Here is a 144,179-nt window from a genome sequence, read left to right as displayed (position 1 = left end):
GATTGCTGTAGCTGATGTGTCCTGACTGGTCCCAGCTGAAAGTTCTTGAGACCAGGAATCCAAGTAGGCACACTCTGTACAATTCTGAAGATAAAAGTTTAGAATCGAGATATCTTTTTGTTTTATTCTCCTGAATAAATTTTTCAGGCGTTCGACCTCTATCAAATCTGATCAGTATGACTCTGTGAGGTTTCCAGAGCCTAATCACACCTTTTAAAAACACAAAGAAAAAATCTTTCTCGCATAATACTGTGTTCCTTAGTCTGAAACCAGAAAACCTTGAATCTTTTCCTCTTTCCCAGAGTAATAATATAACCTTAAAACTCAGAATCACACCCATCACAATATCCACTTGTTCCTGGAGCAAATCAACCATTTGAAACAGCAGCAAAATTCCCGTTTTCAACTGACTATTAATATTACCCTGAACATCTAAAGCTTCTGCAACACCTGCGGATAGATTACTTACAGCTGCGGATAAATTACTTACAGCTGCCCCAGTCCACAAACATTTCTGCCTCTATACCAAGACTTTCGTCTTCACAAAGTTTTCGACCTCTATACCAAGGCTTTCATCTTCAGAAACCTTTCGGCCTCTATACCAAGGCTTTCATCTTCTTTATTTTCTTTTTTCTTTTTTTTTTTTTTCCAGAGAAACGTATCATCTCTTATCCGGGAATTTACCAATGTTGCCATCCTGAAACTGAAGAGTTCTGAATCCACAAGAATGTCCGCAGGTGTCCGCATGGGCCACCAGTTGCCACGGCCACATCAGACCGCAAGGAATACGCAACACAGTCGGATTCTCACAACAGCCTTTATTGCAGGACCACCTCTTTGGTGATATGGGGACCTCGAGCAGCAAGAGTGCTGGCTTTATAAACACAACAGGCTGTGGCTATGCAAATTGTCCTTCAGAGATTGGTGGAGCACCAATCACCCCACTATCACCCTTGCTACTTGTCCTTCAGGGATTGGCGGAGCATGAATCCCTCATTAGCTTATTACCATCCCGTCGAACTGACAACAGGTGCAAAACCTGTGTAAGCGCAGTACTGTTATTAGCCACAGGGGGGCGCCAGATCACCTCATTATTCTACAGCCACCCTGGCAAGGGGAAAAGCCTGCGCATGTGCGTTAAGTCATTTACTACAAGGCAGGACTGGATGTCATTGCCATCTTTGTTTTTCGCGCTGCTCCCTACTCTGTTGAATTTTGTCAAATGCTTTCTCAGCATCTAATGAAAAGACCATGTGTCCTTATCTTTGAGTTTGTTTACACGTTGGATAACATTGATGTTTTTTTGTATATTAAAACATCCCTGCATCCCTGATCATGATGGATGATTGTTTATTAGATTCGGTTTGCAAGAATTTTATTGAGTATTTTTGAGTCAATATTCATAAAGGAAATTGGTCTGAAGTTCTCTTTCTTTGTTGGGTCTTTGTGAAGTGTAGGTAAAAGAGTAATTTGGCTTCATAGAAGCAATTTGGTAGTACTCCGTTTCAGCTAGTTTTGTGTACTAGTTTGCACAGTACTTGCATGAAGTCTTCTATGAAGGTTTAATAAAATTCTGCCCTGAACACATGCGGAACAGGGTTTTGTTTGGGAGACCTTTAATAACTGCTTCTATTTCTTTAGGATTTATGGAGTGTTGAGATAGTTTATTTGACCCCGATTTAACGTGGCTACCTGGTATCTGTCTAGAAAATTGTCCATTTCCTCCATATTTTCCAGTTTTCTTGTATATAGACTTTTATATTGGAATCTCCTGATTTTTGGAATTTCTTCAGATTCTGTTGTTATGTATCCCTTTTCATTCCTGATTTTCTTAATTTGGATACTGTCTCTGTGAGCTCTGGTTAGTCTGCTAAGGGTTTATATATCTTGTTGTTTTTCTCAAAGAAACAGCTTCTGTTGTTGTTGATTCTTTGTAAACTCCTTTTTGTTTCTACTTGGTTCATTTCAGCTCTGAGTTTGATTATTTCCTACCTTCTACACCTCTTGGGTTCACTTATTTCTTTTTCTTCTAGAGATTTTACGTGTGCTGTCACGCTGCTGATATATGCTCTCTCCTGTTTCTTCTCCCAAGCATTCAGACCTATAAGTTATTCTCTTAGTACTGCTTTCATTGTGTCACATATGTTTGGGAATGTTGTACCTTCATTTTCATTAAGTTCTAAGGTGTCTTTAATTTGTTTCTTTATTTCTTCCTTGACCAAGTTGTCATAAAGTAGAGCATTGTTCAACTTCCATGTATACGTGAGCTTTCTGTCATTATTATTAGTATTGAAGACCAGTCTTTGTGTGTGGTGGTCTGATATAATGCATGGGATTATATCTATCTTCCTGCATATGTTGAGGCCTGTTTAGTGACTGATTGTATGGTTAATTTTGGAGAAGGTTCCAGGAGGTTCTGAAAATAATGTATATCATTTTATTTTTAGGATGGAATGTTCTATAAATATCTGTTAAATAAATCTGGTTCATAAATTCATTTAGTTTCTCTACATCTCTTTCAAATACCTATTTCCATGATCTCTCCAGTGATGAGGGTGGGGTGTTGAAATCTCCTACTATTATGTATCATGTGAAGTGCAATGTATGCTTTGTAATTTAGTAAGGTTTCTTTTATGAATGCAGGTGCCCTTTCATTTGGAGTATAGATATATATGATTGAGAGTTCATCTTGGTGGATTTTTCCTTTGATGACTATGAAGTCATCATCCTTCTTATCCTCCTTAGAAAGCCATGTCCATCCTTACCTTTTTAAAGACTTTTGTTTGAAGTTCAATTTTATTTGACATTATAATCCAACTTCAGCTTGCTTCTTCAGGCAATTTTCTTGGAAATTTGTTTTCCAGCCATGTACTCTTAGGTAGTATTCGTCTTTGTCTCTGAGGTGTGTTTACTGCCTACAGCAAAATGCTCGATACTCTTTATGTATCCCTTCTGTGAGTCGGTGACTTTTCATTGGGGAATTCAGTTCATTGATGTTGAGAGTTATTTATTTTTCTAGTTAGAGGTAGAATTATGTTTGATTACATCTTTTCATTTCATTGCAAGGAAAATATATTCTTGTTTTCGGTATGATGTATTTTCTCTCCTTGTGTTGGTGTTTTCCATTTATTATCTTTTGTAGGCCTGGATTTGCTGAAAGTGATTTCATAAATTTGGTTTTTTCATGGAATATCTTGGTTTCTTTGTCTCTATTACTTGAAAGTTTTACTGGAAGTAACCAGGTCTGGGAATTGTGCTCTCTTAGGGTCTATTTGACATCTGTCCAGGGTATTCTCAGTTTCATAGTCTCTGGTGAGAAGTCTGGTGTAATTCTTATAGATCTGAATACATATATATATATATATATATATATATATATATATATATATATATATATCACTAGGACTTTTTCCCTTACTGCTTTTTATATTCTTTCTTTGTCTTGCACATTTGGTGTTTTGACTATTATGTGATGGGGGGAATTTCTCTTCTGCTCCAATCTATTTGGAGTTCTGTGGGCTTCTTGTTTGTTCATGGGCATCAATTTTTTAGGATAGGGAAGTTTTCTTTTTTAATGTTGTTGAAGATATTTACTGGCCCTTTAAGTTGGGAGTCATCTCTTCTTCTATACCTATTAGCCTCAGGTTTGAACTTTTCATTTTGTCCTGGATTTCCTGTATGTTTTGGGCCAGGAACTTTTTGTTTTCCATTATCTTCATCAGTTGTGTCGATGATTTCTATGGAATCTCCTGTCCCTGAGATTCTCTCTTCTATCTCTTGCCTTCTGTTGGTGATTCTTGTATCTACAGCTCCTTGTCTCTTCCTTGGTTTTTCTCTCTCCTTCTTTGTCAACTTTTTGCTTTCTTTATTATTTCTATTTCTATTTTCAAGTCGTCTAATTGTTTGGTCATGTTTCCTGTAATTCTTTCATGGATGTTTGTGTTTCCTCTCGAAGGGCTTCTACTTGTTCACTTGTGTTTTCCTGCATTTTTCTAAGGGAATTCTTTAGGTTTCTCTCAAAGTCCTCCATCATTATCAATGACTGTGATTTTAAATCTAAATCTTGCTTTTCTGGTGTGTTTAAATATCCAGTATTTTCTTTGGTGGGAAAACTGGGCTCTGCTGATGCCACGTAGTATTGGTTTTTGTTTCTTAGGTTTCTATGCTTGACCCTCTTCATTGGGTTGTCTCTGGTATTTGCTTGTCATGCTGCTTCTGAGAGTGACTTGACCCTGCTGTAGTCCTCTGTGTCAGCACTGTTGTAGAACTTTTTTCCTGTTTTCTTTTAGACTTTCCTGTGAACAGGTGTTCTGTTCTCATGGGTGTAGGCACTCCTGGAGACATTCGTCCAGCTCTAGCTGCAGGCAGGAATCAAATGATCATGACCCTGGTTGTTTCTGTATGACCTTGCCCTCCATGGCCAAAGTTGGACTGTGGGAAACACTCTTGGGACTGTACTGTGGGAAGGTGGGTATTCTCCTCTGACTTTTCAGGAAATCCACACTCTTGAGGGTCCAACTCTCACCCCTATGGGATTTGGATACAGGGAACTGTTTTGCCATTCAGTGCAGTCCTCGGTACAGACCAGAACCGTGGGTACAGGTAGCTGACTGTTCCTATATCCCAGTGTCCAGAAGCACTGTTCAATTTCTCCTTGCATCAGGGATGTGGGCTGGGGTGGGCCGATGTGTGAACCTGTCCTGCAGCCTCAAGATTTCCTGCGAATAATTTTTATTGCACAAATTTAAATGTAAATATAACATTCTGGTTCTTGAGGTGATTTTCTGGATATTTAACTGGCAGAGGAAAGTCCTTACTCTCTAGCTAGAGAGCTACCTATACAAATACAGAAACTACTTATGAAAAGGAAGTTTCAGTTCTCTGCACCCAAATCCTGTGGGAGGGAGAGCTAAACCTACAGAGAGGCAGACACGCCTGGGAAACCAGAAGAGACTGCACTCTGCGCACATCCAGATGCCAGAGGAAAACACCAAACGCCATCTGTAACCCTGGTGCACGGAGGCTCCCAGAAAGAGCGGCGCAGATCTTCTCGGTTGCTGCCGCCGCAGAGAGGACTTAGGCAGTACCCCACGAGCACACTTGAGCCTCGGAACCTCATGTAGGACCAACTTTTCCCCTGCAAGTCACCTGCTGGTGAACTCAAGACACAGGCCCACAGGAACAGCTGAAGACGTGTAGAGAGGAAAAACTACACGCCCGAAAGCAGAACACTCTGTCCCCATAACTAGCTGAAAGGAAACAGGAAAACAGGTCTACAGCACTCCTGATGCACAGGCTTATAGGACAGTCTAGCCACTGTCAGAAATAGCAGAACAAAGTAACACTAGAGATAATCTGATGGCGAGAGGCAAGCGCAGGAACCCAAGCAACAGAAACCAAGACTACATGGCATCATCGGAGCCCAATTCTCCCACCAAACTAAAAATGGAATATCCAAACACACCAGAAAAGCAAGAACTAGTTTCAAAATCATATTTGATAATGATGCTGGAGGACTTCAAGAAAGACGTGAAGAACTCCCTTAGAGAGCAAGTAGAAGCCTACAGAGAGGAATCACAAAAATGTCTGAAAGAATTCCAGGAAAACATAAATAAACAAGTAGAAACCCTTAGAGAGGAGACACAAAAATCCCTGAAAGAATTCCAGGAAAACACAATCAAACAGTTGAAGGAATTACAAATGGAAATAGAAGAAATCAAGAAAGAACACATAGAAACAACCCTGGATATAGAAAAACAAAAGAGGAGACAAGCAGCTGTAGATACAAGCTTCACCAACAGAATACAAGAGATGGAAGAGAGAATCTCAGGAGCAGAAGATTCCCTAGAAATCATTGACTCAACTGTCAAAGTTAATGTAAAGCAGAAAAAGCTACTGGTCCAAAACATACAGGAAATCCAGGACTCAATGAGAAGATCAAACCTAAGGATAATAGGTATAGAAGAGAGTGAAGACTCACAGCTCAAAGGACCAGTTAATATCTTTAACAAAATCATAGAAGAAAACTTCCCTAACTTAAAAAAGATATACCCAAAGGCATACAAGAAGCCTAAGGACTCCAAATAGATTGGACCAGAAAAGAAACACCTCCCGTCACATAATAATCAAAACACCAAACACACAAAATAAAGAAAGAATATTAAAAGCAGTAAGGGAAAAAGGTCAAGTAACATATAAAGGCAGACCTATCCGAATCACACCAGACTTTTCGCCAGAAAATATGAAAGCCAGAAGATCCTGGACAGATGTCATACAGACCATAAGAGAACACAAGTGCCAGCCCAGGTTACTGTATCCTGCAAAACTCTCAATTAACATAGATGGAGAAACCAAGATATTCCATGACAAAACCAAATTTACACAATATCTTTCTACATATCCAGCACTAAAAAGGATAATAAAGGGAAAAGCCCAACATAAGGAGGCAAGCTGTACACTAGAAGAAGCAAGAAACTAATCGTCTTGGCAACAAAACAAAGAGAAGAAAAGCACAAAAACATAACCTCACATCCAAATATGAATATAAGAGGAAGCAATAATCACTATTCCTTAATATCTTTCAACATCAATGGCCTCAACTCCCCAATAAAAAGACATTGATTAACAAACTGGATATGCAGCTAGGACCCTGCATTCTGCTGCCTACAGGAAACACACCTCAGAGACAAAGACAGACACTACCGCAGAGTGAAAGGCTGGAAAACAACTTTCCAAGCAAATGGTCAGAAGAAGCCATTCTAATATAAAATAAAATCAATTTTCAATAAAAAGTCATCAAAAAAGATAAGGAAGGACACTTCATATTCATCAAAGGAAAAATCCAACAGATGAACTCTCAATCCTAAATATCTATGCCCCAAATACAAGGGCACCTACATACGTAAAAGAAACCTTACTAAAGCTCAAAACACACATTGCACCTCACACAGTAATAGTGGGAGATTTCAACACCCCATTCTCATCAATGGACAGATTTTGGAAACAGAAATTAAACAGAGATGTAGACAGACTAAGAGAAGTCATGAGCCTAATGGACTTAACGGATATTTATAGAACATTCTATTCTAAAGCAAAAGGATATACCTTCTTCTCAGCTCCTCATTGTACTTTCTCCAAAATTGACCATATAGTTGGTCAAAAAACGGGCCTCACCTGGACAGAAAGATAGAAATAATCCCATGCGTGCTATCAGACCACCACAGCCTAAAACTGGTCTTCAATAACAATAAGGGAAGAATGCCCACGTATACGTGGAAATTGAACAATGCTCTACTCAATGATAACGTAGCCAAGGAAGAAATATAGAAAGAAATTAAAAACTTTTTGGAATTTAATGAAAATGAAGGTACAACATACCCAAACTTTTGGGACACAATGAAAGCTATGCTAAGCGGAAAACTCATAGCGCTGTGAGCCTGCAGAAAGAAACAAGAAAGAGCATATGTCAGCAGCTTGACAGCACACCTAAAAGCTCTATAGCAAAAAGAAGCAAATACACCCAGGAGGAGTAGAAGGCAGGAAATAATCAAACTCACAGCTGAAATCAACCAAGTAGAAAAAAAAAAGACCATAGAAAGAATCAACAGAACCAAAAGGTGGTTCTTTGAGAAAATCAACAAGATAGATAAACCCTTAGCCAGACTAACGAGAGGACCCATAGAGTGTGTCCAAATTAACACATTTAGAAATAAAAAGGGAGACATACCTACAGATTCAGAGAAAAATTAAAAAAATATCATCATATCTTACTATAAAAGCCTATATTCAACAAAACTAGAAAATCTACAAGAAATGGACAATTTCCTAGACAAATACCAGGTACCGAAGTTAAATCAGGAACAGATAAACCAGTTAAACAACCCCATAACTCCTAAGGAAATAGAAGCAGACATTAAAGGTCTCCCAACCAAAAAGTGTCCAGGTCCAGACGATTTTAGTGCAGAATTCTATCAAACCTTCATAGAAGACCTCATACCAATATTATCCAAACTAATCCACAAAATTGAAACAGATGGATCACTCCCGAATTCCTTCTATGAAGCCACAATTACTCTTATACCGAAACCACTCAAAGACCCAACAAAGAAAGAGAACTTCAGACCAATTTCCCTTATGAATATCGATGCTAAAATACTCAATAAAATTCTGGCAAACCGAATCCAAGAGCACATCAAAACAATCATCCACCATGATCAAGTAGGCTTCATCCCAGGCATGCAGGGATGGTTTAATATACAGATAACCATCAACGTGATCCATTATATAAACAAATTGAAAGAACAAAACCACATGATCATTTCATTAGATGCTGAGAAAGCATTTGACAAAATTCAACACCACTTCATGATAAAAGTACTGGAAAGAATAGGAATTCAAGGCCCATACCTAAACATAGTAAAAGCCATAAACAGCCAACCAGTTGCTAATGTTAAACTAAATGGAGAGAAACTTGAAGCAATCCCACTAAAATCAGGGACTAGACAAGGCTGCCCCCTCTCTCCCTACTTATTCAATATATTTCTTGAAGTTCTAGCCAGAGCAATCAGACAACAAAAGGAGGTCAACGGGATACAGATCAGAAAAGAAGAGGTCAAAATATCACTATTTGCAGATGATATGATAGTTTATTTAAGTGATCCCAATAGTTCCACCAGAGAACTACTAAAGCTGATAAACAACTTCAGCAAATTGGCTGGGTATAAAATTAACTCAAATAAATAAGTAGCCTTCCTCTACACAAAAGAGAAACAGGCCGAGAAAGAAATTAGGGAAACGACACCCTTCATAATAGACCCAAATAATATAAAGTACCTCGGTGTGACTTTAACCAAGCAAGTAAAAGATCTGTACAATAAGAACTTCAAGACACTGAAGAAAGAAATTGAAGAAGACCTCAGAAGATGGAAAGATCTTCAATGCTCATGGATTGGCAGGATTAATATAGTAAAAATGGCCATTTTGCCAAAAGCGATCTACAGATTCAATGCAATCCCGATCAAAATACCAATCCAATTCCTCAAAGAGTTAGACAGAACAATTTGCAAATTCATCTGGAATAACAAAAAACACAGCATAGCTAAAACTATCCTCAACAATAAAAGGACTTCAGGGGGAATCACTATCCCTGAAGTCAAGCAGTATTACAGAGCAATAGTGATTAAAAACTGCATGGTATTGGTAGAGAGACAGAAAGATAGACCAATGGAATAGAATTGAAGACCCAGAAATAAACCCACAAACCTATGGTCACTTGATTTTTTACAAAGGAGCAAAAACCATCCAATGGAAAAAAGATCGCATTTTCAGCAAATGGTGCTGGTTCAACTGGAGGTCAACATGTAGAAGTATGCAGATTGATCCATGTTTATCACCCTGTAGAAAGCTTAAGTCCAAGTGGATCAACGACCTCCACATCAAACCTGATACGCTCAAACTAATAGAAGAAAAACTAGGGAAGCATCTGGAACACATGGGCACCGGAAAAAATTTCCTGAACAAAAAACCAATGGCTTATGCTCTAAGATCAAGAATGGACAAATGGGATCTCATAAAACGGCAAAGCTTCTGTAAGGCAAAGGACACTGTGGTTAGGACAAATCGGCAACCAACAGATTGGGAAAAGATCTTTACCAATCCTACAACAGATAGAGGCCTTATATCCAAAATATACAAAGAACTCAAGAAGTTAGACCACAGGGAGACAAATAACCCTATTAAAAAATGGGGTCAGAGCTAAACAAAGAATTCACAGCTGAGGAATGCCGAATGGCTGAGAAACACCTAAAGAAATGTTCAACATCTTTAGTCATAAGGAAAATGCAAATCAAAACAACCCTGAGATTTCACCTCACACCAGTGAGAATAGCTAAGATCAAAAACTCAGGTGACAGCAGATGCTGGCGAGGATGCGGAGAAAGAGGAACACTCCTCCATTGTTGGTGGGATTGCAGACTGGTACAACCATTCTGGAAATCAGTCTGGAGGTTCCTCAGAAAATTGGACATTGAACTGCCTGAGGATCCAGCTATACCTCTCTTGGGCATATACCCAAAAGATGCCTCAACATATAAAAGAGACACGTGCTCCACTATGTTCATCGCAGCCTTATTTATAATAGCCAGAAAATGGAAAGAACCCAGATGCCCTTCAACAGAGGAATGGATACAGAAAATGTGGTACATCTACACAATGGAATATTACTCAGCTATCAAAAACAACGAGTTTATGAAATTCGTAGGCAAATGGTTGGAACTGGAAAATATCATCCTGAGTGAGCTAACCCAATCACAGAAAGACATACATGGTATGCACTCATTGATAAGTGGCTATTAGCCCAAATGCTTGAATTACCCTAGATCCCTAGAACAAATGAAACTCAAGACGGATGATCAAAATGTGAATGCTTCACTCCTTCTTTAAATGAGGAAAAAGAATACCCCTGGCAGGGAAGGGAGAGGCAAAGATAAAAACAGAGACTGAAGGAACTCCCATTCAGAGCCTGCCCCACATGTGTCCCATACATATACAGACACCCAATTAGACAAGATGGATGAAGCAAAGAAGTGCAGACTGACAGGAGCCGGATGTAGATCGCTCCTGAGAGACACAGCCAGAATACAAAAAATACAGGTGAATGCCTGCAGCAAACCACTGAACTGAGAATAGGACCCCCGTTGAAGGAATCAGAGAAAGAACTGGAAGAGCTTGAAGGGGCTCGAGACCCCATATGTACAACAATGCCAAGCAACCAGAGCTTCCAGGGACTAAGCCACTACCTAAAGATTATACATGCACTGACCCTGGACTCTGACCTCTTAGGAAGCAATGAATATCCTAGTAAGAGCACCAGTGGAAGGGGAAGCCCTGGGTCCTGCTAAGACTGAACCCCCTGTGAACTAGACTGTTTGGGGGAGTGTGGCAATGGGGGGAGGGTTGGTAGGGGAACACCCATAAGGAAGGGGAGGGGGGAGGGGGATGTTTGCCCGGAAACCAAAGAATTATTATTAAGTATTAAATAAATAAAAATAATTGAAAAAAATTCGTCACAATGTATACCGACCTTTCCATGCTGCTATGCAAATGGAATATTTTGATAATGTGACAGGTTTATAACTATTTCATCTTAGCTTCTCAGTAGTCTGTACTTTATGCCTCTGAACAATAAATATGTTGCCCTATTATACACACAGAAAAAAAGAAAAGGAAGTTTCTTTAAAAATATTTCAAATTATAAAAGTATTCATTTTCTGTGTTAGCTGTGGGAAGGTTGTTTATTTGTTTTTGTTAATTTGTTTGTTTTAATTGAAAATTGAGACATATTTACAATACATCAAAATATGTGTGAAATCCATCACAATAGAATCCTCTGCATTCCAGTAATTTTTCTACAAGAGCAAAGTCCACTGAGAGGTCAACTATGTACAACAAACCTACTGCTTAATAATTGTCAGAGCTTTAAGTCTGTCTCATGTTCTCTACACTTAGATTTTTATAACTTTTGCATGAATGGGTGCAGATCTAATGTAATAGATCTAATAAGCTAGTATACGTGATTATGTCTCCTGCCCCCATGAGAAGGTACGTATTGTTTTGCTCTTTTGTTGTTGATGTTTGGGGAGCTATCTTTTTCATTATCCCCAATAGAAAATTAATCTAGTGATGAATTATTGAATAGAAACGAAAATTATGTATGATGATAAGAAGTTCCCCAAAACAGAGTGTACACAAAGTTAAATCTGAAATGTGTGTTGGTAGACATGCACACATGCTCTTGACTCATGTAGCTGACAAGCATTCAACTCCAGATCAACTTAAGTGATTTGGGAAATTAACTTATTTCACATAGAAGCAATCCAATGGGGAATATATTTTTTCTTAGTCGCTTCTTTAAGTGATCTAATGGTGAAATGGGATGTAAACAAATACTGTTACCCTGCATTTTTGTTTATACTAACATTTTAATTCATGTTCAATCTCCATGTGCTCTTTCTCTATTTTGTTTCTCTGTGTCTGTGTTTTGCATTAATATATAGGCACACATGTGTATGTGGCATACATGTGAGTGCATGTGCGTGTGTATGTGTGTGTGTGTGTATGTGTGTGTGTGTGTCTTATATGGTATTTGTAAACATAGGTAACATGTGTATATATAATTTGGATATACTGAAACTCACGTTTGATTTGTGGATCAACCATGTGACTGATCTACTCACAAATCTCTGAAATCCCATTATATCAAGTGAATAGAGAGAGAAGCTAAGAGGCAGGTGGTATCTCCTATTCTACCCTTGTAAGGAGAAAGTATTTTTTGGCAAGAAAAGCCAAACTTCAGCAAAGACATTCACACCCCAAAAAAACAGGTAAGGTTATGTCATTTGAAGAGAAAAGATATCAACTGGGAGAAAAATGAGTTTGACACATCTTCAATGCTTGAGAGACATGAGATTGAACTTCAGAAGATATAATGGGATGGGACCGACAGAATCTCTAAGGAGCCAAAATAAGATAAACACTGGAAATTCTCATTACATGAGAGCTCACGGATTGGTAAGTATGGTAAAAATAATGATAAGAACTTTGCAGACCATATTCAATATCCATATAAGGCTACAATTTGAACAAGGTGAAATGTAGTCACCACGACAGTGCTAACAACTACTTTATCAGTTACAGTGTGAAATACAGAGTTTAACTGTAGACAGAAGAGAAGGATGTTATCTGAAACAGACAAGGCTGTGCTGGAACTGAACAGTTTTCCATGTAAGTAACCAAGCAAGAATACAGCAGCTGCCTGATGCAAAAGTGAGCAAAGAGGAATGAACTGCATAGATACTATGTGTACAGAAATACAGGCAATTTGGTAGAATTTTAAGATGTTGAGATGAAAGAATAGGAAGAAATTTCTATCAAGCAAGGCACCATGTCTTGCTCTTACAATACCCACATTTAAGAGACCGATGGAGAGGAACTAGGAATTTCAGGTTAGCCTGGAATACATATCAAGACACCACCTCTTTTTTCTCTTTTTTTAAATATAAATCAATAGTCTGATTGATAGAATATCATGAACAATATTAAGAAAACAGTAATTTAAAGCCTACACAATCATACTCTCTCTAAGAAAACATGTTCTATAAAGAGACTGGAGGGGTTGGGGATTTAGCTCAGTGGTAGAGCGCTTGCCTAGGAAGCACAAGGCCCTGGGTTCGGTCCCCAGCTCCAAAAAAAAAGAACCAAAAAAAAAAGAGACTGGAACTATTAAGTTACAGATAACAGCTGCCATATTGAACGATGCATCATGAAGAATTATGGTGTTGTTTGGTTGATCCTTCTTCTCTTTCATGGCTCATTTTACACTTCTTAAGATTTGTTTCTGTCCACATCATTATTGTGCAGACATCTAGATGTTCACTGCCTTTAAATTTATGTATGTAAACCAGTAACTATTTATTTATCCAATGATTATTTGATTTTAATTCATCTTCAAAAATGATGAGTCTTGAGGAAATGATAACTTTATTGTGTTGGTTTGAATATTCATAATGGCAAACAGAGAAAAATCTGGGCCCAACACACACACACACACACAAACACACACACACACACAAACACACACACACACACAGGGTGGTTGGAGAGACTATACCTGTGGCATCAGGAAAGCATAGAGATGAGTGGGTGGATCAGTTTTTCTGTATAACATTGATAACTAGTTAATGATAAGAATGTGTAAAAATCGAGATACACTCAAGGTTTTCTTTTCCTTCGTTTGAATGATTGCTTATACAGCCTGTGAAACTGAACTTAAACCGAAGGTAAATCTTCCGCCTGAGCATCATTAGTCCAGGACTACATGTTTCCAAATTCTTTTGTAAATATTTGGACACTTGGCTCAATGCTTAGCACACTTTGAAAAATTCCCTGGTGTTAAGAGAGAAAGTATAAGATATGAAATTATGTGAGAAAAAAATCTTTTCTAAGCTTTGATTTTTGTAACTGCAGACTGACTTTGACTCTGAAGTAACTGGGGCTTTAAAATACTAAAAAATTGATATCTCTCATCTACAATAATCCTAAAAATTGCTTACTGTTCTGTGTTTCTGGAGATGAGTGTCAATTATGTCAATTGCTCTTTGTGGCAGGAGAAGGGCTTGACTGTCAAATGCTTTGCAAATGCCAAGTTCTCTGAGGTCCCTGGAGAATGCTTCCTTCTGTTCACCCACATTCTTCTCTCATTGCCTTAGCTATCTTCACCAGTCCATCTCTACACACCCCCATGTACTTCTTTCTGGTGAACTTATGTATCCTGGAAATTGGTTACATGGGCTTTGTCACACCTAAGGTGTGGAGAGCCTTGTACTTACGACTCTCTCAGGAGGGATGTACCACACGGATGTTTTTCTTCACACTTTTTGGTATAACTGAGTGATGCATATTGGCACCCATGCCTTTGCCCAGCGTATGGCCCAGCTTCACTATGCAACCCAAATGAGTCGCGGTCTGTGTGTCCATTTGGCAATTATTTCATGGAGAATGGGATGCCCTGTAGGTTTGGGACAAAACTACTTGAGGCCCAAATCTAATCACCCATCAGGAGTTGATAATCTCTTGGTCTATACAGCAGTGACATTCATGCTGAACACCATCATCTAAAGCCTAAATAAACAAGAAGTCAAGGCTGCATTGAGAAAAACTCTGGGTCTGAAGAAAGTTGTGATAACAAATAGGTAATTGAGGATCACAAAGTGCTTTTTCAAAAAGGTGCATAGTCTGTGAAAGAAAGAAAACAAAACCACTGTGCTCTTTCTGGCTGTCTTGAAACAAACTTTTAGAAACATAACTTTGTTTTAGAGTGTTCTCTACATTCACCACCATTCTTAATTGCAAACAGTGGTAAAGTACGATTACTATTAAATAAGTTTAGTAGATTAGTCCAGTACTTAAATATTTTGATCTGGGCAGAGTTTAAACCACATGCTAATGTCTCAGGGTCCTTGAAAGTTCTCTGTATCCTTTCTTAGCTATTTGGAGATCTTCCAAGAAATACTTCGAAGTGATCTCAGCTCATTTTGCTACAATTCCATATTCCTCAGTACATGTAAATTCATTTCACTGGACTGGAACTCGTAAGTAGTTCTCAGGGGAGTGAATTGTTAGACTCTGCTTTGTGTACCATTTGGTCAGTCCACATGTCAGATTTGGACACCCAGCACCTATGATTTTGGAACAGGAGTAATCATTCTTCCCTTTTATGATTTCTAACAGGGTGTTGGAAAAGAATTTCAGCCACGTGATTCTCAAAATCAACATCATAGTTTCAGATAAACACAAACACACACACACACACACACACACACAAAAACATCTGCATGCATGCACACATTATAAAGGAAAATAAGTGAGTTTACAAGTGACAGAAGACTAATATAAAAGGTCAGCTAGTGTTAGAAAATTAGATACTGGTTGTTATTCCCCAATAAAATAAAATTAGAATCTTGGGTCTTTATGTGTATAATGAAAGAAAAATAGAATTCCATTTTGGTGTGCAGACAATATGGAAGATTTTAAAATATAAATTACAGTGATACTAAAACTAGAGTATTGTTTGAGTCATGAGTCACCCAAACATTAAGACATTGATTATATTTTCCTCAGAAGTCTTGTTTTGAGTCTACTTAGAGGTAGGAAGGACCATTAAGGCCAAAGTTTTGGAAAAAAAATGACCGAGAAACTGAAAACAAAGCCTAAAATTTTGAAGAGACACACAGTCTTTTCATAGTATTTAAGTAATTCTTCTAAAACTTCTATTACTTTAAAAGGAAATCCAATAGAAAAATACATTAAAATATTTTTTAACTATCAAAGGAAAATAATTTAAAATAATTTCATTGCTCCCTAATGGGGCGATATTAAGATGCCAGGTGTCCACCTAGTGCTGAACTGAGACAAAAAAAGCAGGAAACAATTTTTGGTATCTGCATCAAGTACATACAATCTCAACCTAAAAAAGAAAAAAAACGCTAGGCAAATCCAAAATCAGAGACATTCTACCAAAGTAATTATTTCTCTTCAAAGGTCTGGTCATAGAAGATAAAAATAGTAATGAATTATCACAGAATAGAATAACGTACAGTATGTAATAATTGAATGTCAATGGATTTCTGGATTGGATATGGGCATAGAATATAGAAAGTGTACAGTAGTACAAACATTGCTTTTATGATTTGGTCAACCTACTGTGGTACTTGTAATATGTTTTTTTTCAATTATCTAATTTTTGAGAATTAGTTATTAGATGGATTATGTAATATAAAATTCAGGAGTGGGGTACGATACAAAAGAGTATTGTTTCCTATCAATTAAATCTGATATTTTTCTGTATATTTTGACTTCTGCTTATTTTTTGTATTTATTCATTTTATTAATTTCTTTATGTCTCAAATGCTGCCCTCCTTCCTATTTTCCCCCTCAGAGTCCCTTACCTCAACCCCCATCCCTTTCACATTTCTTCTTTTAAAAAGACAAAACAACAGTAACTAAGGCATGTTTACTCCCTGAATAGCCATTCATTTGAACATGTATTAGAAAGTCTACAACATTGATAGTGCAGATATCAGAAATAGTTCCTAAAATGATCTTCAAAAATTATATATTCTCCAGTTATCAGCTATCAGCTATCAGGTATCAGCTTGACAAAACTGGAAGAAATCCAGAACATGAATATCCTTGTTCATATATACATAGAGAAAAATGATCAGACAACAAGAAAAACAGATAGCAGCATTCCTGGATTCAACAGAAGAGGACCTCAGTTCCTGTAATAAATTCTGCATGAGTTTAGAGACTCTATGAGCTAATACTTGAAAATAAACACCTACGATATCCAACAAAAACTAACCACAAACTGCAACCTTTATAAAAGTTAAACAAATATGTGGAAAGTATAATTTTTCAGCTATGTATGAGTATACTAAGGTATATTATATGTATATTAATAAAATTTAAATTTTATTACTGCAAATTTTTATTACAATTTTTTAAATAAATAGATTTAAAGTGACTCAGGTGATTGCTAACTTTTTCTGGCTTTGAATATTATGGATCAATACAATTTTTATTTGACTGTGATTATCACTTTGAATATTCACGTAAATCAAATGATTTCAACAAGGAACAGCTTAGTACTTTTTGTTGTACTTATGTAAGTGTATTACCTGCTTGTCTACATGTGAGACATATGCATGCCTTCTGTCCAGGAGGTTGAAGAGCATGTGAGATTCCGTGATGCTGAAATTACAGCCACCTGTAAGCTGTAACATGGGAGCTGGGGATTGGCCCTGGGTCCTCTGCAAGTACAGATAGTGCTATTAATAACCGAATCATTTCTTCATATTCAGCAAACGCCATTTTTTTGTAAATATAGTGCCTAAGCTGCCTGTCTTCTGCATAGACCACTGTTGTCTCAAATGTGATAATTTAATATTAAATTCACAGAATTGCTTCTTACCTTCATATATATATATATATATATATATATATATATATATATATATATATTCTCACACAGACAACACATTCACACACACACACACACAACTGCATCCTTCCTTCAAGTAGACCTAGTTATTTATATAGTTATTTGTTTATTTATGCACTTTACATACTGCACTCTGGCCCCCTCTAGTTCACACTTCTCACAATCTATCTCCCAGCCCTTTCTCCTCTAAGGAGTTTCAGACCCCACAGGGTTATTCTTTCATGATGCATGTCCAGTCTCTGTGATGCTAGTCACATCCTCTGCCACTGAGTCCAGACACATCAGTCTAGATGGATAGGGGTGGGGAGGTTGAGGTCATATACAGAAAGAGGCCTAGACCTGGGGTAAGAATGTTGCCCATGAATCAATGGGTTTTTCCTTACTTGAGACTCACAGCCTCAGTGATATCCACCTGAAGAGCCCTCCTCCTGTAGCCAGAGAGCAACCAAAATTGAGTGATAGAGACACTAACTTTTGACCCAAAATGTATTCTGACCACAGGAAATGCAGGGTCCGTGCATAGAGCAGAGAGTGAGGAATGGTCATCCAATGGTTAGTACAGATTGAGAAGTCCCCCATGGATCAGCACCGATCCTTGACACTATTAATGATACTCTGCTATGCTTGCAGACAGGAGTCTAGTCTCAGAGACTCCACAAATCTGCTCACTCAGTCAGATGCAAAAACCCATTAGTCAAACCACAGTTGGAGCTTGGGGATTCTGATGGAAGAATAGAATGAAAAGGATTATGGCCTCTAAGGACATAGGCACTCCACAGTCTTTGTCTTCATGCGGATACCTAACAACTAGAATTGGAATTTCCCAAAACATATTGTCTGTTGATGGGATATCTGTTTCTTTAAAATTCATTTATTTACTTACTCACTTTACATCCAAAAATCGGTGCTCCGTCTTCATGGGATGGCAACACTCATTTTCGATGGCACCTGTAAAAAGACAAAGCTACACATTTGCTACCTATGTCCTGGGGGCTCAGGTTCTGTCCACTTTCACTCTCTGATTGGTAGTTCAATCTTTGGCAGATCACAAGAATCACTGTGAGTTGACTCTATTGTTCTTCCTATGGAGTCCCTCATATCATCTGGGCCTCAATTCTTCACCTGTTTTTCTTTGTTTTTTTTTTAAGATTTCCCAAGCTCCAGCTAGTGTTTGGTCATGAATCTTTACACTTGTTTCTCTCAGCTGTTGGGTGGAGTCACTCAAAGGACAGTTATGCTAGGAATCTGTCTACAATCACGATAGAGTATCTTTAATAGTGTCAGGGATCGGTGCTTGACCACGAGGTAGTTCTCAATCTATGCTAACCATTGGTTGGACGTTCCTTCCATGTCTGTTGTATCTATATTTGTCTCAGAAGATCTTGTAGGCTGTGTTCATTTTGGTTTGAACGTTTTGTGGGTGTGTTTTCTTCCGTGTCACATCATTGGGAGTCATGCCTGGCTACAGAAATGGCAAATTAAGGTTCTGTATCTCTATTGCTAGAGTCACCCCAATAGACACCCTGGGGATTCGCCTTTTACCATTCTCTGGCAATTTCTAGAGATGTGCACCCCACACTTGTGATTTCCATTCCCTTTTCCCTGCAATCACTATACCTAATTCTTCCAAACTCACTATACTTAATTCCTCCAACATACTCCCTTCTCTACCTCCCCTTCTATTCAGTTTCCTCCCTCCCTCCATCTGCCTCAATATCTATTCTGCTGAATGCATTTTAAAGTCAATATTTAGGAAAAAACACTAAGCAAGTATAGGAAGTATTCCATAAGTACTTGTGGTGGAAGTTTAGGCAAGACATGAACATATTTAATTTTATAGAGGCCAAAATTACAACATATATTGTTAGAAGAGACACTGTCTACATTATATTCAACATGAAGGAAAACCATTTATATATTCTTTTAAGTTATACAAGAGAATCTATTAAAAGTGTTACACACATCACACAACTTTATTACTTTGAAAACTCTCTTTATTGCAAATATTTACACAATGAAAAGTACAAAGGTTTAAACTCATGTGAGTGTACTTTGTTGTAAAGTTAAAGTTTATATATACGGGTTGATGACAACAGCCATCTCAGATTCACAGGGGATAAATATATCAGGGAGTTCTCTATTACCTTACCTGTCTTCTTTCCTTTATTCCTGATGAAGACTCAACTCATCGGCAGCCCCTGCTGTGAGAGATAGATCATAAAATGCCTAACGGTCTACAACCCAGAGTACATCGATAGAAAAGATAAAAGACAACATCTCCAAATAGTATATGCAATCGAAACTTTCTTGTAGTTTTAAAAAAAAAATTCAAAGAACAAACCACATCCGAGGTTATAACCACATATTGGAAACGGTAGCTGTAGGAAGCATTCAGGGGATTTTAAACATCTGCACCTAAGATCGAAACTGCCTCCGTCAACATGAAGGTTTATTCCTTTGGCAAGAAAGTCAGTCTTTCTCTTGACAGTCGTGCAGTCTGTCCTTCACTAGAGTGACGGCCATGCTATATGAATGTGTACAGATAAACACATACCGGTTTTCACATCTTCAAATAATTTCAAGAAGAACCTTAAAGAGAATATATAATGTTCCAGAGAAAAAAATACAGGAATTTAAATTAGCCAGCATTAATATGTTGTTAAAATTTTCTGCCTACAATATTTTAATAATTTTGACTCTTCCTGCTATAAATGAAAAGATGGTTATGTAATGTCTACCAACCCCCAAAACCTGTAATATTGTGAAAACTGTCTTATTTCTCCATAACTTGGGTCTTTGGTCACCAACCTTCTCATTGCCTATCTAAATTCTGTTCCTCAAATAGATCAGAAGACTATGTGAGGGTGTCACTCTCATGTAGAAGACCAAGGAACTTTCTGTACTTGCATGTATTTGCTCTTGGGAACATGTAAATGAAACTTTCAGTTTCAAGAACTAAAACATGGCCGTCGAATGGGACACACATGGAAAATAATCTTCCTGCCATCAGTGAACATTAGCACACTGGTAACAGCACAGACAATAAAATAATGTAATAATCCTGGAATAGTAATAATAATAATAATAATAATAATAATAATAATAATAATAATATAATGATGATTATTTTAATAATAATAATAATAATAATAATAATAATAATAATAATAATAATAGAATAATCCCCTCAAGGGATCACAGACTAAGTAAAGTAAATATTGAGACATGTTTTTCAAGGGTTATTTTACCCATGAAAGCTATTTTCACTAGGACAGACTCCTCATACATGAAAATCACTCAACCTTTCATGACTTCACAGAGAGATTTGAGAACCAGGGTGGTCTTTTCTTAGGACAGGAGAAAGATTTGCCAACTTTCCAAAAAGAAAAGCAAACCAGACAGTCTGTGTGAGGATGGTTAGCTTGTGCATGACTAACACACACACACACACATACACACACACACACACACACATAAACACACATATCCACACACACACAGACACACACACATACACACAGACACACCAAGAGAGACACAGACAGACAAACAGACAGATACACACACACAGATACACACACATACACACACATAAACACACATACACACACATACACACAGAGAGACATACACACATACAAACACTCACACGCATAAAAATACACACAGAGAGACACAACACAGGAACACACATACACACACATAAACACACATACACACACATACACAGAGATAGACACACACAGATGCAAACACACACAAACACTCACACACATAAAAATACACACACAGACACACAGACAGACATATAGATACACAGACAGACACACAGATACACAGACACACACACAGACAAATAGACACACACACAGACACACACACACACACACACACACACACACACACACAGACATCTCTGATGTATGCTTCTTAGAGTGTCCAGGTGCAAAAGGATGAAGTGGCCTCTGGAACTAGTCGGTCAACAGAATCTTGGTCTGCCTGCAAGTGAGTTGGGGGTTGCTCCAAGGTATTCAGTGTCACAACTCTGTTAGAAGGTATTCAGGGACGCGCTGTGTGCATATATTTTACTCAGGTTGAACAAGGGCTACACAAACCTTGAAGAGCGGGAAGGGGTTTTCGGGTGGATTTACATCGATGGAGGCTTAAGGTACCAGAAGGGCTCATTTGCTTGAGCTTTTATAATCTTTTTATAATCTCTGTCCCAGCATCGGTCTGTTATTCAGGGATCTCCATTTGACCTCCTCAGAAACCGACTCCACTGAATGTGCCCCATCCCAAAACCTGAGGTTCCACTTGCTTGATTTCAAAAGATTGAAGGTTCGGACTCTGCGTTCTCTATCAGATTAAATACTCGGGAGGTTGTTCTCTAGACGCCATGAACTAACAAGTGCATCCATTGAGTTTCTGCATTAACCTATATGTCCCCCAGTTCTGGCCGGTTCTCTCTGCACAGCGCTATCCCTCCTTCTTCCCCACCAACCTTCAGCTCCTGTCTCAGTCGTCCGCACTTCAATCACAGAATCTGTTACAGTTTTCCTTTCAGAGAGGTTGATGCTTTCCCTCTCACCGGCCTTCTCCTTTCCTTTGTCCTCTCTCCATTTGTGGATTGTAGATAGAATATGATTTGCCTCACACCTGATACCATCCATAGGTAAACACGCGCCATGTTTGTGTCTCTAGGTCTCAGCTCGCTCTCGGGCTGTTTTTTTTTTTTTTTTCTAGTTTCAACTATTTTCCATGAAGCTTCATGATAGCATGACCCCATCCCCATGAGGATATGCCCCACTCCCATGATGTCATGCCCCACCTACACGATGTCATGAGCCAAACCCATGATGTCACGCCACCATCCCCGTGATGTCATGCCTGTGCCCCTTGCAAGAATGGTTGTATATATTCACCAGGTAACATTCTGAATGCTGCACTGTCACCACACTCCTCCAGGCTCCCACCATTTACAGTCCCTCTTTCTATCCTCTCCCCATCTTCTCTGAGCGAGTGGAGTGCCCTAATGGGTGCACCCTCTCCCCTGGCACATCAAGTCTTTGCAGGGTTAGATTCATCATCTCCCACCAGGTCCTGAAAACGAAGCTCGAGTAGGAGAACAGGATCCAAAGACAGGCGACGGGTTTAGTGAACCCTCGTGAAGACCACTGTGCTCCTCTGCCTCTTTCAGTCCTTTCCTCAGCTCTTTGGTTAGACTCTCTGAGCTCTATCCGATCTTTGGCCGTGCACCTCTGCTTCTGTGTCAGTCGGCTGCTCGGTGGAGCCTTGAAGAGAACAATAATGCTATCCTCCCGTCTGCAAACATGTCAGTGTTTGAGGTTTGCCCATAGGATAAGTCTCACATCCGGCTACTTATCCTTTGTCCATTCCCTCATTTCTCTTCCATCTCTGTACCTGTGTCTTTTATAGAGAGGGCAATTTCTGTGTTAAAATTTTGGGGGTGGCTTTGTGTCCTTATCCTTCCACTTTTGGTCCTCTGTGGCTATGGAAAGTGACCATTTCAGTATTTGTATCCCCACTGCTCCGAGTCTCAACTAAAGTCACCCTCATACACAATAGGGTAGCCTCACCAATCCCAGATTGCAGGCAAATCTTAGAGATAGCACCCACCCTGGACAGTCACTGATTTCTCTTTATTCTCTTGGCCCTCTGTCCCTCTTGCTCGTCTCTCTCAAGAAATGATTCTCAAACCCCATTTCCCGTCCCATCCCCTCAGCCACCCATTCCTTTCCTTCCATCTGCCTCCTCTCATTATTTTATTCCTCCTTCTGAGTGAAATTCAATAATTTTTCTTGGGTCTTTCTTCTTGTTTAGCCTCTTTGGTTCCTTAGATCTTAGTGTTTGAATTCTGTACTTTATGGCTAATACCCTCTTTTAAGTGAGTATGTACATGTTATTTTGGGACTCAGTTACCTCATTCAGAACAATACTTTCTCATTCCATCTACTCCACTGCATCTTCACAATGTCCTTATTTTTCATAACTGTGTAGTATTCCATAGTGTAAATGAACCACATTTTCTCTAGCCATTCTTTGGTTGAGGGGCTTCTGGGTTATTTCTATTTTCTGCTCATTATGAAGAAAGCAGTTAGAACATTATGGAGCACATGTCCTTGCGGTATGGCAGAGGTTTTTTCAGATATAAGGCCAGGAGTAGTATAGGTGAGTCTTTAGGAAGAATATTCCCCATTTTCTCAGAATACACTGGATAGATATGCAAAGTCATTATTCGAATTTGATCTTCCCCCAGCAAATGTTATTTGTATCCTGATATTTATCTGCCTCCTCAAAGGAGGTTGCCCCTGACTAGTCCTCTTTCATGGATTAAGGAGATCGCATATGAACCTTCTGTCCCTTTTAACTGTTCTTTAAATGTTAAAGCCTATGACAGTGTGCCAGAGGGGAAAGTTGATACTGGAGTACTGAGGGTGTGGTTAGGTAGAGAGTCAGAAGAGGGTAAGAGAGGTATAGTTTATTACTATATAATAATTTAATATACTAACATAATATATTAGTATCAATTATATTTTATTATTATATAAATATATAATAATATAATGTATTTATAAAATATGACTATATTATTTATTTTAATAATAATATTCTTTAATATGTTAATATAGTATATTATTAATTATATTATTATAATGATTGTACATATCACTTTAATATATTAATTTATTATAATAATATTTTATATATGTGTATATATATATTTATATACAATATAAATATATATGTGTTTATATATATACTGCATGGTATGCAACATCCACAAAGTTAACTCCAGGTGGAGCTCGCACGTTAATGTGAAATGCTGAGGGCAGAATATTTTTTCTTCAGTTCAGTTTGCTTATATAGTGGATCACTTTGATGGGTTTTCATAGACTGATCCACTCCTGCAGCCTAGGAGGTAGCCTACATGATGGCACTGAATGGCGGTTTTGATATGCCCTTGGATTTTATTTTCGAGCATTTTACCTAGTATTTTTTCCACCAATGTTGGTAAGGGAAATTCTTCTGAAATTCTTTCTTTGTTGTGTCGTTTGTGATTTATGTGTCAGGGCGACACTGGTGTCATGGAATCATTTTGGCGTTTTCCTCCTGTTTCTGTTTTTTTGGTGTAGGTTGAGAATTCTTTGAAGACCTGGTAGGAGTCTGCACTCAAACAATCTGGCCCTTGGGCTCTTTCAGTAGGGAAACTTATTACTGTTTGTGTCTCATTAGGTGTTGTAGAGCTATTTACAGAGTTTATCTTACCTAAATTTACCTGTGGTCAGTGCAATCAGTCTACACAATCATCCACTTTAAAGTGAGAACTAATGATTATGTGACTTTCATCATTGTACATTGATACGGCTCCCTGTTCATTTCTGAATTTGTTATTTGGATGCTCTCTCCTCCTATTACATTATCTGTCTGAGGATTTGTCTGTCAGATTGATGTTCCCAAGGAACCAGCTCTTGTTTTTTTGTTTTTTTGTTTTTTTTGTTTTTTTTTTTTTGTTTTTTTGATCTTTGTATTCTCTTTGTTTCTGATGGATCACCCTGAGTCTGATCATTTCTTGCTGACTCCTCCTTTAATATGTATTTGCTTCTTTTTATTTTAGAGATCTAGTGTGTGCTGGGAAGTTGCTAGTGTGGGGTCTCTCCGGGTTCTTTATAAAAGTACCCTGTGCTGCATATGCAGGTAAGTTTGGAGAAGTTGTGCCTTCATTTTCATTAAATTCTAGGATCACTTTTTGTTTTTCATCTCTTCCGTGAACTGGTGGATCTTAAGTTGCCAGCTATTGAATTTCAATGAGTTTCTACACTTTTTCTTATTGTTGAAGTCCAGTTTTAATCCATGGTGATCTGAGAAGATCCAATGGTTAGTGCAGTATTTCTGTATCCATTGTGGCTTCTTTAGAGTGGGAGAACATGTTCATTTTAGGATAAGGTTCCATGAGGTACTGAAAAGAGAGTGTGTACTTTTGTGTTTGTGTGAACTATTCTGTAGATATCAGTGAGGTCAATTTTATTGAACCCCGTGTTTGTTAAATCATTTATTTATTTATTTTTTTAATTTCTGTCTCAATGGCCTGCCTTTGGTGAGATGGGACATTGATGTCACCCACTATTAATGTGTGAGGTTCGATGTGATATTTACGCTTTAGCAATATTTCTCTCACCAATATTTCTGCTTTTTGTCTTTGGCCTATAGACATCCAGAATTGAGATGTCATTTTGGTGGATTTTTCCTCTGATGCATATGAAGTATCCTTCCCCGTCTCTTTTGATTACTTTTGGTAGAAAGTCTGATTTGCTGGATGTTAGAATGGCTACACCATCTTGTTTCTTGTGTCCATTAGGTTGGAAATCTTTTCCAACCCCTTGGTCTGAGGTTGTGTCTATCTTGGTTGCTGGATTGTGTTTCTTGAGTGCAACAGAAGGATAGATCCTGATTTTAAATCCATTGTGTTAGCCTGTGTCCTTTTACTGTTGAGTAGAGGACATTAATGCTTAAAGGTATTAATGAGATGTTGCGGGAGCAGGGTTTTTTTTTTTTTTTTTTTTTTTTTTTGCTTGCATGTTTTTTTGGTTTTTGTGTTTTCGATTAGGATGTTTGAGTATGTATGTGAGTATTACATCTGTTCAGTAGGGTGCATGATTTTTTTTTGTTTGTATTTTTTTTGTGTTTTTGGGGAGCTATTGGAGTATGCATGTGAATGTGAGATCCTTTCTGTAGGTTATGCTGTGTAATTATTAATTTCTAGGGGGAGGCAGAGATGTTTCAATTTCTGAAAATCCATCAATATAATTCACTATATAATGAAACTGAAAGAGAAAAATCACATGATAATCTCATTAGATATTTAAAAAGCTTGCAAATATATTCCAACCCACCTTCATGTTAAAAGGGTGAGAGCAATCAGGGATACGAGTCCTATGCAGAAACATAATAGAGGCAATGGACAGCAGGCCGGTACCCAGCATCAACCTAAATGGAAAGAAATGTAAAGCAATTCCATTAAAGTCAAGGACAATGTAAGGCTGCACACTCTCCCTAATTAGTATAGTATTTGAAATTATATCTAGGGTAAAAGCATAGTTCAAAATTGGTTCTGAAATGGAGTATTGCCAAGGCCTGTGAAGGAGGAATGGCACAGAGCTTTAGAAATCCTGGGGTATGGCCCACTCTTCAGCACAGTCTCGTTGGACCTTGGTGAGTCATGAACCCCACGAGGATTTCAGGCAGAGTGGTGCTCAGTTTTTGCACTCATCCTCTCTTAATCTAAGAATTGCATGAAAATCCTCATGGAGCTTTCTACCACTCAGAGGGCAGTGCCATTGGCATTTGCAATAAGAGTGATACAGGTCTTTTAGCAATTGCCTCTGGGGTAGATCATTGCTTCTATCATTGCCCGAGGAAATGTAGAATGATTAGCGAGGACCACAACCCATTAAAAGCTTTTGGAAAAATAAAATTGTTTGTGAAGCTGGCTAAGATCTTTTCCCTACTGACTCTGATATAAAAAACAATGTATGGGACAATTTGTAGTTCGGAAAGGCTGGGATCTTTTAAGGTCAGGGATCAAGAACTATGGCGGCACAGGCTAATGGTGTGACTGTCACAAATGCTGGACTGTTGATGACTGCTTTCTGAACCAGTTTTACTCTCAGCTTCCTGATAGGATTTAATAAGGTTTGCCAATCACAGATGTGCATTCTGATCATTTAAAGCAGATATAACATTTTTATACAGATGTTTAGATTTCTGTTTCTAAAAGATTCTTACAAGTATCCTTTTAAGGATAAATAATACAATACTTTACCATTTCTCTGTGAATTCAAATTGCTTACTTATGAAGTTACGTTGACCTTGGGAGCAATTTGTTTTCTTTAGGTGTACTATATAATGTTTGTTCTAATACAGTACTGGGTATCACTTTTTTCATCACTAAGCAAGAGAAGAAAACTAGAATATGATCACATTTGTAATACAATATTCAATAAATTAAAGGTCTATAGGGAAAATACTGCCCGTTGCGAAACAGAGAAAACCTAGAAAATTGAACTGTATGTCACAGGAATAATCCTGGGAGTATAAATATTATCTAGAAGAATCACCTCCACTCCATCTTCCTAAATCTTTTCTACCCGTGACATGCCCCTGACTAACTTTCACCATTCAGAGCATGTAACCACTAATGAAGAAAAGAGAAGTATCTAACTTTATAGAGAGATGGAGTACGTAAATGTTTCCACTGTGACACAAGAGACTCTCCTGGAAAAGGCACTCTTGAAACTGGTCAATGTAAGGAAAGCTGTTCAGCATGTAGGCCATGGGCGTTCTAAGAGACATTATCATTAGGCCCTCTCTGAAAAATCTCTTGTAACCTAGAGAGCCCTAGCTACTTTTGTGAGGTCACAAGTGTTGTCCTGATAGCATCTGCCTCTCAGATATTTCTTCAGTACCCCTAGAGCTTACTAATTGGCCTTTAATTCAGAATAAACAGACATTTTTGAAGGGAGAACAAAGAGGATGAAGAAATCAGAGATGTTCAAAGAAAGCTTCCCTTCTGTTTTGGTATCAAAAAGGAAGAATTACCTGGTCCATTTGAGAGCTCAGTGAGTCCGGGGTAGGTGTTTAGTGGGTTCCCTGAAGAGACAGCCTTCATCTCAGCTTTCCACATATGGGAATGAGGACATGGGAGCCTCTCAAAATCATCTGGACTTACCTGTTCTTATGGTTCCTGGAAGTCAGAAAGTTTATATCATTCATTTCTTTATTCCAAAAGCCAAGGGATGGAAAGGGCACAGTTGTTTTCCTGAGAGTGCATGGCCTTTATTCTTTTTGACAAGAAGAAAAGGGACTTAAAGAACACGGGAAGGACAAGTTTTATAACCCTATCTCTGTGTAAACTCCTCCATGCTTTAGATTCCTATAGTGCAGTTTGTGCCTGACCCTGATATCTGGGATAGAGAAGAGCTTCTATTTTAAACATCATCATCTCAGTCCTTCAACTATTATTTCTATGACTGTCATTACCTGATAGTGACTCATTAGATTTCTGAGTCAATAGCTGTAACTAGCTGGTAGTTTTCTTTTCTTTTATTTCTTATATCTTTTATTTTTTACAAATTTTATTTCTTTTTTTAAAATGTATATTTATATATTTATATTTAAAATACTGTTTCCTTTTAGAATTTCCTCCCGTACGATCCCTAACAGGTCCCTCTCCACTTCTTCTATAAACCATCCCATTACTGTCCCTTCACATTCCCTTTAAATGCAAGTCAAACCAAGGGAGGACCAAGGGCTTAACCTTCCTTTGGTGCCCAACAAGGCCATCCTCTACTACAAATGCAGTTGGAGCCTTAGGTCTTTCCATTTTCCACCTTTGAATATTGGTCTCGTACCAGAAAGATCTGGTTCATTGGCATTTTTGTTCTTAAGGGTTGAAAGCCTTTTCAGCTCTTATTATCCTTTTTCAGAATCTACCAACTGGAACTCCATTTCCAGTTTACTGGTTTGCCATTGACATTCACATTTGTATTTGACATGCTCTAGCTTTGTATCTCAGGAAATATCTATATCTGTTTCCTGGCAGAATGCATTTCTTAGCTTCATCAATGTTATCCAGTTTTGGTGGTTGAATATATATATATATATATATATATATATATATATATATATATATATATATATATATATATATATATACTTTAGGTGCTTCCTACACCTATTAGGTTAGGTGGAATGATTACATGGATTCTGCACAACTAGGTCAAGAATGTAGAGTTTGCAAATGAGTATATCAAAGAGACTCCCTCCTGTACTTATGAAGGTATTGAGTTGAGGTTTCACTGTTCCTCAAGTCTTTCTTCCCCCTGCCCATGCTCCTGTTTCTTATATATGACATTAAGGAAGAATCATGGCAACACATCTAAAACCTTCAAGTCTGGCCATGGGAACACAGGAAGTAGATAGTGTAGTACAGATATCAAATGTGAATAGAGAAAAGAATTGTATACTCCATGTGGTCCTTTGCTTTATTGATGATGGTAATTTTTGAATACCATAAGGATTTGGGAATTTATAATTGAAGTAGGTACACCATATTTACACTGTTATTCTCAGTCTATAGATGGGCCCACTTTGTTTCCAAAATCATAGCAGAGAATGGAATTTGAAAACAGAATTTTTGAGTACATATTCAGGAATATTTATAATGTCCCCTATGAAGGAATGTACAATAGGAAAGTGAAATACAATATTCATTCAACGAAAGGTGTGTAGGTAAAGTACTGGCCTTTATAAAATTAAGAAAACCTAGAAAATTGAACTGTATGTCACAGGAATTGACCTGGGAATAAAAATATTATCCAGAAGAATCTCCTCCACTCCAAGTTCCTAAATAATTTCTATCCATGCCATGCCCCTGACTCATTTTCTCCATTCAGAAGTCACTAGCTTTAGAGAGATGGAGAACGAAAGTTTCCACTGTGTCACAGGAGACATACCTAAATTGGCACCCTCAAAACTGGTTAATGTAAGGAAAGCTGTTTAGAGTCAGGCCATGGCAGTTCTCAGTGACAATATCATTAGGCTCTCCCTGAAAAATCTCTTGTATCCTTGAGAGCACTAGCTTCTTCTGTGATGTAATAAATGTTGTCCTGACTGCAAATGCCTCTCAGATATTACTTCAGTACCTATAGGTTTTACTAATTGGCCTCAAATTCAGGGGAAACAGTCATTAGGGAGGGAGAACAAAGACGATGAAGAAATCAAAGATGGGGAGAACGAAGCTGGTCTTCTGTCTTGGTATAAAAGAAGGAAGAAATACATCATCCCTGAGAAATCTCACTGAAGCCTTGGTAGGAGTGGAATATGTAAGTTGAAGAGATAGAATTGATCTGATCCTTCCACACATGGGATCAGGAGCTGGGAGCCTCTCAGAAGAATCTGGACTTCCCTGCTTCTAATGGTTCCTGGAAGTCAGAGAGTTTATATCATTAATTTCTTTCTCCCAAAAGCCAGGTGTTTGGAAGGACACTGTTCTTTTCCTTAGAGCTCATGGATTTTTGTTCTTATTGCCCAGAAGAAAATGGTCCTAAGGAAGAAGTGAAAAATAAGTATACTTTCCTCAGCTCAGAGTAAACTCCTCAATTATTTGGATACTTATAGAGCAGTAAGTGTCTGATACTGGTATTTGGGAGAGAGAAGTGCTCCAAATTTGATCTTCATCATCTCAATCTTTCCACTAGTATTATTCTGACTATAAATCCCTGACAGGAACCCTTTGGATTACTGACTCAATAGGTCTGATTAGCTGCTAATTATCTTTTGTTTTTTTTTTCCTTTTTTTTTTTAGCAAATTTTATACCTTTTTTTTTTTGGTTCTTTTTTTCGGAGCTGGGGACCGAACCCAGGGCCATGCGCTTCCTAGGTAAGCGCTCTACCACTGATCTAAATCCCCAGCCCCGTATATACCTTTTTTAATTGGATATTTCTATATTTACATTTCAAATGTTATTTCCTTTCCCAGTTTCCTGTCCTTAATATTCCTAGCTGGTCCCCTTATCCTTATCTATAACCTTTACTGTGCTTTGACATTCCCTTTAACTAGGGAGAACCAAGGGCTTCTCCTTCCATTGATGATCAACATCGCCATACTATGCCACATATGCAGTTGGAGCCACAGGTCTGTACATAAACAGTCATGGAATATTGGTTTAATACCAGAAAGCCCTGGTTAATTGAACTTGTTGTTCTTATGGTGGTTGAAAGCCCATTCAGCTCTTGTAATCCTTTCTCAACATCTACAAACAAGGGGTCTGTATTCAGTTCTCTGGTTTGCCACTAGCAATCACTTCTGTATTTGACATGCTCTAGCTGTGTCTCTCATGAAAGATCTAAAACCATTTATTGGCAGAATGCAATTTTATCTTCATCAATCTTATCAAGTTTTTGTGCCTGATATATATATATATATATATATATATATATATATATATATATATATATATATGTATGTATATGTATATATATACACACACATATATATATACATACATACATATATATATGAATACATATATACATATATATATAAGTGAATACATACACACACATATATACATATATATACATATATATACATATATATATATACATTTATATACATACATATATATATATATATATATATATATATATATATATATATATATACAATTTTGGTGGATCCTACAACTAGGAATTTTGGTTTAATATTTGGATGGATTCTGCATAACAAGGTGAAGACTATAGGATCCACAAGTGACAATTGCAAATAGACTCCCTCCTGTTTTTTATAACCTATTGAATTTGAGGTTTCATTGGACCACAAGCCATTCCTATCACTGCCCATCACTCAGAAACTGATGTGTGGCCTGAAGAAAGAATCATGGTAAAACATCCAAAACCCTCAAGCCTATCCCTGGGAACACAAGAAGGTAGATATTAGAGGACTGATATCTAATAGAACTTCAGAACCACATTCTATACTCCATGTTGTCCTTTGCTTTACTGATGTCTTGTAATTAATGGATAAAATATGGATTTGGGAGTTGATCATTAGAAGTAGGTACACAATATTTCCACTCTTATATTCACTCTATAGCTGAGCCACGTTTGATACCAAATTCATTGGAAAAAATGGAATTTGAAAAATGAAATTTTGAGTACACATGCAGGAACATATATAATGTCCCCTGTAAATGAATTTACAATCAGAAAATATAAAACAATATTCACTCAATTAAAGTTCTGTAGGGAAAATACTGGCACCAGCAAAACAGGGAAAACCTAGGGAATTGAACTTTATGTCACAGGATTTGACCGGAGAATAAAATTAATCTCCAGAAGAATATCTTTCCTTCTGTGTTCCTAGATCTTTTCTACCCATGACAAGCCCCTGACTAACTTTCTTCATTCAGAGCATGTAATCACTAATAAAGCAGAGAGAAGGCTCTAGCTGTACAGAGATGTAGCATGTAAATGTTTCTACTGTGTCACAGGAGACACTACTGGAAAGTGCACAACCAAATCTGGTCAATGCAAGGAAGCTCTTGAGCAGGTAGGCTATGGCAGTTCCATCATCATTAGGCCCTCCTTGAAAATTCAATTGTGTCCTGGAGAGCCGTAGCTTCTTATGTGATATCACAAGTTTTGTTTTGACAGCAACTACCTCCTTCCATATGTCTATGGTTTAGTAATTGGCATCTAATTCAGAGTACAGAGCGATTTGGGAGAGAGAACAAATAGGAAGAAGAGATCAGAGATGGGGATGAGGAAGCTGGCCTCTTGTCTTGGTATAAAAGTAAAGAAGAAATAAGTGGTTTTTGGAAAACACCCTGAGCAGATGGCTTTAGTTCTTTTGTTCTTCTATGGGTTAACCGAGCTCTTGGAGAAGTTGGTGAACATCCTAAAGACCTTTTGGCAGATGGTAAAGTTTCTAGACACCCCTTTTTGTATTTCAATGATCCTAGGGATTGTATGACTAAAGGTAATTGTTTTCTAGGACGAGTGCTAGAGCAAGATAGATTTTTAGGTGCTTTAAAAGACATGGAATTTTTCTGATATACTTGGACTAATGGCACAAGGTCTAAATGATTTTTTTTTCGATGTGGACTTTCCCTCAGACCTTTGGTAATATAAAAAAAAAGTTTTATATGTTTGAAGTCTAATTTGCACAATGACAAACCACTTTGAGCATGGAGAACACTTTCTGGAGCCCTAGAGAGGGGTGAAGAAATTCTCTTAAACCCTAGGGTAGACGGTGAACATGCCTTTTTTGTAGAAGGAGGAGTTACTTGAGCATCTTGGGACAATATGGAATATCCAGCAAGTCCTTTCAAGGAATGGCATCTTTGCAAACTTCCTTCATATTTTTTGGAAATTCCATGGCCCTTTGGACAGATGGAGAAGGTTAGGACTCACCTGAGGAGAAGATGTAGCTTTTGCTGTCTCTTTGGCTGCAGAAGATGGCACAAGATCCCTTTTGGCAGAAGGGGGATGTTTGAAACTATCTTCATTAGAGGAAATTTCTCAAGACTACATCAGAAGGATCAAATCTTAACCTTTTTTTTTATAGAAACTGGATGCCTGTGGTCCTCTTTGGTAGAGGGAGAATGTCGCCTCTTTATCCCCAGAGTGAACATGTTAAATAAATCTACTTAGGTATATGGGGATAGTTCTAAAACATGCTGTTCAGATGCAGTAGATCCTAAGACATCCTTCGCAGATGAGGAAGGTCTTAATGTACCGTGTATACGTGTAGAATCCTTACTGTGATATCAGAATGGAGGGTATGTATTAGAGCTACCTCTGAAAATGTGACCTCTCCCTGAGCATCATAGACATATTCTAGATATTGTTTTGTAACTGTGGAAGTTCCAAGAGAATTTTTCTTCTGCTGGAGAAGTGGAAACCGACTTTCCTATAGAAGTGTCAGGTTCCCTAGCCTGCTTGAGAGGCAAAACAGGCTCTAAAGCCCCTTCAGAAGATGAGGTAAAATCCAGAGCTTTTGAGGTATTTGGCAGATGTTCTGGGTCTGCTTGTGGGTATAAAGAAGGAATGGCAATCTTTTCTGAATATTTGGAAGAGTGTGTAGCATCTTCTGTAGTTGGGGAAGATGGCTGATTTTGAGGAGATAAGGAAGTTCCTATAGCCTACTGTGGAATTTGTGGAGGTCGTATTCATTCTTTTACACTAATGGAATACAAGGAATCCCTTTCCTCAGTTGTTGAGGATGCTACAGACTCTGGTGTTCGCATTTCATGGTTCACATATGGTTGGGTCCATAACCTTCTCTACAGATGGAATCTGTCCTAGAATATCTTTTGTATATGTGTCACATCCACAAGACATTTCTAAAGATGTGGCTATGGGTAGACCTCCTTTTGTAGAAGTTTCTTGTCCCACAGTCTCTTTTTGAGATAGAGTAATACTCAGAGAATACTGCTCAGTTTTGGGAAGTTCTAGCATCTCTGATGTATATGTGGAAAATTTTGGAGCCTCTGCTTTCAGTACAGAACGACTTAGAGTCCCCTGAGGAGGTAGGGGATATTTTATCTTCTCTGCACATTGTATAAATATGGAGTCTGCATGGCTCATTGACAGTGTGTTTTGATAAACTTGGCTTTTGTGGGCCTAATGGGATGTCAGGAGGGTCCCTTCAGTGGTAGAGGATATTTGAATAATTCTCTATTATATAGGGACATTTGAAGTACTGGGGGATATGGTGAGGCTGCTAGAACATATTTTTTATGTGCAGAAGGCACAGGAGTTCCATCGGTGGATTCAGAAATTTCTACCACATCTTGCGTGGGTGTGGAACTCTCAAGAGCCCCTTCTGAAACTGTCAATGGTCCTTGATCTAATGGTGTACATGCAGAAAATTTTGTCTCTTCTTGGGCTGGTATGTGTGTTATGAGGTTCACTTGGGTATTTGTAACTGTATTTTGTACGCCTTGGATCATAAGTGATGATTTAAGCGCATTTTTAATAGTTGAGGACTTTGAATGTCCTCTTGGCTTAACAGGGTAGTTCTGCAATCCGCTTTGTCAGCAGAATCAGGTTTCGAACTCATTTTACCCGAAGCAGATTTCATAAGCACGTTGGTGGAGATAGGGCACATCTTTGACTGTTTTTGTGAATGGACAGAGCTCTCTGCCCTGCTTTGGCAGCTGGCAAAGGTATTAAAGTCTCTTCTGGAGAAGGGGCAGGACTTATTCCACTTGTGGAATATGAGAAATCAATGAGATTACCTTTAAGAGAAGAAGATTTCCAGCCCCCCTTTTTTTTTCTGATTGGGCCTGTTGTACCTCCCCTTAACCAGAGGCGTCTTCTCCAACAAAATTTGGAGGAGAACTGGAAAGACTGAGGACCTGTAAGATAGGGAGTGAACATTTGAAATCCTTTGGAAAGTCTGTGGGACAAGAGCTGAACACCCAGAAGAGTGTGCAATACTGAGACCTCAGCGAGGAGACCCTGCTACTTCTTCCCACATGTGCTCAGATCCCTAGCCCAAGAGGAAACTGCATAGTGCCACTGGACACATGAATATAGGAGCAGTCAATCTGCAGGAGCCCTGCAGTCCAAACTGCAGCTGAATCTGAACTTGTCCAAACAGTATTCTACACCCAAATGTCATGAGTGGTGGGGAAGTATTACACTGTCAGAGGGGCAGAAACCCATGAGAACTCTGCTCAAATTCCTGACTCAAGAAAAAAACACCTAGCTCCATCTGGGCCTCCTGTGCATAGGAACCTAGGAGCAGTAGGGTCAAGACACTTCTGGTTGCAGCCCTTATGGAAAGCTGAAAGTCAGCCCAACAAGTGAGTTCAGGCCTAAGAGAAGAGGTGATTCCAACTTTTCTGCTTGAAGTGAGCTCACTGGTTGACTCAGGACATGCAAAGGCAGAACTCCTCTGGGATCAGGCATTTCCAGTTTCTAGCTGGCTCCTGAACCTTGCTGATTCCAGCACAAAGCTCCCTTCTCCTAGAAACTGTGGGAGAGAGAGCTGATCACCCAGGAGTGTGGGCAATACTGAGCATACAATGCACACAGACTACCACTTCTGCCCACAATTGCCCACATCTCTGGCCCAAGACAAAATTGCATAGTGACTCTGGAATAGAGGAGAAGTAAATCTACTGGAGCACCATGTTCCAGACTGTGCCTGGATCGGAACTGATCTTGTCAAACAGCTCCCTGTACCCAAATCATGATGGTGGGGTAACTAGAGCCTCAGAGAAGCAGACACTCCTGGGAAATCAGAGGAGACTACTCTCTGCCCAGATTCCTGACTCAAAAGGAAAACACCTTGTACCATCTGTGCCCCCTCCCCCCACAGAGGGACCTAGGAGAAGTATGGGAAGTTCCTTCTGGTTCCCGCCCACAGGGACAGCTGAAAGTAAGTGGACAGGAGCAACTACGTGCCTGAGAGCAGAATACTCTGTTCCCTTAACTGGGTAAAAGAAAACAGGAAAACAGGTCTACAGCAGCCATGACACACGAGCCTACAGGACGGTCAAGCCACTGTCAGAAAGAGCAAGACAAGCTAATTCCAGAGACCACCTGATGGCCACAAGAAAGCACAGGAACACAAACAACAGAAACCAAGACTACTTGGGCTCAACAGAACCCAATTCTCCCATCAAAACAAACACTGGATATCTAAACACACCAGAAAAGGAAGATCTAAATTTAATTTCACATTTATCATGACGATGGAGGATGTTAAGAATAATAACTCCCTTAAGAAAATGCAGGACAATAGAAAAAACTGAAGTAAACAAATATAATGCAAGAAAGAGGGAACACAAAACTACCTTAAAGAACTACTTGAAAAACAGCATAACAGGAGAAGGAAATAAACAAAACCACCGAGGAGTTAAAAATGGAAATAGAAACAATAAAGTAAGCACAAGGAAGATAACCCTGGAAATGAAAAACCTAGGACAGAGACAAGGAGTCATAGAAGTGAGAATCACCAACAGGATAAAAGACATAGAAGACATAATCTAAGGAGCAGAAGAATCACACAACTGTCAAACATAATGTAAAACAGAAAAGACCTAGCTCAAAACATAAAGGATATCCAGGACACAATGAGAAGATCAAACCTAGTCTTAACAGGTATAGAAGAAAGTGAAGACTGTCAACATCAAGGGACAGTAATATCTTCAACAAAATTATAGAGTAAAACTTCCCTAATCTAAAGAAAGAGATGCCCATAAACATACACAAAGCCTACAGAACTCCAAATAGATTGGACCAGAAAAGGATATCCTCCCATCACATAATAGTCAAAACACCAAATGCACAAAACAAATAAAAATGTTAAAAACTGTAAGGAAAAAGGTCAAGTAATATATAAAGACAAAGCTATCATAATTAAATCAGAATTCTTTCCAGATACTATGAAAGTCAGAAGATCATAGACAGATGTCAAACAGACACTAAGAGAATAAAAACACCATCCCAGGGTACTGTATCCATCAAAACTCTCAATTAACAAAGACGGAGAATCCAAGATATCCCATGACAAAACGAAATTTACACAATACCTTTCTGCATATCTAGTCTTACAAAGGACACTAACTGGCAAGACCGAACACAAGGATTCAAGTAAAACCATAGATAAAGCAAGAAATTAATCTTTTCACAACAACACATAGAGAAGAGAAGCACACAAACATAAACTAATCTCCAATTATGAAAATAACAGTATGTGACCATCACTATTCCTTAATATCTCCAACATCAATAGACTCATTCCTCACTAAAAATACACAGATTGACACACAATATGTAATGAGGACCCAGCATTTTGCACTACAGGAAACACACTTCAGAGACAAAGACAGACACTACCTCAGAGTAAAAGGCTGGAAAACAATTTTCCAAGCAAATGGTCTGAAGAATATATAAAATCGACTTTCAACCAAAAGTCATCAAAAAGCATAAGGAAGGACACTTCATATTCGTCAAGGGAAAAATCCACCAAGATGAACTCAAAATCATAAATGTCTATGCTCCAATTACAAGGGCTCCTACATACACATAAGAAACCTTACTAAAGATCAAAGCACATATTGCACCGCAAAAAAATAATAGTATAAGATTACAACACCCCATTCTCATCACTGGACAGATCACAGAATCAGAAATTAAACAGAGATATAGACAGACTAGCAGAAGGTATAAACCAAATGGACTTAACAGATATTTACAGAACATTCTATCCTAAAACAGAAAGATAAACCTTCTTCTCACAGCCTCCTGGCACTTTCTCCAACATTAATCATATAATCAGTCAAAAAGCAGGCCTCAAAGCATACAGAAAGATAGAAATAATCCAATGCATCCTATCAGACCACCATGGGCTAAGGCTGTTCTTCAATAAAAATTAGGAAAGAACGCCCACATATACATGGAAGTTGAACAATTTTTTTACTCAATGATAACTTGGTCAAGGAAGAAATAAAGGAAGAAATAAAAGACTTCTTAGAATTCACTGAAAATGAAGGTACAACACACCCAAACTCTTGGAACACAATGAAAGCTGTGCTAAGAGGAAAACTCATAGCTCTGAGTGCCTGCAGAAAGAAACAGGAGAGAGCATACATCAGCAGCTTGACAGCACACCTAAAAGCTCTAGAACAAAAAGAAGCAAATACATGCAGGAGTAGTAGAAGGCAGAAAATAATCAAATTCAGGGCTGTAATCAACCAAGTAGAAAAAAAGGGACCATACAAAGAATCAACAGAACCAATACCTGATTCTCTGAAAAAATCAACAGGATATATTAACCCAAAGCTAGACTAAGCAGAGGATACAGAGAGTGTGTCCAAATTAACAAAATCAAATATTAAAAAGGGAGACAGAACAGCAGAATCAGAGGAAATTAAAAAAAATTGCTGTACTACAAAAGCCTAGGTTCAAAAAACTTGAAAATCTGGAAAAAAAAGACAATTTTCCAGACAAATACAAGATACCAAACCTAAATCAGGAACAGATAAACCATTTAAACAACCCATAACTCCCAAAGGAATACAAGCAATCATCAAAACTCTCCCACCCAAAAAGAGTCCAGGATTAGATGGGTTTAGTGCAGAAATCCATCCAAAATTCATTGAAAAATTCATAACTATACTGTCCAAACTATTCCATAAAATTGAAACAGATGGAGTACTACCAAATTGCTTTCATGAAGTCACAATTACTCTTATAACTAAAACAAAGAAAGACTCAACAAAGAAAGATAACTCAGACCAATTTCTCTTATCAATATTAACACAAAAATACTCAATGAAATTATTGCAAACCTATTCATACAACACTTTAAACAATCATCTACTATGTTTAAGTAGGATTCATCCCAGGCTTGCAGGGATACTTTAATATACAGAAAACAAACACCATAATTCACTATATAAACTCCAAGATAAAAACCACATGATCCTTTCATTAGATGCTGAGAAAGATTTTGACAAAATTCAACATCACTTCATGAAAAAAGTCCTGGAAAGCACAGGAATTTAAGGCCCACACCTAAACATATACAGCAAATCCGTAACTAACATTAAACTAAGTGGAGAGAAACTTAAAGCAATCACACTGAAATCAGGGACTGAACAAGGGTGCCCACTCTCTCACAACTTATTCAATATAGTTCTAGACATCTTAGTCAGAGCAAGCAGACACTGAAGGAGGTCAAAGGGATATAGATTGGAAAAGAAGAAGTTAAAATAGCACTGTTTGTAGTTGATATGATTGTATACTTAGTGACCTCAAACATTCCACAAGAGAATTACTAAGCCTGATAAACATTTCAGCAAAGTGGCTGAGTATAAAAATAACTCTGCACAAAGCTAAACAAGCAGAGAAAGAAAGTAGGGATATGACACCGTTCACAATAGCCCCAAATAATATAAAATGTCTTGGGGTGACATTATCCAAGTAAGTAAAAAATATGAGCATATGAGCAGAACCTCAAGTCTCTGAAGAAAGTGAAGGAGATTTCAGAAGATGGAAAGATCTCCCATGTTCATGGACTGGCAGGATTAATACAGTAAAAATGGCCATTATATTAAACGCAACCTACATATTCATTCCAATCCCCATCAAAATTCCAATCCAATTCGTCAAAGATTTAGACAGAACATTCATTAATTCATCTGTAATAAAAAAAACACAGAATAGCTAAAACTGTCCTCAACAATAAAAGGACTTCCATGGGAATCACTATCCCTAAACTCAAGCAGTATTACAGGGCAACAGTGATAAAAAAAAAAAAAAAAAAAAAAAAAAAACTGTATGGCGTTGTGACAGAGGCAGGCAAATAAACCAGTCGAATAGAATTGAAGACCCAGAAATGAACCCCTACAACCATGGTCACTTAATTTTTGAGAAAGAAGTCAAAACCATCCAATGGAAAAAAAGACAGCATTTTCAGCATGTGGTGCTGGTTCAACTGTGGGTCAGTATGTAAAAGATTGCAGATCAATCCATTCTTACTGCCCTGTAGAAAGCATAAGTACAACTGGATCAAGGACCTCCACTTCAAACCAGATACACTCCAACAAATAGAAGACAAAGTGTGGAAACATGTCAAACACATGCTCACTGGAGAAAATTTTCTGAACAAAACACCAAAGGCTCATGTTCTAAGATGAAGAATCAACAAATGTGATCTTAAAAAAACTGAAAAACTTCTGTAAGGTACAGGACACTGTTGTTAGGATAAAATGGAAACCAATAGATTGGAAAAAGATCTTTACCAATCCTACAACTGATAGACAGCTTATATCCAAAATATACAAAGAACACATGAAGTGAGACTACAGGGAGACAAATAACCATTTGAAAAATGGGGTTCAAAGCAAAACAGAGAATTCACAGCTGAAGAATATCAATGGGCAGAGAAATACCTAAAGAAATATTCAACAACTATAGTATAAGGGAAATGCAAATCAAAACAACCCTGATATTCCACCTCACACCAGTGAGAATGTCTAAGATCAAAAACTCAGGTGAGAGCAAATGCTGGAGAGGATGTGGAGAAAGAGGAACACTCCTCCATTGTTGGTGGGATTGCAGACTGATATAACCATTCTGGAAATCAGTGTAGAGGTTCCTCAGAAAATTGGACATTGAGTTATCTGAAGACACAGCTACACCTATCTTGCGCATATACCCAAAAGATGCCCCAATATATAACAAAGACATGAGCACCACTATGTTCATAGTAGCCTTATTTATAATAGCCAGAAGCTGAAAGAACCCAGATGATCTTCCACAGAGGAATGAATACAGGAAATATGGCACATCTAACCAATGGAGTGTCATTAAGAGATACATTGAAATGCTAGCACTCTATACAACAGGGTTTTAGAGTCCCTTAGTGAGAGAATGGTCTTTTACAGCAAGGTCTTCATTATCAGACTTTGATTTAACCCATCTACCAATGAAGTGAAATTATCCCAGACATAAAATAGTGCCTCTCCAGAAACAGCTTTTATCCACAAATACGCATCTACTTCTATTTCATAATTGTCATGTTTATATGGGTTTAGGATACAAAATGTTCTGATTTATTAATGATATTTAAGTATTATTTGGGGTAATTTTGAAATTTTCAAAGGAACAAACCTATTTTATGATTGTATTCCATACTACTTGTAATTTGATCTTGAAGAATTTCATGAAAACTGAAGTATCGAAAATGTATATCTTCCCATTGAAAATTTGTAACATCAATCATGTGAAACTCCCGCTGAACCTCAGTGTATTGATTTCTCTGAAAGCATTTATAGACTCTCCTACTGCATTATTGCAACTCTACAGAAGCTTCACTCCCATAGTGGCAGTTCCAGATCAGATGTAAACAAACAATTTTCTTTGCCTTGGAAAAGATTTAAAATATTTTCATTAACTTTTTATATGAAACTAGTAAGGATTTTGAGAAAAGGGGGCAGACAGGCCCCAGAAAGTATGTTTTTAAAATTCTTTTCTTAAAATTAGACTTTTTCATGCAATATATTTGAATTATGATTACTCTACCCTCTATTCCCCCCTTCTATTCCTCTCCTATCATCTGTATCTACATCCTTCTGACTCTCAAAACAAACCATCATCTAAGGGATAAAAATAAAATGAAAGTTAATGAATTGGAGTAGAACAAAACAAGCATATAGAAAAGAGCCAAAACAAGGGTCAAGAATCAGATACAGACACGGAGACCCAGACTTCCATTCACACACTCTGGAATTCCATGGAAACATAAAACCAGGAAAAATATATACACAAAACATACAGAGCAAAAATTAATAGATAAATAAACATAAAACAAAATGAAAAAGACATTCTGAAGAAAAAGTCCTGACCCATTATGAGACAAGGATCCTCCAAAGATGATGTTCAGTTCCCTTAGTGCTTTATACGCAGTCTACCCTTAAAATTAGTTTGTGTACCCAGTGATATTCCCTTGGAGAAAACTAAGTTTTCATTTTCACATGATTATCCAATGGAGATAACTTCCAAATTAGAGATAAGGTCATATGCAGGCCTTGGGTTCTTTCAAGGGCTTATTAATAGGTAAGGAGATCTGTGAGGTGCTGTCCACTGAGCATGATACAATTGTGGCCCTCCAGAACTCAAAATACTTACATCTATCTGAACAGACCCTATATAATATTGACACTGCCTATTCAAAAGAACTAAGTGAAGTGCTGGAGAAGAGAGAATGATGTAGCCATGGGTGTCTTACTTCATGAAAGAAGATTTTAAGAGACTAAAATTTACTATGAGTTGGTGTCTCAAAGTAACACCAGAAATTACACTGTTAACGTCTCACTAACACAACTGCCTAAACAACAGCTGAGGAAGAGAGGGAATGGGGAAGAATGGAAGTTTAGTTCTCTTTCTGTTTAAATTCCTTCTTCTTCTTCTTCTTCTTCTTCTTCTTCTTCTTCTTCTTCTTCTTCTTCTTCTTCTCCTCCTTCTTCTTCATCTTCGTCTCCTTTTCCTCCGTCTCCTCCTCCTTGTCTTCCTCCTGTTCCTCCTTCTTCTTCTTCCTCTTCTGCTTCTTCCTGCTCTTCTTCCTCCTCCTCAATCTCTTCTTCTTCCTGTTCTCCTTCCTCCTCCTATTCTCCTTCTCCTCCTCATCCTCCTCCTCCTCCTCCTCCTCCTCCTCCTCCTTCTTCTTCTTCTTCTTCTTCTCCTTCTTCTCCTCCTCCTCCTCCTCCTCCTTCTTCTTCTTCTTGTTCTTGTTCTTGTTCTTGTTCTTGTTCTTCTTCTTGTTCTTCTTCTTCTTCTTCTTCTTCTTCTTCTTCTTCTTCTTCTTCTTCTTCTTCTTCTTCTTCTTCTTCTTCTTTTTCTTCTTCTTCTTCTTCTTCTTCTTCTTCTTTTTCTTCTTCTTCTTCTTCTCCTTCTCCTCTCCCTCTGGTTTGATGTGTAGGTCCTTGATTCACTTTGACTAAGGCTTCGTACATGGTCATAAAAATGAGATAATTTGCATTCTTCTTCATGCTGATTTCCAGTTGAACCAGAATTATTTTTGGAAAATGCTATGTTTCTGCCTTTGAATGGTTTTTATCTACTTTTCCAAATATAAAATGATAGGTGTGTGGGTTCATTTCTGTGTCTTCACTTCTATTCCACTGGTCTATCCATCTGTGTCTTTACCAATACCATGCAGTATTTATCACTATTGCTCTGTAATACTGCTTGAGTTCAAGGGTGATGATTCCCCCAGAAGTTCTTTTCTTGTGGAGGATAGTTTAAGCTCTTCTAGTTTTTTCTTATTCTAAATAAATTTGGAAATTTCTCTTTTTATCTCTATTAAAGAAGTGAGTAGGAATTTTGATGGAGATTGCATTGAATGTGTAAAATTAAATTGATTGGCAAAATGGTCATCTTTACTATATTAATCCTGTCTATCCATGAGCATGTAAGCTCTTTCTATCTTCTGAGATAGTATTCAATTTCTTTCTTCAAATACTTGATCTTTTGTCATACAGATCATTCACTTGCTTGAATAAACTTAAACCAAGATATTTTATATTATTTGGGACTATTGTGAAGTGTGTGATTTCAATATTTTCTTTCTCAGCCTGTTTATCCATTGAGGAGAGGAAGGCTACTGGTATGTTTGAGTTAATTTTATACCCTGACACTTTGATGAAGTTATTTATCAGGTTAAGAAGTTCTCTGGTGGTACTTTTGGGTCACTTAAGTATATAATATCATATCATCTGCAAATGGTGATATTTTGATACCTTCCCTTCCAATTTGTGTCAGTTTGACCCACTTGTGGTCTGGTTTCTCTGACTATAACATGGAGTCCTGTTTTGAATGAGTAGGGAGAGAGTGGGCAGCCTTGTCTAGTCCCTGATTTTAGTGGGATTGCTTCAAGTTTCTTTCCATTTAGTTTGATGTTAGCTACAGGTTTCCTGTATATTTCTTACACTATATTTTGATATGAGCCTTCAGTTCGTGATTTTGCCAGGACTTTTATTCACATGGGTTGTTGAATTTTGTCAAATGCTTTCTCACCATCTAATGAAATGACCTTGCGCTCCTTATCTTTGAGTTTGTTTACATGATGGATTACATTTATGAATTTTCCTATATTAAACCATCCTTCCATCCCTTGGTTCAAGTCTACTTGATCATGATGGATGATTTTTTTGATGTGTTGTAATATTCGGATTGCAAGAATTTTATTGAGAATTTTTTCATCAATATCCCTAAGGGAAATTGGTCTGAAGTCCTCTTTCTGTGCTGAGTCTTTGTGTGGGCTAGGTATAAGAGTAATTGTGGATTCATATAAGGAATGTGGTTGTGCTCCATCTGTTTCAATTTTGTGGAAGAGTTTGGACAGTATTAGTATGAGGTTATCTTCCATTCTCATTTCCCTGCTTTCCCTATACCTAATTCCTGCAAAGGCCACTCCCTTCCCAACCTCCCCTCTCATTCAGTTTCCTCTCTCCCGCCATTCTCCTCAATATCAATTCTGCTAACTGCATTTTAAAGTCAATATTTAGGAAAAAACACTGAGAAAGTATAGGAAGTATCCCATAAGCAATTGTGGTTGACGTTTTGTCAAGATATGAACATATTTAATTTAATAGTTGTCAAAATTACTACATATACTGTTAGAAGAGACACTGTCTTCATTACCTTCAACATGAAGGAAAACCATTTATATATTCTTTTAAGTTATACAAGGGCATCTGTTAAATGAGTAACACACATCACACAACTTTATTACTTTGAAAGCTCTCTTTATTGCATATATTTACACAATGAAAAGTACAAAGGCTTAAACTCATGTGAGTGTACTTTGTTTCAAATTAAAGTTTAGATATACAGGTTGATGACAACAGCCATCTCAGACTCAGAGGGGTTAAATACATAAGGGCATCATCTATTACCTTACCTTTCTTCTTTCCTTTATTCCTGATTAAGACTCATCTCATTTGCAGCCCCTGCTGTGAGAGATGGATCAGAAAATGCCTGAGAGTCCACAAACCAGAATCCATCTATAGGAAAGAAAAAAGACTACATCTACAAATAGTACACGCACTCAAAACTTGTTTGTAGATCTTAACACTTGAAATAAAATGCAAAAAGAAACCCATTTTCTAGGATATTACAATATACAGGAAATGGTACCTGTAGGAAGCATTCTCAGGGGATTTTAAACTTCTGCACCTAAGAATGAAACTGCCTCCATGAAGGTGAAGATTTTTTTCTTTGGCAAGAAAGTCAGTCTGTCTCTTGACAGTTGTGCAGTCTGTTCATCACTAGAGCAACGGTGATGCTTTATGAATGTGAATAGATAAACACATACCAGTTTTCACTTCTTCAAATAATTTCAAGAAGAACCTGAAAGAGAATATATAATGTTCCACAGATGAAATATGGGAATTTAAATTAGCCAGCATAAATATGCTGTTAAAATTTCTGCCTTTATTAATGTTGACTATTTCTGCTATGAATAATAAGATGGTTATGTAATGTCTACCAATCCCCAAAGCCTGAAACATTGTGGAAAACTGTCTTATTTCTCCCCAACTTGGTTTTTGATCACCCTATTTTCATTGCCCATCTAAATTCTCTGTTTCTCATGTAGATCTGAGGACTATGTGAGGATGTCACTCTCATGTAGAAGACCAAGGAACTTTCTGTACTTGCATGTATTTACTCATGGGAGCTTGCAAATAAATCTTTCAGTTTCAAGAACAAAATCGTGGCTGTCCAAGACCCACATGAAACAATATCTTTCTTTCTGCCATCAATGAACTTTAGCACACTGGTAACAACACAGATAACAATATAATGGAATAGTCCTGTAATAATAATAATAGTGATGATGATGATGATAATGATGATGATGATGATGATGATGATGATGATGATGGAAAAATCCCCTCGAGGGATCACGTTATAAGGAAAATAAATGTTGAGATGTGTTTTTTTAAGTGATATTGTATCCAGGAAAGCAATTTTCAATAGGACAGACTCCTCTCACATGAAAATCACTCAAACTGTCATGGCTTCACAGAGAGAGTTGAGAACCAGAGTGGTCTTTTAGGACAAGAGAAAGATTCGCCAACATTCTATAAAGAAAAGCAATCCAGATATTCTGTGTGAGGATGGTTAGCTTATGCATGGCTAACACACACAACATATACACAAACACACAAACACACACACCGACACATATGTATGTACACACACACAGATACACAGAGACACACAGAAAGAGACATAGACAGTTAGACAAACAGACATTCACACAGAGAGACTGACAGTAACAGACAAACACACAGACACACATACACTGACACAAACACACTGACACACACACATATACAGAAGCACAGACACAGAGACGATAACCAATATACAGATACACACACAGACACAGACAGACACACACACACACACACAAACACACTTATGTACACACACACACACACACACACACACACACACACACTCATCTCTTGTCTCCTACCTAGAGTGTCCAGGTGCATAAAACGTGTGAAAGGATGAAGTGGACCCAGGAAACAGTTAGTCAGCAGAATATTGGTCTCCGTGCAAGTGAATTTTGGTGTCTTCCAAGGATTTCAGTGTCACAGCTCTGTTAGAAGGTATTCAGGGACACGCTATGGTTGTGTGCATATAATTACTCAGGGTCAAAAGGGCTAAACGAACCTTGGAGAGCAGGAAGGGGTTTTTGTGTGCACTTACATCAGTTGCAGGCTTAAGGTACCAGGAAGTCCTCTATTGCTATATCTTTATAATCTCTGACCCAGCATCGGTCTGTTGATCAGTGATCTCCATTTTACCTACTCAGAAATCGACTCCACTGAATGTGCCCCATACCCAACCCTGAGGTCCTACTTGCTCGATTTCAAAGGATTGCAGGTTCATGTTCTGCATTCTCTGTCAGAATAAATCCTCAGGAACGTGGTCCTCTAGACATCATGAATTAACCAGTGCTTCCATCGAGTTTCTGCATTAACCCTTATGTCCTCTATTTCTGGCCGGTTCTCTCTACACCCCGCTATCCCTCCATCTTCCCCTCTGAACTTCTGCTCCTGTCCTCAGTCGCACTCACTCACTCACAGAACCTGTTCCAGTTTTTCCTTTCAGATAGGTCGATGCTTTTCTTCTCAAGGTGCCTTCTCCTTTCCTTTGTCCTCTCTGCATTTGTGGATTGTAGATGGAATATGATTTATCTCACAGCCGATACCATGCATAGGTAAACGCCTGCCATGTTTTTGTCTCTAGGTCTCATTTCCCTCTTGGGCTGATTTTTTTTTCTAGTTTCATCTATTTTCTCTTTGGCTTCAGGATATCATGCCTCGACCACTATGATGTCATTCCCCCACCCCTATGATGTCATGCCCCACCCCCATGATGTCATGCCTTGGCCCCTTGTTAGAATGGTTGTATATATTCACCAGGTAACATTCTGAATTCTGCCCTGTCACCAGACTCCTCCAGGCACCCACCATTTACAGTTCTTCCTCCTATCCTCTCCCCTTCTACTCTTATTGAGTAGAGGACCCCTCTGGGTACACCCCGTCCCCTGGCACATAAAGTCTCTGCAGGACTAGACTCATCGTCTCCCAGTAGGTCCTGAAAACGCAGCCCGGGTAGGAGAACAGGATCCACAGACAGGCGACGGGTTTACTGAACTCATGTGAGAACCATTGTGCTCCTCTACCTCTCTCAGTCCTTCCCTCAGCTCTTTAGTGAGACTCACTGAGCACTGTCTGATATCAAGCCCTGTGCCTGTGCATCTGTATCAGTCGGCTGCTCGTTGGAGCCTTGCAGAGGACAATAATGTTACACTGCCGTCTGCAAACATAAGAAAGGACCATTAATAATGTCAGTGTTTGCCGTCTGCCCATAGGATAAGTCTCACATCTGGCCACTTTTCCTTTGGCCATTTCCTCATTTCCTCTTCCATCTCTCTCCGTGTGTCTCTTATAGAGGGGGCAATTTCTGGGTCAAAATTTTGGGGATGTGTTTGGTTCCTTATCCTTCCACCTTGGGTCCTCTGTGGCTACAGAAATTGACCATTTCGGTGTCCATATCCCCACTGTTACGAGTCTCAGCTAAAGTCACCCTCATGGACGCCAGGGTATCCTCACCCATCCCAGATTGCTGGCAAATCATAGAGATAGTACCAACCCTGGACAGTCACTGATTTCAGTTTATTCTCTTGGCGCTCTGTCCCTCTTGCTCGTCTCTCCCAAGAAATGATTCTCAAACCCTATTTACCTTCCCATCCCCTCAGTCACCCAATCCTTTCCTTCCAACTGCCTCTTCTCATTACTTTGTTCCTCCTTCTGAGTAAAATTCAAACATTTTTCTTGGCCCTTTCTTATTGTTTATCCTCTTTGGTTCCATAGAACTTAGTGTGTGAATTCTGTACTTAATGGCTAATACCCTCTTTTAAGTGAATATATACATGTTATTTTGGGTCTCAATTACTTCATTCAGGACAATACTTTCTCACTCCATCTTCTTGACCGCAGCTTCTCAATGTCCTTATTTTTCTTTCTTTTTTTTTCTTTTTTTCAGAGCTGGGGTCCTTATTTTTCATATGTGTATAGTATTTCATAGTGTAAATGAACTAAATTATCTGTAGCCACTGTTTGGATGAGGGGCATCTGGCTTATTTCTATTTTCTGTTCATTATGAAGAAATCCACAAGGAACATGATGGAGCACATGTACTCTCTGCATGGCAGAGGCCTTTTCAGATATAAGACCAGGTGTAGTATAGCTGGGTCTTTAGGAAGAATATTCCCCATTTTCTCACAATCCACTGGACAGATATTGATAGCATTATACAGATTTGCTCTTCCCAAGCAAATGCAATTTGTATCCTGATATTTATTTGCTTCCTCAAAGGAGGTCTCCCCCCACCAACTAGCCCTCTATCATGGACACTGGTGATCACATATGAAACTTCTTCCCATTTTAACCGGTCAGTAAATGCTAGAGCCTATTACTGATAGCCGGAGGGGAAAGTTGGTACCGGAGGTATGACAGTGGGGTTAGGTAGAGAGGCAGAAGAGGGTAAGAGGGGAAGGGAGAAGACTGAAGAAAAAGAGGAGGAAGTAATGATGGAAACAATCCATGTGGCCTGAAGAATGCACATGTAGCAGGGGTTTTATGGTTGGAGTATAAGTTATGATAACATTAGATCTACCCAATACACGTTTATAGATTATAATTATAATAACCAAATTGTGTGTTTTCTTTATGGGTCATTGGGTTTGGAAATTCCAACAAGCTTTCCTCAACAGTATTTCTGAATCAAATTTTCTGTTAATAGAGATCACCCCTTGTAGGGGCTCTAACCATTGCTCCATAGTCCAGTAGATACAGCTGTTTCTTCCTCAGTCATGTCTCTTGTATTTTCTGTGGATATCTGTTTCTTCAGTGATCCATGCCCAGTGTTCCTTTTTCTCAAGGTTTTCAATGATCTCACCCAGAGGAGTTTCAGGTTTCTCAACTTGTTCCACTTAGTTAACCGCAGCTTCACAATGTCCTTATTGCTCATACCTGCATATTATTCCACTTTAAAAATTTTCTGATAACAGTGAACCGTCCTGAGTAGGCTAAAATTTCCCAAGAAAACATTAAACATTCAGTCTCTAAATCTAGATCTCCTCATCCCATTATGCTTGCTTTGCCTGAATGGCCATGGCATGAGCAGTTTTTTCTTAGGGACATCAAAGCCATTTCCTTCTCCAGTAATGGCTGCCATCCCTCTGTCACAGGTTTTTACCCTGGTTATTTTTGGTGATTGATGTGATTTAGAAATTGTAACACCATCTGCATGGTAGAAAGACAGAGATGTTTCAGGTTGACCCTGCTTCCACAGCCAATGATGTCACATGTGCACAATGAGCAACCATGTGACACCCAAACAGCAAGATGATGTCATCTTTGACTCCACATGTGACTGCAAGATTGCCTCTTCTCCTGCATGCACCTTGGCAACCATGTCATCCTGACTGCAAGATAGGAACTTTGAATCTACACCCAAAATTAAGATGGCCTCTTTAACTCTCTTAATCCTACCCGTCTGTGAGCATGGGAGGTCTTTCTGTCTTCTGCTACCTTCCTTAGTGTCTCTTTTCAGAGACTTGGAGTTCACACCAGATATGCTTCTGATGTGCTAGGTAAGAGTTAATTATATATCCATTGTGATTGGCATGTCTTCCATAATTTCTTCTCAGCCTCTCTGTCATTTGCATGGCATATTATTTTCATTTAATTTTTCATCCATCCACTTGGCTGAAGGTGTTTTTCATATGTAGGTCATTTCTGGTAAAACTTTTGGATCACATATGTTCACTATTATATGATGTGTGAATGGCGATACACTGAGTTCTCCTTTTGCGATATCATCCCCTTGACCTCCTTTGGTTGTCTTATTGCTCTAGCTGGGAATTTAAGGACTTTACTGAAAGGATGCTGCGAGATGTGCACTCTGTTCTCATTCTCCAATTTAGTAGAATTGCCTTTTGCTTCCCTACCCCTTATTTAGATATTAACTGTTGGCTTGCTATATTGCATTTTATGTAATATTTTTTGTATTTATTTTAGTATTTTATTACATTAGGTATGTGCCTGACATCCCTGGTCTCCCTGAGACCTTAAGTATGGAACGACGATGGATTTTGTCAAAAGCATTTTCAGCATTTAAGAGATAGTCTTGCATTTTTTCCTTCTTTCTTTAATTCTGCTCCTTCACACCATTGAGTAATAGTGAATATTAATAATATTAATAAATCATATTAAATATGTTAATAATTAATATATTATTTTTGATATATTAATGTAATATATCCGTTACATTATTATATCAATATATTAATTTAATATAGTAACATAATATATTAATATTAATTATATTTACCTTATTCATATAATAATTTAATGTATAAATACATGTTAATATTAATATAGTATATTAATATTAGTTATATATTATGATGTTAGGATATAACAATTTAATATGTTACTTTATTAAAATATATATGTATTTTATTAAAAAATATATATATTATGATATGCAACTACCAAAAAGTTAAATCCAAGGGGAGCTCCCACATTAATTTGAAGTGCAGAGGGCACAATTTTTTTTTCAGTTAAGTTTGTTAATATGGTGGATCACTTTAATGGGTTTTCATAGATTGATCCACTCCTGCATCCTCAGGAGAAAGCTTACATGATTGCACTGAATGGCAGTTTGAAATGCTTTTCATTTTGTTTTTGAGCATTTTACCTAGTATTTTTTCCACCATTGTCTGTAAAGAAAATTCGTCTGAAATTCTTTCTTTGTTGAATCATTTTGTGATTTCGGTGTCAGGGCGACAGTGGTGTCGTGGAATCTGTTTGGTGATTTTCCTTCTGTTTCTGTGTTTTGGAGTAGGTTGAGAATTCTTTGAAAATCTGGTAGAAGTCTGCGCTCAATGAAACTGGCCCTGAGAATTTTTCAGTGGTTAAACTTTCAATTACTGTTTGTGTCTTTTTAGGGGTTGTACAGCTATTTACATAGTTTATCTTAGCTTAGTTTACCTGTGGTCAGTGTTATTCATCTACACAAACATCCATTTAATTCACAGATTCTAATTTTGTAGAAAGCAGGTTTTTGAAGTGAGACCTAAGGATTCTGTGACTTTCATCTTTGTCTATCAATGTGTCTCCCTGTTCATTTCTGATTTTGTTATTTGGATGCTGTCTTACCTCGTATTACATTATCTATTTAAGGGTTTGTCTGTCTGGTTGATTTTCCCAAGGAACTAGCTCTTGTTTTTGTTAATATTTGTATTCTTTTTGTTTCTGGTGGATCACTCTCACCCTGAGTCTGATCATTTCTATCTGTCTCCTCCTTTAATATGTGTTTGCTTCTTTTTATTCTAGAGATTTCATGTGTGCTGGGAAACTGCTAGTATGGGGTCTCTCCAATTTCTTTATAAAATTGCTCTGTGCTGCATGTGCACTTTCCTCTTAGCACTGCTTTCCTTATGTACCTTAAGTTTGGAGACGATATGCCATCATTATCATTGAATTCTAGGAACCTTTTTTTTTTTTCAAGTCTTCTCTGAACTTGTGGTTCTTCAGTTGCAAGCTATTGAATATCCATGAGTTTATAGACTTTTTGTTATTGTTGAAGTCCAGTTTAAATCCATGGTGATCTGAGAAGATCCAATGGTTAGCACAGTCTTTCTGTGTCTGTTGTGACTTGTTTATTGAGGGTGAAAATGATCAGTTCAGGATAAGGTTCCATGAGGTACAGAAAAGAAAGTGTGTACTTTTGTGTTCATGTGAAATATTCTGTAGATATGAGTGAGGTCAGATTAATTGAAACCCCTGGCAGTTATATATTCTATTTTTATTGTTTTATTTTTAGTTTCTGTCTCAATGACCTGCCCTTGGTGAGATGGGACATTGATGCGCCCCACTATTAATGTGTGAGGTTCGATGTGATATTTGAGCTTCAGCAATATTTCTCTCACCAATGTTGCTACTTTTGTCTTTGGGATATAGACATCCAGAATTGAGATGCCATTTTGGTGGGTTTTTCCTCTAATAAATATGAAGTGTCCTTCCCCTTCTCTTTTGATTACTTTTGTTTGGAAGTCTGATTGCTGGATGTTAGAATGGCTACACCATCTTGTTTCTTGTTTTATTTCTTGGAAAACATGTCCCAACACCTTAGTCTAAGGTTATGTCTATCTCAATTGCTGGAGTGTGCTTCTTGAATGCAACAGAATGACAGATCCTGTTTTTACATCCATTATTTTAACCTCTGTCCTTTTGTTGTTGAATAGAGGCCACTAATGCTTAACGGTATTAATGACCAGTGATATTAACTTCATGCTATTTTGATGTTGTGGGTGCAGGGTTTTCTTGCTTGCATGTATTTTGTTTTTTTTTTGGGGGGGTGGGATGTTTGAGTGTGTATGTTAGTATAAAATCTGTTCTGTAGGGTGAATGATTTTTTTTTGTTTGCATGTTGTTTTTGTTTTTTTCGGGGGGGGGGTTGTTAGAGTATGCAGGCGAGTACTTCCGTAGGTTATGCTGGGTAATTTTTAATTTCTAGTCGGAGGTTGGGATGGTTCAAATTCTGAAAATCCATCAGTATAATCCAGTATAAGTGAAACTGAAGGAAAAAAATTACATGATAATCTCATTAGATGCAGAAAAAGCAATTCCAGCCCTGCTTCATGATAAAAGAGTGTGAGTGATAAGGGAGACAAGTCCTATGGAGAAACATAGTAAAAGCAAGGGAGAGGAAACCTGTAATGACCATCAAGCTAAATATAAAGAAACTTAAAACAATTCATTAAAGTGAAGGACAAGGTAAGGCTGCCCACTCTCCCTATTCAGTATAGTATTTGAAATTCTATCCAGGGTAAAAGCATGGTTCAAATTTGGTTCTGACATGGAGTATTGCCAAGTGCTGTGAAGGAGGAATGGCACAACATTTTAAAAATCCTGGGGTATGGCCCACTGTTTAGAACAGCCTCATTGCTCTTTGGTGAGTCATAGCCCCAAGGACCAACTGTACTGAGAACTTCATGCAGCATTTCGCTCGGTTGTTCCCCTCATATCTCTCTAATTCTAAGAAGTACATAAAAATCCTCCTGGAGCTTACCACCACTCAGGGAGCAACATCATTGGCATTTGCAATAATATTGGTCGAGGTCTTTTAGGAATTTCCTCTGTGGAAGACCAGTGCTTCCACCATCACCAAAGGAAATGTAGAATAATTAGTGACGACCAGCACCCTTAAAAAGCATTTGGAAAAATAAAATTGTTTGTTAAGCTGGCTAACATGTTTTAACTACTGCCTCTGATGTAAAAAAAAAATAGGTAACAATTTGAAGTTCGAAAAGACAGGGACTTTTTAAGGCCAGGGATCAAGAACAATGGTGGCACAGGCTAATGGTGTGACTGTAACACATGCTGGACTGTTGAGGACTGATTTCTGTCCCAGTTGTACCCTCAGCTCCCTGATAGGATTTAATAAGGATTGACAATCACAGGTGTGCATTCTGATCATTTAAAGTAGATATGACATTTTTATACACATATTTAGATTTGTGCTTTTTAAAAGATTCTTATTAGAGTACTTTTAAAGATAAATGATACAATATCAACCATTTCTCTGTAAATTCAAAATTCTGCCTACAGTGAATGGAAACCGAATGAGAAAATTACTTTGCTTACTCTTTGTTACTCTATAACAAATTGCTTACTTATGAGCCTTGTTGGCCTTGGGAGTAATTTGTTTATTTTACGTGTACTATGTAATATTTCTTCTCATACACTATCACTCTTTTCAGCATCAAGCATGAGAAGAAACTAGATTATCACATTTGCAGTTTTACTTGGCTTGAAAGATTTCACTAGGATATCAAAGTTATTTGCTGTGGTTTGCCCTGAAGTTATCTGTATTTTGATGCTAATTCCACTGCCCCAAGGACAGCTGCCTACTCATGTATTCAGAACTCAGGTGACTTCACCAAAACCACCTCCCCATTGAATTTGTAAAGTACAGGTGTGGGGCAGGTACATGATAGAAGGAGGCTTTGGGAGTAATTTGTTTTCTTTACTTGTACTATGTAAAGAACTTTTCTTTACCATGTAAAGAAGGAGGTCATTGGAGGAGAAGGAAGAATGGGTGATAGAGATGTTTGAAGAAAGAGGAGGAGACTGGAGGAAAAAGGGGAGATAGGAAGAGGAGAGGGTGAGAAGTCATGGCAGGTGAGGTTACGATTATGGTCTGTGTATTTACAGGTTAATATTAATGTTCCTAAGGGATGGATGGTAAAGGGCTTTGTATATTTAAGTGCGCAATTATATCTTAGCAATTGGGTCAAAATTTTTGTGATGTGTGTTTTCTATGTGAGGGATTGAGTATAGGAAAGTGTGTGGCGGCAAGGGACACTGGGCTGACAGGGAGTAGGGATGTGTTTTCACCAAGATATCTACCTATTATATTAGGACACTACGGTGCTAGTGATAGCATGGTAAAAGACAAGTTTTCTTTTTTTTTTTACAACAACAGATGGCAAAACAAGGTGATGGGCAAGAATCCACTAGTAATCAAAAAGTTGAGAGAACCTTTTTATTTTCTAAGTAAGAGGACACCTGTGCCATATTAATTCTTGATAACTTAAGAGCAGAATATAAAACAAAAATGGGGAAGCAGCAAGGGCTGACAGGCTGTTGGTCCCCTGCTGTGTGATAAGTAATGGCAGTTCAGAGAGTTAAAAGATTAAAGCTGCTTTTTAATGAGAGTTGTTTAGTAAGTCTTTCAGGATACACATTTTCTTTTTAACATAGGCTCCACAGGGGAATTTTGTGTGGAAATCCTAGTTACACAAGACACTTCTTCTATTAAGGTATTTTTAACAAGTGATTAAGTTTTATTTAAGAAAGAAGAGAGTAGAGAGATTACCTGAATCAGGTGGGGATTTTCATCTACTGCTCAGAACTTAGGGAAAAATTAGGCACTACCAAGTAGAGAGTTTTGATGAAATGTCTGTAACAACAGGGAAAGTGAATGCAGACATATATTGTAGAAGTTATTAACGATAAAGAAAAATTTGTGGCTTCAGGTAGAGAGCTTAACAGACTGAGATATTTTGGGCAAAAGTCCTGGTTTGAAGTTTTCTTATTGATATTAGAATTGATAGAAGGTATTTGATTAGTTTTATGAATTATCCCACTATATGGCTCGTTGATGACGCCTAGCGATGATTTGTGGTTACTTTTGATATTTACGACAATAGCAAGTTCAAATTCTCTTAACATGGGCTCCATGGGAACTTTGGGTTTATTTCCTGATATCACCAAGTACTGAGTTATATCAGGCTCATTTTATACATAAATTCCTTTTTTAAAAATTGTTTAATCTTCAGGATGGGTGTGACTTTGAGTTTTATGCTTATATTATTACTCTGGGAGAGAGTGCAAGATACAAGCTTCTCTGGTTTCAGATTAAGAAACAGAGTATTTTGGAAGAAAGATTTTGTCCTTGTGTTTTTAAAAATTGTGATTAGGATTCTGGAAACCTCACAGAGTCATACTGATCAGGTTTGATATCAGTAGACGGCTATCAAATATATGTTCGGGAGAATCAAACAAAAGATATATCGATTCTTAACCTTTTTCCTGAGAGTTGTATTTTGTAGAGTGTACCTACTTGGAATCCTGGTTTCAGTGAATTTCAGCTGGGTCCAGTCAGGACATATCGGCTATCGCATTTGTTTCATTTTTCCTACCCCCTACACCTAAGGATATCTCAACGCCCATGTACAACTTGAAGAAGTTATGGTGGATCCGTTGTCTCAATTACCTGGAATTTGTGGGGTGGGGCTGGAAGTGGTTATTTTAAAGATGTTTTTATAAAGAATTGAAAATTGGTTGAAATTTAGCAGGGAGGAATAAGCAAGATTTAGTTACAGTCATAATCGTATTTGGTAACTAAGCTTAATCTTATCTTTGTTTGGGTATAGAAATAATTTGAAAAAATTTTAAAATTACAAGAGCCAGTTCTATTATTTTTGTCATTACACACTTCTGAGTTGATTAAACCTGTGAGTTAAGATTGAAATATTAAAGTCATGCATCTGACTTTGTAAGAGTACTATCAAGAAAAAATTAAGATATAAAGACAAAAGTCCAGATTGTCTTAGATAGATAGATGCTTTTCAAAAATGTAAGAAATCCACAAAATTTGAGATTTAAAGTTATTACTTATCTTTTGTTGAGTCATATCTTCTCCTAACTGTTCCCCTTTGGCAAATTTAATGAAGAATTTGAACATCTCTAACTCCAAATGAGGCAATACTTTGTGGCTAGGCAGTCACTGGAAAAAAATGCCTGTTTCATATGCAGATTAATACTATCCAGAAAAGGACAAATTATGCAGAGGATTTGAGGGATAAACCCTGCCAATACAGGGTAATCAGCCCTTCCAAGTCCGCCTTTCAATAGGCTGTCAGTTGATCTTGTGTCAGAAGGCTGAAGACTTAAGCTCACATGTTGCTAACAGGGGATTGTGCTATTGGAGATTTGTCTCTACAACCTCTCAGTTCTAGAAGCCCTCTAAGACATCCTATGTGTATAGATATTTGGTCACTCTCAGATTTCTGACGGGGTAGGAGACTGATTATAGCCTCATTGCTTATCAGGCTGTATAACTCTGAATATACATATTTTACTGGATAGTTATCAGATAGTATACAAGCTAGCCAAGACATAATATAGATTTTAAGCCTTTCTGAAGCTGGAATGAAGAACTAAATGCTCTTTCTAACTGATATAGTGACAGACTGGGTGTTGAGTATATCAAATGCTTTATAAATTGTAGAATAGTAATAATCTTACTCAATTGATATATATAAATGAAAAGTCTGTTTAACTGGACAAAAAGGGGGAAACGTTGTTTACACTAAACTTATCTGTATTTTGATGCTAATCCACTGCTCCAAGGACAGCTGCCTTGTCCTGTACTCAGAACTCAGGTGAATTCTACAGAACAGATTTCACATTAAATTTGTGAAGTACAGGTGAGGGGCAGGTACAGGATAGAAGCAGGCCTATCATTGGAAGAGAAGGAAGTATGTGCAGGAATGAAGTTTGAAGGAAGTAGAAGAGACTAGAGGAAAAAGGAGAGACAGGAAGAGGAGAGGGTGAGAAGCCATGGCAGGTGAATTTAAGATACTGCTCTGTGTATTTACTGGTTGTTATTATTGTCCCTAAGGTATGGATCGTACCAGGCTTTGTATGCTTATGTGGGCTACTATATCTTATCAATTGGGTCAAAGATTATTGTGTTGTGTGTTCTTTCATGTGAGGTTTTGAGTGTAAAAACATGTGTGGCAAGAAGAGACACTGGGCAGCTGAGAAGTGGTGATGTATTCAACCAAGATATCTTGCAGAGACTTGGGAAACTACAGTGCCAGAGATAGCGGGATATAAGACAACTTTTTTATTTTTATATTTTTGCAACAACACATTCACTTCTGTATTTGACATGCTCTTTTTGTGTCACTTAGGGAAGATCTATATCTGGTTCCTGACAGAATGTGCTTCTTAGGTTCATCAATCTTATCTAGTTATCTAGTTTTGGTGGCTGATATATATATATATATATATATATATATATATATATATATATATATATATATATATATATATGTGTGTGTGTGTGTGTGTGTGTGTGTGTGTGTGTGTGTGTGTGTGTGTGTGTGTGTGTATGTGGTTCCTACAACTATGAGATTACATGCAATTTTAACATGGATTCTGAGCAGGTATGTCAAGAAGGTAGAATCCACAAACGGCAATGCCAAATAGACTCGCTCCTATTCTTATGACCCTAATGAAGTTGAGGTTTCATTGGACCTCTAGTTCTTCCCTCCCTGCCAATCCTCCTGTATCTTATCTTTGGAGTGAAGAAAGAATCATTTTAAAACATCCAAAACCCTGAAATCTCACCCTTGGAACACGACAAGGTTGATATTACAGAGATCATATCTAATGGGACTACATAGTCCACGCTGTCCTTTGATTTACTCAGGCAGTTATTTCTTTGCATAAAATAAAAATTTGGGAGTTTATCATTTTAAGTAGGTACACAATATTTACACTGTTAAATTCACTTCATAGCTTAGCCACGTTTGTTGCCAAAATCATTGCCAAAAAACTGGAATTTGAAAACAGAATACTTGAGTACACATTCAGGAATATCTATAAAGACCCCTTTCAAGGAATGAACAATTAGAAAATGAAATATAATATTCACTCAATTAAACATCTGTAAAGAAAAAATGGCCTGTGGGAAACAGGGAAAAAATAGGAAATTGATCTGTTTGTCACAGGAATGGAACTGGGAATAGAATTATTATCCAAAAGAATCTCCTACATCCCATGTTCCTAGATCTTTTCTACTCAATACAAGCCCCTAACTGAGTTTCTCCATGTAGAGCCTGTAACCACTGATGAAGCAAAGAGAAGTTTCCAGCTGTAGAGAGATGTAGTACATAAATGTTACCAATGTGTCACAGTAGACATTCCTGGAAAAGGCAAACTCGAATCTGGTCAATGTAAGGAAAGCTATTTAGGAGGTAGGCCATGGCAGTTCTCACTGACATCATCATTTGACCCTCCCTGAAAAATTTCTTGTACCCTGGAGAGCCCTAGGTTTTGTGATGTCACAAAAAACTGCATCACATATATTCCTGCAGTACCTCTAGGGATTACTAAGTGGCCTCTATTTCAGTGCAAACAGCCATTTGGGAAAGAGAACAAAGAGGATGTATATAACAAAAATGAGTAGAAGAAAGTTGGCTTTCTGTTTTAGTTTGAAAAAAATGAGAAAAAAAATATGTGGTACATGGGAAAGTGCAGTGAGTGCCGTGTAGGGTTTGTGAGGGTTCACTGAACACATGAGCCTTCCACATATGGGATTCAGGAAATGGGAGCCTCTTAGTAGCAACTGGATTTCCTTTCTTGTTATGGTTCCTGAAAGTCAGAGTTTTTTTTTTATCATTAATTTCATTATTCCAAAAGTCAGGTGTTGGGATGGGTACAGCTTTTTTTTTTTTTTTTTTCTTTTTTTTTTCTTTTTTTGAGAGCACATGGCTTCTATTTTTTCTTCCAGAAGAAAAAAGTCCTAAGGAGGAAGGGAAAGACAAGTATTGTATCCTCAGCTCAGAGTAAACTCCTTCGTGTATATGATTTCTACACTGTAGTTTGTGTCTGACACTGATATCTGGGAGGGAGAAATGCTTCTAGTTCAGACTTAATCATATCAGTCATTCCACTAGTGTTATGCTGACTACCATTCCCTAACAGTGTCCCTCGTAGATTTCTGAATCAATATGTCTGATTACCTTGCAGTTTTATTTACTTTTATCTCTTTCATAATTTTTTTAATTTAAGCTAATTTTAATATTTTTTGGATATTTCTATATCTACATTTAAATGTTATTTCCTTTCCCAGTTTCCTCTCCATAAGAGACATAAATGTTTCCATTCCTTGACATTTAAACCACCCTTACCGTCCCTTGACATTTCCTTGAACTGGGAGTCAAACCTAGGGAGGACCAAGGTCCTCTCCTTCCTTTGGTGTCCACCAATGCCATCCTCTGCTACATATGCAGTTGGAGCAATAGGTCTGTCCATGTACAGTCTTTGATTATCTGTATAGTACCAGAAAGTTCTTGTTCATTGTTCTGATGGGGTTGATAGCCTCTTCAGCTCTTGTAATCCTTTCTGAAAATTTATCAACAAGAGGTCCGTTTATAATTCTCTGATTTGCCACTAGCATTCACTTCGGTAACTGACATGCTCTAGTTGTGTCTCTCAGGGAAGATCTATAACCTGTTACTGGCAGCATGCACTTCTTAGCTTTATTAATCTGAATTGTATCTAGTTTTGGTGTCTGATCTATTTATCTATCCATCCATCTATCTATCATCTATCTATCTATCTATCTATCTATTTACGCATATATTTATCTATCTATCTCTGCCTCTGTCTCTAGCTCTATCTCCTCTCTATCTCTATATATCTATATCTATTTATCTATATCTATTTTTATATATATGTACATATATTTGATGGCTTATACATCTATGAAGTTAGTTGAAATTTTAACATGGATTCTGAGGTCCTAGGTCAAGAATGGAGAATCCACAAATGCCAATACCAAATATACTCCCTCCTGTTCTTATGCGCCTATCGATGTTGAGCTTTTACTGGGCCTCAAGCCATTCCTCTCCCTTCCCATCATCCTGTATCTTTTGTATGGCCTGAAAAAAGAATCATGGTAAAATATCCAAAAGCCTGAAGTCTCACCCTTGGAACACAGGAAGGTAGATATTCCAGAAATGATACCTAATGGGAATACAGAACCGCATGCTATAGTCCATGCTGTCCTTTGATTTACTGATGTCAGGTAATTTTTGCATAAAATAAAAATTTGGGAGTTTATCACTTGAAGTAGGAACACCATATTTACACTATTACATTCACTCTTTAATTGGCCAGATTTGTTGCGAAAATCATTGCAAAAAACTAGAATTGCAAAACAGAATTTTTGAGTACATATTCAGGAATATCTATAATGTGCCCTATCAAGGAATGAACAATTAGAAAATGAAATACAAAATCCACTCAATTAAATATCTGTAGGGAAACAATGGCCTTTGGGAAACAGATAGAACTTAGGAAATTGAACTGTTTGTCACAGGAATGGAACTGGGAATAAAATTATAATCCAGAAGATTGTCCTACATCCCATGTTCCTAGATCTTTTCTACACATGCGAAACCTGTAATAACTTTCTCCATTCAGAGCATGTAACCACTAATAAAGCAAAGAGAACTGTCTAGCTTTAGAGTGATGTTCTACATAAATGTTTCCACTGTGTCAAAGGAGACACACCTGGAAAGGTCACCTTAGAATCTGGTCAATATAAAGAAAGCTCTTTAGCAGGTAGGCCATGGCAGTTCTCAGTGACATCATCATTAGGCTGGCCCTGAAAAATCTCTTGTATACTGGAGATCCCTAGCTTCTCCTGTGATGTCACAGTGTTTTCTAGACTGCAACTGCCTCTCAGACATTCATTCAGTACCTCTAGGATTTATTAATTGGCCTTTATTTCAGTGTAAACAGCTATTTGTGAGGAAGATCAAAGAAGATGTAGATATCAGAGATGGGGAGAAGGAAGTTGGCCTAGGAAGTTTTAGTTTAAAAAACGAAGAAATATGTGGTACATGGGAAAGCACAAGGAGTGCTGTGTAGGGGTTGTGAGGGTTCACTGAACACATAGCCTTGATCTGAGCCTTCCCCATATGGGATTCAGGAGGTGGGAGCCTCTCGGTAGCATCTGGATTTCATTGCTTGTTATGGTTCCTGGAAGTCAGAAGTTGTTTATCATTAATTTCTTTATTCCAAAAGTCAGGTATTCGGAAGTTTACAGTTGTTTTTCTGAGAGCTAATGGCTTTCATTCTTTTTCCCCAGGAAAAATAGTCCTGAGGAAGGAGGGACAACAAGTATTGTATCGTAATGTCATCTAAAGGTAAACTCCTCCTTGATTTGGATTCCTATAGTGCACTTTGTTTCTGACACAGATATCTGGGACAGAGATGTGCATCTAGTTCAGACATCATAATCTCAGTCTTTCCACTAGTATTTCTCTGATTACCATTCCCTGACAGTTACCCTTTAGATTTCTGTGTCAATATGTGTGATTCATTGACAGTTTTCTTTTCTTTTAACTCTATCATTTCTTTAGGAATTTTTATTGCGTTTCTAATTGGATACTTCTATATTTACATTTCAAATGTAATTTCCTTTCTCAGTTTCCTGTCCATAAGAGCCCTAACCTGTCCCCCTCCCCTTTTTCAATAACCCCCCTTACTGCCTCTTGACAGTCCATTGAACTGGGAATCAAATCTAGGGAGGACCAAGGGCCTCTTTTTTCATTGGTGTCACGAAGGCCATCTTCTGCTACATTTGCAGTTGGAGACATTGGTCTGCCCATGAGCAGTGTTTGAATATTGATTTAGTACTAGAAAGGTTTCGTGTATTGGCATTGTCCTTGTGGGGATTAAAGCCCCATTCAGATCTTGTAATCCTTTCTCAACATTTACCAACAAGAAGTCCATTTTCAGTTCATGGGTTTGCCACTATCATTTACCTCTGTATTTCACATACTCTAGCACTGTCTCTCAGGAAATGTCTATATCTGATTCCTGGCCGATTGCACTTCTTATGTTCATCAATTTTATATCATTTTGGTGCCAGATGTGTGTGTATATATATATATATATATATATATATATATATATATATATATATATATATATATATATACTTTTGGTGGCTCCTACAGCTAGGTGGTTCGGTGGAATATTAACATAGAATCTGCCAAACTAGGTCAAGAATGTAGAATTCAGAAATGACAATGTCAAATAGACTCCCTCCTGTATTATGAACATATTGAGTTTGAGGTTTGACTGATAAACATGTCATTCTTCTCCTTGCCTATCCTCCGGTATCTAAGGTTTCTACTTAAGGACGAATAATGATAAAACATCCAAAACCCTTAAGTCTGGCCATTGGAACACAGGAAGATAGGTAGTGCAGAATTGATATCAAATGGCACTAGAGAACCGAATTCTGTAGTCCATGTTACCCTTTGCTTTTCTGATGCCTGGTAATTTTTACAAAAAAGAAGCTTTTAGGAGTTTATTAATTGAAGTGAGTACACAGTACTCACACTGTTATGCTCACTCTATAGCTGGGCACACTTTGTTGTCAAAATCACTTTGTTGCAGATAATGGAATAGGAAAAAAGAATTTTTCAGTACACATTCAGGAATATTTATGAAGTCCCCTGTCAAGGAAAGTACAATAAGAAAGTTATATACAATATTCATTTAATTAAAGTCTGTAGGGAAAATACTGGCCTTTGTGATACCTAGATAACCAAGAAAATTGAACTCTATATCTCAGGAATGAACCTGAGAATAAAAATATTATCTAGAAGAATCTTCTACACTAGATGTTCCAAAATCTTTTCTACCCATGCCAAGCCACTGACTACCTTTCTCCATCCCAAGTTTGTAACTGCTAATAAAGCAAAGAGAAGTCTCTAGCTTTAGAGAGATGGAGTACATAAAGGTTTCTACTGTGTCACATGAGACATACGTGGAATGGGCACCCTTGAATCTGGTCAATGTAAGGAATGATGTTTAACAGGTAAGCCATGGCACATCACAATGACATAATCAGTAGGCCCTCCCTGAAACATCTATTGAAACCTGGAGAGGACTAGCTTCTTCTGTGATGTCACAAGTGTTGTCGTGACTGCAACTCCCTTCAGATATCCCTTCAGTACCTCTAGTGTTTACTAATTTAACTCTAATCGAGAGTAAACAGTCATTGTGGAGTGAGAAGGAAGAGGATGATGAGATCAGAGATGGGAAGAAGGAAGGTGTCTTCTGTCTTGTTATAAAAAAAGGATGAAATACATGGTACTTCGGAAAGCTCAGTGAGTCCTTGTAGGAGTTGAGTAGGATCACTGAAGAGATAGACTTGTTCTGAGCCTTCTGCATATGGGAATCTAGAGCTGCGAGCCTCTCAGAAACATCTGGACTTCGCAGTTCTTATGGCTCCTGGAAGTCAGAGTTTTTATATCATTCATTTCTTTATTCCAAATGCCAAGAATTTTGAAGGTAACAGATGTTTTACTGAGAGCTCATTGCATTTATTCTTTTTGTCAATTATAAAAAGGTCCTAAGTAAGAAATAAAAGGCAAGTATTGTGTCCTCTGCTCAGAGTAAACTTCTCCATGCTTTGGATACCAATAGTGCAGTTTCTCTCTTACACTAATATCTTGGAGAGAGAAGTGCTTCTAGTTGAGACTTCATGATCTCAGACTTTCCACTAGTATTTCCACTGACTAACACTTTAGATTTCTGAGTCAATTGGTGAGATATACTTGCCGGATTCCTTTCTTTCATTTCTTCCATTTTTTCTTTATTTTTTTTAGAAAAACTCTCAAAACTCTTCCTGGCTGACAATGTAGATTAGACGCATCAGATGAAATGAATTGAAAAACTCTCCTGGGAATGAAAGTGGTAAGGAAATCACATTGATGTATCCTAAATACAGTGCTAAGAGCAATATTCAGACTAGTCTGTGGAGATGCTGCTGTCATCAGAGACCACAGACAATTAGTGGAGAATGATTCAGCATTAAACTGGGAATGGAAGATGATGGTTGATATTGTTCTAGTAGATCTCACTACATTAAAAAGTGTTTCTTCCAGATAACTGAATGATTATTGTAAAGCAAATCCCGGAATGAACTTATGAGACCCACCATCAGCCTGTCAAATAATGTGCGAAAGAAGAAATCTGTGTCTCTCCAGGGACAAATTGTTGCTTTCAAACCAACAGTAATGTGTCCATTCTATGAATGATACATTGATATATACACATTATAGAAGGATGGATACAGAGTTTCTTCAGGTCCATGAATGAGGTATTCAGCAGTTGACCTGGAGTAGCAATGAGGGTAATTTTTGCCAACTCTTCAGACTTGAGCTCCTTCACTAGGATCCCCATGATTGAAGAAAAGAACAAACTTCAGACAATTTGTCTCAGATTTTTATGTAGTTAAGATTTCCTGGTCTTGGTCCTAGGAAGGAAGGATATCTTGCTTTCCAATTCTTGTTTATCCTATAATCCTCTCTGCTGCATTCATGCAAATAGATTACTGTGCATTTCTTTAATAGGTTACAATTGCTATTTTAATTATGTTGCCAAGAACTATAGAAAAAAAGAAGGACTGTATCAAAGCATCATATGAAAATCCGACTAAGGTAATGTGGCCATTGGAAATTTGTAACTGACCTGAAACTCTTACTAGAGACAAAATGCCATAAAAGGTCTTCTCTAGATATCTGGTGTAGTAGTTGGTGTTCCCCAACAGACAGTAAAGGATGAATCTCTCTGTACAGAGAAATCGGACTAGTCACAATGATCACAGACTATGGAACACATAATTTAACAATGACTGACTATTTTTAAAGTCCTAGAATCCATTAGTTTATTAGTCCAAAAGGCAAGATGTCTTATCTGGTCATTGACATATGGATAAATATTCAGTATGCAGGTTCTAATGTCTATGAGGATTTGGTATCACTGTGAGTGCAAAAATGAAAAAGTAAAGGCTTCTTTCTTCCATGTTTTCTACGGGAATTCAAATAGAATGCATGGTTTAGAATACATTGGGTTTGCCATTCTCAAACAGACCGATATCTTCAACTGAACATTCTTTTCTTGGAAGCTGCACCCTGTCAGCATGGCTCACGTGTATGTGAACTGCAAGATCTAGTCTGGGAAGGCGGTCCTGTTCATCGATCCAACCTGCCCCTAATACTGAAATACCCAAGACTTCCTCAATCAACTCCTTTGCAAACATGGTCTTCTGGGATTTGAAGACATTACATCTACTAACAACACCAATTCAATTCAAGATTACTTTCAACAGCTCCCTGGAGTGAGAATTGTTCCTTGGGTCCTTATATGTAGAGAAAGACTGCATAGGCAGACACAGTGATCTAATCTACCTGCAACAGAATGAAGAGATGATGTGGCTGAAGCAGATTGGAGCTCTGCATTTATTAAAGGGATGGCAGTAAAAGCCCATGCTGACAGCAGACATTCAGACATGCTGAAGCCATGCTGAGACTTGATGTTTGTCACAGATGATGTCAGTATTTTCTTATGACTGGGATTTTCAACAAATTGGCTTTCATTCTATTCCTCATTCCAAAAAATCTGTTGCTGTAGGCCTCAAACCATGGGGTAGGGAAACTTAAGAGACAACAGAGGTTTGATAATCCAGTCTTCATTCACTGACTTGTCTCTACCTCTAAGTCCATGTTTCACAATCCAGTGTATTTAAATCTCCAGGGAATCAGTTACTGTTTCTCTACCATGCTGGTCTGCTGAAGTCATTTTACAGAAGTCCACTTCCAAGTAATTATTAAAGCAATGAATATTTTGAAGTTGTTTATGATCTACTCACAGGCTTTTTACGCCCCAAGCATGTACCATCCCACTTCTGCATTTGCAGCTCTCAGCCAGTGTTCTCGACCTATCCATCCAGCAACCCTTAGATTCCACACTTTGTATGAGGATAATATTTGAAAAAACAGAAGAATAGCTGTAGCATAGTTGTTCTTCACTGTAGCCATATTAACACAGACGGCAGAGCATATGATGCATTCATCTCTGTTTGTAGTGTTTAATTCCCCGTAAAGTCCCAAACAATTGAGAGTTGATTCTGTCAGAGTACCAGCAAAGTCAAAAAGGAAATGCAAAATTTCAGAATTCTCCTTCCAAAGATGTTTTGAAAGAAGTTGTTTGCAAAACACTGTCTTAATAAATTTATTCCATTCTCACTTTGATATTTTGCTTTGATGTCTTTAAGTGATGTTTAATTATCACTGAAATGCAGGTCCCCTCTATAGTCTCCAGTATTAAGAATTCATTCCTCAAAAGGATGTATCTGCAGATGCCTGAAAAAATAATAGAAAGAATATTTCTTGATAAAGATCTAGGTTAATGTTGAAACATCCTACCACAAAGATACATATATGAAGTTCATTTGACATTGACCTTATGTTATGCAGAAATTCTTCACATATTCCCTCTATCGTTGGGGTTTAATTAATCTCCAATGAATAGTTGACAATGAAGAGTAGCCTTTAGAATCATTTTACCCTTTTCAGTAATAGTTTTAAGCAAATGGAACACTAAAAGATCACAAAGAAGAAATGGTTATAATCAAAAGATACATGTGGGACAGTCTAACTCTCATGGTCAAGATGACTTTGCACATGCTCCTTATGGTCATGGATTGCTCTCATAATACTCTGCAGAAGGTTGTTCCTACTGCCTCACTTTAAGGTCCAGGAATTCCAAGCTACCAGAGCTGTTCAAGTTCCCTTACAATGCACTTGAAAGCCACATATGCTTAGGAACTTTTGATGTGCTTTAGCTCTATTGTCAGGTTTTTTTAAGCCTCTACCAAATAGCAAGCTGTCCTTTTTCCCCCTTCTCAACACCTCTAAATCTGCCCTAACTCAATTTGTCAATTGACATTAGTCATAGCTCAGCACCCCAAATATGCACTCATCTTACTGTGTTTCTAACATCCTGCCTGCTACACCAATGGCCACTCCATACTAGATCTCACATGACTGGTAACTCTTGCTCAATCCCTAAATCCTTTCTCCATCCTTGTGTCTACTAGCCTGTTGGTAGAAATCCACACAACTGATTGGCCAAGAGCATCTTTATTGAACTATACAGAATCAATTTGGGAACAGGACCTTCAGTGTTCGCAGGATGATTCCCGATCTAAGAATCAAAACGATAGCAAACAAGACTCAATCCATGTCTCTGGTTTTGGGACGGAGATAGAGCACTTAGATTCAGAGTTGAAATTTAAATAATTATACTATATATGTAGTATTAATTATGACAGGATAAAAGGATCCAAAAAGTGGAAATGGGCAACATTAAAGGCAAGAGAAAAATCCCTAGTACAGCAAACAATGTGGACCTGTTAGAAAGACTGGTCTCTTTCCAGCCATCTGAATTTGTACTTGAAATTCTTCTAACCACTCTTGATCTCTGCATGTAGAAAAGAACAAAAAGAAAAAGAAAACAAAATAAAACAAAAAATCATTAAAATGAAACCAAAAGCAAAAGAAATAGCTAATCAACCCAATCCTAAAAGAAGAGGACCGAGTGAAGATTGCTTGAGGTCCTCATTTTTAACTACAACTACAAGTCACCAATAGCTTTCAATGCAAAAGTTTGTCATTATTTTATTTGAAACTTCTCTGTGGGTCAAAGAAACAAGGTTTATAAGCTGCAACAACAGGAAAGAGAAAAAAATCATACTGTAGAGCTCAACACTGATATTACTATGGTGACTGTGGGCAATGCAGAGAATATTGGTGTTTGACAATGGGTCTTGTGGTTTTCTATATGCTGGCAATATCTATGACTCTGAAATGAATTAGAGTCATCACCAAATCATCACTAAATGAACTGCTCCTTTCTTTGGAGCACAAGATCTGGCAAACTGTTGACTGACTATGATTTTTAACTTGGATCTAGCCTCTGTGGTAAAGCTAAGGCTTCTGATGGAAAATCCTCCACCAAAATACTGGACTATCATTTGTGCTGCCAGCCAAAAACCAAGTCCTGGCTCTACCCTGCAATCCAGAAGAGGTTTCAAAGTGTCAAACATAACAATATTTTAATTGTGGCTTTGTCTTTTTTTCACTTTTTATTTTAAATAAAGTGTGATTTCTGGCATAATTCCTTCTAAGTTCTTCCTCACATAGAACTTCACTTTTGACCTCAAATTCCATTCATGAAGGGGTACTCTTATCTTTCGTTGGCTAAGTTTTCTATTTTGCTTTTATGGCTTGCTGTGATTGCTTATTGTGACTGTCTAAATGATGCATTATTGAGCAACTGACTCCATAAGAATGGCTTGCGGGCATCAGTATTTTGCATTTTCTTGATGGTTAGTTTATGTAAGGTGACTTAGCCCACTGTGGATGGTAACAGCACTAGTAAGCTGAGGAGGTTACAGAGAAAAGGTAGCTGAGCAGATTAGTAAGCAGAGTTCCTCTTTATTTTCATGCTGCTGCCTTGTGTTCTTTTCTTGGATTCCATTGATTATGAACTGGAACTTGTAAGGTGAATTAAACCTTCAATTTCCCACACTGGCATTTTTATGTTTACTATAACATAGTCGTACTAACTGGAACATTTGGCATTTTCTTGAGATCTGATCCGATAGTCCATCCTCCTGCTGGCATGTAACCTACCCTTTTAAATTAATAAATAAATCCAAGTCACTCCAAACTTTTGACATATTCACTCTGCCAACAAAATCACACTGTGTATGTAACTTACTTTTAATCTCATATTTTTCCTCCCACATTTTTTCTCTTTAAAATTATCTCCCTAAACATGTTAGCACTTTGTCGTTTTAAGTTATCTTATGTCCCATAGAAATAGTATAGTCAAATTTTTGATTTTCATAAAAGTGGGTGATTTGTTGTAGTAAAATATTCTAATCAATATTTATTGCATTAACTTTATTAATGAATCAAAAATTGACATTATTATACTATCTAGTTATCCTTAAAACTATAAAAGATTTGGTTCATTCAAGGCTTTAAGGTCCTTCAGAACATCAGCTAGAACGTTCTTATGTATAATCTGGATGTATCATGGTTACTTCATATGTCTTCTAACTCACAGTGTTCTTTCTAACAATGCGAATTCAGGGTATTTGATATATATTTTAAGAGTGTTTAAGTGGAATATTTCCCTGATGACTCGCCCATAGTTTGAAATTGGAAAACAAAAAGATAACGTGTTTTGAGTGTTCACTTTGAATTCTACTATTTCATGAATGCATTTTCAGCTTTAAGAAACTTAATCTTTTAAAGAAAAATTGTCTCTATTCAGGATCACGTCTAGCTAATTCATAGTGGTCTTTGCATTTTAAATACTTTCATCCACAATATTTTGTTTTATATTTTCAGAGTATTGTGAGGGGAATTTCACCCATATTTCCTCACAGTATAGTTTGGATTGGCATAAAGGAGGCTAAGGAATGTTGTGTGTTCGTATGATATTCTGCTTTTATGACCGTATTTTTCAGTCTTAAGAGACTGACACATTTTTAGAGTTTTTAAAATGGTATCATGACATCTGCAAATGAGAACATTTTCATTTCTTCATTTTTCATTTGTACTCCCTGGATCTTCTTCGGTTGTCATATTGCTCTAGCTAAAATTACACATACTGTAATACATAGTTGTGAAACCAGTGTATATTCTTGTCTTCTTCCTGCTTGTAGTGGAACTGTTTGAATTTTTCTCTCTTTAGCACGATGCTTGTGCTGGGCTTCTTGTACCTTGACTTTATTATGTTGAACTATATCCTCCATATCTACAGCTTCCCCAGGACGAATCAAACTTTTATGTTGGGATTTGAAGAAAGCTTATCTGGTAGAAGATTATTTTTAATGTTGACTTGAATCTGTTCACAAGTATTTTATTGAGAATATGTGTGTATATGTGTAAATTAGTGTGTAATCTCTCTCTTCCTCTCTTTGTGTCAGTCGTTTGTAACTCTTTCTCCACCTCTCATTACCTTCCCTTTTGCCTCATTGTCCCCATGTCTCATTCTCTCTCTCCTTATTTTGTCTGTCATTGTTAGATAATACCAGATTCAAAATACAATTTTAATGTATTCAATCCTTTTGTCTACTTTATTGAATAGTCTTAGACACTTTAAATGCTATTTAAATGTATATTCATTTCTTTTCAACTGAATACATGTGGTCCTATGATATTTCAGGTGGGAGAAATTAAAAACCTGATTCTTTGTAATTGTTTAGTATAGAGCTTTTTAAATTATGCAAAATGAGCTGATTTAATATTGGTATATAAATACATCTAGTATTTACTGTCACTTCCAATCCCGACCAGCAGGAAAGGAGAGACACCACACATTCTTCTCAAAGCAGTTTTTTCAGGAACCCTTTTGTCTGCAAGCAGGAACAATGCCTCCATCCAGCCCCCGAGCCCACTCCCTTATATCCTCCCTCAACCACCTCAACCGTCCAGTCTGCGTGACCTCCATTCCTAGGTCCACGTCACATGGCCTGATATATCGTCATGGTGCGCCTGCGCAGCTCTCACGATGGGGAATGGCTTAATTTCAGGTGCTATTAATGAGACGCGGCAGCAGTCCCGGGCTCCATTTTGGGATTGCCGCTATACCCGCTCCCCACAGTAAATCCGAATGCTTTAAAAAAATTCTAGATTTTGGACTGTAAATATAAATAATCTGTGTTTTCTCCATGTTTCCGATTTTCTCTTTCATTTTATTAATTCAAACCTTTCATTACCTAACATGGCCAGAGGTTATGACTATCCTGTTAATACTTTCCAAGAGTGACCCCTTCCTTTCATTCATTATATTGTCTACATTTGTCTACATTTTATTGATTTCAGCCATGATGAGTTGGATATACATGCTATACCCCTTTCCCAAGGCTAAAAAGCCATCCTGAAACAAGATGCAAAGAGACTATAGGTCCCCAAAATTGTGGATGGGATCAGACATAAAGCGTCTTCTTGATACAAGAGGTGCTGCCCTCATGTCACATAGCAGCTGTGGTTTCCTGCAAAGCTTCAAGCCAGTCAACAGTCAAGAATGCAGTGAAAAGGCCTAAAAACTGCTGTACATAACTGACATACTATGGACAGTAAGTATCTTCAGTTGGAGGGATGAAAAATTATTTGTAAGGGTTTATAATAGAGTTATTAAACAGTACTTTAATGTAGAAGATATACAAATTTAGGATTCAAAGAAATAGAGTGAGTGGGTAAAATAAATGGAAAGATTATCATCAAAATTCATTGGCGGAAATTCTCAAAGAATAAAATATATGAACTCTATTCCTCAATGTTATGTACATAGAAAATATTTTATTATATAGGGATACTTCATGAAGCGACCTTATGATTTCGCTTGGTTAAAACAGATCTGCCAATTCTGTGAGTTGAATATGTACATTATATAATTTGATCTTAATAAGTTTAAAGTGGCTATTTTCAAAAATAGTAAGCATTATTTCCATGTACATGTTCAAAAACAGGCTTCTATAAATAATAATAATAGAAAAAACTAAAACACTATATATCAAGAAAACATAATTAAATTTGGCTACATGTCTAAGCAAAATATTCAAAAGTGAAGAAACTCAAGTGACTAAGAATCGAAAGTGAAATATTTATCATCCTTATACAATACAGAAATGCAAATCAAAATTATTCTGAGATTTTTTTCCTCCCTTTCAGAAATTTTAGTTTTATAACACATGAGTCAACTTATGTTTGCTGTGTTATGGGGAGAGGGGAACATTGATATTCTTCTGGTGGGAATGCAAACTTCAACAGCAACTTTGGAAATCAGTATGATGTTTCTTCAGGAACATGGAAATGTATGCACCTAAAGATATAACGCGAGGAAAATATATCCAAATGTTGATTCATGCTAGTATAGAGACTCTTGAATATTTAGAAATATTTACGTTGTTTTTTAACAAATGAATGCATAAAGAAAATGTGGTGCTTTTACAGATTGGAAAAGGAAAGCATGTAATTTTCAGGATAATGAATGGATCATGTGAAAGTCATCATAGATGAGATAATCTGGACCTAAGAGAAAAATGGGATACATTTTCACTTTAATCTGAATATTAATTCTCCACACTGTATCAGTTTGATTAGTTTAGTGTAAAAGTCAAGGGATGTGGTCCAGACTATCCTCACTTTGTGATGTACAAATGTACTTATGGATTGCAGAGGAACACTGTCAGGAACAGGAATGTCAAATGTGAAGAGAGTGGGAAGAGTATGACAATGGATGGAATGTAGAGATGTACAGTTAAATTGGGAGACGTTTGAGGCATTGAATGAAAACCATATGCAACAGAAAAAAAAACCTATTTTTTTATTTAATTATGTTTTTTGTCAAACTAAAGATTTAAAGCTATAAGGACAGAAGATAAAACATTGATTGGGTGTTTCTATGTGAAATTTCAATAATAAGAAACTCACAGTACTTATGGATTTCAACTTTCAATAAAGCTATAGTACAGATAGTGAAATATACAGTCCTTAAGGAGACAGATGGGAATATCTCTGCTGTTAAAAAAATATTAATTATATACATTATATATGTAAAATAATCTATTTATTTGCTTACATTTCAAATGTCATTTCCCAAACTGGTCTTTCTTTCTTGAATCCCCTAAGCTATTCTGTTCCTCATTTTTCTAATATGGTGCTCCCCATCTACATGCGCACTTCCGCTTTAGTCCTCTAACATCCCCCTTCTCTGGGATATGAAGTCTCCACAGGACCAATTGCCTCCCTTCACACATATGGCAGATGAGGCAGTTGTCTTCACCATGTACTCTGCTATTTGTGTAGCAGAAGTCTTCGACTGGGCAAAGCATACTCTGGGATGTGGAAAATTTCCTGAGGGTCTGAAGGTTATATTTAGTTGATACTGTTATTCTTCAAATTGGGTTGCAATCCCATCCAGATACTTAAGGCATTCCCCTAACTCTTCTTTTGTGGCTGTCAGGTGCTGTCAAATGCTTAGGTGTTTCTGCATCTGTCACAGTCAGGTGATGGCAGAGCCCCTCAGAGGGCAAACATATTAGGGTCTTATCTGTAAGCACATTTGAAATCAGGAATATGGCCAGGATTTAGAGTCTGTGGAAGAAATGTTTCTTATGGTGGTGTGTCTCTGAAGGGCCTTTCCTTCAGTTTTTGCTCTGTTTTTGTATTTGTCTTTTTTTAGACCTTGGATGTATATAGGATAAAGATTTTGAATTGTGTGGGCAGCACCATTCCTTCACTGGTGGGCATGTCTAGCTACAGGAGGCAGTCTCTAATGGTTCTATCTCTTTGCTGCTTGGTATTTCAACTACCATCATCCCATTAGGTTTATCAGAACCTCTTGCATCCCTGGCACCTGGGACTTTCCTGGGGAAACCCAAGTTCACCACCAACCACTGATGTTTGTTGTCATTTATTACACTTTTCCTCTGGAATTCTCTCCTGTCTCTTTTCATTGTTGCAACTCCCCCCACTTTGTCCATCATTCTCTACCTCTAAATAAGTCCCTCCGTCCCTCTGCCTTTCATGATTATTTTGTTCTCCATTCTAAGTTGTTTGCAAGGATTCGCAATCTGGCCTCGTAACATGTTACCTTTCATGGGATAAATGCTCTCAATAATGGGAGTTCTGAGCTTTAAGGCTAACATCCATTTGTCACTAAGTTCATCCCATGTTATGTCCTTTTTGATCTCTGTTACTTCACTAATTTCCAGCACCATCCCTTTGCCTACAAAGTTCTTGGTGTCCTCATTTTTAATACCTTAGTAGTGTTCCTTTGTTTAAATATAGCACACTTTCTCTATTTATTCCTCAGTGGAGTTGAGGTAAATCACGCTTGCGCCCAGCATTCGACTATTGTAAGTAAGGCTTTTGTGAACCTGTTCAACCTCATGTCCTTTTTGTATGTGGATCAAGGTTGAGTATATGTGTTGAAGTGAGTGGTAAAGCTGGGTCTTCAGGTAAAGCTATTTGCAATTTTCTCTGAACGTCCATATTGATATCCAAAGTGGCTCTACAGGTACTAATAACACCAGCAGTGAGGGAGTGTTCCATTTGTCTACATCCTAGCTTACTCTGCTACTGCATCAGTTTTTTATCTTAGTCATTGAGATTGGTGTAATGTAGAATCTCTGGTTCATTTTGATTTGCCTTTTTCAGATAAGTATGGATGTTGAACATTTCTTGATGTTTTTCTCAGCTATTGAGGTACCTCAGTTGAGAATTCTTGGTTTAGCACTCTAACCAATTTTAAAAGTTTGGATATTTATTTGTCTGGGACATTAAGTAAGGGGATATCAATGTGGAGGGGACAATCACTATAAAAGGTGAGGGGTAGAGGTTAGCGGAGATGGACAGGAAAGTAGACAATATCATCTGTGATTTTAATCAGTGTAAATATGCATGTATGTATGTATGTATGTATGAATGTATGTATGTATGTATCTATCTATCTATCTATCACTCTGATCTATCACATATTGCAGTACTTTGATATATTTTCTCCCTCACATAGGTCTAGTATTATCCTCTAATTATATCACATGCTGGAAAAGCTAATTAGTTATGTTTCATGCTAAAACGTATACAGTCACATAACTAAAGTAAATATTTGTGTTTTTATAAAATAGTTGAGAAATTTGATAGCATAAAAATTAATTATCTTTATTGAATCTGTTTTCTGAACTGAAATTTAACCTGAATCAAAATTTATAAAGCAGCTTTTAAAATTCTTGAGTACTAATGTATACATCAGAATTGTTTCATAAAATTAGAAAATAGAGTGCATTTGTATGTTACATATATACACGTACAGACACATATATATATATGTACACACATATATAAACATTTATATATATACATATACACACACACACATATATACATGTGGCCACATACACATATATACAAATATATACATATATACATATACAAATATAAATATATGTACAAGATATAAACATATGTCCTTATGTACTCATACACATATAGACATACACATACATACATACATACATACATGCATACATACATACATACATGTTTTTAAAAAGCAAAATCCTTGCTTTAAAAGAATTTCCCTAGGCATGATGTATATGGTTTAGCCAAATAAGAGAAAAATGAAGTTTTGCTAAATGGCTCTGTCTTAGTACTCATTTCTACTTGTTTAACATGATGATGGTTCTACCAATCCGACTTCTATGTACTTGGGGATTGAAATGATGTCCTTTACTTCTCTAACTCACTCATACACTTTCTCCAAAAATAAGTGATTCCTTATCCCTACAACTAGATGCCATGTGCCTTTAGCCAAACATAATAGGAATAATAAAATAGGTGCTTCACATCTTGCAAACATTAGTTTATAAACTTGCATGAAATCATAGTTTTGATAATTATCATTTTGATCAAAGGCACCATCAGGCTTACACATTCAAAAACACCTTGTTTTCACCTTTTTTTAAACTAACTTTATTTTATTACATACAAGAGTAAGAATAAGTAACTGCTATTGAGGTGGTTTTAAGAGTTTGCAGTACCATTAAAGCTCACAGGTTTTTAAACTTCTTATTTTGGAAACATGGTCAAAGCATCTCCTCTGATCACATATTGGATTACCCATTTCACCATTAGCGGCAATAGCTATAAAGGATTGGAATAGTCTCTATCCCTCTGAGGAGAAAATGATGTACAGGATTACTCAGCAACAGTAATATATTTGTAGCAGCAAACGTTTCAAACACCTTATATATTTCCAAGGGAAATCTGGCAATACAGACTATGACAAACAAATAAAGCAGCAGGAACAATGTTTTTGCATCTTGAGTCTCTGTTGATCTTCAATTCCCTGAGAGAACCACAACATAGAATGTCTCTCTGTCCAGGTTACTGACAGAAGCCTGGCTGTTATACTAGATTGTGCCACTGCTGCTGTTTCCTGTTTGTTATGACAAGTCTACAGACCAGAACTACTAGTGTATTCATGAAATGTTTGCTAATGGAACAAGCTGCCTATTCCAACTTGAGAACTGAAATTCTGGTTTCCAGAGAACACAGATGGGAGTTGCTCCAATGAACCTTTCTAAAGAGGGACACCACCCCCACTCCACAATGCCCCCATCCTTTCTTTTACCGCTGGTGCCTGGAGGGCTACAGGGAGGTTAAAGATTTTAAGAGTCATCAACAAATAGTGATATTTGGAAAAAAAATAAAGTTTTAGTTTGTAGAGTTATCAGCTTTAGGCTATCCTTGGGGTGTAATATCACTCAGGCATTTGACATATGCTGCATGGAAGGAGCCTGAGGATGCCAAGTTAATAGCAAAAAAGACAGGTATTTTCTGGTCCTGCATATATCAGTGTATATAAAGTATTTATCAACAGTGGTAAGAAGCAGGAGATTTGGGGTCTGGGAGGAGAGAGAAGGAAAATGGTTACTATGTGTAAAATGCATGGCATCTCAGCTCCATAAATTCAAAAAGATCTGGGTCAGAGAGGGTGTGACAGGCACACACCAGAGATGCTGAGTACTGTACAAAAATGATAGAGTGCTAAGTTTTGTGCTCTATATATATTGATACAAAACCAAACCAAAGAAAACAAAAAACAAATAAAGAACCATGCGTGTGTGTAAAGATCTGCTGGAAGAAATTTGTCTGAGGCTCTCAATAGTCAACACTAAATAAATAATCTCAAATAAATGATGACCCACTCACTCATGGAGATGGCCACCAAGTAATACTGGCAATAGTATTTTGAAACAGCATTGAACCCCACGGCAAGTGTTCATTACACAACATTTGGAAAATATTTGCATGCTTTTTTTTAGTGGGAACCAAGCTCTGGTTACATGTGTTCATGCATTTGAACATTCAGCTTACTGAGGTCCAGGATCACTGACCATTGTTTTCCCTACTGCAAGGACAGCACTGACAGCAGTGAATCATAATAAGCTTTTGTCCAGTGAATGAAGAAGGAAGTGAGGGATTAAATACCAATCAAAGAGTACACATGGAGGTATCCATGGCTTCAGCCTCATATATAGAAGAGCATGGCATTTTCTGGAATGTATAGGATGAAAGGACTTGGTCCTATGAAGTCTGGTTTCTCTAGTGTAGGGAATGCCAGAGTGTTGAGGTGTGAGTGGGCAGGCAGTAATCGTAGAAAACTCACAGAAACATGGAAAGGGTCGATGGGAGAGAGGGGAAACAGGAAAGGGTATAACATTTGAAATGTAAATACAGACAATATCCAATAAGAAAAGAAGGAAATGAGTGAAAAGGAGCAGGAGGCTTACCTCAAAGAAATGAGAGAGCTTCTAGATGCTGGTTTAACTTAAAAGATTCAAGAATCTTTGTTATATATGAAAGGCAAGGGTCAGCAGACTGTAGTATTTCATGTTTTTAAAGAAATGCAATTGAAATAATAGTTCCATTTTCTTATATGGACACACAGAATCATTGGAAAGAAAAATAGACAGCTGTTTTTATTAGATTTATTGGTTGAAGAATCATTGGCATATTTTTCAACATAGCTTGATATACTCTCAAAAAGGTTTTTATGGGATAAGACAGCAATAGAGAGTATTGGGTCAGTGTTGGGATACAGGTATCTTCCATGTATTTTCAGACACATACAAACATCCTTTTAAACTGTGAAAATATAAAGTTATTAATTGATTGAATGCAATACTATGAATATAATTCTTTATATGAAGCAGTACTATCTGTGTGTATGACTTTCACACTTAGTATAAAATTAGGAAATGAATTCATTTAAAAATTGTTAAAAGTGCTGTGGTATAGTGGAGGGATGGAATCCAGGCTCTCCACTCTCTAATCGTAAAGCAAACAAGAATGTAAAGAGACAAGTGCCTCTAAGAAAAGACTCACTATAAAACTTAAAATAACCTTATACATTCAAAAGAATAATATAAATATTTTAGATATTCTAATAGGATATAAGGATTATCATTTTAGAACGGGTTCATATTTCCATACAATATATTTTACTTAAAATTTAAAGCTCATACGTGTGCAGTTTTGTTGGTCGGTACTGTTTTCCAGACAGCATGCATTGATCTTCTTCATTATTTACCCCTTTAATTCTAATTGACTGTTTTTTATTGCAACCTTCTTAGTTGCCAACATTTTTGTCTGTTCTGTGATAACGACAACCATTTTTGTGCGGCTGAATCTGTCAAACATGTAGAGCCAGAATAAATCTAATGTATCATGGTGAATGGAATTGCAAAAATAGCTAAAATTTACAGGATATATTTTGATATTAAGTACAGGCATAAAGGAAACTCTGTAGTACATTTATTTTTCCTAATTTGTTTCTAAATATTTTGAGATAAAAATGTAAAAGCATGTTATTTGAGAAATGAGAATACCCTATTGCTAAAGTGACAGAAAATATAAGATACTTATTTTGAATTGCAATGGAATGCAAAATCAAATATAACAAGAATGATTTGATGGGATGGCTATTGTGTATGCAAAATTTCTATGTCACAGAATTATATCCTTACATTATTACTCCTTGGTACATTAATAAGCAAAATGACCAAACTACAGTTTATTTCTTATAGGACAGTTAAAAAAATAAAACAAAACTGTCCTTTTAAGTTCTGTTAAAACTAATTTTGCATTTAATAAATACATCCTTCAGTAAGAGTAGAATGACTCATAGCGCTAAGTGCCTGCAGAACGAAAGAGGAAAGAGCATATGTCACCTGCTTGACAACACACCTAAAACTCTAGAACAAAAAGAACCAAATACAACCAGGAGGAGTAGAAGGCAGGAAATAATAAAAGTCAGAGCTGAAATCAACAGAATAGAAACAAAAAGGACCATAGAAAGTATCAAAAGAACCAAAAGTTGATTCTTTGAGAAAATCAATAACATAGATAAACCCTTAGCCAGACGAATGAGAGGACACAGAGTGTGTATCCAAATTAACAAAATCAGAAATGAAAAGGGAGACATAACTACAGATACAGAGGAAATTCAAAAAATCATAAGATCTTTCTATAAAAGTCTATATTCAACAAAACTTGAAAATCTGCAGGAAATGGACAATTTACTAGACAGATATCAGGTAACGAAGGTAGATCAGGAACAGATAAACTAGTTAAACAACTCCATAACTCCTAAGGATATAGAAGCAGTCATTAAACGTCTTCCAACCAAAAAGATTCCAGGTCCAGACAGGTTTAGTGCAGAATTCTATCAAACCTTCATAGAAGACCTCATACCAATATTATCCAAACTATTCCACAAAATTGAAAAAGATGGAGCACTACCGAATTTCTTCTATGAAGGCACAATTACTCTTATACCTAAACCACACAAGGACCCAACAAAGAAAGAGAACTTCAGACCAAATTCCCTTATGAATATCGACGCAAAAATACTCAATAAAATTCTGGCAAACCGAATCCAAGAGCACATAAAAACAATCATCCACCATGATCAAGTAGGTTTCATCCCAGGCATGCAGGGATGGTTTAATATACGGAAAACCATCGACGTGACCATTATATAAAGAAACTGAAAGAACAAAACCACATGATCATTTCATTAGGTGCTGAGAACGCATTTGACACAATTCAACACCCCTTCATGATAAAAGTCCTGGAAAGTATAGGAATTCAAGGCCCATACCTAAACATGGTAAAAGTCATATACAGCAAACCAGTTGCTAAAATTAAACTAAATGGAGAGAAACTTGAAGCAATCCCACTAAAATCAGGGACTAGACAAGACTGCCCACTCTCTCCCTACTTATTCAATATAGTTCTCGAAGTTCTAGCCAGAGCAATCAGACAACAAAAGGAGGTCAAGGGGATACAGTTTGGAAAAAAGAAGTCAAAATATAACTATTTGCAGAAGATATGATAGTATATTTAAGTGATCCCAAAATTTCACCAGAGAACTACTAAAGCTGATAGACAACTTCAGCAAAGTGGCTGGGTATGAAATTTACTCAAATAAATCAGTAGCCTTCCTCTACACAAAAGAGAAAAAAGCTGAGAAAGAAATTAGGGAAACGACACCCTTCATAATAGACCCAAATAATATAAGGTACCTCGGTGTGACTTTAACCAAGCAAGTAAAAGATTTGTACAATAAGAACTTCAAGACTCTGAAGAAAGAAATTGAAGAAGACCTCAGAAGATGGAAAGATCTTCCATGCTCATGGATTGGCAGGATTAATATAGTAAAAATGGCCATTCTACCAAAAGTAATCTACAGATTCAATGCAATCCCCATCAAAATTCCAATCCAATTCTTCAAAGAGTTAGACAGAACAATTTGCAAATTCATCTGGAATAACAAAAAACCCAGGATAGCTAAAACTATTCTCAACAATAAAAGACTTCAGGGGGAATCACGATCCCTGAACTCAAGCAGTATTACAGAGCAATAGTGATAAAAACTGCATGGTATTGGTACAGAGACAGAAAAATAGACCAATGGAACAGAATTGATGACCCAGAAATGAACCTACACACCTCTGGGCACTTGATTTTTGAAAAAGGAGACAAAACCATCAAATGCAAAAAAGATAGCATTTTCAGCAAATGGTGCTGGTTCACCTGGAGGTCAACATGTAGAAGAATGCATATCTATCCATGTTTATCACCCTGTACAAAGCATAAGTCCAAGTGGATCCAGGACCTCCACTTCAAACCAGATACACTCAAACTAAAAGAAAAAAATAGGGAAGCATCTGGAACGCATGGGCACTGGAAAAAAATTCCTGAACAAAACACCAGTGGCTTATGCTCTAAGATCAAGAATCGACAAATGGGATCTCATAAAACTGCAAAGCTTCTCTAAGGGAAAGGACACTGTGGTTATGACAAAATGGCAACCAACTTATTGGGAAAAGATCTTTACCATTCCTACAACAGAAAGAGGTCTTATATCCAAAATATACAAAGAACTCAAGAAGTTAGACTTCAGGGAGACAAATAACCCTATTAAAAAATGGGTTCAGAGCTAAACAAAGAATTCACAGCTGAGGAATGCCGAATGGGTGAGAAACACCTAAAGAAATGTTCAACATCTTAAGTCATAAGGGAAATGCAAATCAAAACAACCCTGATATTTCACCTCATACCAGTGAGAAAGGCTAAGATCAAAAACACAGGTGACAGCAGATGCTGGCAAGGATGCGGAGAAAGAGGAAAACTTTTTCATTGTTGGTGGGATTGCAGACTGGTACAACCATTCTGAAAATCCGTCTGGGGGTTCCTCAGGAAATTGGACTGCCTGAGGATCCACCTATACCTCTCTTGGGCATATGCCTAAAAGATGCCCCAACATATAAAAAAGACCCGTGCTCCACTATGTTCATCACAGCCTTATTTATAATAGCCAGAAGCTGGAAAGAACCCTGATACCCTTCAACAGAGGAAAGGATACAGAAAATATGGTACATCTACACAATGGTATATTACTCAGCTATCAAAAACAATTTCTTTATGAAATTCGAATCAAATGGTTGGAATTAGAAAATATCATCCTGAGTGAGGTAACCTAATCACAAAAAAACACACATGGTATGCACTCATTGAAAAGTGGCTATTAGCCCAAATACTTGAATTACCCTAGATGCCTAGACAAATGAAACAGAAGACGGATGATCAAAATGTGAATGCTTCACTTCTTCTTTAAAAGTGGAACAAGAATACACTTTTCAGGGAATAGAGAGGCAAAGATTAAAACAGAGACAGAAGGAACACCCATTCAGAGCCTGCCCCACATGTGGCCCATACATATTCAGCCATCCAATTAGACAAGATGGATGAAGCAAAGAAGTGCAGGCTGACAGGAGCCGGATGTAGATCTCTCCTGAGAGATACAGCCAGAATACATCAAATACAGATGTGAATGCCAGCAGCAAATCACTGAACTGAGAATAGGACCCCCGTTGAAGGAATCAGAGAAAGAACTGGAAGAGCTTGAAGGGGCTCGAGACCCCATATGTACAACAATGCCAAGCAACCAGAGCTTCCAGGGACTAATCCACTACCTAAAGACCCTGGACTCTGACCTCATAGGTAAAAATGAATATCCTAGTAAGAGCACCAGTAGAAGGGGAAGCCCCGGGTCCTGCTCAGACTAAACCCCCAGTGAACATGATTGTTGGTGGGAGGGCAGCAATGGGGGGAGGATTGGGACCGAAACACCCTTATTTAGGGGAGGGGGGAGAGGGATAAAAAATGAGAGAAAAAAAAAAGTAGAATGACTTTTTCCTAAAGTACTTATGTTAATTTGTGATATTCAAAAATGAATTTTGCTTTCTCTTTCCAAATGCCAATACCAATGTACAAAATCCATAGGTAGTGAGAAAGATAATTGTTGCGGTTCTTCAATAATCGTTTCCTTTGGTTTTTGGAATTTTAACCATGTGTTTCAAAATTAATCTAAGTATTGTCATTTCGATCAGTAGATGTAGAAGAAACAATGATATAAACCACATCTGCAAGCTATAGAAACTTTTCCAAGCAATTCCAATTGACACTCTTACACAAATACTTTTTATAATTAATGTAGTAAACAAAATACTCCTATACAAATAGTAATATCTTTGGAGTTAAGTTCACATTAAATTCAAACTTTCTCTCTAGATATAGAGTCTTATTAATTAATCTATTATTACTTTGGAAGGAATAAAAGAGAATATGGATATATAGATATGAATTTCATTTCTTCCATGAATGTTTAAACAAGATTCTTCCCTTTTAATATTCCCAGTCTCTTGATTTGTTTCCGGATATCACAGATCCCATAAGGGTTGGATTAAAAAGTGTTCACTATGTCATGATAATAAATTTAGTCTTAGAAATTCCCTATTTGTTGCTACTTATGAATAAGGAATTTTGAATCAGATCAAGCAACTTGAGTCCACAGAGATGTTTTCCTTCTCTAATTATCATTTGCACACATTTGTTCATAATACCATGTCATAGCCAGAGTTTCTATTACTGTTGTGAAATACCAGGACCAAAAGTGAAAACAGGAAAGTTGGGGAAGAAAGTGTTTATTTTAGTTTATATTTTCTTTTTTTAAATTTTATTTAATAGAATTTTACAATCCAGATTTCATCCCTCTCCAAGCCCATACTCTTACTGTTCTACATCCCTTAGCTACTCCCCTCATGCCCATCTGAATGAAGCTGTCTCCCACTGCACCCCTAGTCTACCAGACCTCTCCACTCTCTGGGGACTCGAGTCTCTTGATGGTTAAGTGCATTTTCTCTTGTTGTGTCTAGAACCAACACTGCAGGCTTAGAGGCCTCATACTAGCTTGTGCATGATGCCGCATTGATATCTTAGTGTCTTAAAAAAACACTGGCGTCTTGTTCAGTTAACACTGCTGGTCCTCCTGCAGGGTTTCTCCCCTCCTCAACTTCTTCCACTTTCCCCTAGTTCGACCACAGGGCTTAGAAGCTTCTGTTCATTGCCTGAGTGTAATTGTCTGCATCTGACTCTTTAAGCTGGGTGTTGGGTCTTTCAGAAGGCAGTCATGTCAGGTCCATTTTGTGAACATGACAAAGCATGAATAATAGTGTCAGACCTTGGGGGCCTCTACTTAATCAGGTTCCCAGATATGGCGGCTAACTGGAATTTCTTTTACTCAGGTTCTTCCCCTGTCTTGTCCCTGAAGTTCTTATAGACAGCAGCAAATATGGCTCAGAGTTTTGATTTGTGGATGGCAACCTTATCCCTCACTTGGTGCTCTCTCTTCCTCATGGAGATAGTCTCTACAAGTTCCGTCTACCCACTCCTGGACATTTCACTATGTCCTGATAGTCTCTTACCTCTCAGTTCTCTGGAATATTCTAGAGCCAGTCCCTACCTCCAACATTTTAGCTCCTGAGGTTGCCTGTTTCCATTCATTCTACTGGCCCTCAGGGCTACAGTCCTACTCCCCACCAATACCTGACCATGTTCCCCTCTTTCACTTCCTGTCTCCTTTCTTACCCAGGTCCCTCACTTGTCACTTCTGTCGTTCATTTCTTCTCGATCTCAAGTGGAATTGAGGTTCTTCACTTTGGCACATCACCTTATTAAACTTTTAATTTTCCTTTTATAAAAATTGGATATTTTTGTTTACATTTCAAATATTATTCACTTTCCCAGCTTTCCAGTCATAAGACACCTATCCCTTCCCCCAACAGTTCTTCTATATAGGTATTCCCCCTCACTAACCACTCCCTTTCCCAGCTTTCCAGTCATAAGACACCTATCGCTTCCCCCAACAGTTCTTCTATATAGGTATTCCCCCTCACTAACCACTCCCTTTCCCAGAACCCCTTGACATTCCCCTACACTGGGGGTTCCACCTTTGCTAGGCCTAAGAGCATCTCCTCCCATTGAGGTCCAACAAGGCCATTCTCTGCTACATATGCAGTTGGAGCCATAGTTGTGTCCATGTACAGTCTTTGAATATTGGTTTAGTACCAGAAAGCTATAGGTCATTTGCATTGTGGTTCTTATGGGCTTGAAAGCCCATTCAATCCTGGTAATCCTTTCTCCAAATTTACTAACCTGAGGTTCGTTTGCATTCCACTGGTTTGCCAAAAACATCTCACTTCTGTAATCGGCATGCTCTACCTGGTTCGCTCAGGAAAGATCCATATCCGTTTCCTGGCAGCATGCACTTCTTAGCATCATCAATCTTATGTAGTTTTGTGGCAGATCTATCTATCTATCTATCTATCTATCTATCTATCTATCTATCTATCTATCTATCTATCTATTTCTATCTCTATGTCTATCTACCTATGTCTATATCTATATGTATATCTATATGTATATCTATATGTATATCTATATCTATATATGCATATGTATATGTATATGCATATCTATATATGTATATATTTAGTGGCTATTTACAGCTATGTGGTTATGTGGAATTTTAGGATGGATTCTGTGCAACTAGGTCAAAAATGTAAAATCACCAAAGGCAAATGCCAATCAGACTCGCTCCCGTTATTGTGAATCTATTGAAGTTTAAGTCTCTCTGTACATCAACCCAGTCCTCTTCCTGCCCATCCTCCTGATTCTTGTGTTTGGCCAGAAGAAAGAATCATGGTAAAACCTACAAAACCCTTAAATATGGCCTTGGGAACACCGGAAGGTAAATATTATAGAACTGATATCTAATACGACTAGAGATCCGCATTCTATACTCCATGATATTCTTTGCTTTATTGATGTCTCATAAATTTTGGATAAATTAAGGATTTGGGAGTTTATCATTTGAATTAGGTACACAATATTTACACTTTTATATTCATTCTATAGCAGGGCACGCTTTGTTGCTAATTCATTGCAAACACTGGAATTGCAAAACAGAATTTTTGAATACACATTCAGGAATATATATATATATATATATATATATATATATATATATATATATATATATAAAGTCTTCTATAAAGGAAAGTACAATACGAAAATGAAATGCAATATTCAATCAATTAAAGGTCTGTAGGGAAAATACTGACCTTTCGGAAACAGAGATAACCGAGTAAATTGAAGTGTATGTTCCTAGATCTTTTCTACTCATGCCAAGTGCCTTACTTACTTTCTCTTTTAGAGCATGTAGCCTCTCTTGAAGCAAAGAGAAGTCTCTAGCTTTACATAGATGGAGTACCTAAAGGTTTCCCCTGTGTCACAGGAGTCATACCAGAAAAGGCACTCTCGAAACTGGTCAATGTAAGGAAAGCTGTTTGCAGGTAGGCCATGACAGTTCTCAGAGACATCATCATTAGTCCCTCCATGAAATATCTCTTGTATCCTGGAGATCCCTAGCTTCTCCTGTGATGTCAGAAGTGTTTTCGTGTCTGCAAATGCCGCTCAGGAATGACTTCAGTACCTATAGGGTTTACTAATCGACCTCTAGTTCAGAGGAAATATCAATTAGGGAGTGAGAACAAAGAGAATGAAAATTTCAGAGATGGGGAGTTCGAAGATGGCCTTCTGTCTTGGTATATTAAAAAGGAAGAAATATGTCGACCCTATAAATCTCACAGTCCTTGGTAGGATTTGATTAGGTACATGGGATCAGGAGCTCAGAGCCTGTCAGCAGCATCTGGACTTCCCTGCTTCTAGTTGTTCTTGTAAGTCATACAGTTTATATCATTAATAACTTTATATCAAAGGCCAGGTGTTTGGAAGAACACTGTTCTTTTCCTTAGAGCTCATGGCTTTTATTTTCGGCCCAGAAGAAAAAGGTCCTAAGGAAGAAGTGAAAGACAAGTATGGTGTCCTCACCTCAGAGTAAAATCCTCTATTATTTGGAAAGCTATATTGCAGTTTGTGCCTGATACTGGTATTTGGGAGGAGATGTGTTTCTAGTCCATCATATCATTCTTTTCCCTAGAATTACTCTGACTCCCTTTGCCTGATAGTGACCCTTTAGATTTCTCAGTCAATATGTGTGATTAGCTGGGTGTTTTCTTATTTTTAACTTATTTAATTTTTATTTTATTTTTTAGCAATGGTTTTGCTTTTTAATTTGATTTTTTTCATATTTTCATTTCAAATATTTTTGCCTTTCCCAGTTTCCTGCCCATAAGATCCCTAACCTGTCCGTTTACCTTTCTTGTATAATCCCCCTTACTGCCCTTTGACATTCCCTTATATTGGTAATAAAACCTAGTTTAGACCAAGGGCATGTCCTTCCTTTGGTGCCCAACAAGTCCATTCTCTGCTACATATGCAGCTGTAGCCATAGGTCTATCCATGTACACTCTTTGAATATTCGTATAGTACCAGGGAACTGGTTCGTTGGCATTGTTTTTCTTATCGGATTGAAAGCTCCTTCAGCTCTTGTCATTCTTTCTCAAAATCTACCAATAAGAGATCTGTTTTCAGTTCACTGGTTTGCCACTACCATTCACTTCTGTATTTGACATACTCTAGCTGTGTCTCTCAGGAAAGACTTGTATCTGTTTCTTCTAATCGTGCAATTATAAACTTCATTAATCTTATCTAGTTTTGGGGGCTGATATGTTTCTCTCTCTCTCTCTCTCTCTCTCTCTATATATATATATATATATATATATATATATATATATATATATATATATAGTGTGTGTGTGTGTGTGTGTGTGTGTGTGTGTGTGTTACCCACAGCTATGAGGATAGATAGAATTTTAACATGTATTTTGGGAAACAAGGTCAAGAAAGTGGAATCCACAAATGACAGTGCCAAATAGACTCTCTCCTGTTCTTATAAACCTAATGAAGCTGAGGTTTCACTGGACCTCAAGGCATTCCTAATCCTGCACATCCTCCTGAATCTTATTTTCGCCTGAAGAAAGAATCATGTTAAAAGGTCAAAACCCCTCAAATCTCTTCCTTGGAACACTGGAAGGTAGGTATTAGAGAACTGGTATCTAATGGGACTAGAGAACCACATTCTATAGTTCATGCTGTCCTTTACTTTAATGATGTCTTGTAATTTTTGGATAAAATGAGAATATGGGAGTTTTGAAGAAGGTACACAATATTTACACTTTTATATTTACTCTATAGCTGTGGCCCCTTTTTTGCCTATATCATTGCAAAAAATTGAATTGGAAAACAGCATTTTTGAGTACACATTCAGGAATATATATAAAATGTCCCCTCTCAAGTAATGTAGAAAAAAATTAATATAATATTCATTCAATTGAAGCTCTGTAAGGAAATTACTTGCCTTTGAGAAACAGAGAAAACCTAGGAAATTGAAGTGTATATACAGGAATGGACCTGGGAATAAAATTATTATCAAGAAGAATCTGTTCCACTCCATGTTCTTAGACCTTTTTTACCCATGCCTGGATCTTGACTAAATTTCTCCATTCATAACAGGTAACCACTAATATAAGAAAGAGAAGAACATAACTTTAGAGAGATGTAGTTCGTAAAGTTTTCCAATGTGTTACAGGAGACACTCCTGTGAAGGACACCCTCGAAACTGGTCAATGTAAGGAAAGCTATTTAGCAGGTAGTACATGGCAGTTCTCAGTGACATTATCATTAGGCCCTGCCTGAAAAATTCTGGAAAGCCCTAGCTTCTTCTGGGTTGTTCCTACTGTTGTACTGACAGCAACTGCCTCTCACATATTCCCGCAGTACATCTAGGGTTTAATATTTGGCCTTTATTTAAGAGCAAACAGCCATTTGGGAGGGAGAAGAAAGATGATACAGGGATCAGAGATGGAGAGAAGGAAGCTGGTCTTCTGTATTTTTATAAAAATGAAGAAATACTTGGTCCATTGGAAAGCTTACTGAGTCCTGGTTAGGGCTTGAGTGAGTTTGCTGAAGAGATAGCCATTATCTGAGCCATCAACATATGGGAATAAGGAATTGAGGGACTCCCAGAAACATCTGGACATCCCTGCTTGTTATAGTTCCCGGAAGTCAGAGAGTTTATATCATTAATTTTGTTTTTCTAAAAGAAAGGTTTTGGAAAGTTCCCAGTTGTTTTCCTGAGAGCTCATGGCTTTGACTCTTTTTCCCAGAATAGAAAGGTGCTAAGGAAGAAGGGAAAGATAAGTACTCTGTCCTCAGCTCAGTTTAAATTCCTTCATGATTTGATTTCCTGTACTGCAGTTTGTATCTGAGACTGATATCTTGGAAAGAGAAGTGCTTCAAATTTGGATTTCATCATCTCAGTCTTTCCACCAGTATTATTCTGACTAAAATTCCCTGAAAGGGATTCTTTAGATTTCTTATTCAATAGGTCTGGTGAGGTGCCAATTTTCTTTTCTTTATTTCCTTTGTTTTATTTTTCACAAATTTTATAGCTTTTTTAATTGGATATTCCTATGTTTATATTTCAAATGTTATTTTCTTTCCCAGTTTCTTGTCCATAAGATTCCTAACCGATCCCCTTATCCTTATTATAAAACCCCCCTTACTGTGTCTGGACATTCCCTTCAACTAGCAGAAAAAACTAGGGAGAACCAAGGGCATCTCCTTCTATTGGTGCCCAACAATGCCATTTTCTGCTACATACGCAGTTGGAGCCATAGGTCTATCCATGTACAATCTGTGAGTATTCCTATAGTACCATAAAACTGTGGTTCGTTGGCTTTGTTTTTCTTATCAGCCTAAAAGCCCCTTCAGCTCTTGTAATCGTTTCTCAAATCTACCATCCAGAGATCTGTTTTCAGGTCACTGGTTTGCCACTATCATTCACTTCTGTATTTGACATGCTCTAGCTGTGTCTCTCATGAAAGATCTGTATCCAGTTCCTTGCAGCACTCTCTTCTTAGCTTCAACAATCTTATCTAGGTTTGGTGCCTGATATATCTATATCTACATCTATCTATATCTATATCATATATATGTATATATATATATATATATGTATATATATGTATATGTATATATATATGTATATATATATGTATATGTATATATATATGCATACATTAATATTTACTTTTGTTGGCTCCTACAACTATGACTTTTGATGGAATATTTACATGGATTCTGCGTAACTAGGTCTAGAATATAGGATCCTTACATGACAATGCCAAATAGACTCCATCCTATTCTTATAACTTATTGAAGTTGAGGTTTCACTGGAACTCAAGCCATTCCTCTCGCTGCCCATCACCCAGAAACTGATGTTTGGCCTGAGAAAGAATCACGGTAAAACATCCAAAACCCTCAAAGCCTTTCCCTGGGAACTCAGGACGTTAGATATTAGAGAACTGTTATCTAATAGTACTTCAGAACCACATTCTATAGTCCATGTTGTCCTTTGCTTTACTGATGTCTAGTAATTTATGGATAAAATAAGGACTTGGGAGTTGATCATTTGAAGTAGGTACACAATATTTCCACTCTTATACTCACTGTATAGCTGGTCCCCATTTGTTGCCAAATTAATTGCAAAAAATGAATTGGAAAAATGAAATTTTTGAGTACACATGCAGAAACCTATATAATGTCCCCTGTCAATGAATTTACAATTAGAAAATGTAGCACAATATTCAGTCAATTAAAATTCTGTATGGAAAGTACTGGCACCTGGGAAAAAGAGAAAACCTAGGGAATTGAACTTTATGTAAGAGAATTAGACCTGGGAATGAAATTAATCTCCAGAAGAATTTCCTTCCTTCCATATTCTTATATCTTTTCTACCCTTGGAAAGCCCCTGACTATCTTTCTTCATTCAGATCATGTAATCACTAATGAAACAGGGAAAAGACTCTAGCTTTAGAGAGATGTAGCCTGTAGAGGTTTCTACGGTATTACAGGAGACACTCCTGGAAAGGGCAGCTCCAAGTCTGGCCAATGTAAGCAAAGCTTTTTAGAGGTAGGCTATGGCAATTCTCAGTGACATCATCATTAGTCCCTCCATGAGATATCTCTTGTATCCTGGAGAGCCCTAGCTTCTACTGTGACATTACAGTGTTGTTTGACAGCAACTGCCTCTCTGATATTCCTTCCATATATCTATGGTTTACTAATTGGCCTCTAATTCAGAGTAAAGAGCCATTTGGGAGGGAGAACAAATAGGATGAAGAGATCAGAGATGGGGAGAAGGAACCTGGCCTTCTGTCTTGGTATAAAAGAAAAGAAGAAATATGTGGTTCTTCGGAAAACACCATGGGAAGATGGCTTTAGTTTTTTTTGTTCTCAGGGTGAACCGAGCTCTTGGAGAAGTTGCTGAACATCCTTAAGATATTTTCGCATATGGTAAAGTTTCGAGATATCCCTTTTTAGATTTTGATGGTCCTGGGGATTGTATGGCTGATGGTAAATGTTTCCCAGGAAGAGTGCTAGAGTCAGATTGATTTTTAGATGTATAGAAGACATGGAATTTTTCTAATATACTTGGGCTAATGGCACAACGTCTAAATGATATTTTTCGTTGTGGACTTTCCCTCAGACCTTTGGAAATATAAAAAAAAAAGCTTTTGTATATTTGAAGTCTAATTTGCACAATGACAAATCACTTTGAGCCTGGAGAACACTTTCTGGAGCCCTGCAGAGGGGTGAAGAAATATCCTGAAACCCTAGGGCACACGGTGAACACGCCTTTTTGGCAGAAAGAGGAGTTACTTGAGCATCTTTTGACAAGATGGAATATCCGGCATTTCCTTGTAGGGATTGGCAACTTTCCGCAATTCCTTCGTCATTTTGGAAAAGTCAAAGGCCCTTTGAACAGATGGAGAAGGTGAGGGACTCACCTGGGGAGTATTGGTAGCTTTTGGTGTCTCTTAGGCAGCAGAAGATGGCACAAGATTCCTTTTGGCAGGAGGGGGAAGATTGAAACTGTCTTCCTTAAAGGAGACGTTTCAAAAGACTCCATCAGAAAGATCAAATCTTAACCCTTTGTTTTTAGAAACTGGATGCCTGTGGTACACTTTGGTAGAGGGAGAAAGTGACTGTTTCTCCCCAGAGTAGACATGTGAAATAAATGTACTTGGGTAGATGGGGATAGTTGTAAAGAATGCTGTTCAGATGCAGTAGATCCTAAGACATCCTTCTCAGATGAGGAAGGTCTTAATGTACCATTTATATGTGTGGAAATCCTGACTGTGACATCGGAATGGGGGTAGGTATGAAACTACCTCTGAAGATGTGACCTCTCCTAGAGGATCATGGACATATTGAGAGGTCTGAGAACCTCACGAGCAGATAAGGATGTTCGAGATATTGTTGTGTAATTGTGGAAGTTCCAGGAAAAATTTCTTCTGCTGGAGAATTGGAAACAGACTTTCATATAAAAGTGTCAGGTTCCCTTGAATGCTTGATAGGCAAAACAGGTTCCAAGGCCCCTTCAGAAGATGAGGTAAAATGCAGAGTCTTTGAGGTATTTGGTAGGTGTTCTGGGTCCACTTTTGGGTATAAAGAAGGACTGGAACCTCTTTGTGCATATTAGAAAGAGTGTGTAGCTTCTTCTGTAGTTGGGGAAGGTGGCTGATCTTGAGGAGATAAGGAAGTTCCTGCAGCATCCTATGAAGTTTGTGGAGGTCATAAGCATTCTTTTGCAAAAACAGAATCCAAGGCATCCCTTTCCTCAGATGTCGAGGATGGTACAGACACTGGTGTTTGCATATCATGTTCCCCTACTCCACGTTCACATATGGTTGGATCCATAACCTTCTCTACAGACGGAATATGTCCTAGAACATCTTTTGTACATGTGTCACATCCACAAGTTATTTCTAAAGCTGAGGCTGTGGGTAGAACTTCTTTTGTAGAAGTTTCTTGTCCCACAGTCTCTTTATGAGATAGAGTACTACTCAGAGAATCCTGCTCAGTTTTGGAAAATTCTAGCATCTCTGATGTATATATGGAAAATTTTGTAGCATCTCCTTTCAGGGCAGAATGACCTAGAGTTGCCTGAGGAGGTAGGGGATGTTTTATCTTCTCTGAACATTGTATAATTATGGAGTCTACATGGATCATTGACATTGTGTTATGAAAATCTTGGCTCATTTGGGCCTGATGACAACTCAGGAGGGTCCTTTTCAGTGGAAGAAGGTATTTGAATAATTCTCTGTTGTATAGAAACATTGGAAGTACTGGGGGAGATGTTGAGGGTGGTAGATCACATTTTATATCTGCAGAAGGCACAAGAGTCCCTTGGGTCAACTCAGAATTTTCTAACACATCTTGAGTGGGTGGGGAACTCTCAAGAGTCCCTTCTGAAACTCTTAATGGTCCTTAATCTAATGGTGTACATGCAGAAAATTTTATCTCTGCTTTGGCAATTATGTGTGTTATGAGGTTCACTTGGAGATGTGACAGTATTTTGTCTCCCTTGGACTGTAAGTGATGATTTAAGCTCATATTTTAATAGTGGAGGACTTTGAAGGTCCTCGTGGTTTTATAGGGAAGTTCTGACATCCTCTTTGTCAGCAGAATCAGGTTTCAAACGAATTTAAATGAAGCAGATATCATAAGACACGTTGGTGGAAATGGGGCAGATCTTTGACTGTCTTTGTGAGTGGACATAGCTCTCTGCCCTGCTTTGGCAGCTGGCAAAGGTTTTAAAGTCTTGTGTGGAGAGGGGGCAGGACTTAATCCATTTGTGGAATATGAGAAATCACTGATATTACCTTTATGATAAGAACTTTTGCAGCCCTCTTTGTCTGATGGGGCATTTTGTACCTCCCCTTGACCAGAAAGGTCTTCACCAACGATTTGGAGGAGAATTGTCAATATTAGAGACCTGTAGTATAGGGAACGAACATTTGAAACTCCTTTGAAAACTCTGTGGGACAGAGAGCTGCACCCCAGAAGAGTGGGCAATACTGGGACCTCAGTGAGGGAGAGACTGCCACATCTTCCCACCTGTGCCCACATCCCTAGCACAAGAGGAAACTGCGTAGGGCCTCTGGGCACATGAATATAGGAGCAGTCAAACTGCAGGAGCCCTGCAGTCCAAACTGCACCTGGATCTGAACTGGTCCAAACTACACCCAAATCTCATGTGGGATGGGGAAGTTTTAGACGTCAGAGTGGTTGACACCCATGAGAACTCTGGTCACATTCCTGACTCAGGAAAAAAAAAAACACCTACCTCCATCTGGTCCTCCTGTGCATAGGGACCTAGGAGCAGAAGGGACAGGATATTTCTGGTTGTAGCTTTCATGGAAAGGTGAAAGTGAGCACAACGATCGCCTTAAGGCCTGAGAAAAGAGGTGAATCCAACTTTTCTGCTGGATGTGACCTGACTGGAGGACTCAGGACATGCAAAGGCAGAACTCCTCTGGGACCTGGCACTATCAGTTTCTAGCTGGCTCCTGAACCTCGCTATTCCCGGCCTAGAGCTCCCTGCACCTAGACACTGAGGGAGAGAGAGCTGATCACCCAGGAGTGTGGGCAATACTGAGTGCACAAGGAACAGAGACTGCCACTTCTACCCCCCATTGCCCACATCTCTGGTCTTAGACAAAACTGCATAGTTCCTCTGGACATAGGAATATAGGAGGAATAAAGCTACAGGAGCACCATGTTCCAGACTGTGCCTGGATCTGAACAGAACTGGTCAAAAAGCTCCCTGTACCCAAATCCTGAGCGTGGGGAAACTAGACCTTCAGAGAAGCAGACACTCCTGGGAAACCAGAGGAGATTACTCTCTGCCCAAATTCCTGACTCAAGAGGAAAACACCTTGTACCATCTGTGCACCCTCCCCCCACAGAGGTACCTAGGAGAAGTATGGGAAGTACCGTCTGGTTCCTGCCCACAGGGACAGCTGAAAGTCAGTGGACAGGAGCAACTACATGCCTGAGAGCAGAAAATTCTGTTCCCGTAACTGGGAAAAGAAAACAGGAAAACAGGTCTACAGCAGCCCTGACACAGGAGTCTACAGAACAGTCAAGCCACTGTCAGAAAGAGCAAGCAAGCTAACTCCAGAGACAACCTGATGGCCAGAGGAAAGCACAGGAACACAAACAACAGAAATCAAGACTACTTGGGCTCAACAGAACCCAATTCTCCCATCAAATCAAATACTGGATATCTAAACACACCAGAAAAGCAAGATCTAGATTTAAATTCACATTTTATCATGACAATGGAGGGTGTTAAGAAGGTCATAAATAACTCCCTTAAGAAAATACAGGACAACAGAAAATACAGAAGTAAACAAGTAGAATCCCTGAAAGAGGGAACTCAAAACTACCTGAAAGAACTACTGGAAAAACAGCAAAACAGGAGAAGAAAATAAACAAAGCCATCCAGGAGTTAAAAATGGAAATATAAACAAAAAAGAAAGCACAAGGAAGACAACCCAGGAAATGGAAAACCTAGGAGAGGTACTGGGAGTCATATATGTGAGAATCACCAACAGGATAAAAGAGATAGAAGACATCATCTAAGGAGCAGAAGATTCCATAGTAATCATTGAGACAACTGTCAGAGATAATGGAAAATGGAAAAGCAGCGAGCCCAAAACATAAAGGATATCCAGGACACAATGAGAAGATCAAACCTAAGCTTAACAGGTATAGAAGAGAGTGAAGACTGTCAACATCAAGGGACAGTAATATTTTCATCAAAATTATAGAATAAAACTTCCCTAATCTAAATAAAGAGATGCCCATAAACAAACACAAAGCCTACAGAACTCCAAATAGATTGGACCAGAAAAGGAAATCATCCCATCACATAATAGTCAAAACACCAAAATTGAAAAACAAATAAAAATATTAAGAGCATTACGGGAAAAGGTCTAGTAACATATAAATGCAAACCTATCAGAATTAAACCAAAATTCTCACCAGATACTATGAAAGCCAGAAGATCCTGGATAGATGTCATACAGACACTAAGAGAACAAAAATGCCATCCCAGACCACTGTATCCAGCAAAAATATCAATTAACATAGATGGAGACACCAAGATATTCTATGACAAAACAAAATTTACACAATATCTTTCTACAAATCCAGTCCTACAAAGGACACTAACTGGCAAACCCCAAAACAAGGAGGAAAGTAAAATTATAGATAAAGCAAGAAATTAATCTTTTCACAACAAAATAAAGAGAAGGGAAGCACACAAACATTAACTAACTTCCAATTATGAAAATAATATAAAGTGACCATCGCTATTCCTTAATATCTCTCAACAACAATGGACTCAATTCCCCACTAAATATACACAGATTGACGCACTGGTTATGTAAAGAGGACCCAGCGTTTTGCACTAGAGGAAACACACTTCAGAGACAAAGACAGACACTACCTCAGAGTAAAATGCTGGAAAAAAACTTTTCAAGCAAATGATCTGAAGAAGCAAGCTGGAGTAGCCATTATAATATTATATAAAATTGACTTTCAACCAAAAGTCATCAAAAAGCATAAGGAAGGACACTTTATATTCATCAAAGGAAAAATCCACCATGATAAACTCGAAATCATAAATATCTATGCTCCAAAAACAATGGAACCTACCTACAGGAAAGAAACCTTACTAAAATTAAAAGAACATATGGCACTGCAAATAATAAAAGTACGAGATTTCAACACCTCATTTTCACCATTGGACAGATCACAGAAAGAGAAATAAACAGAGACATAGACAGACTAACAGAAGGTATAAACCAAATGGACTTAAGAGATATTTAGAGAACATTCTATCCAAACAAAAGGATATAACTTCTTCTCACCACTTCATGGTACTTTCTCCAACATTGATCATATAATCAGTCAAAAAGCAGGCCTCAAAGGATACAGAAATATGGAAATAATTCCATGCACTCTACCAGACTACCATGGGCTAAGGTTGTTCTTCAATAACAATCGTGAAAGTACACCAACATATACATGGAAGTTGAATAATGCTTTACTGAATGATAACTTGGTCAAGGAAAAATTAAAGGAAGAAATTAAAGACTTCTTATAATTCAATGTAAATGAAGGTACATTATACCCAAACTCTTGGAACACAATGAAAGCTGTGCTAAGAGGAAAACCCATAGCTCTGAGTGCCTGCAGAAAGAAACAGGAGAGAACATACATCAGCAGATTGACAGCATACCTAAAACCTCTAGAACAAAAAGAAGCAAATTCATGCAGGAGAAGTAGAAGGCAGGAAATAATGAAACGCAGTGCTGAAATCAACTAAGTAGAAAAAGAAGTGACCAATCAAGGAATGAAAAGAACCAATACCTGATTCTCTGAGAAAATCAACAGGATACATTAACCCATAGCCAGAATAACCGGATTATACAAAGAGTATGTCCAAATTAACAAAATCAAATATTAAAAAGGGAGACATAACAGCAGAATCAGAGTAAAGTAAAAAAAATCATTGTACTACAAAAACCTAGGTTCAACAAAACTTGAAAATCTGGAGAAAAAGGACTATTTTCTAGACAAATACAAGGTACCAAACCTAAATCAGGAAAAGTAAATCATTTGAACAACCCATAATTCCCAAAGGAATACAAGCAATCACCAAAACTCTCCCAACCAAAAAGGGTCCAGGATCAGATGAGTTTATTGCAGATATCCATCCAAAATTCATTAAAAATTTCATAACAATGCTGTCCAAACTATTCCATAAAATTGAAACAGATGTAGTACTACCAAATTGCTTTCATGAAGCCACAATTACTCTTATCACTAAAACACAGAAAGACCCAACAAAGAAAGAGAACTTCAGACCAATTTCTCTTATCAATATCGACACAAAAATACTCAATAAAATTCTTACAAACCTAAACCTACAACACATTAAACAATCATCCACTATGATTAAGTAGGATTCATCCCAGGCTTGCAGGGATGCTTTCATATACAGAAAACAAACAACATAATCCACTATATAAGGAACTCAAAGATAAAAACCACATGATCCTTTCATTAGATGCTGAGAAAGATTTTGACAAAATTCAACCCCACTTCAGGATAAAAGTCCTGGAAAGTACAGGAATTTAAGTCCCATACCTAAACATATATGGTAAACCCGTAGCTAACATTAAACTAAATGGAGAGAAACTTAAAGCAATCACACTGAAATCAGGGACTAGACAAGGCTGCTCATTCTCTCACAACTTATTCAATATAGTACTAGACATCTTAGCCAGAGCTGTCAGACACTGAAGGAGGTCAAAGGGATATAGATTGGAAAGGATGAAGTCACATAGCACTGTATGTAGATGATATGATAGCATACTTAGTGACCCCAAAAGTTCCACAAGAGAATTCCTAAACCTGATAAACAATTTCAGCAAAGTGGCTGGGTATAAAAATAACTCTGTATAAAAGCTAAACAAGCAGAGAAAGAAACTAGGGATATGACACCCTTCACAATGGCCCCAAATAATATAAAATATCTCGGGATGACTTTATCTAAGCAAGAAAAGATATGAGCATATGAGCAGAACCTCAAGTCACTGCAGAAACTGAAGGAGATTTCAGAAGATGGAAAGTTCTCCCATGTCCATGGACTGGCAGGATTACTACAGTAAAAATGGCCATTGCACCAAAAGCAATCTACGGATTCAATCCAATCCCCATCAAAATTCCCATCCAATTCTTCATAGAGTTAGACAGAAAAATTCATAAAATCATCTGGAATAACAAAAAACACATAATAGCTAAAACTGTCCTCAACAATAAAACGACTTCCCTGGGAATCACTATCCCTGAACTCAAGCAGTATTATAGAACAGTAGTGATAAAAACTGTATGGCATTGAGAGAGAGGCAGGCAGATTAACCAGTGGAATAGAATTGAAGACCCAGAAATGAATCTATACACCCATGATCACTTAATTTTTGAGAAAGGAGTCAAAACCATCCAATGGAAAAAAGGACAGCATTTTCAGCAAATAGTGCTTTTTCAACTGGAGGTCAGCATGTAGAAGAAGGCAAATTGATACATTCTTATTGCCCTGTAGAAAGCTTATCTCCAACTGGATAAAGGACCTCCACATCAAACCAGATACACTCAAACTAACAGAAGTAAAAGTGGGGAAGCATCTCGAACACATGGGCACTGGAGAAAATTTCCTTAACAAAACACCAATGGTTCATGTTCTAAGATCAAGAATTGACATATGCAATCTCATAAATCTGCAAAGCTTCTGTATGGCAGAAGACACTGTTGTTAGGACAAAATGGCAACCAACAGATTGGAAAAATATCTTTACCAATCCTACAACAAATAGAGGGCTAATATCCAAAATATACAAAGAAATCATGAAGTTAGACTAAACGGAGACAATTAACCCTATTGAAAAATGGGGTTCAGAGCAAAACAAAGAATTCACAGCTGAAGAATTTAGAATGGCAGGGAAACACTTAAAGAAATGTTCAACATCTTTAGGTTAACGGGAAATGAAAATCAAAACAACCCTGAAATTCCACCTCACACCACTCAGAATAGCTAAGATGAAATCTCAGGTGATAAAAGGTTCTGGCAAGGATCTGGAGAAAGAGGAACACTCCTCCATGGTTGGTTGGATAGAAGAGTGGTCCAACCATTCTGCAAATCAGTCTGTAGGTTCCTCAGAAATTGGACATTGAACTACCTGAGAACCCAGCTATGCCTCTCTTGGGCATATAACCAAAAGATGCACCAACATATGTCAAAGACATATGCTCCAGTATGCTCATAGCAGGCTTATTTATAATAGTCAGAAGCTGGAAAGAACCCAGATGACATCAACAGAGGAATGGATACAGAAAATGTGGGACATATACACAATGGAATATTACTCAGCTATCAAAAACAATAACTTTATGAAATCCATAGGCAAATGGATGGAACTAGAAAATATCCTGAGTGAGGTAACCCAATCACATAAAAACACACATGGTATGCACTAATTGGTACGTGGCTATTAGCCCAAATGCTCGAATTATCCTAGATGCACAGAACACATGAATATCAAGAAGGATGACCAAAATGAGGATTCTTCACTCATTCTTTAAAAGTGTAACAAGAATACACTTGTCAGGGAATAGGGAGGCAAAGTTTAGAACAGAGGCTGAAGGAACACCCATTCAGAGCCTGCCCCACATGTGCCCCATACATATACAGTCACCCAATTAGATAAGATGGATAAAGCAAGGAAATGCAGGCTGACAGGGACCGGATGTAGATCTCTACTGAGAGGCACAGCCAGAATACTGCAAATACATAGGCGAATGCCAGCAGTAAACTACCGAACTGAGAACAGGACCCCCATTGAAGGAGTCAGAGAAAGGACTGGAAGAGCTTGAAGGGGCTCGTGACCCCTTATGAACAACAATGCCAACCAACCAGAGCTTCCAGGTACTAAGTCACTACCTAAAGTCTATACATGGACTGACCTAGAGATGGGCTCCAACCTCATAGGTAGCAATGAATATCATAGAAAGAGCACCAATGGAATGGGAAGCACTTGGTCCTGCTAAAACTGAACCCCCAGTGAACTTGATTGTTGTGGGGAAGGCGGCAATGGGGAGGGTGGGGAGGGGAGTACCCATAAAGAATGGGAGGGAGGGATTAGGGGGATGTTTGCCCAGAAATCGTGAAAGGGAACAACATTCGAAATGTAAATAAGAAATACTCAAGTTAATGAAAAAATTAAACAATTAAAGTATATTATGTACATATTATTATTATGTATTATTATATAGGGATGTATTATTATATAGGGATGCTTCATAAAGTGTCCTTAATTATTTTTGTTAGCTACAACAGATCTGCGAATTAAGTGAGATTAATGGGAGCACATTATGTGATTTGACCTTAGTAAATTCAAATTAAAGTGGCTATTTTGAAAAATACTAAGCATTATTTACAGGTACAGGCTCAGCAATGAACATCTATAAATAAAAAAAACTATATATCAAGAAAAAAATAATTAAATTCAACTACATATCTGAACAAAATATTCACAATTGAAGAAACTCAAATCAATAAGAATCCAATGGCAAATATGTATGATCTTTACACATTATGGAAATGCAAAACAAAATTATTTTGAGATTTTTTTCATCCTTTTCAGAAAACTTAGGTTAATAACACATGAGCCAACTTATCTATACTGTGTTATGGAGAGAGGGTAACATTACTATTCTCCTGATGGGAAGGAAACTTCTGTAACAACTTTTGAAATCTGTATGATGTTTCTTCAGGAATATGGAAATGGATACGCCTAATGAAATGACTCGAGGACATATGTCCAAATGTTGATTCATCCTATTTTATAAACCCTTGAATATTTGGAAATATTCAAGTTGTTCATTAACAAATGAAGGGATAAAAAACATGTAGTGTTTTACAGATTGGAAAAAGGAAAGCATGTAATTTTCAGGACAAGGAATGGATATTGTGAAAGTCTTCATAGATGAGGTAATCCAACATCCCCCTTCTCTGGGATATGATGTCTCCACAGGACCAATTGCCTCCCTTCCCATATATGGCTGATGAGGCTGCTGTCTTCTCCATGTGCTCTACAATCTATGTAGCAGAAGCCAGTGACTGACCCAAGTATATTCTAGTTCGTAGTAAATTTCCTGAGCTTCTGAAGGGTAAATGTAATGATTCTGTTGTTCTTCATATTAGGCTCCAATCCCCTTCAGATCCTTCAGGCATTCCCCTAACTCTTCTTTTCTGGCTCTCAGGTTCTGTCAAATGGTCAGGTGATGGCAGAGCCCCTCAGAGGACAGACCTATTACAATCTTAACTGCAAGCACATGTTGAAATCAGGAATAGGGCCAGGATTTACAGTCTGTGGATGAAATTGTTCTTATGGTGGGGTGGTCTCTAAAGGGCCTTTCCTTCAGTCTTTGCTCTGTTTTTGTGTTTGCGTTTTTTGAGGCCTTGGATATTTATAGGATAACGATTTTGAACTGTGTGGGCAGCACCATTCCTTCACTGGGGGGCATGCCTAGCTACAGGAGGCAGTCTCTAGTGGTTCTATCACTTTGCTGCTTGGTATTTCAACTACCATCATCCCATTAGGTTTATCGGAACCTCTTGCATCCCTGGCACCTGGGACTTTCCTGGGGATACCCAAGTTCACCACCCACCACTGATGCTTATTGTCATACATTCCACTTTTTTTCTGGAATTTTCTCTTGTGTCTTTTCATTGTTGCAACTCCCCCCACTTTGTCTATCATTCTCTACCTCTAAATAAGTCCCTCCGTCCCTCTGCCTTCCATGATTATTTTGTTCTCCCTTCTAAATTGGTTACAAGCATCCACAATTTGGCCTTCTAACATGTTACCCTTCATGTGATAAATGCTCTGTATAGTGGGCAATCTGAGCTTCGGGCTAACATCCACTTGTCACTAAGTTCATCCCATGTTATGTCCTTTTTAATCTCTGTTACTTCACTAATTTCCAGCTCCATCCCTTTGCCTACAAAGTTCTTGGTGTCCTCATTTTTAATACCTGAGTAGTGTTCCTTTGTTTAAATATAGCACACTTTCTCTATTTATTCCTCAGTGGAGTGGAGGTAAATCACACTTGTTTCCAGCATTCGACTATTGTAAGTAAGGCTGCTGTGAACCTGTGCAACCACAAGTCTTTGTTGTATGTGGATCAAGTTTGTGTATATGTGTTGAAGTGAGTGGTAAAGCCCGGTCTTCAGGTAAAGCTATTTGCAATTTTCTCTGAACCTCCACATTGATATATAAAGTGGCTATCAGCTACTAATCCCACCAGCAGTGGTGCAGTGATCCACTTTGTCTACATCCTAGCCTACTCTGCTACTGGATCTGTTTTTTATCTTAGCTATTCTGATTCGTGTAATGTAGAACCATTGGTTCATTTTGATTTGCCTTTTTCTGATAACTATGGATGTTGAACATTTCTTGATGTGTTTCTCAGGTATTTAGATACCTCAGTTGAGAATTCTTGGTTTGGCTTTCTAACCAATTTTAAAACTTTGATATTTGTCTGTCTGGGGCAGTAAGGAAGGGGATATCAATGTGGAGGGGACAACCACTATAAAAGGTGATGGAAGAGGTTAGAGGTGATGGTCAGGAAAGATAAAAACAATTGAAAAGCAAATAAATACCCAATTTAATAAAAATGGAAAAAAGGAACCTTCCACTTCTATAATCTTACTATTAATAAATATAGCTTTTGAGATTTTAAAAAATTCATTTCCTATGGAAATTAAAATTGCATATGCACAAGGAAGGCAAGTGCTCATAACTATGTGAGCTGGTTATCTGGAGCCTGAGAATTATACTTGTTTTCTAGATCTACCTTTTAGAATATTTTAGGAGTGTTTTTTTAAATCATTTCTATAAAATATCTGAGACTGACACTTCAATGTTGAATATGTCCAATTGTTTTACAAAGATACAGAAAAGTTACTTAATCTTTTCACAAAAAATTGTCACATATATTTCAACACTGACTCAATATGAATTAGGGTGGATAGTATAAGATATTATTAACTTATTTTTTCCATATTAAAGCAAATTCTGTACCTAGTTATTTATTGGCTCTTTTTATTTGTTTTATTGTATGAAATATCAAAATCTACATTTGCATCCCATTATCATTTACATAAAATATTAATTTCATTGAATGTAATATGGCCCAGATGCAGTGGAAAATGGGAGAAATATGAGGTAGGCTGAGAAGCGTACAATCTCCTCTTTGTGAAGCTTGGCATTTATCAAAATCAGAAAAGTAGAGTGACTGAAAGTCACATGTAAAAACGAAGTAATTACAAATAGTGTATATGTTGTGAAAATGATAAGGAAGCTTCATATTTAAGATTTTTAGTATTTAAAGGGGAAAGTTACTTTAGATTGCTTTTATTGGATGTCTTCCTGAGGAGATTATTAGGTCTTTATAACAAATGCCCAAAGTACGATAAACTGCTATGTTTATTATTTTAAATTAGTAACACCTGGATTAGGCAAATGTTGGAAGAAGTTTCATCCACTATACTCCTGTCTGTTTAGAGATTGGATATGCCAAAATGAAAAGGGTTACCTTCTGTTACTTATTGAATTTTATTTAATTAAATGAGTGTTTTCAAAAAGAAATATTAAAGAATATAACCATAACTGAACAGATTTTTGTCACAGATTATTGTTGTGTTCTCAGTATAGAGTAATTTCATTAGTCATGCAATATTGTTAGTTTATCTGAGTCATTCATCAGATTAAATCATCAAGTAACCTTCAGCCTGTTCAAGTCAACACATTCATATGGTAACCTGTACCAAATTTCAACTTTATTTTCTTTTCTGCTCTATTACACTTTGATGCCATTTTTTTCTAGTATTTACCATGGATTTATAAATAAACCTGCTTATGTAATCCACTCAGAGTCACTTGTAAATATTCTTCAACAACTTTCCCTCAATATGAAAGTTCAGGTCTTTTACACTTTTTGTTTAAAATCGCATGAAGCACTTCCTTGTATGAGATCTTCTTCTACAACTCTGCTTTCTATTCCAGAAGTGTTCCTCTTATGATTCCTGTCACATAGACAGCTTTCAGTTTTAGGACTGAGTAGAACTAACACATTGTAACAACTTTGTTTTTTCTTGTCTAAAGTTTCAATTGAACAAACTGTTGGTACATAATTTACTAGGGGAAAAATAGATCATTTTGTGCTTGGGGATTTAGCTTATTGGTAGAGCACTGCCCTAGCAAGCGCAAGGCACTGGGTTCGGTCCCCAGCTCCAAAAAAAAAAAAAAAAAAAAAAAAAAAGATCATTTTACTATCTCATATAATGAGCACTTATAAAATGATTGATGTTGAAAATAGTACTGAAATCAAAGAAGGGGATAGTGATCACATTTGTGACAGAGAAATAATAGTTACCTCTATGAGAGCAATGTTAGTAAAGCTTAAAAGAGAATCATCAGTAATAATTGTCATGATAGCATATGAGGATTTACTAAGACTTAAATATAGTGATAGGATTTGAGGTAGAATGCAGAGCAGGGTGGAAAGTGACTGAAGATTTGAACATGGATAAAGAGTTTGATGTTATGCATTTAAGGAACAAAGACAAAATGATGAAAGAAGTTGACAGATTAATGCAAAGGAGGTTAAGTATTTCATGTCTGTTATCGACCTGTGTGGAAGTGTCAAATAGACATTTTATTTTAAAGATTATGGCTGATAAATCTCCCTTTAGGTATTAAAATGTGATCACAATTCACATTTTAAATTTTATTATTTTAAAATTAAAAGATATTTTTACCATTCAATACTAATTATTTCGTGACTGATTATTTTGAGTACGTGCTTTGTCTACTTATCATCTGTAATCTTTCATCAATGTAACTATCCATGTATGAATGTATGTATGTATGTATCTATATATCTATATATCTTTCTATCTATCACTCTGATCTATCACATATTGAAATCATTTGATATAGTTTCTACCTCACATAGGTCTAATAGTATCTTGAAATTATATCACATGCTGGAAAAGCTAATTAGTTATGTCTCATGCTAAAACATATATACAGTCACATAACTAAAATAAATATTTGTGATTTCATGAAAAAGATAAAAAAATTGATAGTAAAAAAATTAATGACCCATATTGAATCTATTTTCTGAGCAGTACTTTAAAATGAATCTAAATTAATGAAGCAGCTTTTAAAATTCTTGAGTCCTGATAAATATATGAGAAAAATTTCATAAAATTAGAAAAGAGAGTGCATTTGTATGTTACATATATATACACATATACACATACAAATATATATATATATATATACTCATGTGGCCACATACACATATATACATATACACATATATAAACATGTATACAAAATATAAACATATGTCCTTATGTACACATACAAATATATACAAATATACACATACATACATTCATACATACATACATACATACATACACACATACATACATGCTTTAATAAAGCAAAATACTTGGTTTTAAAAGAATTTGACTAGGCATGATGTTTATGGTTTAGCCAAGTAAGAGAAAAATGATGTTTTTGCTAAATGGCTCGGTCTGAGGAATCATTTCTGCTGGTTTAACATGATGAATGTTCTACCAATCTGAATTCTATGTATTTGGGGATTGAAATGATGCCCTTTGCTTCTCTAACTCACTCATACACTTTCTACAAAAATAAGTAATCCCTTATCACCAAAACTAGATGGCATGTGCCTTTAGCCACACATAATAGGAAAATAAACGGAGGAGCTTCATGTCCTACAAACATTATTTTATAAACTTGCTTGAAATCATAGTTTTGATAATTATCATCTTGACCAAAGGAACCAACAGAAATACACATTCACCTTTTTTTAACTAACTGTACTTTCTTTCATACAAAAGTAAGAATAAGTAACTGCAAATGAGGTGCTTTTAAGAGTTTGCAGTACCATTACAGCTCACAGGTTGTTTTTAAACTTTTTATACTGGAAACATATTAAAAGGATCTACTCTGTCTTGATTTTTCTCCTCTGAGCACATACTGGAATTCCCATTTCAACATTAGCTGCAATAGTTGTAAATGATTGGAATAGTCGCTATCCCTCTGAGGAGAAAATGATGTACAGGACTAATCAGCTACAATAATATGTTTATAGCAGCAGGAAACCTTTCAAACATCTTATATTTTTCAAAGAGAAATCTGGCTATATAGACTATGACAAACAAATAAAGCAAAAGCAACAATGTTTGTGCATCTTGAGTCACTACTAATCTTCAATTCCCTGAGAGAAGCACAGCATAGAACTTCTATCTGTCTAGGCTACTGACAGAAGCCTTGGCTGTTCTACTATGTTGTGCCACTGCTGCTCTTCCCAGTTTGTTATGACAACTCTACAGACCTGAACTACTAGTGTATTCATGAAATGTTTGCTAATGGAACAAGCTGCCTATTCCAACTTGAGAACTGAAATTCTGGGATTTCCTCCGATGAACCTTTCTAAACAGGGCCAGCACCCCCACTGCCCATTGCCCCACATCCTTTCTTTTACCTCTGGTGCCTGGTGGGCTACAAGGGAGGTTAAAGCTTTTAAGAGTCATCAGCTAATATTTATATTTGGAAAAAATATAATTTTAGTTTGAAAAGCTATCAGGTGTGGGCTCTTCTTGGGCTGTAATATTACTCAGGCATGTGAGGTATGCTGAATGAAGGGACCCTCAGGATGCCAAGTTAATATCAAAGGACAGGTATTTTCTGGTCCTGCATATATCAGTGTATATAAAGTTTTTATCAACAGTGGTAAGAAGCAGGAGGTTTGGGGTCTGGAAGGAGAGAGAAGGAATATGTTTACTATGTTTAAAATGCATGGCTTCTCAGCTCTATGAATTCAAAGAGATCTGGGTCATTGAGGGAGTGACATACACACACCAGAGATGCTGAGCACTATACCAAAAATGGTAAAGTGCTATGTTTTGTGCTGTATATATTTTAATACCAAACCAAACCAAAGAAAACAAAAAGCAAATAAAGAATCATGAGTGTGTATAAAGATCTGCTAGAAGAACTTTGTCTGAGGCCCTCAATATTCAACTCTAAATAAATAATGTAAAATAAATGATGAACACTCACTCATGGAGCTGGCCACGAAGTAATATTGGCAATACTATTGTGAAACAGCATTGAAACCCATGGCAAGTGTTCATTGCACAATATGTGGAAAATATTTGCATGCTTTTTTTTTAAGTGGGAACCAAGCTCTGGTTACATGTGTTCATGCATTTGTGTGAATCTTCAGCTTCCTGAGGTCCAGGCTCACTGACCATTGATTTCCTGCTGCAAGGACAGCACTGACAGCAGTGAATCATAATAAGCTGTTGTCCAGTGAATGAAGAAGGAAGTTAGGGACTAAATACCAATCAAAGAGTACACATGGAGGCATCCATGTCTCATATATAGAAGATGAAGGCATTGTCCAGAATCAATAGGATGAAAAGCCTTTGTCCTGTGAAGTCTAGTTTCTCTAGTGTAGGGAATGCCAGAGTGTTGAAGTGTGAGTGGGCAGGCAGTATTTGTAGCAAACTCACAGAAACATGGAAGGGTGGATGGGAGAGAGGGGAACCAGGAAAGTGTATAACATTTGATTTATTAATACTTAAAATATCCCATTAAAAATGAAGACAGTGGGGGAGAAAGGAAGAGGAGGCTATCCTCAAAGGAATGAAAGAGCTTCTAGATGGTGGTTTAAGTTAGAAGATTCAAGAATCTTTGTTATGTACAAAAGGTAAGGGTCAGCAGACTATAGTGATTCATGTTTTTTTTAAAAAGTTATTGAAATAATATTTCCATTTTTTATATGAACACACAGTCATTGGAAAGAAAAATAGACAGCTGGTATTGGGTTTATTGGTTCAGGAATCATTGGCATATCTTCCAACATAGCTTAAACCACTCTCAGAAAGATTTTTATGGGATAAGACAGGAATAGAGAGTATTGATTCAGTGTTGGGATACAAGTATCTTCCATGTATTTTCAGTCACATACAAACATCTTTTTAAACTGTGAAAATATAAAATTATTAATTGATTGAATGAAATCATACGGTTTTAATTACTTACATGAAGCAGTTCTGTCTGTGTATATGACTTTCACAATTAGAATAATTTTAGGAGATGAATTCATTTAAGAAATTTTTAAAAGTGCTGTGGTATAGTGGTGGAATACAGCATCTAAAGTCTTATTGTCTGGGATGGAATACTGGCTCTCCATTATCTAATCATAAAGCAAATAAGAATGTAAAGAGACAAGTGCCTCTGAAAAAACTCTCACTATAAAATATAAAATGCCCGTATACATTCAAAAGAATACTATAAATATTTTAGATCTTCTAAAAGGACATAAGGATGATCATTTTAGACTGGGTTCATATTGCCATACAACATAGTATATTTAAAATTTAAAGCTCACACGTGTGAAGTTTTGTTTGGTCAGAACTGTTTCCAGCTAGCATGCTTTAATTTTCTACCTGACATACTGCTTTAATTCTAATCGATTGATTTTTATTGGAACACTTTATGTTGCCAAATATTTGTCTTCTCTGTGATAGCAACAACAATTTGTGTGCAGGTGTATTTGTCAAACATGTAGAACCAGAATAAATCTGATTCGTCATGGTGAATGGAATTACAATAGGAAAAGTTAAATGATATATTTTGATATTAAGTACATGCATAAAGGAAACTCTGTAGTACATATATTTTTGCAAATTTGTTTGTAAATATTTTGAGATAAATATGTAGAAGCATGTTATTTGAGAAAATGAGAATACCCAATTAGTAAAATGCAAGAAAATATAAGATACTTATTCTGAATTGCAAGGTAATGCAAAATCAAAATTAACAAGAGTAATTTAATGGGATGGCTATTCTTTATGCAATATTTCTATGTCACAGAATTATTCCCTTACATTATTACTGACCAAACTGAATTTTATTTCTTGTATTACAGTTAAAAAATAAGAAATAACACAAATGTTATCCTTTTAAATTATTTTAAAACTTAGTTACCATTAGATACATATCTCCTTTAATTAGGGTAGAATGACTTTTTTCTAAAATGCTTTTGCTAACTTGAGACATTCAAAAATGAATTTTGCTTTCTTTTTCCAAAAGCCAATACCAGTGTACATGAAGAAAGTCCATCAGTAGTGAGAAAGATAATTGCTGAAGTTATTCAATAATGATTTCCTTTGGTAAGTGAAATTATATCCAAGTGTTAGAGAATTAATCTAACTATTGTCATTTCCATCAGTAGATGTAGAAGAAACAATGATATAAACAAATGGAATTCCCTGCTACAGTAAACTCATTAAAGGTAAACCATACCTGCAAGCTATAGAAACTTTTCCAAGCAATTCCAATTGAAATTCTTACACAAATTCTTTTTATAATAAATGTAGTAAGCAAAATACTCCCATACAAACAGTAATATCTTTAGAGTAAAGTTCACATTAAATACAAACTTTCACTCTAGATATAGAGTCTTATTAATTAATCTATTATTACTTTGGAAGGAATAAAAGAGAATATGGATTGTGTTGGGTAGCAGGCAGCAATCAGAAGTCTCAACCTCTTTGTGGTAATCTAATAGATATGAATTTCATTTCTTCCATGAATATTTCAACAAGATTCTTCCCTTTTAATATTCCCAGTCTTTTGAATTGTTTCAAGATATCACGGATCCCATAATTGTTGGATTAAAAAGGGTTCACTGTGTCATGATAGTAAACTTAGTCTTAGAAATTCCCTGTTAGTTGCTACCTCTGAATAAGGACGTTTGAATCAGATCATGCAACTTGACTCCACAGAGATGTCATCCTTCTCTAATTAGCATTTGCCCACTTTTGTCCAAAATACCATGTCTTAGCCAGAGTTTCTATTGCTGTTATGAAATACCGTGACCAAAATGGAAAACAGAAAGTTGGGAAAGAAAGTTTATTTTAGTTTACATCTTCTTTTTTAAAATTTTATTTAATAGAAATTTACAATCCAGATCTCATCCCTCTCCCAGCCCATACTCTGACTGTTCTACATCCCATACCTACACCCCACATGCCCATCTGAATGATGCTGACTCCCACACTGCCCCCAATCTCCCAGCCCTCTCCACTCTCTGGGAACTCAAGTCTTTTGAATATTAAGTGCATCTTGTGTTGTGTCCAGAACCAGCACTCCAGGCTTAGAGGCCTCATATTAGCTGGTGCATGATGCCTCATTGATGACTCAGTGTCTGAAAAAAAAACTGGGGTCCAGCTTAGTTAACACTGCTGGTCCTCCTGCAGGGTTGCTCTCCTCCTCAGCTTCCTCCAGCTTTTCCCCAGTTCGACCACAGGGCTTAGCAGCTTCTGTACATTAGCTGAGTGTAATTATCTGCATCTGATTCTTTCAGCTGCTTGTTGGGTCTTTCAGAAGGCAGTCATAACAGGTCCCTTTTGTGAACATGACAAAGCATGAGTAATAGTGTCAGGGCTTGGGGGCCTTTATTTAATCTGGTTCCCAGATATGGCTGGTCACTGGAATTCCTTTTACTCAGGCTCTTCTCTGGTTTTGCCCTGAAGGTCTTTCAGACAGGAACACATATGGGTCAGAGTATTGATTTATGCATGGCAACCTTATCCCTCACTTGATGCTCTCTCTTCCTCATGGAGGTAGTCTCTACAATTCCCTCTACCCACTCCCGGACATTTCACTGAGTCCGGATAGTCTCTTACCTCTCAGGTCTCTGGAATATTCTAGAGCCACCACCCACAGCCAACATTTTAGCTCCTGAAGTTGCCTCTTTTCATTCATTCTGCTGACACTCAGGGTTTCAGTCCTACTCCCCACCAATAACTCTGTCCCTCTGTCCCTACTGTCTCCTTTCTCACCCAGGTCCCTCACACTTCCCTCCTGTAATTCATTTCTTCTCTCTCTCAAGTGGGATTGAGATTCTGCACTTTGGCTGTTCAGCTTGTTAAACTTTTATTTTTCCTTTTAGAAAAATTGGATATTTTTGTTTATGTTTCCAATATTATTCACTTTCCAAGTTTTCCAGTCGTAAGCGTCCTATCCCTTCCCCCACCAGTTCTTCTATAAAGGTGTGCCCCCTCACCAACCACTCCCTTTCCCATCACCCCCTGACATTCCCCTACGCTGGGGGTCCAGCTTTGGTAGGCCTAAGAGCTTCTCCTCCCATTGATGTCCAACAAGGCTACATATTCACCTGCAGCCATAGTTCTGTCCATGTACAGTCTTTGAATATTGTTTTAGTACCAGAAAGCTATGGGTCATTGGTATCGTTGTTCTTATGGGATTGAAAGCCCATTCAGTCCTGGTAATCCTTTCTCCAAATTTACTAACAAGAGATTCGTTTACATTCCACTGGTTTGCCAATAACCTTCATTTCTATAATTGGCATGCTCTGTGTCTCTCAGTAAAGATCTATATCAGTTTCCTGGCAGCATGCACTTCTTAGCGTCACCAATCTTATGTAGTTTGTGGCAGATCTATCTATCTATCTATCTATCTATCTATCTATCTATCTATCTATCTACCTATCTCTTTCTATCTCTATCTATCTCTATCTATCTATCATATATATATTTATATTTATATATATACATATACATATATACATACTCACACATTAACACACACACACATATATATATATATATGTACATATATATGTATGTACATATATACATACATATATATATATATATATATATATATATATATATATATATATATATGTGGTAGGTTGTAACTTTAGGATAGATTCTGTGCAACTAGTTCAAAAATGTAGAATCAGCAAAGGCCAATGCCAATCAGACTCCCTCTTGTTATTTTGAACCTACTGAAGTTGAGGTTTCTCTGGACATCAAGCCATTCCTCTTCCTGCCCATCCTCCTGAGTCTTGTGCTTGGCCTGAATAAAGAATCATGGTAAAACCTCCAAAACCCTTAAGTCTGTCCCTGGGAACAGGAAGGTAGATATTATAGAACTGATATCTAATTGGACTAGACATCCACATTCTATAGTCCATGATGTCCTTTGCTTTACTGCTATCTCCTATTTTTGGATAAAATAAGGATTTTGGAGTTCATTATTTCAAGTAGGTACAAAAAATTTACACTGTTATATTCACTCTATAGATTGGCATGCTTTATTGCTTATTAATTGCAAAAAATGGAATTGTAAAACATAATTTTTTAGTACACATTCAGGAATGACATATATATATATATATATATATATATATATATATATATATATATACATATATATATATATATATTCTCCTATAAGGAAAGTAATATATGAAAATGAAATACAATATTCAGTCAATTAAAGGTCTGTAGGGAAAATACTGGCCTTTGGGAAACAAAGAAAACCTAGGAAATTGAAGTGTATGTCACAGGAACAGACCTAAGTGTAGAATTGTTATCCAGAATAAACTCCTCCACTCCATGTTCCTAGACCTTTTCTACCCATGCCAAGTGCCTGATTAACTTTCTCCATTCAGAGCATGAAACCATTAATGAAGGAAAAAGTCACTACGTTTAGAGTGATGGAGTACATAAAGGTTTCCCCTGAGTCACAGGAGAGATACCTGGAAAAGGCACTCTCAAATCTGGACAAGGAAAGGAAAGCTGTTCAGCAGGTAGGCCATGGCAGTTCTCGGAGACATCATCATTAGTCCCTGTCTGAAAAATATCTTGTACCTGTAGATACCTATCTTCTGTGATGTCACAATTGCTGTCGTGACTGCAACTGCCTCTCATATATTCCTTCAGTACCTCTAGGTTTTACTAATTGACTTCTAATTCATAATAAACAGCCATTTGGGAGGGAGAACAAAGAGGATGAAAAGATCAGATATGTGGGGAATGAAGGAAGCTGGCCATCTGTCTTGGTATAAAAAAGGAAGGAATACATGGTCCTCGGTATAGCTCAGTGAGTACCTGGTAGGGATTTAGTGGGAATGCTAAAGAGATAGCCTAGATCTGAGCCTCCAACCTATGGGTATCAGGATATGGGAGCCTCTCAGAAGCATCTGGACTTCCCTGTTTTTATGGTTCCGAAATCTGAGAGTTTATATCATTAATTTCTTTATTCTAAAAGTCAAATGTTGGTAAGGGCACAGTTGTTTTTCTGAGAGCTCATAGCCTTTACTCTTTTTGATAAGAAGAAAAATGTCCTAAGGAAAAAAGGAGAGACAGGTATTTTGTCCTACCTCAGAGTAAACTCCTCTATGTTTTGGATATCTATAGTGCAGTCTGGGAAGCAGCAGTGCTATTAGTTGAGATTTCATCATCTCAGTCTTTCCACTAATATTTCCACTGACTACCACTTTACTTCTCTGTGTCACTAGGTATGATTAACTGTCAGTTTTCTCTTCCTTTATTCCTTTGTTTTTTTTAATGTTCATTTTCAATTCACTGGTTTGACACTAGGGTTCATGTTGTGGTTTGCCCTAAAGTTATCTGTGGTCGAAGCTAATTCCCCGGCCCCAAGGTCAGCTGCATAGTCCTGTACTCAGAATTCAGGTTGCTTCACCAGAACCATGACCCCATTGAATTTGTAAATTATATGTGAGTGGCAGGAACAGGAGAGAAGGAGGGTTATCATGGGAGGAGAAGGAAGAATGTGCGGAAGAGAAGTTTGAAGGAAGAAGAGGAGAATAGAGGAAAAAAGAGAGAAAGGAAGATGACAGATTGAGAAGCCATGGTATGTGAATTTAAGATTCTGCACTGTGTATTTACAGGTCGTTGTTAATGTTCTTAAGGGATGTATGGTACCTGGCTTTGTATGTTTAAGTGGGCTATTATATCTAATCAACTGGATCAAAGATTATTGTGTTGTATGTTTTTTATGTGAGGTTTTGAGTATAGGAAAGTGTGTAATGTCATGAAACACTGCGCAGCAGAAGAGGGATTGTGTTTCTGCCAAGATATCTAGCAGAGAATTTCTGACAGTTAGGTTCCAGAGTTAGCAGGGTAGAAGAAAATTTTATTTTTAGATTTTTACATAAACACATTTCTTGTATATAATATGTTCTAGCTCTGTCTCTCAGAAAATATCAATATCTGGTTTCTGGCAGAATGCACTTATTAGATTCATCAATCTTATCCAGTTTTGGTGATATATATATATATATATATATATATATATATATATATATATATATATATATATATATATATTCTCCTTTGTGTGGCTCCTAATGCTACGGGGATAGGTAGAATTTTCACATAGATTCTGTGCAACTAAGTCAAGAATGTAGAATACACAAAGGACAATGCCAAATAAACTCTCTCCTTTACTAATGAACATATTGATTTGAGGTTTAAATGGACCTCAAGCCATTCCTCTCCCTGTTTTTCCTCCTGTATCTTATTCTTCCTGAAGAATAAATCATGGTAAAATATCCACAACACTCAAGTCTGACCATGGGAACACAGTAAGGTAGATAGTGCAGAATTGATATCAAATTGGACTAGAGAACCAAATTCTATAGTCCATGTTCTCCTCTGATTTACTGATGTCTGGTAATTTTGGGATAAAATAAGGATTTGGGTGTTTATCATTTGAAGTAGGTCCACAATATTTACACTGTTATACTCATTATATAGCTAGGCCACTTTTGTAGCCAAAATTATTACAGAAAATGGATTTGGAAAACAATCATGTACACAATTAAGACAATGAATTAGGGAAGATCCCAGCAGGCAGTACTCAGTGAACCATTGGATTATAAAGAAAATAAAACAGGAAAATATAAAGGACATGTAGCTGGAAAGGGAATGAATCCAGAGAGAGTAGAACAAAGTTAAGGATTGGTGTGATCAAGGTAAATTGCAAACATGTGTGAAGAATAAATAAAAATTCTAAAATAAGAAAAAAAGTTCTGAAAATATATTGAGGATTTTTATATCCTATGGAAGTCATTTTTCTGTAAAAGTAGAATAGAGTATCCTAACTTTTGTTAAGTTGCAGAAAAGTCAGTGAAAAAACGTAGTTACACTGGTTTAGTGCATGCTGTCTGCATTATTGAAATATCAAACTGAGGCTCATTAATCTGTACAGTTAACTTATATCACCTGTTCAAATAAAATAAAATGAAACACTGTGTAATGATCCACAAAACCAAACTGCACACTATAGAAGTAAATGCAAACCAAAAAAATGTCCCGTTCCTAACCTCAACAATTTTACTCTTTGAAACTCTGAATAAATATGAATATAAAGGTTCTAACCTGATACATAGCATATATTATGGTGTCTTTGTGACTTATATGGTAAGATTTTTAGAGTTGCACATTGCCATCAATTATGTCATTCATTTTTAAAATCCTAGGACAACAAAATCTAAAATCCTTGGGCTTTGGTCCTGACAGCCAGGGATTGTACTCTGTACATGATCACTTTATATTAATTAGCTAAACTCTGAAAGGCAATTAGGTGCTTCACAAAATTATATTGTTTCATTGCTATGGTTATGATAAGTGTTTCTTGTGAGAATATATATATATATATATATATATATATATATATATATATATATTTCTCATGACAAATTTTGCTTTCTCTTCTGGTGTTTTGTGAGCTATTGATGAGCTTAAACCTAGCTTCCTTACCAACCTAGCACTTACAATAGATTATGTTTCAGTGTTGAACATAGACACACTAAAGATAGGGAAAACACTGAAAATAATATGGGCTTTGTTCACTGTTCCAAAATATCGTTTTCTGACTTCTTCTTCATCATCTTCACCACCACCACTATCACCACCACCACCACCACCACCACCACCACCACCACCACCACCACCACCACCATCAACATCATCATCACCATCATCATCCAATTTACATGAAATTGAATTTGGAATTTTTTGTTACACCAAAGATGAAATGAGAAGTATTCTGCTTGAAGAAGAGATACTGATGAACACTAACTGCTGTGCAGTCATTTTAATGTCATAAAGACATTGCCAAAGTTGCTTCAGATGATTGAATGAAATGCTAGCATTCTATACAACAGGTTTTGAGAGTCCCTTAGTAATAGAATGGTCTTTTACAGCAAGGTCTTCATTATCAGACTTTGATTTAACCCATCTACCAACAAAATGAAATTGTCCCAGAAATATTATAGTGCCTCTACAGAAAGAGATTTTATCCACTGATACACATCTACTTCTATTTCTTAATTGTCATGTTGACATGGGCATAGGATACAATATGTTCTGATTTACTTATGGCATTTTAGTATTATTTGGGTTAATTTTGAAAATTTCAAAGGAACAAACCTATGCCATGATTGTATCCCATACAACTTTTAATTCGATCTTGAAGAGTTTCATGAAAACTGAATGTATATCTTCCATTTAAAAAATTGTAACAACCATCATGTGAAACTCCCACTGAACCTCAGTCGATTGATGTCTCTGGAAGCATTTAAAGACTCTCCTACTGCATTATTGCAACTCTATAGAGGCTTCACTCCCATAGTGGCAGTCCCAGATTGGCTTTTAAAAAATCATTTTCTGTGCCTTGGAAAGGGTTTAAAATTTGTGAAAATGGCGCAGACAGGCCCTAGAAAGTATGTTTTAAAAATTATTTTCTTAAAATTAGACTTATTCATGCAATATATTTGAGTTATGACTTGCCTTCCCTCTATTCCCTCCTTCTTCTATTCCTCTCCTGTCATCTGTATCTACATTCTTCCGACTCTCACTAGAAAACAAACAGTCATCTCAGCGATAAAAATAAAATGCAAGTTAATGAACTGGAGTAGAACAAAACAAGCAGATAGAAAAGAACCAGTACAAGGTACAAGAATCAGGTACAGACACAGGGACCCAGACTTCCAATCACACACTCAGGAATTCTATGGAAACATAAAACCAGGAAAATATATACACAAAACATACAGAGTAACAATTAATAGATACATAAACAAATAACATAAGGAAGAAGAAATCATGAAGAAAAAGTCCTGACCCATTATGAGACAAGGAACCTCCAAAGATAAGGTTGAGTTCCCTTAGTGCTTTATACACAGTCTAAACTTAAATTTAATTTTTGTACCCAGTGAGATTCCCTTGGAGAAAATTAAGTTTTCATTTTCAAATGATTACCCATTGGAGATAACTTCTGGTTTAGAGATAATGTGAAGTGCAGGGCTTGGATTCTTTCAAGGGCTAATTAAGAGATAAGGATTTCTGTGAGTTGCTGTCTTCTGAACATCATGCAGTTGTGACACACAAGAAGTCACAATCTATCTGAACAGACCCTAAATGATATTGACCCTGCCTATTCAAAGTAACTAAGGACAGTGCTGGAGAAAAAAATGATGTAGCCACTGGTGTCTTATTAGTGGTTAAATGTATAGCTTCACACCCATGTTCACCGAAATGGCTCAGGTTAAATCCAGGGGTTTATGAAACAAATAATAAAGATATGCAAGTGCTATCAGGGTTTAGTCCAAAGAGGGTATGTTGCTTGGGGAGGATGAGGTTGAGAGTGTAGAGGGCTTCCATACATGTGTTGTGCATCTACGGAATTGTCAAAGAATAACTTGCTTTCTTAAAACTTCTAAATGTAACCACCAAGAAAGTTTGGGAGATATTCTCTCAAGTCTGCTCTATTTGTTTTAAAAATTGGGTCTCATTGCATAGCTCAAATTGACCTAAAACGCCCAGTGTTCTGTCACCTGCCTCCCCTGCCCTTATTGGAGGTTTACTATACATGGACAAAATTAAAGGATATATGTAAATCTTCTGTTTATGAAATTTGACAACATAATGCAATATTCTGTTATTTGTTTTTCATTTAACAATATATCTTGAATACATGTACATGGGGAAATTCTTCATGTAACATCAGGCAATTAAGAAATGGTAGTATATTCTTTTGCTTAAATAATAGCCTACCTATGTAATTCAGATTATTTTCATTTTCATTAACTAAAGTTCGTTACTGTAAATCAGCATGAACACTGACTCAGTCACTGTACTCAATGTTGATTATTTACATTGTATTTTGTATAAATTACAAAACACGTTGTTGGAATGATGTCAAGGCTGTTAAGTAATGTAATACTTGTATAAATACTGCCAAATTGCCATCTCAGAAGACTATAATAAATACATTTTGTAATCAATTTTATATGATAGAACCCATAGTATACCATTCAAAATTAATCATGCACATATTTTAAAAACGGTATCAGTCTCTGATTTCTGTCACTTGTTGAATTAGAGTATGGACTGAAGAAACTGAAGGGGAGGGCAGCCTCTATAGGAAGACCAACAGTCTCGAATCATCCCCACCCCTGAGATCTCCCAGACACTTAGCCACCAACCAGGTATCATACACGAGCTGGTACAAGACCCTGACACATGTATAGCAGAGGACTGCCTGGTCTGGCCTAATCCTGGAGCGACATGAGCCCCCAGGGACCAGGGATGACTGGCAGGATATGGGGAGCATCCTCTTGGAGTAGGGGAGGAGGAAGTGGAATGGGATTAGGAACTGTGGAAGAGGACCTGGAGAGGGAGCAATGGCAGGAATGTAAATAAATAAAATAATTTTTATAATACTTTTAGTCATAAATTCAAATGCTCGTTTCTTTTTAGCATCTACATTGCAATACAATCGTGAAGTTTAGCGTTTTATGCTTACTGAACTGTGTAAGAATTAAATCCTTAATTTTCTCTATTCTTATTACTTTGCATCAATTGTGTTTGCATATGTAGAATGCTTACTATTCATAATTTGCGCAGAAAATACATTCATGAATTTTTTTATTTTAATGATCTGTTATGTGTGAATGTCTGTGTATAAACTTGTGCACATGAACACAGGCACCTGCGGAGACCAGAAGATGTCAGATACCCTGCAGCAGCTTTTACAGCTGGTTGCAAGTGGCTTCATGTGTGTTGGAAACTGAACATGTTTGCTCTAGAGAGTAGTAAGTGCTCTTAACCTCTAAGCTAATACTACAACACTTATTACATAATAAAAACAAACCTATTTATAATTTTCTCATGTATTTCAGGGTATCTTTGAACTTGGGACATCTTGCCACATTCTAGGTGCTGAGACTACATTCAGGCAATTTCCAGCTTTCTTTCCTTTATCTTAGTAAGATGTGTTAGATTAAATATGTTAATATTATGCAGTAAATCCTCCATATGTTTACTTATAGAACCTTGGCTCAGTGTCTGTTTCATTCCTCTGCAATGACTATATTAATTTTAGAGTTCACAGTTCTCTCTTTCTTTACACAATTGATCAGATGTGTTTTTCTTTCATATAGAATGAATAAGAGCCTTTTAGTTTTTCTTTGAATAGTTAATGTACTAAGAAAATGTGTTGAAATTCCCATTTTAAGGCCAAGCCAAAACATTATTTCTTTAAAATGTTCCTGGAGTTATGTTTTTCTTTTTCTTATTATTATTATTGTTCTCATTAGTCTCATTATTAATATTCTGTGTAAGCTTTTATGTGTTCAAGTCATGTAGTGAATATGGAAATCTTCCAAACATATATGTGTAGGTATCAAATTTAGGTTCTTGGTTTTTCATGGCATAATATTTTATCTGCTCAGGGACCTCACTAGAACACACTGTAAAACATTAAGGTGACATATAGCTCCAGGCTGCTTTTATATATACAATGTTTCCATCATTTTGTTTTAAAAAATATTTTTGATTATTCTAATATATTTTGTTTTCAATGTCCAGTTGGTAAGTCTAGTATGCTTATTTTATTATTTAAGTAATAATTTAATCATAATTATTATGCACTTGATACCTAGCTAATATGAAATTATCTTATAAAATTGAATAAATGTAATTAGTTCCCTTCAGCATGAACCTTGGTACATAATTTTGTTCATTATTACTATGTATTTGCATAAAACAGAGAATATTTCATTGTCCCAATACTGATGCCAATTTTATACAGTATGACAGCTACCAACTACATGTGACTTTTAATCATTTAAAAGGAGTTAAGATTATATTGTTAAATGATATTTCCATAACATCAAGTAAATAGATTTTTTTGCTTCAATTAATTAAACGTGCTACAGCAGGAAAAAATTTAATTTCCTTTGATATGTTAAAATGAAATTTATCTTTACCATTCTCCTGCCTATCAGAAAGCCAATATTCTTATACAGGAAGATTTGCCAAGCACATGGCAGGATAGCCACAAAGGCAGTGCAGTGGCATGAATAGCTTGGTGATAGCCAACAGCTCTCTAATTTTGCTTAAGTCCTGTTCAGTGAACGTGGATGGTACTGATAGTTTATCCACATATATAAGGTTATTGAAGCTGTGGTTACATACTAAAGCCAGTATCATACCTAACAACAATCATAGCCATGTGTCCTTATATACAGAGTAATTACAGTCTCTGCAGCAAAGATCACAGTAAAAATCCCAGCCAATCATATACCCAAAAGATGCCTCAACATATAAAAGAGAAACGTGCTCCACTATGTTCATCGCAGCCTTATTTATAATAGCCAGAAAATGGAAAGAACCCAGATGCCCTTCAACAGAGGAATGGGTACAGAAAATGTGGTACATCTACACAATGGAATATTACTCAGCTATCAAAATCAACGAGTTTATGAAATTCGTAGGCAAATGGTTAGAACTGGAAAATATCATCCTGAGTGAGCTAACCCAATAACAGAAAGACATACATGGTATGCACTCATTGATAAGTGGCTATTAGCCCAAATGCTTGAATTACCCTAGATCCCTAGAACAAACGAAACTCAAGACGGATGATCAAAATATGAATGCTTCACTCCTTCTTTAAATGAGGAAAAAGAATACCCTTGGCTGGGAAGGGAGAGGCAAAGATTAAAACAGAGACTGAAGGAACACCCCTTCAGAGCCTGCCCCACATGTGGCCCATACATATACAGCCACCCAATTGGACAAGATGGATGAAGCAAAGAAGTGCAGACCGACAGGAGCCGGATGTAGATCGCTCCTGAGAGACACAGCCAGAATACAGCAAATACAGAGGCGAATGCCAGCAGCAAACCACTGAACTGAGAATAGGTCCCCCGTTGAAGGAATCAGAGAAAGAACTGGAAGAGCTTGAAGGGGCTCGAGACCCCAAAAGTACAACAATGTCAAGCAACCAGAGCTTCCAGGGACTAAGCCACTACCTAAAGACTATACATGGACTGACCCTGGACTCTGACCCCATAGGTAGCAATGAATAACCTTGTAAGAGCACCAGTGGAAGGGGAAGCCCTGGGTCCTGCTAAGACTGAACCCCCAGTGAACTAGACTATGGGGGGAGGGAGGCAATGGGGGGAGGGTTGGGAGGGGGACACTCATAAGGAAGGGGAGGGGGGAGGGGGATGTTTGCCCGGAAACCAGGAAAGGGAAAAACACTTGAAATGTATATAAGAAATACTCAAGTTAATAAAAAATAAAATAAAAAAATAAAAAAAACAAAAAAAATAAAATAAAATGGGGGTAAAGGGGGTAAGAAAAAAAATCCCAACCAATCAAAAAGCAGGAGAGAAACTTCAAATCCAGTCTCAAGGCTCTATTAACAAAATGTCACTTGATTCAAGGCTGAGGAACATTACAGAAGAGGGGGCGAGAAGATTGTAAGAGACTAATTTTACTATGAGATGGTGTCTCAAAGTAACACGAGAAATTACACTCATAACCTCTCACTAACATGATCGACTAAACAACACCTGAGGAAGAGAGGGGATGGGGAAGAATGAAAGTTTAGTTTTCTTTCTTTTTCAACTCCTCCTCCTCCTCCTCCTCCTCCTCCTCCTCCTCCTCCTCCTCCTCCTCCTTCTCCTCTCCCTTTCCCCCTACCCCTCTCCCTCACCCACCTCCTCTTTCCCCTCCCTGATCTCCCTCCCTCCCTCTCTCTTTCTCTCTCTCTCTCTCTCTCTCTCTCTCTCTCTCTCTCTCTCTCTCCTTGTTGGCTATTTCCTATTTACATTTTGAATGTTATTCCCTTCCCTGTTTTTCAGTCCATAAGCCCCTTATCCTTTCCCCCTACCCTTCTATAAGGGGTTCACATTCCCACCCACGCCCTCCCATGCCTCCCCACATTCCCCTACAGTGGGGCTCCAACTTTGGCAGAAACAAGACTTTCTCATTCCATTGTATCCAGCAAGGCCTTCCTTTTCTACATCCATTTGGAACCATGGATCAGTCCATGTATAGTGGTTTGGTACCAGGAAGATCTGGTTGGTTAGCATGGTAATTATAATGGGGTTGCAAATCCCTTCAGATCTTTCAATCCTTTCTTTAATTCCTACAACACAGGTCTGGTACTTGATTCACTAGTTTGCAGATGGCATTTGCCTCTGTATTTGACATATACTGTCTATGTCTCTCAGGAGGTATCAATATCCAGTTATTGTCAGCCTGCACTTCTTAGCTTCATCCATCTTATCTAGTTTTTGTGTCTGAATATGCATGGGCTACATGTGGGACAGGCTCTGAAAAGCAGGTCCTTTAATCTCTGTAATAAACTTTGCCTCCTTATCCCCTCCCATGGGTATTTTGGTTCCCCTTTTAAAGAAGGAGTGAAGCATCTGCATTTGGTCATCCTTCTTGAGTTTCATGTGGTCTGTGTATTGCATGATGGGTAATTCAAGCTTTTTGGATAATATCTACTTATCAATGAATGCATACCAAGTGTGTTTTTCTGTGATTGAGTAACCTCACTCCAGATGATATTTTCTAGTTTATAACATTTGCCTATGAATTTCATGAAGTCATTGTTTTGATAGCTGAGTAATATTCTGTACTGCACATGTACCAATTTTTGTATCCATTCCTCTGTTGAAGTGCATCTGGGTTCTCCAGCTTCTGCCTATTTTAAATAAGTCTGCTATGACCATAGTCGAATATATTTCTCTGTTGTATGTTGGACCAACTTTTGGGTATATGCCCAAGAGAGGTATAGCTGGGTCCTCAGGTCATGGAATGTCCAATTTTCTGTGGAACCTCAAAAGAGTTGTACCAGTCTTCAATCCCACCAACAAAGGTGGAGTCTTCCTCTTTATCCACATCCTCACCAGCATCTCCTGTCACATGAGATTTATATCTTAGCCATTCTGACTGATGTGACGTGGAATCTCAGATTTGTTTTGATTTTAATTTCCCTGATGACTAAGGATGTTGAACATTTATTTAGTTGTTTTTTGGCCATTTGATAACCTTCAGCTGAGAATGTTTTGTAATTCACTGTACCCCATTTTCTATAGGGAATTTTTGCTTTCTAGTGCCTTACTTCTTAAGTTCTTTGTATATTTCGGATATTACCAGCTACCAGATATAGGATTGGTAAAAATCTTATCCCAATCTGTTGATTATAGATTTGTCCTAATGACAGTATCTTTTGCTGTACAGAAGCTTTGCTGTTTTATGAGGTCCTATTTGTCAATTCTTGATCTTAAATCATAAGTCACTGGTGTTTTGTCCAGGAAATGTTCTCCAGTGCCCATGAGTTCAAGACTCTTTCCGACCTTTTCTTCTATTAGTTTGAGTGTATCTGGTTTGATGTGGAGGTCCTTGATTCACTTGAACTTTAGCTTAGTACATGGTCATAAAAATGGGATAATTTCCATTCTTTTCCATGCTGACTTCCAGTTGAACCACCACTCTTTTTGGAAAATGCTATGTTACTTCTTTGGATGGTTTTATCTCCTTTGCCAAATATCAAATGATAGGTGTGTGGGTTTATTTCTGGGTCTTCAATTCTATTCCACTGGTCTATCCATCTGTCTCTTTACCAATACCGTGCAGTAATTATCACTATTGCTCTGTTATACTGCTTGAGTTCAAGGGTGATGATTACGCCAGTTCTTTTATTGTGAAGTTCTTTTATTGTTGAGGATAGTTTTAAATATCCTGGCTTTTTCTTATTCCACATGAATTTGCAAATGCTGTTTCTATCTCTATTAAAGAAGTACGTAGGAATTTTGATGGATATTGCATTGAATGTGTACATTGCTTTTGGTAAAATGGTCATCTTTACTATATTAATCCTGTCAATCCATGAGCATGGAAGCTCTTTCTGTCTTCTGAGATTGTCCTCAATTTCCTTCTTCAGATACTTGAATTTCTTATCATACAGATCATTCACTTTCTTGGTTAAATTTACACCAAGATATTTTATATTATTTGGGACTATTGTGAAGTGTGTGATTTCATTTTTTCCTTTTTAAGCCTGTTTATTCATTAAGGAGAGGAAGGCTACTGTTATGTGTGGGTTAATTTTATACCCTGTCACTTTGCTGAAGTTATTTATCAGGTTAAGAAGTTCTCTGGTGGAACTTTTGGGGTCATTTAAGTGTATACTATCATATCATCTGCCAATAGTGATATTTTGATATGTTCCCTTCCAATTTGAATCCCTTTGTCCCCCTTTTGCTGTCTGGATTCTAAGGCTCTGACATGGAGTCCTGTTTTGAATAAGTAGGGAGAGAGTTGGGCAGCCTTGTCTAGTCCCTGATTTAGTGGGATTGCTTCAAGTTTCTTTCCATTTAGTTTGTTGTTAGCTACAGGTTTGCTGTATATTTCTTACACTATGTTTTTATATGAGCCTTCAATTCGTGATTTTTCCAGGACTTTTATCCACAAGGGTTGTTTAATTTTGTCAAATGCTTTCTCACTATCTAATGAAATTACCATGTGCTCCTTATCTTTGAGTTTGTTTACATGTTGGATTACATTTATGAATTATCCTATATTAAACCATCCTTCCATCCCTGGTTTCAAGTCTACTTGATCATGACGGATGATTTTTTTGATGTGTTGAAATATTCAGATTGCAAGAATTTTATTGAGTATTTTATCATCAATATCCATAAGGGAAATTGGTCTGAAGTCCTCTTTCTGTGCTGAGTCTTTTTGTGGGTTAGGTATAAGAGTAATTCTGGATTTATATAAGGAATGTGGTAGTACGCTGTCTGTTTCAATTTTGTGGAAGAGTTTGGACAGTTTTAGTATGATGTCTTCTAAGAAGGTCTGATAGAATTCTACACTGAACCCATCTCGACCTGTGCTCTGTTTGTTTGGGAGACTTTTAATAACTGCTTCTATTTCTTTAGGAGTTATGGGGTTGTTTAGATAGTTTATTTATTCCGGATTTTCTTTGCTACCTGTTATCTGTCTACTAAATTGTCCATTTCCTCCAGATTTTGCAGTTTTGTTGAATATAGGCTTTTATAGTAGAATCTGATGATTTTTTTTAATTACTTCAGATTCTGTTCTTGTGTCTCCGTTTTCCTTTCTGATTTTGTTAATTTGAGTACAATCACTTTGAACTCTGATTAGTTTGGCTAAGGGTTTATCTATCTTATTGCTTTTCTCAAAGAAAAAGTTCCTGCTTTTGTATCGTCCTTTTCATTTCTACTTTGTTGATTTCAGCTATGAGTTTGATAATTTCCTGCTTTCTACCCCCCTTGGCTTTACTTAGTTCTTTTTGTTCTAGAGCTTTTACATGTGCTATCAAGCTCCTGACATATTCTCTCTCTTGTTTCTTTTCACAAGCACTCAGAGCTATAAGTTTCCCTCTTAGCTCTTCTTTCAATCTATCACATATGTTTGGGAATGTTGTATCTTCATTATTCATTAAGTTCTAAGAAGTCTTTAATTTCTTTCTTTATTTCTTCCTTGATCATGTTGTCATGGAGTAAAGCATTTTTAAACTTCAGTGTATATGTGGGCTTTCTGTCAATATTGTTATTGTTGAAGACCAGTCTTAGTGTGTGGTGATCTGATAGAATGTCTGGGATTATTTCTATTTCCCTGTATCTGTTAAGGTCTGTTGAGGGACCAATTATGTGGTCAATTTTGAAGAAAGTTCCCTGAGGTTATGAGAAGAATGTATATTCTTATTTTTTAGGATGGAATGTTCTATAAATATCTGTTAAATCCATATGTTTTTTAACTTCTATTACTTTCTCCACATCTCTGTTTAATTTCTGTTTCTAGGATCTCTCCAGTGATGAGGGTGGGGTGTTACAATCTCCTACTATTATCATGTCAGGTGCAATGTGTGCTTTTAGCTTTAGTAAGATTTCTTTTATGAATCCTCAGGATTTCTCATTAATCATTTTTATCGAACAAATCCAAATGTAAATATAACATTCTGGTTCTTGAGTTGATATTCTGGAAATTTAACTGGAAGAGGCAAGGACTCACTCTCTAACTAGAGAGCTACCTATACAAATAAAGAATCTACTAATGAAAAGGAAGTTGCTTTAAAATATTTCAAATTAAAAAATGTAGTCATTTTCTGTGTTGGCTGTGGGAAGGTTGTTTATTTGTTTTTGTTTGTTTGTTTTAATTTAATGTGGAGAAATATTTAAAGTACATCCAAATAAGTGTGAAATGCATCACAATAGAATCCTAAGCATCCCAGCATTTTTTTTACAAGAGCAGAGTCCACTGAGAGGTCAAGTATGTACAACACCATTCCTGCTTCATAATTGTCAGAGCTTTAAGTCTAACCCTATCTTCTCTACATTTAGATTTTTATAAATTTTGCTTGATTGGGTCAGATCTAATCTAATAGATCTAATAAGCTCTTATAACTGACTATGTCCCCTGCACTCCTGAGAAAACCATTTATTGTTTTAATTTTTTTTTGTTCTTGTTTTGGGGAGCTGTGTTTTTAATTAAGATCAATAGAAAATTAATCTAGTGATCAATTAGTGAATAGAAAGGAAAATTATGTATTATGGAGAAAAATTTCCCAAAATGCAGTGTACACAAGAGTAAAACTAAATGTTTGTGTGTAGACATGCATACATGCTCATGAACCATGTAGCTGACATGCATTCCACACCCAATCAACTTAAGTGATTTGGGAAATTAACTTATTCACACAGAAGAAAATTCATGGGGAATACATTTTTTTCTTAGCCATGTTTATAAGTGACCAAATGGTGAAGCAGGATGTAAACAAATACTATTATCCTTCATTGTTTTAATTCATGTACAATCTCTACGTGCTCTTATTCTATTGTGTTTCTCTGTGTCTCAGTCTCTGCATGAATATATAGGAACACTTGTGTATGTGGCATAAGAGTGTGTGTGTGTGTTGTGTGTGTGTGTGTGAGTGTGTGTGTGTTTGTGTCTTATATTGTATTTATGTACATAGGTGTAATGTTTATTTATTTATAATTTGGAAATACTGAAACCCACATTTGATTTGTGGATCAACTATGTGCAGATCTACTCACATAGCTCAGACATTTCATTATACAGGTGAATAGAGAGAGAGCCTAAGAGGATGGTGATATCTCCTAAACTACTCTTGTCAGAAAAAAAGTGGTTTATCTTTTGGCAAGAAAACCCAAACTTCCACAAAGACATATACACTCCTTAAAACAGAAAAGGACATCTCATGTGAAAGGAAAAGTTATCAGACTGGGAGAAAAATGAGTTTGCCACATTCCAATATTTGAGGGACATGAGACTGATCTTCAGAAGATATAATGGGAAGGGACAGGCAGAATCCCCAAGGAACAAAACTATGCTAAACACTGGAGCTTCTCATTACATGAGAGGTCAGAGATTAATAAGGATGGTAAACATAATGATAAGAACTTTGCAGTCCATATTCAGTCTTCGTATAAGGCTACAATGTGAAAAAGATGAAAAGTAGTCACCACCAAAGTGCTAACAGAGCTACTTTAGCAGTTACATTGTGAATAACAAAGTGTAACTATACAAGTGTGTGTGTGTGTGTGTGTGTGTGTGTGTGTGTGTGTGTCTTATATGACATTTATGTCCATAGGTAACATGTTTATTTATTAATAATTTGGAAATACTGAAACCCACATTTGATTTTGGAAGCGAAGAATTATATTTGAAAACAAACAAGGCTGTACTGGAACTGAACAATTTTCCATGTAAGTAAGCACACAGCAGGTGCCATATGCAAAAGTGAGCAAAGAAGAAGGAACTGTATACATACTATGTGTACAGAAATACAGGTAGTTTGGTGGAATTCTAAGATGTTGAGATGAAAGAATAGGACGGAATTCTTATCAAGCCAGGCATCATGTTTGCTCTTAGAATACTCACATTCAAGAGTCTGAGGGACGAAATTAGGAATTTCAGGTTAGCCTAGACTACATATGAAGACAACACATATTTTATTATTTTTTATTTATTTAAATCTATAGTTTGATTGATAGAATATCATGAACAATATTAAGAAAACAGAAATTTCATGCCTACACAGTGATACTCCTGCTAAGATAACATGTTCAATAAAGAGACAGGAACTATTCAGTTACAAATACCAGCTGTCATATTGAAGGTTGTGGCATGAGTGGTATGGTGTTGTTTGCTTGATCCTTCTTCACTTTCAAGGCTCATTTTACACACCTTAAAAAGCTTCTCTGACTACCTCGTTACTGTGCGGACATCGAGATGTGCCTTGCCTTTTCTATGTATTAAAACCAGTAATCATTTATTTATCAAATGATTATTTGATTTTACTTTATCTTCAAAAATAATGAGTCTTGAGGAAATGATACCTTTACTGTGTGGGTTTGAATATTCATCATAGCAATCAGGGAATAATCGGGGCCCAACACACACACAGGGTGGTTGGAGAGACTATAACTGTGGCAACAAGTAAGTGAGTGGGTTGATCTGTTTTTCTGCATAACATTGATAACTAGTTAATGATAAGAATGGGTAAAAAAAAATGAGATAAAGTCAGGGTTTTCTTTACCTTAATTTGAATGATTGCCTATACAGCATGTGAAACTGAACTCAGACCCATGGTAAAGCTTCTGCCTGAGCTTCATTAGTGCCACAACTACAAGTGTGCACCATCTTTGTAAATATTTGGACACTTGGCTCAATGCTTAGCACACTTTGGAAAATCCCCTGGTGTTAAGAAAGAAAGTATTAGATATGAAAATCTATGATAATTAATCACTTCTAAGCTTTGATTTTTGTGACTACAGAGAAAGACTTTGACTCTGATGTAAGTGAGTGTCTAAAAGTATTAAAAAATTAATATCTTTCATCTGCAAGAATCCTTCTAATGGCTTACTGCTATCTTCCAGGATATGAGTTTCAATTGTGTCAATTGCTCTTTGTGGCAGGAAAAGGGCTTGTCTGTCAAATACTTTGAGATTCCTGGAGAATGCTTCATCCTGTTCACCCTCATTCTGCTCCCATATCCTTTGCTATCTACATTAGTCCATCTCTACACACTGCCATGTACTTCTTTCTGGCGAACTTATGTATCCTGGAAATTGTTTACACTGTCTCTGTCATACACAATTTATGGAGAGCCTTGTAAGTGAGATCTGAGTAATCTCTCTGGAGGGATGTGTCACACAGATGTTGTTCTTCACAATTTTAGGTATAACAAAGTGCTGCCTATTGGCAGCCATGGCCTTTGGCCACTGTATGGCCCCACTTCACTATTCAACCCAAATGAGTCATGAGGTATGTGTCCATTTGGCATTTTTTTCATGGGGAATAGGTTGCCTTGTAGGGTTGGGACAAAACTACTTGAGACCCAAATCTAACCACCCACAAGGAGTTGATGAATTCTTGCTCATCTTCCATACCACTGTGACATCCATGCTGAACCCCATCACGTATACCTTAATGAACCAAGAAGTCAAGGCAGCACTGAGAAGAACTCTGGGTCTGATGAAAGTTCTGATAATAAGAAGGTAATTAAAGATCCCAAAGTGCTTTTTAAAAAGGTGCAAAGTCTGTGAAAACAAAACAAAACAAAATCCCTTTGGTCTTTCTTTCTGTCTTGAAACAAACTTTTAGAAACATAACTTTGTTTTACTGTGTTCCCTTTGTTCCCCACCATGCTTAATTGCAAACAATTGTAATATATGTTTGCTACTAAATTACTTTAGTAGATTAGTCCAGTACTTAAATGTTTTCATCCGGGCAGCGTTTAAACCACATGCTAATGTCTCAGGGTCCTTGAAAATTCTCTGTACCCATTCTTAGCTATTTGAAAATCTTCCACAAATTGTTTGTAAATGATCTCAACTCATTGTGCTACAATTCCATATTCCTCAGTACATGTAAATTCATTGCATTGGACTGGAACTGCTAAGTAGTTCTCGGGACAGTGAATTGTTAGGCTCTGCTTTGTGTAACATTTTGAAGTCCCTACTTCAGTTCTGGGCACCCAGGCCCTATGATCTTAGAACAGGAGTAGTCTTTCCCCCACTTTTTGATCTATAGGGCAGTGGTAAAGAATTTCAGCCCGATGTTTCTCAACATAAATATCATAGTTTCAGATAAACACACACATACACACATGCACAGACTCACACACAAACACACACACACGCACACACACACACACACAAACAAGCATGCATGAACACATTATACAAGAATTGATGTGGGTTTACAAGTGACAGAATACAAATAGAAAAGCCGGCTAGTGTCAGATAATTAGATTCAGGTTGCTATTAAACAAGAAAATGAAATAACGTAAAATTAGAATTTGAGTCTTTAGAAATATATTGAAACAAAAATAAAATTCCATTTAAGTGTGCTGAAAATATGGAACACATTAAAAAAATAACCATGACACTAAAACTACAGTATTGTTTTAGGCATGAGTCACCCAACCAGAAAGACAATAATTATATTCTCCTCGGACTCATTGTTCTGAGTGTACTTATAAGCAGTAAGGACCATTCAGGTCAAAATGTTGGTTAAAAAAATGACTGAGATGCTACAAACAAATCCTAAAGTTTTGAAGAGACATACAGTCTTTCCACAGGCATTAAGTAATTCTCCTATTATTTCTATTACTTTAAAAAGAATTACAAAAGAAAATACATTAAAATATTTTAACTATGAAAGGAAAATAATTTAAAATAATTTCATTGCTACATAATTGGGTGTTGTTAAGATGACAGGCATCCTCCTAATGTATAACTGCGATAAGTAAAGCAAAAAACACTTTTTGGTATCTGTGTCAAATACATATAATCTCAACCTATAAGAGAAAAACAACTGGACAAATCCAAATTCAGAGACATTTCAGCAAAGTATTTTTCTTCAAAGGTGTAGTCACATAAGATAAAAATAGTAATGAATTATCACAGAATAGAATAACATAAGATATGTAATAACTAAATGTCAACTGGATTTCTGGATTGAAAATGGGCATAGATAGTGTACAGTTCTAGAAACATTGTTATTATGATTTGATCAACCTACAAAATTACTTTTAACATTTTTTTCAATTTTCTAATTTTTTGAGAATTAGTCATTAGATTGATTAAAGTATATAAAATTTAGTAATTAGGTTACGATATAAAACCATACTGTTTCCTATCAATTAAATCTCCTTTTCCTGTATTGTTTGAATTCTGCTTTATTTTTTGTATTGATTCATATTATTAATTTATTTATGTCTCAAATGCTGTCATTTTTCCTGTTTTCCCCCACAGATTCCCTTAACCCAATCACCATCCTTTTCTGATTTCTTCTTTCAAAGAGTCAAAACAACAGGAGTTATAAGGCATGTTCAGTCCCTGAATAGCTGTTCATATGGCCATGCATTTGAAAATCTACAACATTGATAATGCAGACATCAGGAAATATCATTCAAAAATGATCTTCAAATATTAAATAATCTCCACTTATCAGCTAACAACTATCAGCTTTACAAAACAGGAAGAATCCAAGAGGAAAAATATCCTTGTAATGTACGTAGATAAAATTGATCAGATAAGAAGGAAATCAGAGAGCAACCTTCCTGGATTCAACACAAGAGAGCCTCAGTTCCTGTAGTGTATTCGGTATGAGTTTATAGAGTTTATGGGTTAATACCTGGAAATGAACTCCTACAAAAACCAACAACAAACAGACCACAAACTGAAATATTTATAAAAGCCAAACAAATATGTGGAAAGTATTATTTTCAGCTCTATATGAGAATACTAATGTTTAATTGTATATTAATAAAATTTTAATTTAATAACTGCATATTTTATTGCAAATTTTTAAATAAATAGATTTTAAGTGACTCATGTGATCATTAACCTTAGTGGCTTTGATTGCATTATAGATCAATAAAGTGTTTATTTGACTGTGTTTATCACTATGAATATTCACCAAAATCAAATTATGTGAACCAGGAACTGCTCTTCTGTTTTCATAGTTTTTGTTGTACATATGTTAGAGTTTTATCTGCTTATTCGTGTGTGCAATACATTCATGCCTAGTGTCCAGGAGGTTTAAGAGGGTGTGAGATTCCATGATGCTGAAATTACAGCCACTTGTGAACTGTCACTTGGGAGCTAGGGTTCGGTCCTGAATTCTCTTGAAGAACACATAATGTTATTAATCACCAAATCATTTCTTCATCTTAAGCAAATGCCACTTCTTTGTAAATATAGTTCCTAAGCTGTCCTGTCTTCACCATAGACCACTGTTTTCTCAAATGTGATAATTTATTAAACACACACCCACCTGCTTCTTACCTTCATATATATTCACACAAACACACATACAAACAGAAACACACACACTCACACACAGAGACACACGCACAACTGCTCTTACCTTCAAGTTTACTTACATACTTACTTACACACACACACACACACACACACACACACACACCTGCTTCTTACCTTCAAGTAGACTTAGTTATTTTCACATTAATTTGTTTATTTATTCACTTTACATGCTGCACCCTGCCCCCCTCCAGTTCACCCCTCTCACAATCCTTTGCCCATCCCTTTCTCTTTAGAGCAGGAGGGGAACCCTCGGGTAGCTCCTCCCCTTGCATATCCAGTCTCTATGATCACATCTGCTGATACTGAGGCCAGACACAGCATCCTAGATGGATTGGGGTGGGGAGCTAGAAGTGATTTCCAGAAAGAGGCAGAGAGCTGGGGTAAGAGATGCCCATTAATCAATGGGTGTTTCCTTAGCTGAGAATCACAGTCTCAGTGATATGGACCTAAAGAAACCATCTGCTGTCGCCAGAGAGCAACCCAAATGGAATGATAAAGAGACACCAACTTTAGACACAAAATTCATTCTGACCACAAGAAATGAAAGGGCTGTGCATAGAGAAGATAGTGAAAAATGATCAACCAATGGTTAGTGCAGATTGAGACCCACCCCATGGATGAGCACCGATCCCTTACACTATTAATATGACTCTGTTATGCTTGCAGACAGCAGTCTAGCATGGCTTCCCTCTGTGAGATTCCACTAAGCTGCTGACTCAGACAGAAGCAGGCATCATCTAGTCAAACCACGGTGGAGCTTGGGGACTCTGATGGAAGAAGAGAATGAAAAGGATTATGGCCTCTAAGGATATAGGCACTCCACAGGCTTTGTTTTCATGCAGGTACCGAACAGCTAGTATTGGGCCTTCCCAAAACATGCTGTCTGTAGATGGGATATTTGTTTTTAAAATTCATTTATTTATTTACTCACTTTACATCCCAAAATGGGTGCTCCATCTTCATGGGATGCCAACACTCATTGTCCGGGGCACTTATAAAAAGACAAAGCTACACATTTGTTACCTATGTCCTGGGAGCTCAGGTTCAGTCTATGCTCACTCTCTGGTTGGTGGTTCAGTCTTTGGCAGACCCCAAGTGTCACTGTGAGTTGACTCTACTGGTCTTGCTGTGGAGTCCCACATATCATCTGGGCCTTGATTCTTCACCTTATTTTTTAAAGACTCCCCAGCTCCAGCTCTTGTTTGGTGGTGAATCTTTACACTTATTTCTCTCAGCTGTTGGGGGGTGGAGTCACAGAGAGGTCAGTTATGCTAGGATTGGGTCTGCAAGCACGGTAGAGTATCTTTAATAGTGTCAGGTATCGGTGATTGCACACGGGTAGGGCTCAATCTGAGCTAAACATTGGTTGGAAGTTCCTTCCATGTCTGCTCTATCTATCTTCGTATCTGAAGATCTTGTAGGCTGTGTTCATTTTGATTGAAGGTTTTGTGGGTAGGTTTTTGTCCTTGTCACATCACTGGGAGTCATTCCTGGCTACAGAAGTGGCAAATTAAAGATCTGTATCCCCACTGCTACAGTCCCCCAAATAGACACCATGTAGCCTCGCCTTTCCCAGGTCTCTGGCACCTCCTAGAGATGTGCACCCCACACTTGTGAATTCCATTCTCTTTTCCCTGCTTTCCCTATAACTAATTCCTCCAAAGGCCACTCCATTCCCCACCTCCCCTCCCATTCATTTTCCTCCCACCCTCCACCCTTCTCAATATCTATTATGCTAAATACATTTTAAAGTCAATATTTAGGAAAAAACACTGAGTAAGTGTAAGAAGTATCCCATAAGTAATTGTGGTGGATGTTTAGGGAAGACATGAACATGTTAATTTTTATAGAGGTCAAAATTACTACATATATTGTTAGAAGAGACACTGTCTTCATTACATTCAACATGAAGGAAACCATTTATATATTCTTTTAAGTTATACAAGGGAATCTGTTAAAAGAGTTACACACATCACACAAATTTATTACCTTAAAGCTCCCTTTATTGCAAATATTTACACAATGTAAAGTACAAAGGCTTACACTCATGTGAGTGTACTTTGTTTCAAAGTTAACGTTTAGAAATACAGGTTGATGAGAACAGTCATCTCAGACTCAGAGGGGATAAATACATCAGGGAGTCATGTATTACCTTACCTGTGTTCTTTCCTTTATTCCTGCTGAAGACAAATCTCATTTGCAGCCCCTACTGTGTGAGATGGATTAGAAAATGCCTGAGAGTCTACAACCCAGGAAGAAAAAAGACAACATCTCCAAATAGTACACACAGTCAAAACTTTCTTGTAGATCTTAACACTTGAAACAAAATGCAAAGAGAAAATCCATTTCCTAGGATATTACAATAAACAGGAAAGGGTACCTGTAGGAAACATTCTCAGGGGATTTTAAACTTCTGTACCTAAGAACGAAACTGCCTCCATTTACGTGAAGATTTGTTTCTTTGGCAAGAAAGTCAGTTTGTCTCTTGACGGTTGTGCTGTCTGTTCAATACTAATGCAACGGTGATGCTTTATGAATGTGAACATATAAACATACCAGTTTTCACTTCTTCAAAGAATTTCAAGAAGAACCTGAAAGAGAATGTATAATGTTTTAGAAATGAAATATGTGAATTTAAATTAGCCAGCAAAAATATGTTGTTAAAAGTTTCTGCCTTCTATTAATAATTTTGACTATTCTTGCTATGAATAAAAAGACGGTTATGTAATGTCTACCAATCCCCAAAGCCTGAAACATTGTGGAAAACTGTCTTATTCCTCCCTAACTTGATGTCTCTCTCATGTTGAAGAGCAAGAAACTTTCTGTACTTGCATGTATTTGCTCTTGGGAGCATGCAAATAAATCTTTCAGTTCCAAGAACAAAGACATGGCCGTCCAATGGGACCCATATGAAATAAAATCTTTCTTCCTGACGTCAATGAACTTTAGCACACCAGTAACAATGCAGATAGCAATATAATGGAATAATCCTGTAATAATAATAATAATAATAATAATAATAATAATAATAATAATAATAATAAAATAATAATAATAACAACAACAATAATAATGGACTAAACCCCTCAAGGGATCACGGAGTAAGGATAGTAAAAGTTGAGATGTGTTTTTCAGGTGATATTGTATCCAGGAAAGCAAGTTTCAATAGGACAGACTCCTCACACATGAAAATTACTCAACCTGTCAGGGCCTCACAGAGAGAGTTGAGAACCAGAGTGGTCTTTTAGGACAAGAGAAAGATTCGCCAACCTCCTAAAAAGAAAAGGAATCCAGACAGTCTGTGTGAGAATGATTAGCTTATGCATGATAAACACACACACACACACACACACACACACACCCATACACACACACACACACTTGCTCTCACACACACACAGATTCACAGAGAAACACAGCAAGAGATATAGACAGTTAGACAAACAGACATACACACAGAGAGACACAGACAGACACAAACACACAGACACAGACACAGACACACACACACACACACACACACACACACACACACACACACTCTTCTCTTGTCTCCTTCCTAGAGTGTCCAGGGGCACAACATGTGTGAAAGGATGAAGTGGGACCAGGAAATAGTCAGTCAGCAGAAGATTTGTCTGCCTGCAAGTGAATTTTGGTTTCTTCCAAGGATTTCAGTGTCACAGCTCTGTTAGAAGGTATTCAGGGACACGCTATGTCTGTGTGCATATATTTTACTCAGGATGAACAAGGGCTAAATAAACCTTGGAGAGGAGGAAGGGGTTTTCGTTTGCATTTACATAAGTTGCAGGTTTAAGGTACCAGTAAGTCCTCCTTTGCTATATCTTTATAATCTCTATCCCCGTATCTGTCTCTTGTTCAAGGATCTCAACTTTATCTCCTCAGAAATTGACTCCACTGAATGTGCCCCATCCCCACCCCTGATGTCCTACTTGCTCGATTTCAAAAGATTACAGGTTCGTACTCTGTATCTCTGTCAGATTAAATTCTCAGGAACGTGGCCCTCTAGACACGATGAATTAACCAGTGCTTCCATCGAGTTTTCACATTAAACCGTATCCCCTATTTCTGGCCAGTTCTCTCAGCACCGCGCTATTACTCCATCGTCCCCGCTGACCCTCCACTCCTGTCCTCACTCGCCCTCACTCACTCACAGAACCTGTTCCAGTTTTCCTTTCAGAGAGGTCGATGCTTTTCCCTCACGGGCCTTCTTCTTTCCTGTGTTCTCTCTGCATTTGTAGATTGTAGATAGAATATGATTTATCTCAAAGCCGATACAATGCATAGGTAAACGCCTGCCATGTTTGTGTATCTAGATCTCAGTTCCCTCCTGTGCTGACTTTTTTTAGTTTCATCTATTTCCTCTTAAACTTCATGATATCATGCCTTGATCACTATGCTGTCATTCCTCCACCCCAATGATGTCATGCCCAACCACCATGATGTCATGCTCCACACCCATGATGTCATGCCTTTGCCCCTTGCTAGAATGGTTGCATCTATTCACCAGGTAACATTCTGAATGCTGCCCTGTCACCACACTCCTCCAGTCCCCCACCAATTACAGTCCCTCCTTGTACCCTCTCCCCTTCTCCTCTGAGAGAGTGGAGGGAAACCTATGGGTGTAACCTCTCCTCTTGCACATCAAGTCTCTGCAGGCCTAGACTCATCGTCTCCCACCAGGTCCTGAAAACGCAGCCTGGGTAGGAAAACAGAATACGCAGACAGGCGATGGGTTTAGTGAACCCACATGAAGACCATTGTGCTCCTCTGCCTCTCTCAGTCCTTCCCTCAGTTCTTCAGTGAGACTCACTGAGCTCCATCCGAAATTTGGCCATGCATCTGTGCACCGGTGTCAGTCGGCTGCTCGGTGGAGCCCTGCAGAGGACAATAACTCTACCCTCCTGTCTGCAAACACAAGAAAGGACCATAAATAATGTAAGTGTTTGCCGTCTGCCCATAGGATAAGTCTCACATCCGGCCACTTATCCTTTTGCCATTCCCTCATTTCCTCTTCCATCTCTGTCCCTGTGTCTTTAATAGAAAGTGCAAATTCTTGGTAAATATTTTGGGGGTGGATTTGTGTCCTTATCCTTCCACCTTAGGTCCTCTGTGGCTACGGAAAGTGACCATTTCAATCTCCGTATCCCCACTGTTATGAGTCTCAGTTAAAGTCACCCTCCTGGATGCAGGGATAGCCTCACGCATCCCAGACTGCAGAAAAATCATACAGATAGCACCCACCCTGGACAGTCACTGATTTCAGTTTATTTCCTTGGCCCTCTGTCCCTCTTGCCCATCTGTCCCAAGAAATGATTCTCAAACCTCATTTCCCTTCCCATACACTCAGCCACCCAATCCTTTTCTTCCACCTGCCTCCTCTCATTATTTTATTCCTCCTTTTGTGTGAAATTCAAGCATTTTTCTTGGGTCTTTATTCATGTTTACCCTATTTGGTTCCATAGATCATAGTGTGTGAATTCTGTACTTTATGGCTAATACCCTCTTTTACATGAGTATGTACATGCTATTTTGGGTCTCAGTTACCTCATTCAGAATAATAATTTCTCATTCCATCTACTTGACCGAATCTTCACAATGTCCATATTTTTCATTAGCTGTGTAGTATAGCATAGTGTAAATGAACCACATTTTCTGTAGCCAGTATTTGTTTGAGGCACATCTGGCTTAATTCTCTTTTCTGTTCATTATGAAAAAAGCAGTTAGGAACCTTATGGAGCACATGTCCTTGGGGTATGGCAGAGGTCTTTTCAGATATAAGACCAGGTGTAGTATAGCTGTGTCTTTAGGAAGAATATTCCCCATTTTCTCAGAATCTACTGGATAGATATGCAAAGCATTATACGGATTTGCTCTTCCACCAGCAAAAGCAAGTTGTATCCTGATATTTATCTGCTTCATCAAAGGAGGTTCGCCACTGACTATCCCCCTATCTTGGACTCAGGTGATCACATATGAACCTTCTTCAAATTTTAACTGGTCAGTAAATAGTAGAGCTTATTACTGATAGCCAGAGGGGAAAGTTGGTACTGGAGGTTTGATGGTGGTGTTAGGTAAAGAGGCAGAAGAGGGTAAGAGGGGAAGGGAGAGGGCTGAAGATAAAGAGGAGGAAGTAATGTTGGAAACAATCCATATGGCCTGGAGAATGCACATTTAGCAAGGGGTTTTATGATTGGGGTATAAGTTATGATAATGTTAGATCTACCCAATACACGTTTATAGATTATAATTATAATAAACAGATTGTGTGTTTTCTTTATAGGCTCATTGGTTTCTGAAATGCCAACAAGCTTTCCTCTACAGTATTTGTGGATCAAATACTCTGTTAATATATATCTCCCCTTTTAGGGGCTCTAACCATTGATCCATAGTCCAGTAGACACAGCTGTCTCTTCCTCAGTCATGTCTCTTGTATTTTCTGTGGATATCTGTTTCTTCAGTGATCCATGCCCAGTGTTCCTTTTTCTCAAGGTCTTCAATGATCTCACCCAGAGGAGTTTCAATTTTCTCAACTCGTTCCATCTAGTTGACCACAACTTCACAATGTCCTTATTTTTCATAGCTGTATAGTATTCCACTTCAAATATTTCCTGTTAACAGTGAACCATTGCGAACAGGCTAAACTTTCCCAAGGAAACTTTAAACATTCATTCTCTAAAGCTAGATCTCTTCATCCCATAATGCTTGGGTTGACTGAATGGCATGGCATGAGCAGATTTTTCTAATGGACATCAAAGCCACTTCCTTCTCCAGTAATGGCTGCCATCCCTCTGTAAGAGATTTTTACCCAGGTTATTTTCGGTGACTGATGTGATTTGAAATTGTGACAACATCTGCTTGCTAGAGTGACAGAGATGTTTGAGGTTGACCATGCTTCCACAGCCAGATGCCCTTCACCAGAGGAATGGATACAGAAAATGGCCTATATTTACATAATGGACTTCTACTCAGCTATCAAAATCAATGTGTATGAAATTCATAAGCATAATGGATGGACCTAGAAAATATCATCCTGAGTGAGGTTACCTAATAACAGAAAAACACACAAAGTATGCACTCATTGAAAATTGGATATCAGCCCAAATTCTCTAATTACTTATGATACAATGCCCAGACCACATGAAACTCAAGAAGGAAGACCAAAATGCAAATGTTTCAGTCCTTCCTTTAAAGGGTAAATAAAATATCTATATGAGGGGTAGGGAGGCATTGTTTTTAGGAGACTGAAAGAATGGCCATTCAGAGACTGCTGGACATGTGTCACACACACACACACACACACACACACACACACACACTCACACACACACATATATATGCACCAAAACTATTATGGATAAAATAAGGATTTGAGAGTTTATCATTTGAATTCGCTACAAAATATATACACTGTTATATTCACTCTATAGCTGGGCCCCCTTTGTTGCCAAATTCATTGCAAAAATGGAATTGTAAAACAGAACTTTTGAGTACACATTAAGGAATATTTATAAAGTCCCCTATCAAGGAATGTACAATAAGAAAGTGAAATACAATATTCATTCAATTAAATATCTGTAGGGAGAATACTGGCCTTTGGGATACAAAGAAAATGTAGAAAATTGAACTATATATCACAGGAATGAACCTGGGAATTAATTATTATCTAGAAGAATTCCTCCACTCCATATTCCTCAATCTTTTCTACCAATGCCAAACCTTGACTACCTTTCTCCATTCATAGCATGTAACCACTAATGAAGCAAAGAGATTTCTCTAGCTTTAGAGAGATGGACTACCTAAAGGTTTCCACTGTGTCACAGGAGACATACCTGGAAAGGGCACTCCAAATCTGGTCAATGTAGGGAAATCTGTTTAGCAGGTGGGACATGGCATGTCTCAGTGACATCATCATTAGGCCCTCCCGTAAGTATCTCTTGTAACCTGGAAGCCTCTAGCTGCTTCTGTGATGTCACAAGTGTTGTCCTGGCTGCAACTGCCTCTCAGATACTCCTGCTGTACCTCTAGGGTTTACTAATTGACCTCTAATTCAGAGTAAATTGCAATAGGGGAGGGAGAAAAAAGAGGATTAAGATATCAGTGATGGGGAAAAGGAAGCTGCCTTTCTGTCTTTGTATAAAAAAAGGAAGAAATATGTGATTCTTGGGATAGCTCAGAGAGTCCTTAGTATTGATTAAGTGGGATATCTGAACAGTTAGCCTTGATGTGAGCCTTCCGCATATGGGAATCAGAAGCTGGGAGCCTCTCATAAGCAACTGGAGTTTCCTGTTCGTATCATTACTGAAAGTCAGAGAGTTTATAACATTATTTTTTTTCTATTCAAAAACCAAGTGATGGGCAGGGCACAGTTGTTTTCCTGAGAGCTCATAGCCTTTATTCTTTTTGTCAAGAAGAAAAAGGTCCAAAGGAAGAAGGGAAAGACAAATATTGAGTCCTCAGCTCAGAGTAAACTCCTCCATGCTTTGGATACCTATAGTGCAGTTTTTGTCTGACACTGATATCTGAGAGAGAGAACTTTTTGTAGTTGAGTCTTCATCATCTCAGTCTTTCCACTAGTATTACTCTGACTATCATTCCATTACAATGACGTTTACATTTCTGAGTCAATAGCTGTGAATACTTCACAGTGTTCTTTAATTTCTTTCATTTTTTTTATTTTTTAGCAAATTGTATTCCTTTTTAAATTTGGTATATCTATATTTATATTTCAAATCTTATGTCCCTTCCCTATTTCCTTCCCATAAGATCTCTGACAGGTCCCCCTCCTCTTTTATAACCCCCATTATTGTCTGCTTTCAGTTCACTGGTTTGCCACTAGAATGCACTTCTGTATTTGATATGCTCTAGCTGTGTCTCACATGGAAGATCTATGTACAGTTCCTGTCAGCATTCACTTCTTAGCTTCATCAATCTTATCTATTTTGGTGAGTGATATATATATATATATATATATATATATATATATATATATATATATTTCTGCCACAAGTTCGGCATGATCTGAATGGGATTCCATCAGTCTCTGCTCTAAATTCATAGATAGTATTGTTCCACCTTTTAAAAAGGAGTGAAGCATGCACATTTTGTGTGTTCTTTTCTTGAGCTTCCAGTTGTCTGTGGACTGCATCTTGGGTAACTTGAGATTTTTTGCCAATATTCACTTATGATGATTTCATACCATATGTGTTTTCCTGTAATTGGGTTACCTCAATCAGTGTGATATTTTCTAGTTCATTCCATTTGTCTATAACTATTTTGAGATCATTGGTTTTGATACCCTAGTAGTACACCATTGTATAGATATACCATATTTTCTGTATTCATCCCTCTGATGAATGCCATTCGGGTTCCTTCTAGCTCCTGGGTATTATAAATAAGGCTGCTATGACCACAGTTGAGGATGTGTCCTTTAAGTATATTGGAGCATCTTTGGATTATATGCCAAGTAGATTTCTATCTGGATTCTCAGGTAGTGAAATTTCCAATTTTCTGAGGAATCTCCAGACTGATATCCAGAGTGGTTAACCAGTTTGTAATCCCACCAACAAAGAAGGAGCAATCCTCTTTCTTGACATCCTTATAAAGATCTGCTGTCTCCTGAGTTTTTATTTTAGCCATTCTTACATGTGTGAGGAGGAATCTCAGAGTTGTTTTCATTTACATTTCCTTGATGACTAAAAATGATGAACATTTCTTTAGATGGTTGTCAGATATTTGATATTCCTCAGTTGAGAAATCTTTGTTTAGTTCTGGACCACAATTTTAATAGGGTTATTTGTCTCTCTGTAGAGTTACTTCTTGAACTCTTTGTATGTATTAGGTAATAGCCCTCTGTCACATGTAGGATTGGTGATATATATATATATATATATATATATATATATATATCTCAAAGTTGTTCTGTTCCTTGATACCCACTAGCAAGTTGCTCAATAAGGGGTACAACAACAAGGAGTTGGTGAGCATAGTTCCTCTATTAGGGGCTTTAGCAAGCTGAATGAATCCTCAGGCCTCCATATTTGTTAGGACAGGAATCTATATGGATGTCACACTGTCATTTAGACAGAATACACCAAAAACATCATAATATTTCCACAGTACAGTACAGTATTGAAGCTACTCCATATCACACACATGGCAT

The 144,179-nt window shown here is 37.3% G+C and overlaps 1 long non-coding RNA gene across 2 annotated transcripts; it reads left to right on the top strand.

The window, feature by feature from the left end:
* The first annotated feature begins 28,029 nt into the window (after positions 1-28,029).
* LOC134484661 (uncharacterized) lies at positions 28,030-120,548 on the top strand. 2 transcript variants are annotated; one of them, XR_015647316.1, is made up of 5 exons: positions 28,030-28,205; positions 62,708-62,765; positions 65,244-65,331; positions 110,560-110,639; positions 120,494-120,548. It is a non-coding gene; the product is annotated as an uncharacterized LOC134484661 (long non-coding RNA). The 2 variants fall into 2 exon arrangements; XR_015647317.1 differs by lacking the exons at positions 28,030-28,205; positions 62,708-62,765; positions 110,560-110,639; positions 120,494-120,548 and adding an exon at positions 64,633-64,742 and having other exon boundaries at positions 65,244-67,670.
* Positions 120,549-144,179: the final 23,631 nt, after the last annotated feature.

This window comes from Rattus norvegicus, chromosome Y, assembly GCF_021556685.1.
Source record: "Rattus norvegicus strain SHRSP/BbbUtx chromosome Y, alternate assembly SHRSP_T2T, whole genome shotgun sequence".
Lineage (NCBI taxonomy): Eukaryota > Metazoa > Chordata > Mammalia > Rodentia > Muridae > Rattus > Rattus norvegicus.
The sequence above is the reverse complement of the archived record's forward strand: the minus strand, read 5'-3'. Positions and strand labels throughout refer to the sequence as shown.